Source organism: Phascolarctos cinereus, unplaced genomic scaffold (genome assembly GCF_003287225.1).
Source record: "Phascolarctos cinereus isolate Bilbo 61053 unplaced genomic scaffold, phaCin_HiC Scaffold_7;HRSCAF=346, whole genome shotgun sequence".
Classification (NCBI taxonomy): domain Eukaryota; kingdom Metazoa; phylum Chordata; class Mammalia; order Diprotodontia; family Phascolarctidae; genus Phascolarctos; species Phascolarctos cinereus.
In genome coordinates this window covers 61,747,951-61,892,129 of record NW_027556180.1, presented here as the reverse complement: position 1 = coordinate 61,892,129, position 144,179 = coordinate 61,747,951, and the positions used below count along the sequence as shown (strand labels likewise).

The 144,179-nt window shown below is 39.4% G+C and overlaps 1 protein-coding gene across 4 annotated transcripts; it reads right to left on the bottom strand.

Annotated features, from left to right (window-relative positions):
- Nucleotides 1–28,589: 28,589 nt before the first annotated feature.
- On the bottom strand, nt 28,590–128,518 carry AP1S3 (adaptor related protein complex 1 subunit sigma 3). Of its 4 annotated transcripts, XR_013483268.1 has the most exons (7): nt 128,438–128,518; nt 126,166–126,285; nt 46,912–47,090; nt 44,855–44,963; nt 35,757–35,894; nt 31,557–31,727; nt 28,590–30,559 (listed from the first exon to the last, which is right to left on the bottom strand). XR_013483268.1 is itself a non-coding variant. In XM_021002889.2 (5 exons), the coding sequence occupies exons 1-5, from the start codon at nt 106,418–106,420 to the stop codon at nt 30,524–30,526; spliced, it is 465 nt and encodes a 154-aa protein (XP_020858548.1). In that variant the 5' UTR covers nt 106,421–106,611; the 3' UTR covers nt 28,590–30,523. The 4 variants fall into 4 exon arrangements, 1 of the variants encoding a protein (XP_020858548.1); XR_002327643.2 differs by lacking the exons at nt 126,166–126,285; nt 128,438–128,518 and adding an exon at nt 113,160–113,203; XR_002327642.2 differs by lacking the exons at nt 126,166–126,285; nt 128,438–128,518 and adding an exon at nt 106,418–106,630.
- Between the last annotated feature and the right edge of the window lie 15,661 nt (nt 128,519–144,179).

Here is a 144,179-nt window from a genome sequence, read left to right as displayed (position 1 = left end):
CAGCATCAATAGTCCTTTACTTTGCCCTTGTTTCCCCAAGGCTTAGCACAGTGTCTGACACAGAGTATGTGCTAAATAAATGCTTGTTGATTGAGTGATTGATTGATTCATTTCCCAAATGGAGTCCCTAGACAGAGTAATGAATTTGCTCTCAGTCTATTCGCATACTTGCTGGAAAACTGAAAAATAATGATTTCAGGGTTCCATCACTGACTGCTTGGGGAATCTTACTGTCCCTTGGGTGCATCATTTTCCCTGTCTTACACAGAGGTGCCAGAAAAAAAAACTACATCCTCTCCATCCTCACTGTGGAGTTGGGGATCCCAGGACTGGGATGAATCTGGCTCTATCACACTTGACTGTCTTCTCAAATTCCTGGTTGGCAAAGGTACATATTCATTCTTTTCTTAGCAAGGCAAGAAAGAGGTCAAGTGATTTGTCCAAGATCATGCGCAGAACCTAGGGCACTTCCTGCCTCCCAGGTCTCCTCTCAATGAAGTCCATATGGACTCACCAACCAATACTACAAATAGCTTTCTGCATTTCCTCTTCGAATTGCCAAAATAGAGCTCACAATAGGTGAACCCAGTGAGATTATACAATGTCTTTATGGGACTTCATTGGCACAGAATAACACACCCAAAGCCATAGATAGTCAGCCATAGAGGGAAATATGAGACTTCTGTAACCATACACAGAGGATCATAGACCTGCAGGTCTTTTTTTGGCCAGTTCATCAGTCAATCAACAAGTATTTTTGACCCTCTGGAAGCCCCCCCCCCAGTACTGGAGGAGATCACTTTTTTCACAAGGCAATAGAGTTCTCCATCGTGGAAATAGAAAGGTAATTACTTATTCACTCAAGCATCTCCCTGGAACTTTTTCCAACTCTCTTCTTCTTCTTCCTCTTCTTCTTTTTTTTCAATGAATGACTAACAACAGCTGCTCCAGCTTCAGCCAGCAATCCCTGTTAGTGGCCCAGTGAGGAGCAGTGATTCATCAGCAGCTGACGTCAAAGCCTGAGCCCCCTTCAGAGAAGCAGGAAGAGAATGGAAAACGGCCTTGATGCCATATAACTCAGGACCCTCCTGGGCCCCACGTGGGTCATAGCTGCTTCTACCTCCTGGATATGAGTTTCACACAAAGAAATTTTCACTGCAAAAACTAACATTTTGTTGACATACTGACTAGCAGACTAGGAATAAGAATCTCTCTTTCTGCCATAAAAGGCAATCTCTCATTCTGCCAGAAAATGTTAGTGAGTCTAGAGCAAGTGTTGCTATCCAGCAGGATAATGAAGTAGAAAAAGCATGAGTTTTAGAACCCCAAAAGCCTGGGTTCAAATGCTTACTCTACCGTGTACTGTTCGGTCTTAGTCAAATTACTTCATCTCTCTGGGCCTCAGTTTCCTCATTTGTAAAATGAAAGGTAGACTAAATTATTAATTCTATAAAATGGGATTGAATGGTGGCTAAGTTCCATTCAAACTTTGAAGGAAGTTAGGAACTCTGAGAGGTAGAGGTGATAAAGAAGTGCAAGAAAGCCAATAAAAGGTACAGACATATGAAATAGATGTTATGCATGAGATAAAATAAACCAGTGAATGGGAGGGAGTACTAAGTCCAGAAGACAAGGCTGACACTAGACTGGGAAGGGCTTTAAATGGCAAACAGGAGTTTGCCTTCAATCCCAGAAGCAATAGAGAGCTTATTGAGTAACATGGTAAGACCTGGAATATCAACATGGTAGCTATAAAGGAGTGTTAGTTAGTTAAGCATTATTAAATATCTGATATGTGCCAGGCACTGTGCTAAGCACTGAGGATACAAAAAAACAATCCATACTCTCAAGGGGACTTCCCCACTCCTCCATTACAATCTAATGGAAAAACAACATTCAAGTCACTATGACTAAATAAGACATATGCAGGGTAAATTGGATATAATCTCAGAGGGAAGGCACTAATATTAAAGAGGAGTGGGAAAAGCTTTTTGTAGAAATTGGGACTTTACATAAGACTTGAAGGAATCTAGGGAAGCAAAGAGGTGGGAGGAGGAGGGAAAGAATTCCTGGAATGGGAGACAGCCAGTAAAAATGCCCAGGCCTGGAAGATGGATCGCCACATGTGCGTAGCAGTAAGGCCAGTGTCATTGGGTCACAGAGGATAGGGAGTGGATTAAAATGTAAGAAGACTGGATTGGTAGGAAGGAATCTGGGTATGAAGGGCTTTAAAAGCAAAACAGAGAATTTTCTTTTTGATCTTGCTTACAATAGGAAGCCACTGGACCCCTGGGAGAAGAGCAGAAACTCAGCATCAAAAATGAAAAGAAAAAAAAAAGGAGAGAATAAGATGCATTCTGAAGCCAGGGATGCCCAAGACACAAACTCAGAATAAGAGAATAACTAAAAAATGCTTCCAGGCAAAATCTAAAAAAAAAAAAAGCACAGATTGTGCACAGGATGAGCTTGAATTCCTAGGAGAAATGATGTGAGTTTAAAAGGGGGCTTAAATTGGCATTACAAGGGAAAGAAAAGCAGCTGAGGAAACAACTATAAAAGAAATGAAACCTATTAAAAAGAGATTTGTAAAGAGAATCAACAACTCAACACAATAGGCACAAAACCTTAACCAAGCAATAGATTCCTTAAAAATTAGAATGGACCAAATAGAAGTTAATAACTGCAAGAGAAAACAAAAAAATATTCAAACAAAATGAAAAGATTGAAATAATAGAAGAAAATAGATATCTCATATTTTTTAAAATGACCTGGAAAACAGAACAAGGAGAGATAACTTAAAAATCATTTTTTAGCTGTAATCCATGACCAAAATAAATAAATAAATAAAGCCTGGATATAATATGTCAAGGAAACTTGAAAAGAAAAATGCCAGAGAAACCTGGAAAGATTTTTATGAACTTATACAGAGTGAAGTAAGCAGAACAAGAAGAACAATTTATGAAACTATGATATCACTATTGTAAAAATTTACTAATTATGCATATATATGCCTATATATGAGAGCTAGTAATAACATATAAACCTACAAATTTTCACTTTTTAAAAAATCTTTGTTAAAAGGAAAGGTTTTGAGAGGCAGCTAGGTGACGCAGTGGATAGAGCACCAGCCCTGGAGTCAGGAGGACCTGAGTTCAAAGCAGGCCTCAGACACGATACTTACAAGCTGTGTGACCCTGGGCAAGTCACTTAACCCTGATTGCCTCGCCCCTCCTCTTCCCCCCCCCCAAAAAATATGAAAATTCTCCATTCAGTAGACTCGGAAACTATTAAAGCTAGAGGAAACATTAGAGATCATCTCATTCAGTGCCTTCATTTTACAAGTGAAAAAGCTCAAGTTCAGAGGGGTGGTCAACTGTCCAAAGTCACAAAACTAGAAGATTGATCTTGCATAGGCTGAGCAAAGAGACTTGAATAGTCTTTTGGAATATTTTCATCAAGTTTGGAAGCTGCGGCTAGGTGGCTCAGTGGATAAAGTGCTGGGCCTGGACCAGGAAAACCTGAATTAAAATCCAACCTCAGTCATTTACTAGCTGTGTGAGGGCAAGTCGCTTAACTTCTGTTGGCCTTAATCCACTGGAAAAGGAAATGGTAAACCACCCACTATCTTTGCCAAAAAAAACCTCATGGATCGCATTGGGTGCTATGATCTAAGGGGTCACGAGGAGTCAAACACAACTGAAGGACTGAACAAAACAACAATAACAAGAATCAGAACATGAACCCTTTGGAATAGTACTGAAAATCAGAGAAGTGATGCCTATGGCCTTGTCAATGTCAGGCACAGGGATTCTGACCTAGGGTCTATGAATTTAGAGTTTTTAATATATAAATATTTTAATAATTGTATTTCAATATAATCCATTTCCTTTGTAATCCTATGTATTTCATCTTCTGTATTTAAAAGCATTATTTTAAGAAGTGACTCATATACTTCACCAACCACCAAAGGGGTCCAAAACACAAAAGATAAAGAACTCCTGGGTTAGTAGCAGAGCCAAGACCAGACCCCAGGTCTCCTGACCACTTGTTTCTTCACCTACATAGTACATTTAGTGTAGCTGTTATGAATGGATTTGATGGAATCCAATATAGATTTCTTTTTTGTGTTGTTATATTGATTTCTTTATGTTGGACTTCTATGATTGTCCACTTAGACTTCATCTAGAGTCTGTGATGGTCTATGTCTTCTAGTCATCCCTCCAATTAATTTCAGCACTCTTGTCTTCCCCTGCCCAAAGTATCATGCTTACAAATAACCATCACTAAAGCCCTTCCATTCTAGTTGGGCTTTTTTGATAGTACTATTTCAGACACAGGCCTTTAATCATTTTCATGTCTTAGCTACCATTTATATCTACCTTACTTTGGATTTATAATAGCCCCCAATTACCTTATTACAAAATCCTAGAATCTTAAAGTTAGAAAGGGCCTTTGGGATCATCAGGTCCAGGAAAGTGACATAAGAAAGAAACCATTTACCTTTTTTCAGATATGGTTTTCTTTTAGTATCACTAACTTATAAATGGTGGGATTAGTTTTGGACTTAAGGACCACACTGAAAAAGATTCTCTTTCATCATATAGGCCTGTCCTTAGAACAACCAAGTAATTCATCAACCTGTTGATATTCACAATTAGTAGCATTAATTTCCAAGTATCCATAATGAATGTATCATGGTGTCAGGGTTCAAAGTAAGTATCATAGACAAAATGAGACAGTTGAACATGCTAACTTAATATTTAAGGGAGAAGGAGATAAGGGATTCCAATAACAAAGGAGGCCAACAGAAAGAAGGTAAGATTACAAGCTAATTGGGTGAGAAGCTTACATGTCACTTTCCTACTCAATAAACTCCAGTGGCTTCCTACTGCCTCTAGAACAGGATGTGCAAAAGTCAGTTCTAACTGTGATAGTCAATTTTTAAATTTTCTGTGTGAACATTTATACCTCAGAAATCTACAATCACTTAAAATTAAGGCTTGATTTATTATTTTGAATTGCCTAGTTTTAAGGAATTATTAATGGCTACCACATCCAAGAAAGATGGCAAGCACATTTTCCTTCACATGAGGTATCACTTTGATCTCTTAACAGATAGATAGATACATACATACACACATACATACATATAGATATAGATATGCATACACATATACATATGTGCATATTGTATGTGTCCTTATTAGGGCCCCCATTAGAATGTAAACTCTTTACAAATAGAAATTATTTCATTCATTGTATTCATATCCCCAGCACCTAACACAGTGCCTGGCACGTAGCAGGTGCTTACTAAATCTGGTCTGGTTGATTGACGATAGAGACTGTCTTTACATTCCATAATGGTCCCTTAATAAATGTTTGATGAGTTAGATTTGTTGAACTCAGAGGTGATGACAGATGTCGACTATGGGCATCGGCAGAGCAGAAATCAAGAGGTGGATGCCAGGAACCACAATGCAGGCAAGAGTGTATGATAGGCAGTCCAAGAGTCAGAAATAGGAAAAAGGTCAAGGAAATAGGCAGGCAGAAGGCGAGCCATTCGGGTAATCTATAAAGGAGTCAAGAATTCTTCAACAATATTAATAACCAAAGGCAGTATAGCGGATAGTGCAGGATTTGGAGTCAAAAGATTGAGTTTGAACTCCAGCTCTGATAATTCCTGCCTATGTCACCTTTGGCAAATCACTCAAAAACTTCTCTGGATCTTAATTTCCTCTTCTATAAAATGAGGAAATTGGACAAGATGAGCTCTAGGCCCCTTCCAGCTGTATGTGTTTGTCCATACTTGAAATGAGTTTCCTCAGGAAGTGATGTGTTCCCCCTTCTTAAAGGCTAGTAATGACAATAACAATTATAAATATTTACATAGCACTTAAATCTTTGCAAAGCGTTTAACATGTTAATTCCTTTGAGTCAACAAAATTTGGATGACCACTTGTTGGATATGTTAGAGTGGAAAGTCTTTTTGTGTATAAGTTCAACTAGATTGCCACTGAGGACCATTTCAACTCTCAGATTCTGTGCTTCTGTGATCCTATAATACAAAGTTAGAAATGGATGGGAAGTTGTGGTGACGCAGGTAGACAAGCCAAAGCTTAGAGGGTAGGAACCATCTATTGATATAATCATATGATTCCTCTCTCTGATTTGAATTGAATTGAATAATCCGTTTGGCATGTAAAGCACTTCACAACCTGTTGCCTTCCTACCTGTCCAGTTTTCTTACACTTTCCTCCCCTCCTTCACTCTGTAACACAGTCCTCATGAACTGCTTGCCATTCCTCACATACAATAACCCATCTTCCCACTTCATGCCCTTACGCTGGCATGCCTCACATACATCTCTGCCTCCTGGCTCAGTTCAAATCATACCTTCTGTAGGTATCCTTTCCTGGCTTCCCCAGCTGCTATTGTGCTAGTGCCATCCCTCTGGGACTACCTTCCATCTTCCCTGTATATAGCTTGTCTGTGCCTAGTTATTTTCATGCTGCCCCCCCCTTTAGAATGTAAGCTCCTTGAAGGCAGGAACTTGTTATCTCCTATTGTATCCCCAACCCTGAGCACAGAGCCTAGCATATAGTAAGAACTCAATAAATGTTTTCTGACTGACTGACCCACCTCAAGACTCTCATCTATTCTGGCTTCCTTTAAATAATTTACTGTAGTTTATATCTGCTTCTCCTTTATTTAACTGCCATGGCACTTACTATCTATGTTATGCAAATGAGCACTTAATTATGTGAAGCCTTTACCTGTATCCATTTCTCACTTTTTAGAAGTCAAAGCTTGTTTAAATAAGTTGGGTTGGAACTGCTGTAATTACATAGAGTGTTTTCTTCTCATCATTCTTTTTTTTCCCCAATTTAGCATTGATTTTCTTACCTTTTCTAACCAATTGATGATCTGACTGCACTCAAGCAGCTGATCCTGAAACTACTGCTGTCTGTAAATAGTCATTTCCCATCTGCTGTTAGAGTCAATTTCATACTTTGTGATATTGTTTCCTGCTCAATACTTCCAGTACCTTCTAACTCTCTTCAAATAAAGTATTTACTACATACCAGCATGAAGCCTGATTCAGTCACTATATGCTGAGATAAAAATCTTTCTGCTATCTCTTCCTACCCTTCTCATCCTTATTTCCCTCAATCCTACCTTTCCAAAGTCCAGGACTTCCTCTACCCCAACCCCTATTCCATTGTGTCCTATGGGACTCCAGATCTATTGCTAAGAAACTCCTTTTCATCCTACCTTTGGCCCACCACTCTCCAGAAAACATTGCAAGCCTGGCCATCTTCTCTCCTTATGCCCCTCAATATACCAGGCAAGAAGGAGCTGTCCACAGCCACCTCCAAACCATCTGCCAGCATCACTCTACACCCTCTCCTCCTTCAAAATTCTCTCCATCTGCCTGGATCATCTACACCTGAGTTAGGCTGGTCTGAGGATACAGTGGCTCTGAAGTCAAAGGAACTGAATTCACATGTGCCTGCTAATGCTTACTAACTGTGTGACCTCAAACAAGTCACTAAATTTCCCTGGGGATAGGGAAATAGGGAGCTAGACTATCTGGTCTCTGGGGTCTCATTCAACTCTAGATCTATGATCCCATGAAATGACACTGAGTTCACAAAAGGAAGTTTATTTGACAATGGCATGGAAAGGATATTCAGTAATGAGACGGCATTGATTCAGTTGGTCACAGTTTCTCTGCCTGGAAGTTAGCAATGCTGCCACACTGGTCAGAAGTTGTGTACAGTCTGAATGAGGAGTCTCTGATTTCTCATGTGTCACCTTTTGTGTTTAGGCCAGCAGAAAACTATATCAATGGTTCAAGTCATAGTCCTCTGGACCAATTAAGTGTCAAGGAGGATTCCAATACCTTTTAAGGAAAAATAAACCTAGCCTGCATAGGAGAAGGCCTTAGGAAAAGCTAGTCCAGCCTATGTGACAGAAACCTTAGTAGATAGTACTTCTACTAAATGTCCACATCCAGATCTGTGTTACCAAAATACACCAGCCTCCAGATCAGTTTCCCTTCATTCTCATTACTAGCTCAGTCTTCCTTTCTATCTCTAGTCCTGTCATTAAACTGGAGGTCTTCACCATTCATGCTGATTCCTTGAACATCATCAATCTCAATTGATGTAACACATGTCTTCACTCCTCTTTACCCCACAAGGGTGATCATCCTTAACAGTGTTTCCTCCAAGGTCTCTAATTGTGAGATTCCTTTTTTCTGATCCTATCTTTCCACAGTCTGCCTCATTCCTTCTAAGCCTATGCTTCCTTCTCACTGTGACCTCTAGTCTCTTTTTCCGTGCATTTCAAGTCTTTTATTGCTGCTCTGACCTTTTTTCCTGCCTTCACAGTTTTGACTTACATTCAACCCATTCTCTCCTTTGTTCAAGTCTTGGAGGAAGAGGTAGCCCTTCTCCTTGTCAAAACCAAATTCCCTACTTGCACCCTCGTTTCTATCCCCTCCCATTTCTGCCAAGAGCTTTCCCAGCAATCACTCATTTCCTTTCATGCCACTTCAGGCCCTTTCTACTAGCTGCTCCCTTGCTGCCTGCATATATTCCTGTGACTTTCTCATCCTTAAAAAAATTAAATTAAATTAAATTAAGTTAAAAAACTTTACTTGACCACACCATACTCAAGCTATTGTGCTATATCTCTCTTCCTTTTCATGGCCAAGCTCCTAGAAATATTTATCTGCTCTCATTGCCTCTACTTCCTCACTACCTATTCACTTCTCAGCCTCTGAAAATCCTACTTCTGACTTCACCAGGATAAAGCATTGGAATAAGGATTTATGGAGTGAAATCACAATAGGATTTTGTATCCTTCATACTTTTCAGTTAATTGTGTACCTATGAAGATATGGTCTACTATAAAATGTCACTTGCAAAAACCTACCTTTTCTCTTATAGTGTTTTCATCAATATTTATGTATATTATTCTTGTAAGATTTTTCTAGAAATTGGATATCCAACATGTGGGTTAATGGTTATTGAAAGTCTACCACTTTTTAATAATAAAGTCCATTAATTTTTCTGAGTATTTGTATCCTCTCTAGATCAATTGAGTGGATTCAAAATAGCCTTCATAATGAGTCAGATGAAAGAGTTAGCAAACTACTTCAGCCAGCAAAAATTTTATCTGTTTGCCAAACAGGGAAATATGGAAGCTGTTTACAAAGCATAAAGGAAAAGACTGATAAATGATTGCTAGAATACCACCTGACACAACACTGAAAAACATTTGAGGGGAAACAAGCTGGTGAAGAGCTTGCAATGATTCCACTACGTCAAATTATTCCAAGAACATTTATATGAGAAACAGGCAGGAGAATAGCAAATACACATGAAAGGGAACACATTTTCTAGTATACCTATACCTATGGTGACCTATGTATTTATTCTCTTTATATTTATTTTGTATATACTTCTGTAGCATGACCCCAGGAGCAGACTAAGTCTATTATGGCTGTTTAATAGTTCTATCTACTGAGACCTCACAGGAATATCTCCAAAAGAACAATAAGTTGGTCTTCTAATTGATTCACTAACTTGAAAGTCTAACCCACAGAGACCAGTGCTGAACTGGGGTGGGTCCTCTATTACCATATTAATCTGAGGCCACAGTCCTAAGGCAGCCCCAGGAGCCTCAGATCAACTTTGAGATCAGAATAGATATCTTCTGGATTGGACATTCTGGAAATGTCCACATATACCACAATGTCTGGCAAACTACAATGCTTGGTCTTTGGTTTACCCAGTACCCACCTATGCATAATGTAATGAAAAGAACATTGTATGTGGTATTGAAAGACTTGGGGTTTGAAACCCAGCTCTGTGGCTTTAAGTGGGTCACAACACCTCAGTTTCCTTGCCTGCAAAGTGAGAGTATTTGCTAGAGTCTTCAAAATGTCCACCTTAGGTATCATCTAGCTTTTCTACTGAGCTCCTTGTAGAGACTGACCACCTTTCCTAGTCGCAGCTCTCAGTGCAGACAATGCCATCATCCTTTGTGTCCTGGGGATGTCAGGATGCCAATGAAAAAGTCCAAATTTTCCTGTCCTTGAAGGTCACAAGGTCCTTCTCTGACCAGTGGGGTAGGGAGAAGAGAATGAGGCAGAGGTTTGTCCCCAATCCTAACCCTAGTAGCTCCTCCTCAGGGGCTTAGCTAGATCTCCTGTCCTGGATCATTATTTCTTTGAATCTTTCCGTTCATAAATGCCTTGCTACTTTATGCTACCTACAAACTCTTTGCCAAAACCCAGGATTGAACCAGGGACCTTTAGATCTTCAGTCTAATGCTCTCCAAACCAAGCTATTTCAGCTCGCCTTGCTACTTTACGAAGGACCCACAAGGCAGCACCAAGTGGCCACAAACAATCTTCCTGTGCAACATTGCTCCAGTTCATTCAACGACTTTCAAAGGCTTCTACATTGATCAAGGATTTTTTGCACTTAGCCTACCATCTATGATAGATTGATCAATTGATTCAATGGAGGTAGCTAAGCTTTGTTCACATCAAGTAAACAATTAAGATGTGTTTTCACATAATTATGGTATTATAGCATCTTTAGGTATTATAGCACTTTAAGTGTGATGGGATAATTGTCTAGTCTGACCACATACATATATTTGTGTGTATTACATACAAATATACGTGTGTGTGTGTGAGTATACACACACACTCATAGATGGAAGCAATCTAAAAATCCAACAATATTGGAACAGCTAACTGAATTATACATCAACAGAATACTACTCTGTCATGAAGATCAACAAGTATTGTCATCATCATTAACTAGCATATCTTAAGCATTTACTATGTGCCCGGCATTATATTAAGCACCAACAATAAGACAAAAGCTAGAAAGATTTTTATGAAATGATGAAAAGGGGGGCAGGTGAGAGTGTAGAATATGCACTAACTAGAGCCATATAAGAGGAAAAGAGAATTAGAATAAATGGATAGACCATGAATCCTGATGAAGACTAGAGAGAATAACTGAAAATATTTATGATATTGTGTTAGTTAAATTAATTTCTGTGTTAATAGCTGCACTGAAACTTGCATTGAAAATGTTTAGTTGGTTGAGTTTATGTTCAATGTTAAGTTTTTAGTAAAACATTTAATTTAAGAAATAGGTTGCTTAGGTTATTGATCCGTATCTGCAAAGAGCTGTATGGTCCTGTTTATTCAACTTTCCATCATTTTTCTCTTCTACAACCTGCCAGCATCGTTATCAAACTCATTTTATTGCTTGAAAAACTCAAGGTGAAGTCACTTAATCCCAATTGCCTAGTCAAAAAAAATAAAAAAGAAAAACTCAAGGTGAAAAAATGTAAGTGGTCTGACATACCAGTAACATACATGTAACCCGGTCTGACATACCAAGCCAGAATTATGGTCAGTGTCTTTCCAAATCAAAGTCCCATTTCATTGTATGACTACTGATCCATCCTGCTTCTCACTAGATCCCCTAAAGCCAGTGATATTGTTGAGGATCAGAGTTTCAAATTTACCTGCTATATTGACCTCTTTCTTCCACCCCAATTCCCTCCCCCCCCCAAAAAAAAATAAACCTCTAGCATCCCAAAGAGAGAAAAGTCTCTCAGCCCCAAATCATTCACTATGCCGTTAGCAAGTCAGGACTACAAGACGTTTAGAGACTTTCTCAGAAGAACAAATTCCCATTTAACACTGTAGAGGACTGGTTTTTTTTTTTTTAAGCAGACAAGCCTAACTCAGACCTAGCAACCACTCTACCACATTGTTAGTAGATTTAATTACTGCCCTGTGGGTCATAGAGAATAGCCTTCTCCCCCACTCCTAATGAGGCACCATTTCCCATTTTAAAAAGACTGAAAAGATCTTGCTTTGAATTTGCTGGAGGCATGCAACGTCACAGATGAAGTATTTTATCTGAAACAAGAAAATCTTGAATAAAATGTTTCTTGTTCCTGGTTCAGCCAAATAAAGCCGGATCAGAGAAGCCAGCACAATAGGGACTGACTGAAATGAAAACTTGATATAGAACAGGAGGCAAACCCTTGGTCAAGGACTCTTAACCCTTTTTGTGTCATAGTCCCCATGGCAATCTGCTAAAATCTTTGGATCCCTTCTCAGATCCGTCTTTAAAAAAAAATTCATAATTGTAGGAAATATTAATTTTCAGCTAGAGATCAGTGAAATTAAACAATGTAATTTTTTCCCATTAAATTCACAATCCCCCTGAAATCTATTCAGACTCCTAAGAGATCTGTGGACCCCAGATTAAGGGCCCCTGCCCCAGATCCAGAACAAGGTCAGTAGTTCTGTACCCCGAAATGAGATGAGTCTTCAAGTCCTTATTAAAAAATAAGAATAATATGGTGCAAGATCGCATCCAATACGCAATCCTCTGGTCTTTGAGGGGCTTTCACTTACAGTCTGCACCTCAATCAAATTTCATTTACTTGTAGAAGTCACTCTCATAGGACAGTTTCAACCATTCTCTGGGAAAGACAATTGAGCTTCCTAAAATTAGATTTCCCTTTTTTCTTGAAATAAACTGCACAAATAAAAATAGTGAATGGTTAAACCACTTTCTCTTTTTCTTTTTTCTTTCTCTCCAGTGATTTCTTTATTTCTTCCTTTAGAATGGTGGTCAGAGGCTCTGTTCACCAAGGGGAAGGTTATCTGTGGAAATTCCCCCTTTTATCCTCTGTCCTGCTGGACTGCCAAGTTGTACTGAATAAATACATCAGATAAATAAGCAAGTATCTGCTTTATTTAAGTGAACTAGTGTCTTGCCCGAGGCTTCAAATTTAGAATTATTTTAAGATGGAGCCAGATGGATGTTTCCATCTAGTCGTGTCGTCAAGTCCCTCTGCTGTGCAAAGGAAGGGAAGGATTAACTGTTGCCAGCTGCTGTGACCAGCGGGCTAGGTCAGTATGAGCACTCTGGCAGTGACCAGGGAATCCAGTGGGGGAGGAGCAGGGCCACACACCAGAACCAAGGAAAACAGACGGGAGCCAGTGGCAAGAGAACTGAGTTCTGACAGGTAGGTCGGCCAAAATGCACAATGACTACAGAGCAACTTTGGAAGCCAGCAATTGGAAAACAAGAAGCCAATTAGGAATGCAGGAAGCTCCTGGCGATAAAGTAGAAGACGGGCTACAATGCAACAGTGTCTTTCTTTTGGCAACACTCTAAGGTTTGCTGATCATTTTCCACATTTTATCTTGATTTCAATGAACATTTATTAAGTAACTATAACCTGCAGTGAAAGTGCTAGGTACTGTAGATACAACGATATTAAGCAAGTCCTTGCATCTCAGGAGTTTGTCATATGAAATATAGCATCACAATCAAAGATAGAGTGGGAGGAGTTGTCCTGATAGGATCCTTCATGCCTGTAGGATAAAAAACTAACTCCTTTGTTTGGCTTCTAACACCCTTCACAAACTGTCTTTGGTTTACCTTTCCAGCTTTGTGGCACAAAACCTTAGTCCGGCAAACTAGCCTGCTAGCTGCTCTTTATAAGCAATGTTCCATTTCCCATATCCATGCCCCTGTGCAGACTGTCTCTCCATCCATGCCTGGAATGCACGAAATTCTCCTCACTGCTGTTTCTCACAATCCTTGGTTCTTTCGAAGCTCAAGTGACGCTTCCTACGGGAAGCTTATTCTGATCCCCAAAACTGTTAATACTCCCCTAGAAATTGCTCTGTATAAAGATGGTATTTAATTTTCTACATAAAAGCTACATGTAAGACAGCTAGGTGGCTCAGTGGGTAGAGCTTTGGCCTTGGAGTCAGGAGGACCTGAGTTCAAATCCAGCCTCATCACTTGACACTTACTAGCTGTGTGACCCTGGGCAAATCACTTAACCCTGATTGCCTCACTGAAAAGGAAAAAAAAAGAAGAAGAAGAAGATAAAAGCTTCATGTATACTCTTTGAGTGCTGGGATTGTTTCATTTTTGTCTTTGTATCTCTAAGACTAACACCGTGCCTGGCACATTGTAGATGTTTAATAAATGCTTGTCGAATGAACAAATCTGAAGATTCTATAAATGCTCCATCTTGTTCCTCTCTCAATGTCGTTTCTTTTCTTTTTCTTTCCGAAATCTTTCAAAGGCTCTAAAGATACAGTGGTCAAAGGCCCTCATAGGCCATCTAGTCCAAATCTAGCTCTTTCTAAAGCCCTCTGACAATTTTATAAATGAGGAAACTGAGGCACTGAAGATTAAACAATATGCCCAAGATCATACAGGTAGTAACTGGAAGACCCAGAATGTCAACTGAGTTCCTTTGACTCTAAATCCAACACTGAGGAAAGAAAATAATCATGATGCTATATGAAATTTATTAGGAATTTTACAGTGTCAAAGGTCTTTATATACACTATCTAATTTGCTCCTTACAACCCTGTGAGGTAAGTGGTATTAGTATTATCATGCCCAATTTACAGAGAAAGAAACAAAGGCCCAGAAAAGTGATTTGGCCCAGTTCACACAGCTAGGGCACATGACAGCCCCAAGCGTTCTGACTTTAAAGTGCTCTTCCTACTCTATCACAGGAAAGGATATGGTTGGGCCAATTGCCTGACCATTTACATGTGACTTATCTAGGGAGAGAATCCCTACAAGGGGCTAATTGTTAACTCCTGAAACTTTTCATGGGCTCTCCCCAGGAAATGAAGGTGTGACTCCCTACCCAAATGGGTCATTGAAATATCAGGCTCAAAGACAAAAGCCTAGCAGTAACCTTGGACCCAATTGAAACTGATCATGGGGACAACATTTGCCAGAAGACCATAGTTCTTAGAATTTAAAAAGAAATGTTGTGTCTTTCTTTGGGCATAATGGGTATAATTATACTTGTACTACCTACGTTATAGGGTTGTAGCAATGGAACAAATGAGATAGTGTGTGTAAAAGATTTTGTAACTGTAAAATTCCAAATAAATTCCAGATAGTATCATTATGATTATGGTTGGCATTAACCACAGATGCTCCCTCCCAGAGCTCCCTCCTACAGCCAGCCTTACAGTTAAATGAGATATCCAGTGGTGGCAATAGGTGGCATGATTTGAGGGACTCCACCCAAATATCTCCCCTATTGGTCTGCCAACACGCCTGAAATTCCCATCATTGGATTCACTCCTGATTGAGGTAAGGCACTGCCTCCAGAAAGTCATGTTAAATATTTAGCATCATTTATGTACTCTCACAGTAACACCCATTACCACATTAGAAAAATTAACTATAAATGGAACCCAGGACAAGGTAAGGGACAGGTGGAAAAAAGTAAGGAACATGTGGCACCATGGAAGAAGACAGACCTAATGGACCCAAACGGAAGGTAGAGGAAGACCAAAAAAGGAATAGGAGCACACTGAAAGAGGTGAGATGACTTAGAACCAAAAAATAAACTCTACTTACTTCCCCCTGTTGCTGAGAGGTATCTTTGTTCAACAGTAAAGGCTAATTTGCCCAAGGTTTAGAAGATCTGGCACTGGTCTGAGAGTCAGGAAGCTAATACTGACTTGTCATCAATATGCTTCAAGGTCTGAGTCATTACTCTCCACATCTCTGCTTCCCGTAAAATAAGGGGATTGAGCAGGACTTTGCACAAAGCAAGTCAATTGTGTTGAACCTGATTCAGTGCCCTTTCAGTTCCAGCATAACATTATTCTAAGAAAGTGTTAAGCTAGATTTCTCAAGTACTCAAAAATTTTGAATAGATCTTTAATTTCATTACTGTGAATGGTTCCTCCAGTAATGCAAGTTGCAACCCATCAAGGCCTGCCTGCCCAAGTGAGACGACTTGTGGCACAATGGAAAGACCACTGATCCTGTAGTCAGAGGACCTGGGTCCAAATCCTACCTTTGACATTTACTATCTGTATGACCTTAGGCAAGTCATTTAACTTCCCTAAGCCTCAGTTTCCTCATTGTAGAATGAAGGCTTTGGACCAATTGGCCCCAGAAATCCATCACAACTGTAGGTTTATGAGGTTTATGATTCTCACAGAAATTCACTACACAGGTCCATCTTGAATGATGCCAGCCTTCCTTGCCTTCTCCTGACATAGAGAGGCTATCAGTGATGCACACTGGCTGTCCATTGTTTATCCTTCCCTCATTCTGTATGTCCAATCTGTCTCTTTTTTTTCTCAATCATACACTTCTTTGATGATAGCCTTCACTCCAGTCCTTTTTAACTGCTTATTTGTTGTGTTGCAGCCTACTCATACCTACAATGCACGTTTCCATTGCCCTCAGGTGCAGTACTAGTATTCAATTCTTTGGAAACTGTGATGTTCCCTGGCTGGCAGTCAAAAATGCAAATTCATAGAGAAATTTACAGGACACTCAATAGCTCAGTGAAAAAACTAAGACTTTCTTATCTACCCATCTGCCCCTGGGTTGCCCAGGCAGGCCTATCGTCCCCTTAATTCATTCAAACCTGCTCTTGATATCATACTGGCATTAAGTTAGAGCAGCAATCAATCAGGACTCCAAATCCAGCATTCCCTTTATTACCTTCCTTCTTCCTGCCCACTCCCACATACCTGAGTCTGTAGCATTCTCTTTGCCAGGCTCTGAACATTCCGCCTATGTAGAAGCCTATTTTGTAAAGATATGATGAGTAAAGAATCCATACTTTTCCCCCGCTGTTTGTTTGGCAAACTTCCTTCACCCATTTGTCATCTACCCACTTACCACCCTCCTCATCTAATTATTTTCTTACTGTCAGGTATTTATGCCAGAGAAAAACACCTGACTGTGACTTCATCAGTTCAGTTCCATTCACATAAGCATCCATGATAACAGATATATAGTGAGATGAGTTCCGGGCTGGGAGTCAGAAGAACTGGACACTAGCCAGTAACTTGCTATGTCACCTCGGGCAAGTAACTTTACTTCCATAAGTCTCATTTTCCTCTTCTGAAACATGAGGAGATGGAATTAAATGGTCACCAAGATCCCTTGGTTCTACCATTCTATGATTCTTCTGGGAAATCAATGACTATGCTTGGAAATGTTCATTTTGGCTTGCATTTTCTAAATTTAGGATATAAACAATGCAGAACTCAATCCATCTCTCCCTTTAAAATAGACAGTTGAAATTTTATTGTTTTTCCCCCATTAAGATCTTTTTATATTTAGGCTTGGATTTACATGTGGCAAGCTTTTCTAAGTAGTTAGCCACAAACATTTCCTCACTCTTCTCAACAAAACTGCTGTCAGAGACATTTCTGAGACACACAAAGCCACATTACAATCACACTTTTTTTTTAATCAAAAGTGCTATTACACTCCAAGTGATTTGGGGCTATTTATAAAAATCAAACTCATGCACGAAGGACCAAGACTTGCTATCAATGAGAATTATCAAAAGGAAATGCCATAGTCTCTGAAGGCAATTCCAAAAGAGAAGGCTGAAGTATGTTTTAAGCAGTGGTAGCATAATGAGAATAAGCTTCAAGTTTCCCAAGGTGACTACTTTGAAGAAGAAAGCATTTTGGACATAATATAGATTCACTGTTTCATATACAATCCTAATCCTGTTTCCGTCTTTTGTATGGAAATGTTGGGTTTTTTGTTTTGTCTTGTTTGTTTTTTGGTGCTTGCCAAACGCAGAATAACAGGAAGTAAAAATGCTTAGTATCTCCCCTTTACTTTTTAGCTTCCTTTTTTATGCTCTCTAGCTCCCATTAGAATACTTCTTTGCTGCTTGTATGAGTGTTACCAGTGCTTGGAACAGCATCTGGCACATAATAAGCACTTAATAAATGTTTGTTGACTTGCCTTGTTGACTTTAATGCCCTGATGAGGCAGCTAGGTTACTCAACAGATAGCGTACTGGGTTTAAAGTCAGGAAGCTATGCTTTAAGAGACATTGACAAACTGCAGTGCTTCCAAAGGAAGGTGAGCCAGGTGCTGAGTGAACTCAAAACTATGTAATATGGGGACAATTAAAGGTAGAAACACTTGACCTGGAAAAAAAAAAGACTTGCAGGAGGGGAAGGGAGACTTTATCATTGACTTCAAATTAATATTTGTTTGTTTTTAATAAAAGGTGTTTGTTTTTTTAAAATTTAGGCTTATTCTGCTTGACCAGAGAGAACTAGGTCCAATGGGTTAGCAAGGAGGCAGATTAGTTCAATATAATAAATTCCCAAGATTTCAAGATGTCCAAAATTGAAAAGGACTTCTTTGGAAGGTCATTAGAGCCCTACTACTGGATGTCTTTAAGAAGAGGCTGGATGGTCATTTAGATGAGGCAGTAATAGAAGGGATTCTTTATGTACCTATGGATCGCACTATAAGTCATGTCTGACACACCTTCCAACTGAGATTCCATGACTTGTGTCAAAAGGACTACTGGCCTAGTCTGAAAACTAAAATTACTATGAGTCCTACATATAGAGGCTCAATTTGAATTTTGGCCCTATGATCATGACCACTAAAACAAATATCTTTTCAGATTTATTGAAGATGATGTGCTGGACAGTAGAGTTACAGCTGAGGTACCACAATCTAGTGCTAACTCACATCTTGGGATGAATGGGAATCTGGGCTTTGCAATTTGGAATTGTGCCCCCAAAGTCACTAAACTGTGGATATCTTTTGGTCCAGCAATATCTCCATGAGGTCTACACCAAAGAGATCAAATAAAGAAGGGAAATGCCTGTAGGTATGAAAAATATACAGCAAAGAACTAGAAATTAAGGGAGCACCTATCAATTGGGAAATGGCTGAACAAATCTTGGTATATTAATGTAATGAAATGCTATTGTATCATAAAAAATAATGAAAGAAATGGTCTGAGAAAAATCTGAGACTATATGATCCAATGCAGAACATAGTGAGCAGAACCAAGAGAATGATTTGTGTAACATTGTAAATAAAAACAACTTTGAAAGACTCAAGAACTTTGAATAAAAGAATGGTCCATCATGATTCCAAAGCACCAAAGATGAAGCACACTACCCATCTCCTAACAGAGAAGTGATGGTTTTGAGGTGCAAAATGATATACGTTTTTAACATCACCAATGGGTGGTGTTTATTTTGCTTGACTACATATTTGTGCTACAAGGGTTTCCTTTTTTTTTTAATTGGAAAGAGAGGTGGAAGATAGAAGGAGTTCATAATAGGATTACTAGTTTAAAAGGAAAAGGAAGAAAAGAACATTTTTAAATTCGCAAAAGACCAGAAAGTCAGAAAGAAACAGAGACCAGCAGGATAGCATTGAAAGATGTATGTTGCATTTGTTATATACCTAAAAGGAAAAGCTAACAGTACATAACAAGAGACCCACAGATTCTGGTATAATCCATTTTTTCTGTTCTTACTTCACAAGCACAAAACTGCCTATGTCACTCCCCAACTCAATAAACTCCAGTTTATTAAAGCTCTTCTGTTAAGCTTTTAAAGCTTTTTACAACCTTGCTGCAACTAGTCTGGCTTTGTTAGACACACATAATTCCCCTCCCACACTTTGCAATACAGCCAGACTTTTCTCCTGCTCCTCACACAGGAGAGTCCATCTCCGATCTCTGTGCCTTCAAACTGACCATCCTTCATGCCTGGCATGCATTCCCTTCTGACACCCACCTCCTAAGAATACCTCTCTTTCTTCAAGAGGGAACTCAAATACCACTTTCTACATGAAGCCTATCTTGACTCCCCTAGCTGCTACTGCCATCCCTCTCAATATTTATTTACTACTCAGGTGGAACCAAGATGGCAGAGTAACAGCAGGGACTTGCCTGAGCTCTCCCCTAAACCCCTCTAAATACCTTAAAATAATGATTCTAAACAAATTTGCTAGTGGCAGAACCCACAAAAAGATAGTGAAACAATTTTCCAGCCAAGATAACTTAGGTCAGCAGGAAAGGTCTGTTGCACCAGAGTGAGAGGGGGGCACAATCCAGTGCAGGTCATCCCAGCGCAGATCGGGCCCCAGCAAACCAGAAGCAGGCCTCAAGGGGTGACTGAATCAGTGGTGGCAGGGGTGGTTTCCAGACCTCCCAGCCCACTGTTGATAAGGGGATCAGACAATGGGTCAGAAGACTTACAAGCGTCCCTTTGCTAGCATCAGAGGCAGACTCTGTTGCATTGCCTATACTTGGATCTGGGTTGCAGTCATGGGTCTTAGTCCCAGTGCAAGGAGGAGTACTGGCACAGCAGAGCTTGTGGCCACAGGGAAGCCGGGACCCTGGTTACAGTTCTGGGAGAACATACCACCTTGGAAAAGCCAAAAACTTACAGATCCCCAGAATCACCTCTGAAAACAGATGCACAAAAAACCTGAAGTTTGGGATAGTGGCCCCCCCATTAAGGAAGCAGAGTCCCATTTTAGCATAGTTAAAAGTCAAAAAATAGGCTGGAAAATGAACAAACAGAAAAAAAATCTGACTTTAGAATACTATGGTAACAATGAAGATCAAAACACACACTCAGAAGACAACAAAGTCAAAATTCACAAATCCAAAGCCTCAAAGAAACAGCCATGGAAGAGCTCAAAAAGGATTTAAAATTCAAATAAGAGAGGTAGAGGAAAAATTGGGCAAAGAAATGAGAGTGATGCAAAAAAATCATGAAAAAAGAGTCAACAACTTGGTAAAGGAGGCACAAAAAAATACTGAAGAAAATAACACCTTGAAAAGCAGAATTGGCCAAATGGAAAAGGAGGTACAAAAGCTCACTGAAGAAAATAATTTCTTAAAAGTTGGAGTTAGGCAAGTGGAAGCTAATGAATTTATGAGACATCAAGAAACAAAACACTCAAAAGAATGAAAAGATAGAAGAAAATGTGAAATAACTCATTGAAAAAACAATTGTCCTGGAAAATAAATCCTGGAGAAATAATTTAAGAATTATTTGTCTACCTGAAAGTCAAGATCAAATGAAGAGCTTAGACATCATCTTTCAAGAAATTATCAAAGAAAACTGCCCTGATATTCCAGAGCCAGATGGTAAAAAGAAATTGAAAGAATCCACTGATCACCTCCTGAAAGATATCCCAAAATGAAAACTCCCAGGAATATTATAGCTAAATTCCAGACCTCTAAGATCAAGGAGAAAATACTGCAAGCAGCCAAAAAGAAACAATTCAAATACCACAGAAGCACAATCAGTATAACACAAGATTTAGCAGCTTCTACATTAAAGAATCAAAGGGCTTGGAATATGACATTCCAGAGGACAAAAAAACTAGGATTACAACCAAGAACACCTACTCAGCAAAACTGAGCATAATCCTTCAGGGGGCAGGGGGAATGGATGTTCAATGAAACAGATGAAAAGAACAAAGCTTAATATAAAATTTGACTTTCAAATACAAGATGTAAAAGAAGCATAAAAAGGTAAGCAGAAAAGAGAAATCATAACGGATCCAATAAGGTTAAACTGTTTACATTAATTCCTACATGGGAAAATGGTATTTATTACTCTTAAAAACTTTCTCATTATTAAGGCAGTTAGAAGTATACATAGACAAAAATCTGACATGTGAGTTGAATGTGATGTCATGATTATCTAAAAAAAAAGAAAGAAAGAAAATTAAGGGGTGAGAAAGAAGAATGCACCGGGAGAAGGGGAAAGGGAGAGACAGAATGAGATAAATTATCTGACATTAAAGAGGCCTGAAAGATTTTCCAGTGGAGGGGGAAATGGTGGAAGAGGGGAGGGGAACACATGAACCTTACTCTCATCAGAGTTGGCTCAAAGAGGGAATAATATACACACTCAATTGGGTGTGAAATCTATCTTACCATACCAGAAAGTAGGAAGGGAAGGGGATAAGAGAAGTGGAGGGAGAGCTGATAGAAGGGAGTTAGGGGGAGGTAAAAGTCAGAAGAAAACATTTTGGGGAATGGACAGGGTAAAAAGGAGATAAACAGGGAGAAAATAGGATGGAGGGAAATACATAGTTGGTAATCATACTGTGGGAAAAAAGTTTTACTGATAAAGTGAGTTTTACTGAAAAAAGACTTAATTTCTCCAACATATAGAAAACTGAGTCAAATTTATAGAAATAAAAGCTATGCCTCAATTGATAAGTGAGCAAAGGATATGAACAGGTAGTTTTCAGACAAAGTAATCAAATCTATCTACGGTCATATGAAAAAAATGCTCTAAATCACTATTGATGAGAGAAATTAAAATAACTCTGAGCTACTACCTCATTATGATAGAAAAAGAAAATGACAAATGTTGGAGGGAATGTGGGAAAATTAAAACACTAATATACTGTTGGTGAAGTTGTATACTGATGCAACCATTCTGGAGAGCAATTTGGAACTCTGCCCAAAGGGCTATAAAATCGGGCATACCCTTTGATCAAGAATACCACTACTAGGTCTGTATGCTAAAGAGATTTTAAAAAAAAAAAAAGGAAAAGGACCTATGTGTACAAACATACTTATAGCAGCTCTTTTAGTGGTAGCAAAGAATTGGAAATTGAAGGGATGTCCATCAATTAGGGAATGGCTGAACAAGTTATTGTATATTATTGTGATGAATACTATTGTGCTTAAAGAAATAATGAGCAGGGTGATCTCAGAAACACATGGAAAGACTTACATGAACCGATGCAAAGTGAAATGAGCAGAACCAGGAGAATATTGTACACAGTAACAGCAATATTGTATGATGATCTACTATGAATAACTTAGCTGTTCTTGGCAATACAATGATCCAAGACAATTCTATAGGACTTAAGATGAAAGGTGCTGTCTATCTCCAGAGAAAGAACTGGTAGAGCCTGAATGCAGATCAGTTACTTTTTCTTGGAGTTTTGTGTGTCTGTATTTTCTTTCACAGAATGACTTACATGGAAATATGTTTTGCATAACTACATATGTATAACCTATGTCAAATTGCTTGCTTTCTCAATGTGGGAGGGGAAGTGAGGGAGAGAATTTGGAACTCAAAATTTGAAGAAAAAAAAGAATGTTAAAATTGTTTTTATATGTAATTGGGAAAAATTAAATAAGATGTTTTAAAGATAGATTTATTTACTAGTACTACATATATAAATCTATATTTAAGAGGTTTGTATTTACCAACATCTATTTTTCTTGATTTATTCTGTACATACTTATATATGTCCTTATTTAGTCATTCCCTCCTCCCATTAGAATTTAAGCCCCTTGTGAGTAAGGCATTTCATTCTTTGGATCTGTACTCAAAGTGCCTTGTAAAGGGCCTGACACATAGTGGGCACTTCATGCTTGTTGACTGATTATATATGCAACTACTCATTTTAGTGTTTTCATTCAGAATTTTTAAAGATATCTAAATTTAAACTTAATAAAATAATACGGGCTCTCCTGTTTACTACCTATGTGATTTTGTTTTGTTGTAGTTTGGTTTATTTTTTTTTTGGCTAGGCAATGGGGTTAAGTGACTTGCTCAGGGTCACACAGCTAGTAAGTGTTGTGTGTTTGAGGCCGGATTTGAACTCAGGTCCTCCTGAATCCAGGGCCAGTGCTCTATCCACTGCACCACCTAGCTGCCCCTACCCATGTGATTTTGGTCAGGTCATTTAAATTCCAGGTGCATCAGTTTCCTTATATGTGAAGAAGATTAGAATAGAGGTTTCTTTAAAGTCACTTGTAGCTCTTGAACTATGACTTTATGTTGTAGGGGCTTTGCACTTCTGTCTCCTGCTCTGGACAGAGGCTAAAGACCAAGGCTACCTCTTCATTTTTTTTCCCTAAATCAAAAATTTCCCATCCAAAAAAAAGCATTAAAAAAATTCTATTCCAGGGTAATGATTCAACTACATATGACAGTGGTGGTGAAACATCAGCTTGGCCTCTGTCTAGCTGCATGTAGAAGAGTTGGCCAGCAAAGAAAATGCCTAGGGTCTTGAAGCCATAAGCCATCAACATGTTACCCATCCACAAAGGGTCCCTTTTATGAGCAAATAAAGTTCTGATTTAAGAACGTAATCATCACGTAATCTTCACACACTGTACAAAGTATATGTGAATTATTCACATAAAATCACTGACTAGTCACTGTTTTTGGTGGTATAATATTGATCCTGACGCTAATGAAAATATAAGAGCGTAGCCTTTACCATGGGGCAGCTAGGTGGTACAGTGGATAGAGAGCACTGGGTTTGGAATCAGGAAAACTCATCTTCATAAGTTCAAATCTGGCTTCAGAAACTTACTGGTTGTATGACCCTGGGCAAGTCACTTAACACTGTCGGCCTCATGTTCCTCATCTCTAAAATGAGGTGGAGAAGGAAATGGCAAACCACTCCAGTATCTTTGGCAGGAAAACCCCAAATTGTGTCACAGGGTAAGACATGACTGAAATGACACAACAAAAAATGGTACTAGACGAATCAAATATAGTTCATCACACATACCTACATTGGTCAAGAATGAAAAAATACATAGAGGTACATATATGTACATAGAGGTACATATGTACATATATGTATGCATGAATTTTGCAAGTCATCTATTATGATAGAGGCCTCCTCAAAATAATTTCAGATACTCTCATTTCCTTCTTATAACCCTACTGCAATGATCCACAACACCTCTTTTCCACAAATAGGTCACCTGGTGCCCTTTTGTTGACAACTGGGCAGCATCTACTTCCATCAAGTATTTTATGAGCAGGAATCTTATCCGAATTCTCACTCCCAGGGCAGCTAGGTGGTGCAGTCGATAGAGCTCTGGCCTTGGAGTCAGGAGGACCTGAGTTCAAATCTGGACTCAGACACTTGACACTTACTAGCTGTGTGACCCTGGGCAAGTCACTTAACCCCAATTATCTCACCAGAAACAAAAAAACCTCTCACTCCCATGTCATGTAATATTCAAGCTAAATTGGTCACATCAAAAAGGTTGGTGCCAACTACTAAGAATGCCCAGAATCAGGTAATTAGAGTAAACCAATCAATGAGACTTGACAAATTTCTTAACTGTCAATATAGGACCAGAGATCTAGAGCTAAGAGAGATGTCAGAAACTAGTTATATTCTAACACACTCATTTTACAGATGAGCCAAGTGAAGGAAGGAAGGAAGGAAGGAAGGAAGGAAGGAAGGAAGGAAGGAAGAAGGGAGCAAGAGAAGGAGGGAGGAAAGGAGGGAGGGAGGGAAAGAAGAAAAGAAAGAAAAGAGTCCCTGCCCCCAAAGACCTCACAATCTCATAGCGGAGACAACATATAAACAACTCAGTACAAACAAGATATATACAGGATCAACTGGCAATAAAATTAGAGGGAAGACACTAGCATTGAGAGAAATGAAGTCCATTCCCCCAGTAGATAAGTGTTCAAAAGATATATATGAACAGTTCTGAAAAGAATTGTAAGGTATTCACAATCACATGCAAGAATGTTTTAAATCAGAGGTATCAAATATACTGCCCAGCAGAGCAGCCTGAACCAGATTAAAATGTCCCTGGAAAACGTTTAACAAAATAAATAAAAGCGCAATAGAAGATTATGTTAACATGTAGTTTTCTAAGCAAATATGCAGCCTGCAGGAATCCTTATGTACAGTTGAGTGGTCCCCGTTTCTACTTGACATCGCTGATTTAAATCACTAATAATAAGAAAAATACAAATTAAAACAACTCTGAGGTGTCACCTCACATCCTGTGAATTGATAAAAGATAACAAAAATAGCAACAGTCAATGTTGGAGGAGTTGTGGAATGATAAGCACACTAATATTGTTGGTGGAGTTATGAAATATTCCAACCATTTTGGAAAGCAATTTGGAATTATGCAAATAAATTGACTAAAAAGTCAATATCCTTTAAACCAGAGACTGTTACTACGATGATACTCCAAGGAAACCATCAATAAGAAGAAAGTTCCCATTTACATAAATATATTTAATAGCAAAACTTTTTGCAATAGCAAGGTAGATCCCCATCAATTAGGGAAAAATAAATTGTGGTACACGAATGTAACGGAATCTTACTGTGCTGTAAGAAATGATATATGTCCATCAATTGGGGAACGGCTGAGCAAGTATATGAATGTAATGGAATACTATTGTGCTATAAGAAATGGTGAACAGACTGACTTCAGAAAAACTTGGAAAGACTTGTATGGTCTGATATTGAGTGAAATGAGCAGAACCAGGAGAACATTATACACAGTTACAGCCAAGTTGTGTGATGACTAATATTGAGAAACTTAACCCTTCTCAGCAGTACAAGGATCTAAGACATCTCCAAAGGCCTCGTGATGAAAAATGCCATCCACAAAGAAGAAAGAACTATGGAGTTTTGAATGCAGATTTGCTATTTTTTTTTCTTCTGTTTTTGTTTTGTTTCCTCTTTCTGGTGATTCCTCTTATTGGTTCTAATTCTTACTTAAAACATCACTAATGTGAAAATATGTTTAATAGGAATGTATATGTATAGCCTATATCAGATTGCACGCCATCTAGGGGAGGGAGAGGGAGAAAAATTTAAAACTCAAAAGCTTATGGAAGTGATTGTTGATAATTAAAAATAAATTAATTTAAAAAAGAAAAAAAATGATTTAGGTAATAAATACAGAGAAGCATGGAAAGATCTATGTGAACTGATGCAGAGTGAAGTAAGAACCAAGAAAAGAATATACAAAATAATTACAACAATGGAAATGTAAAGAACAAACCAGGGGCAGCTATGTGGCACAGTGGGCACAGGACTGGGCCTGGAGTCAGGAGGCTCTGAGTTCAAATCTCACCTCAGACCAGACACTTGACACTTACTAGCTGTGTGACACTGAGCAAGTCACTTAAGCCCAATTGTCTCTCCCAAAAACAAAAAACCCAAAAAATCAAAAGTAAATATAACAAAATTATAGATCAGACATAACTCAAATGAAGAAAAATGAATAGACATCCCCCAATCCACCTTTTCCTGGAGGTAGGTCCACAGAGGTTACATATTTCACGTTTTCAAACTTTTTCAATGTATTGATCAGTTGTGCTGACTTCTTCCTCTAAAAATATACTGCTTGTTATATCTCTTTGGGAAGAGAAAAGACACTGGTAATGATGATGTAAGAAACAGAAAATATCAATAAAATTTTTTAAAAAACTGAGATGAAGAAAGACACTATGAAGAAGGTGGAAGTCAAAAGGAAGAGATGAAGACAGGAAAAATTCAGGGACATGGAAGGGACAAAGGTAGTGTCAAAGGAATTTGAACCCAGGTCCTCTGATTCTAGAACTTTTGTACCACTCTTTCCACTGTAATTGCAAAAGAAATCAGCATTGCTAAAAAAATTACTTGTCTGAAACATTTTCATATAGACTTAGCTGGGATAAACACAACACAAATCAATAATCATTTAGTATGCCTTATTTGTGCAGTGCACAAACAAGAATGTATTAGAGTTGTTCCTCTGAATATACCTGTAGTTCATTTTTATGAGTCAGATTTTGCTGAGAAAGGGAGGTGGAACAAGGGAAATCTTCTGCTATTAGAACAGAAATACTGAGGTCATATTTGCATCATACAAGGTCCAAGAGCAGATGTGGTAATTAACTATGAAAAAGGTACTCTTCTGGTGACTGGACAACAACAGAATCATTTGTAAGATGGCAGTGCTTTTGTCTACAGTCACTGGAACAACAAAGGAAAAGAGGTAGCAAATACCTTTCCATTCTCCTTTCTAAAGTGGAGTGGCGTCATCTTGGATTTCTACAGCCATTGCACAACAGAAACAGATTGCCCTTGGCTGGTCAGAGGATTATGTTAACTAAGAGATTAAGTGAATCTCATTCCTCTATCACTTGACAATCCTTTAAATATTTGAAGACTGCTATCTCATTCCCCTGAAGTCTTCTCCATCCAGACTAAACATTCCAAATTCCTTCAATCTTTCCTTATATGACATAGCTCCCAACTCTTCCCAATTCTGGTCATCTTCTTTGAGCCTGCTCTGGTTTGTCAACGTGCCTCTTAAATACTATTCATAGAATCAGACTCAGCAGTCCAGCTTTGGTCTGGCCATTGCAGAGCATTGTTCCACTCTCAGTTCTTGTTTTAAACATTTAATTTTATACTGATTTGACACAACCTTTTTTTATGAGAGCAGGAACTGTTGTTTTCATCTTGCTTTGCATTCAAAAGAAATTTATTATTTGTTGTTCCAATAAGCTTAGAGCCTTCCTTCTCTGTGAAGCACCCTCTAATTGCTCCAGTTGCTAATAAGCTTTCTCTCTTCAAAGTTACTTATCTGTGTTCATAAAAGGTATTTAATAAACGTTTATTGTTCCCTGTCTCTGTCTCCCTCTTTCTCTCACTCTCCCCAACACCCCACCCCAGTACATGGATACCAAATTTCCACAGTTGGTGCTGCAGTGATTTCTCACTTTTTCAGTTGACTTTCAGTTGTGTTGAGAGCACACCCTCACCTGTGGCAGATCTTGACATAAAGGGATCCTACTATACTGTTATACACCTAGTATATCCTCCCTAAATACCAATGAGACTCAATGTCAAGTAATACTCCTCAGAAACCTGGAAGACTGATGGGGATTCTCATAAAGGATTTACAGAGAGACCATCCTTGCAAAATTTCATCTTTATTTTCTGTAGGTAACGAAGCCCTGGATGATGATTTTTAACTATAAAACTGGACAATGAATGCTGCAAGTACACCAAGTGATGAAAAACAGATCAAGCAAAATGTCAGCCTGACATGTTGAGTGAGGTTAAGTGATTACTCAAGGAAACAGATATGAAAATAAGTAAGCATTTCTAGTGCTGATGTGCACAATGCTTATAATGGTGCTAATTTAGGGAAAAAAAACTTAAAATGAGGGGCAGCTAGGTGGTGCAGTGGATAGAGCACCAGCTCTGCAGTCAGGAGGACCTGAGTTCAAATCTAACCTCAGACCAAACACTTGACACTTACTAGCTGTGTGATCCTGGGCAAGTCACTTAACCCCAATTGCCTAAAAAAAAAATTTTTTTTTAATTTTAAAAAACTTAAAATGTACTAATTCACCTTACCTACTATGTTTCTCTCTTATCAACCAGGAATTTGTATAGTAAATGTGTGCACATGTCTACTAAGGCAGACAAAAAGTAATTTTTAGTGTTAGTAAATTCCTTTAGAAGTTATCCCATTCAAAATTCCTAAAGACACCCACATAGTAGGCAGATTCATCTCCCAGGAAAACTGACCATGAGTGTTCCTGTAATCACTGCAATATGAGTGAACTTAGACCTCCAGATTAACACTGTCCAGGCACTAAGGAAAACACTTGGAACAAACTAAAATGCAGAAAAGTCCTAAGATGTTAGAAAATTGTGACTGAAATTTACAAAATATTTACTAACTGGAGGCTTTCATACCCTTGAGTATGCAGATGTCTCATGTCGATGGACATGAATTCTCTATGCATCCAGGGAGAGAAGTGCTCACACCACAGTTAACAGCAAGAATTGATTGGAGTCCCAGGATATTTTAATGTGTGCATTAGGGAAGCCAACTTGATCATCTTATCACATCTCTCAAGGGAAGTCATAGACACTGTCACTAAAAGCATGAGTTGTTAAAAAAAAAAGTTATAAAAAACATTCTTGTAAATTAGTAAGTTTGGAGTATGGGCTGGACTAACTAGCCACTCAACTAACTCCCTTCTACTCTAAAATTCTAGGATTTTTGTGAATATACAAATTGGGGTGCTTCATATATTTTACAATTCTGACTGCCAAAATTTTATTGGAATAAGTTCATCCCAGAGAGCTGCTCCCGAAGATTTTGTTTTTGTTTTAAATGATAGGTAGTTGTGTTTTTGTCACTGCAGTGATTTCCCCAAAGTCAAGCCTGAATAAGAAATTCAAGATAAGACAGTCAAGCCTGCTACAATGGGCTAAAGATGTGTGTGTGTGTGTGTGAGAGTGTGTGTGTGTGTGTACGCGCGCGCGCGCATGGATGGATACATGTATACACCCACAGACACACATATATATATGCCTACAGTTATCTAATAACTGACCTTTTATATTACTTTGACATGCATGAAATCATAACCAAAAAAAGAACTATGTAGTTAGACCAAAGTATTAATTTAGTCCAAGATATGCAGTACATTCATAACTTTTACAAAATAGTTACCAACTTGTTCTTTGAGAAGACTAGCAAAAATAAAGCATAGCTCATTTCTCAAAAATATTTTAAAATTATTACTTTGCTGGTAAAAATCATTGTACAAACAAAATATGCAATCTGCTGAACGATGGTTGTTTTAAGTTCCAGTCGAGAGAATCCATGTACAGAGAATAATATAGATATGCACCTGTTACAAATATGCTACAGTTTTAAATCTTGGTAGTGAACACAGTATCCCAAAGTATCCAGAAAATTTCACACGCAATCCATTTAAGTTATTTTTGGCATAAGGCTCTGGCACATCAGAAAAGAACCACATCCAGCTGAAGTTTTACAGGTTTATGACATGCAGCATCATCGGGTTGTCAAGTAGATTTTTCAGTTAAAATGCAGGTTTGCTCATGTATTCTTCCATTGTCTGAAAGAGAAAATGAAATCATCAAAATTACTCAGAAAAATCACAACTTTCAGTTCAATTTGCACTATGAAAACGAAAATTCTAAAAGATAACTTTCTATTTTAAAAGATAACATATTCTATTCAAATAAATAGATGCCAGGTTTATAAATTTGTTATTCTTATATGTTACATGTGTGTATATACACACACACACATATCTTCATACACACATATGTATATACATGTTGAAGGATAAATACATGTGAGGTGAAGTCATTTATTAGTAGCTCTATAATGTTCCTAAACCATACATTCTGAACACAGTTAAGAAACAAAGGACTGATGAGCAATGTGCTAGCTACAACATCAGTTTTAGTAGTAATGTTATTATCATCATCTACACTGAGATGATCTTGAGCGACCCATCCAGGCATATTGGATAGGAAGGCCACAAAGGTATTCATACAACTGTCATCACCTATATATAATAGGTCTAATGCAAGTTTCTAATGAAAACCGTATTCCTGCTACCATTCAGAATATTACACCTTGACTTTTCCTCTTATCAGTCAGATCACTGAATGTACACAGCCACAATAAAAGTACAGAGCCAAGGAGGTGACTCAGAGAAAGACCAGGAGTGAGTGAACTTTGCTATAAACTGCACTCAGCCAACAGCACTGCATTATGGCAATAGTTTGACATATCCAAGGGACTTTGGAGTGGTAAAACCTCAGCTATTCAAACCACTCCAGGAACAAGTAATGGAGGATAGCTGAGGGGTCTTTAAAAATGGCAAAACTTTCAGCTCCCTCCATGCCCCACTACCATGACAATCTTTCCAAAAAGTCCTATACACTTCTCCACCTTCTTTAAATGGCAGATGCTGAACACACTTTAAAATTTTTTAAGAGTCATCTTCTTCACAAACAAGGATTGTGATGTATTGAATTTGTAACTATAGATGCTGATGAAAATGTGGATGGCATGGGACATAAATCTGAATGGATACTGACCCCAGCAACATTCCTGGAACTTGAATCCTTGAAAAAGTTCCTAGAGCCATACTGAAGTTATTGGGCTTTTGGTTTTTTGCTCATTTGCTTCTTCTTTTTTTTTTAATCAAGATGGAGTAAAGCACGTGCAGCTTCCCGACCCTCTTGGGCTGTAGGCCACCACTGCCTTAGCTGCAAAACCAAGGAGTAAATCAAAGGCTGACAGAGCCTTCTCTCAGAGAACTTTTTCACCCTCAAAACATCGGCATCATCTTTGTTGCTATAGAGTCCTGTGATTTATCAGTACCCTTCAAAAGGCATCTCTGGTTTCTGTACCCAAACTTCCATCTCATTTTCAGAGCTTGCCCAGAGAGTATGAAAAAAACATCTATTTTAAGAATTTATGCTAGAGTTTTGGGGGAGGGCTTACTCCGAAGCCTAGAGACTATTGATCTTTATCAACATCACTCCTATTTTCATGAGGTTAGAGTTCTGCCAATGGACCCTGGGTCATATTTTTCTGCAAACTCTCCATAATGTTGTGTTTTGTAATAACATTTCATATTTTGACTAACACCTTGGTCCACAGGTTGAGTCAGTGAGGGATGTAGGGTGTGGGCTAGGCGACAATGGTAAAAAAAGAAAAGTGACAAAAATAGTCTCTGATGTCAACTCTGCTTCCTCAGGGTTAAGCTCAACAATTACCTGTCAATAGAGTAAGTGGTACATTCAAGCACCTTGTGGTTCTTCAACAGTCTTTCCAAATACTTATAAAAAGATGACAGAATCATCCAGGGGGAGACGTCTTTGTCTGACCAGAGTAAACAAATTATTTTTGCCTTTGAAAAGTCTAGGATGAGGAAATTTCCCAAACGCCACAAAAACCTCATGAAGGAATGAAACTGTCCCTGGAATCTCCAAGGTTATGCCAGTGATCTCTAGCTCTGACAGATCCTATCAAGCTCAAAAGACTTCACACTTCAAGGGACAGCATTCTCTTGGGGGTGAGGCAGCCTGTATCAGTGAAAAGAGGCTCATCACCATTTGGTTCACCACTAACCGATGATTAGGGTGGGGCATGCAAAAGAAACCCATGAAATAATTTCCTAAGGCATGGAGAGATTATATTCTTTTTCAGTGAAAAGGCTCCTAATAAAGATGAAAAGAAGGATTTTTGGAGGTATATAGCGCTTTATAGCTTACATCCACTCTCTCATTTGATCCCCATTTTACACATGAGGAAAGTGGTACTCTGAGTGGCTGAAGGTCAGAGAAGTAAAGTGACTTGGCCAAATTTATATGATTAACTCAAGTCCTCCATCTCCAAAGCCAATGCTACTTACACTACACGACCTTGATTCTATTACCATTGACTGTTCTTTTGGGGCCCTTTCTTTTTTTTTTTCTTTCTTTTTCTTTTTTTTCATGAGAGGGGCTCAAAAGCCTCACTTACCCTTACATGAGTTCCTTCATACCGACTAATTTTGAAGCTTGATTCTTATTATATGTAACTTATAACACAAATCACTGGAAAAAAAAACTGACCCACCAACTGAAGTTCAATCTTAAAGTCTTCTTAATAAATACTACCCTCCACAATTCATGTTTAGCGCCACCTAGAAGTCACCTCTAACAACTGAGTTTGGTTTGTGTCCTGAAACCACCAAAGTTACCAAAACATTTTCATTTAGAGCAAGTTTATTACAAAATCCATAAGAAATAGAAAAGGGGATAGTTATGGATAGCAGACAGTGGGATCAGGTCGCAGTCTTGCCAAAAACTTGACACTAATAATTCAAGTCCCAACCGCCTAGTGCACTGCCAGGGGGAGTCCAAAGACCAGTTCATTGTGAGCAACCTTTATTCCAGTTCCTGGCCACTCTTGGGCTGCCACTGCCCAAAATGCCTCAGCACATTACTCATCTTTCAGCTACGGTCTCCTTCACTGCCACCATTTACCAAAAATCCACCTCCATCCTCCTCATAGTTCATCCAGCAATACCAACTCAGTGATTTCTGGGCATCTTCTATGGGTCCTCAGCTTTTGAGGAAAGTCAGTCCTTTTCTATCAATGTATGAATTCCCTGCCTCTTTCTTCCAACCTTCACAGTAAGCACAGGGAAAGGGAAAAAGGAAAAAGCCCAGCAAACTGCTGCTGGCTCTTTACAAATGCTTGCTAGAAATGTGAATTTGATTAGGACTCTGAATACAAAACTTTGAAAGGACCTTCTTAAAATAACTCATCTTTAACTTTAACTAGAAACGGAACTATCAAATATCCTACAAGGTCATTGTTTCCTACAGGGCACAATTCAGAAAAAACTGGCCTGATGTCATCTAAAACTCAATCCACCTCAACAAACTCATCTCACCTTTAAAAAAATACTACCAGATGGACCCCAAGAGCATCATGTTTCAAGGAAAGCTATGTTCACTGGATTTCCAAATCACTAGTTCATGAAACATCTTTTAAAATTATTTTCCTATGGCACACACATAAATACAAAGTAGACATAAATTGCAAACCATTTTCTAAGGTTCCTAGAAACCATTTATAGGAAAAAACAGTAGCATGTATTTATATAACAGTCACTTTAAAGTTTTCAAAGCATTTTACCTATATTCATTATCTCATCTGATCCTTACAATGATCCAGTAAGTAATATAGGTATTATTATTATTATTACCATCTTACTGATGGGGATAACAAGTAAAATGAAATCCAAGGTCACAGGATTAGTCGATGGAAGAGCAAGGACTCAAACCCAGGTTATAGGAACCTAGGTCAGTTGTATTTCCACTACCCTAGGGAACACACGGCCCTTTTAGGGCACTTAAAACTCAATAACCTCAGCCTCTACTCACCCTAGTTATAGAAGAGGCAGAAATCACTGATCATCAGCGGTTTATAAATTTGTTTTCTAAGAAGACCTTGGCTAATATTGCCTCCTTTCTCATAGGTCTCAAGAGACCATTAACTAAGTTGGCCTCCTGCTTCCAAATCAACTTATTAAGAACCCACCTTGTACCAGTCACTGTGCCAGGCCCTGGGAATACAAATTCAACACTTCCTTCCTACCCTTAAGGAGAGAGATAGAAGATGATGAAGAAGAGAGAAATGGAAGGAAGGAAAGAAGGAAGGAAGGAAGGAAGGAAGGAAGGAAGGAAGGAAGGAAGGAAGGAAGGAAGGAAGGAAGGAAGGAAGGAAGGAAGGAAGGAAGGAAGGAAGGAAGGAAGGAAGGAAGGAAGGAAGGAAAGAAGGAAGGAAAGAAGGAAGAAAATTTATTAAATACATACTATATGATAGGCACAGTGCTAAGCACAGAGGATACAAATAAATGCATGCAAGCAAGACAATTCCTGCCCATGAGAAGCTTACATTCTAATGAGGGAAAACAACAATAAAGGGGAGCTGGAAGTAGCAAGGGTGAAGTATATGGCATAGAAATAGTCTGAAGTGCTGTGGGGCCTGGATCTGGGCATAATTAAGGACATAATTATGGAGCCCAGGGTAGTCCAAGCTGCAGAGCCCAAAGCTGTGGTAGGGAGGAGGTTGAAACAACAGCCTGGCATGGACATATTTGGGAAGGTACTTAAAAAGGCACTAGTTGCCTCCAAAAGGAAATCACAGAAGATGGCATCACCTTCTAGCCACTTTTGCCTTGATATTGTGAAATGTCAGGAACTTGAATATTTCCCATCATGCTTCTGAAATCAGTTTCACTATAATCCATCTGAATTATTGTAGAGTCAGTGTTACGAGCAGAAATTGAAGCTTGGGTGTAGATCCCTGTTTATTTATACCTTGGTACTTAAGACACTCTGCTCTCAATTTATTTATGAAAATAGGAACAATCATAGAGGCTCTCTCCGGGAGGTGCTGAAAATTTTTAATTAAAATGATAAACTCCAACTTAAATAATAAAGCTCTAATACCTCTGGACAAATGGCATAGTGATTTATGATGACTCTGCTTCCCCAGGGCAGAAGACATTTTTGCAAGATTAATTTTTCAAGCTGTAAAAATAGATTTTATTAAAAATAGCCGCAAAGAATTACTACCTTTGACAGCATCTTCCTCTGGTTTACAGGCGCTCTTTATTCACAAACAAAAACCTATCATTAAACAACAGGCCCTGAGATAATTAAGCCTCTTTTCTCATTTCCCCAACCCTCCTTCAACATGAGGAAACCCCCTCACATTTCTATGCCTTTACATACCTCCTGTAACATATCAGAGTCTTCTATAGCCTTGACAACAGTTTTCTTTGAGGTTTCCTGGATTTCTCCACCAATGATAAACTCATCAAGGATAAAATATGCCTTTTCAAAATTAAATATAATATCCAGCTCACAGACCTGGTAGGATGAAAAAAAATATAAGACAAACCTGTAGTAGCATTATCAACACTCACAAGCCAGCATCTGTCCAAATACCAAACCTATTCAATGGATGCACCCTTGTGGTAGATTAAGGTTACAAAATAATACAGCATCACAAGAACAGATAAATGCAGGGCTTCAGCCTTTCAGGCCTTGGATGGATGACCAAAAAAATTTTTTTTCCTACAGCAGCTCATCATTTAGGGGTTATGCTATTCCTTTGCATTCCCTCAGGAAATTACAGAATTATACAGGTTGGGGAAAGACCTGCTGCCCTGCCTCAGGATTACAGATTTAGAGCCAGAAGGGACCCCAGAGGCCATCTAATCCACATTTCACAGAGAAGGAGACTGAGGGCACAGGAAGATTCGGTGATTTGCCCAAGGTCAGACAGGTAAATAAAAAGAATCATGGTTTTCTATCAGAAGTAGGTTGTTGCCAAATCATTAGTTTTTTCTTATGTTACCTAATGGGTTGAAGCAAACTTAGATTCATTTGGAAAGGCTGATATAATTCCTTGCTAAATTATAGTAGTAGCTGGTAGGGTCATTTCCTATAACATCAATTCTTCTCATTTAAAATTCTATCAGACATAAAATTTTCACAGGCATCAGGCAGCTAAGCCCACGTAAGTGAAACAAAATCTACACAGTAACAGCAAATAAATGGCTCCCAGGAAAAATGGTTTCCTGGTTCCTAAAGCATATTAAGTTGCATTCTGGATACAGATACTTCAGCAAATGGCTCAATATTTTAAAGATTTGAGTCCATAAACTTACAGGCTCCAGGAGGAAATTGTTTTTCATTTGACATATTCAATTGAATCAAAGAGCATCTAAAAAAATAAACAGAAGGCTATGACAACAAACAGCCATTTCAGCAAAACTTGGTTGCTGGCATGATTGCCTCTTTATTCTTCACTGACAGGAGGAGGCTTGTGTAACCTCGGCCGGCCCACAAATATTTAAAATATTCTTCCTACCCATGATCCCCACAACAATAGGGAAAAGAATGTTCCATAAATATAATGAAACAAGTTGATAGAGGTTCAAGAGGAATATAAGGACCCATTATTTGACTGCTGAAAATTTATTTTCAGCATTATTTGGGGGTTGTTGTTTGCTCTTTCTCTTCTTCTTTTTTGTCTAGACCAGTCTTTCTTCAGCCTGTCGAATACTGGTATAGAAAATCCTTTCTCTTGACATAGATTAGCAACAACACATTGAGTGACCTGCCCATGGTCACCCAGCTAGTATGCATGAGAGGCAGGAATTAGACTCAGGTGTGCCTTTTTCCAAGGCTGACTCTCTATCCACCAGGCCACCTCATTGATTAGCCAACAACAGGGCCCAGGCCAAGCCCTACTTGGTCACTGTTTGGGCCTAGATTGGCTCAGAATGAATGTAAATAGCAATTCTGTTTTGGCCAGAAACCTGAAGGTCTTCCCCTTCCAGATCTACTTTTTTTCTTTTCTTAGAGAGGCCATTCTTCGCCTCATTTCTTATTTAGCCTTAATCACTGAGTGGGCGGGCAACTGCCTCCGTCCCACTGAGACCTGTTAAAGACCTTAGCTTGAAAAGGCCAAGGTCTCCTACTGCATCTCCAGTTCTCCTGGTCTATATCTTCACCACTGGACCCAGATGGCTCCAGAGAGAGAGTGAGGCTGGTGACTTTGAATAGCCCTCCCTCACTTCAATCCAATCCACTTGCATTTCACAGTATCACTTCCCTGATGCCACGGTCCTCTTCAAGAAAGAAAGGCAAAGAGCGGCAACAAGGCCACCTGCTTGTCACTGAGCAATACTATTTGAATGATGCCTCCTATTTCCACAGCATTTTTCAAGTGCTTTTGAAATGGAAGTACTATTTTGAACCCACAAGATTAAATGAGGCTTCAATGACTTAATTCTAAGGCTCCTTGTTTCATTATCATCAGCTAGATGAATCATCAATCAGGATTCTAGATTTAGAGCTGAGGGAAGGACCTTAAAAGGTCATCTAGTCCCACAGTCTATAGATGAGGAAACTGGGGCCTAAGATTCCCCCAGGTAGTAAACAACAGAATCAAGCCTAGAAGCTAGGTCCTCTGAACCCAAATCCCATCCTTTCAGCTCCTATGTGCCTCGTGTCTACTGCAAGGTAGCTCTCTGACACAGCAGGATAGTAGACAGTGGCAGGGCTGAGGTCTCTAAACAAACTGCAGGAGGAAGTGAGTCAGATAGGAATAAGAAACACAGAGCTATTGATCAGATGTCAGGGCACACACAGGCAGCTAACATAAAAGCCAAACAGCCCCAGCACAGTATATAAACCGCTCCCGGTTCAGGACCATTTCTTATTTATCTTGGTATCTCAACCTGCTGATTCACACTGACTGCGGGACCCCCCCAGACAGTCAGGTCACTCAGCTTCTCAATGCCCCAGGCAAGTCTTGAGACTATAAATTCTATAACAGTTACTTGGCTGCATTATCACAGGACTGTCCTTAAATCAAAAATATCACAGGTCCATAGTACAAAAACAAATAAAAAGTCAAACCCTTTCTCTGAACTCAGGACATTTTGAACATGTTGTCATTGTTGTTGTTTAACCATTTCAGTTGTATCTGACTCTTCATGTCCACATTAGGGATTTTCTTGGTAAAGATACTGGAATGGTTTGCCATTTCCTTCTCCAGCTCATTTTACAGATGAGGAAACTGAGGCAAACAGGGTTAAGTGACTTGCTTAGGTCAAACAGCTCGTAACTGTCTGATGCCAGATTTGAACCCAGGAAGAAGAGTCTTCCTGACTCCAAGTCTGGGGTTCTATCTACTATGCCACCATATTTCATGAATGAATTAATGAACTCAGTTCATGAGTCAAAGCCTCTAAGAATCTAAAACCAAGGCAGATACACTAAGAGTTAAGAAATTTGCAGTCACCAGAGGTCAAAGTAGCTGAAAAATAAAGACGGGTAAGATGAGGACAGAACCATGATGGTATAGAGAGAAGAGCTCCAGACTTGCAGCTAGATGGTCTGGGACGGAATTCTGGCTCTGCCCCTTAGGACTTAAAAGCAATCATTCTAACCTTACTCAGCTTTGGATTCTTCATCTGGAAAATGCCAGGCAGAGTAAGACATAAGACAAGATGTGTTCTAAGGTCCCTTTCATCAAATAGTATATGATAGCAAAAGTTCAAGGTATAAAACCAATACTATGGTAGCCAAATAGAACAGTAACATGACAGAATTGTACCTAGAAGATAAAACCCCAAAATATTTTTGAACGTTCATATGCATAATCTAAAAGTATATACTAAAACCCCAGTACATATAGGATCAGAGAAGTACAACTAGATGGAACATCATAGACCATCTAATCCAATCCTCTAAATTTTACAAGTGAGGAAACAGTGACCCAGGAAGAGCAAGTTGACTTGCCAAGGGAATACAGTACTAAGCCGAACAACTGAGATTCAAATCCAGGTGCTCAAGCTCTATATGTAGCCTTCTTTCCTGTTCTAAGACCTCCACTTTCTTTCTGTTTTTCTTTCTTTCTTCCTTTCTTTTTTTTTTGGCGAGGCAATTGGGGTTAAGTGACTTACCCAGAATCACTCAGGTCCTCCTGCAGGGCCAATGTTCTATCCACTGCACCACCTAGCTGCCCCTTGACCTCCACTTTAACCTCTACAAAAAGGGGGCTAGTACTTACCACTTGGTAAAGGATGCAATCATTTAATTGTTTATAGAATTGCTTAGAATTTTAATATTCTATAAAGGAGATAGAATTTACATAAAGAGCAAGATTTTTTTTCCCCCAGCCAGAGAAAGGTGTTGGTTTTTTACCCCTTATTAATTCTTAATAATTTAATCTTATTAACAGATATCTGGGGCTCTTTAAAGTCCCAACAGCTTCTGCAAAATTCTTCCTTGGGAGCAAGGAGGAAATGTTTCAAAGGAAACCTTCAAAGAAAAAGCCTACAGAAAGAAATTTATTTTTACTGACACAGAGCAATGTTGAGAAATACCGGAAGCCTTTACTTATCATCAACAATATTAATGAACATCTTAGGGTCATAAGCAATCAAACTAAGCAGTTTTAGATCAGGCCTTAATCACCAATACACTGTTATCACACTGAATTTTGGTTCAGCAAAACAAAGAAAAAGAGAAAAGGGAAAAAAGGGCTAAAATTCTTTCAAGATAAAATGGAAGATTAAAGCAAGAGAAGAGTTCACTCTTCACTGACCCTTCTAGCACTTTCACATTCATTACTGGTAAAAAGAGTGAGTCAGGTTCTCTTGAGAACCAGCATATTGTCTTGAGGCCTCTGACTCAAATTTTTCCAGATAAGCTGAGACCAAAAGTCAATTCTAGTTCACATTTAGCACAGCTAGGTCAATTTAGGACAAAGTACTATGACAAAACAAAGTAGAGGACAGATGACAACTTTTTAACTTTCTCCAGTTTTTCAGTATTCTATGCTACAGCAAGGTAGACTGCTTTTTTCACCTGTCTAATGCATATATCATTTCATATTATCTATATTACACTACAATACAATAAATATTTATCAAATGCCTACTATGTGCCAGTAACTGTACTACAGTGGGATACAAATAAGAAAGACAGCCCCTGTTTTCATGAAGCTTACAATCTAATGGGGAAAAGACAATACACAAAAGAAAACTGAAAGGTAGGATAGGTGGGACAGTGCAAGAGAGTGCCCAACGATGGGGCAAGGTTATAGTGGAGTCAAAATCAGTCAGTGCAGCTGGAGGGAAATAACGAGCTGGCTGAGCTTCTGAATCCTCTTTAAAAGGAGGCTTTGGGAGGAGTTGTTTTTGTTTTTGTTCTAACCTCCAGCCTCTAATCAAAGGGAGAGAGGTAAGTAAGGATACTGACGAGATGTGAGTACCAAAGCTGAAGCAATCTCAATCCCCCTCAGAGGGGGAATGATGATACCAAGGAGTCTAGCTAGCTGGTAGGAAATGAATCTGTGTTGAAACTTTACCCTCCTACTAGACTATAAGCTCCATGAGGGCAAGGACTGAGTCCAGTTAAAATCAAGTAAACTTTTCTGAAACATTTGTAGTTCTTTTGTAAGGAAAGTACTGAGAATTATAAATGAAGCCTCTAGGGTGTGAAATTTGTCTTAGCTGAACTTTGTTATTTCACCTAGTATCTAGCAGTAGTCTACACACAAGCAAGCAATTAATAAGTGTCTCATAAATATGGTAATAAATGAATTGTTGACCAAAGATGGGGTTGAAAAGAATAGCTGGGAGTGAGACCAGGAAAAGTTTTAAACAATGTAGTCCTAAAATAACACTGTTAAATCTATCTATCTATCTATCTATCTATCTATCTATCTATCTATCTATACACACACATATACATATACATATACATATACATATACATATACATATACATATACATATACATATACATATATATATATATATAAAATCTCTACAGGTCTGTCAGAAAATATTTAAATGTTATTATTTGAGGAGTAAGGGGAAGAGGAATGGCATAAAGTTAACCTCCCCAAGTAGAGAACTTAATAGATATTTTCCTTGTTGGGAAAACCAAGGAAAAATGTCTTGATGAGTCATATTTCAAATTCTAGAGTGGGGGTTCTGAACCATTTTTGTATCATGAATCCCTTTGTGGCAGTCTTGTAAAGTCTATGGATTCCTTCTCAGAATAATATTTCTGAGTACATAAGGCTCATTCAAATACAAGATACACAGGATTATGAAGGAAGCCAATTATACTGAAATACAGTTATCAAAATAATTTTTAAAAATAAGTTCTCTAATTTCACATTAACACACCCTATCCTAAAGGCTCCATTTATAATTCTCAATTCCCCGATGAACAATTGCAATTATTTTGAAATTTTTGCTTGAGTATGTTTTAATTAGACTCAACCTAAAAAATAAAAATGATGCAAATGCATTAGTATTTTAATTGTAAAAATAAGTAAGACTTTTGGGTGAGATGAGGGGTAAAGAATTTTAAGGTAAATATTTTGGTTCTTAAGATAGTTCCCTTCTTATTTTTTTAAAAAGTACTTTATTTAGTGTCTGGCCACAGATACTTGCTAGTTGTGCGACCCTGAACAAGTCACGTAACCCTGTTGGCATCAGTTTCCTCATCTGTAAAATGAGCTGGAAAAGGAAACAGCAAACCATTCCAGTATATTTGCCAAGAAAACTCCAAATGGGGTCACAGAGTGTTGGACATGACTGAAATGACTGAACAACAACGAACCTTATTTAGAAGTTATGCATGTCAAAATCTGTAAGATTTCTTGAAAAAAAAAGTTAACTGAGATAACTATTCAATTACCCAATGATTAGCAACATTGAGCAAGGTATATAATGGAGAGCGGTCGGATATTTACAGAGGTGTTTGCCACAGCTATGAAAGAAAGTCCAGCCTAAGCCCCACGTGAAGGGGGTCTTCTACTTTGAGACTACATGGAGCTGACTGCATCAAGCTCCAGAATATTGCAGAGCCCACTAAATGAGATCTATGCACGCACACACGCACACACACACACACACACACACACACACACACACAAACTGGCCTAGCTATCCACGATGGGAAAAAACCAAGTGGAGGAAAATTGTCTATTGTTCAGACTATGAAGTGAAATTGTTATGGACAGCCTACAGACTCAGTCTATTAGTCTCAATCTATTTTGGTCTACACTTTGGACAGCGAAGATGGAGAATAAAGTGGGGCCAGTACTGAATAGGAGGGAAAGGGTAGGATGAACTTTTTAGAAACAACACAGAGTTTTTAATGATCCCAATGTCCTATTGAAAACAAAGCCCATCTTTTCAACATCAATATTTATTCAGTGAGGCTTGCAAATCAATGCAAAAGGCAATGGGGAAATGCATGGTGGGCATAAAGTTCCTCAATATATTACCCAAAATACAAGGGAGAACATGCATACAGGATATCATATAAGAAGTGTATGACTGGAAAAGGAGATGGGCTGGTTATATTGTGAGAGTGAGTGGTAACTGATGGAAAGACCAGTGGTAGCCACCAATGTCAAGAGAGATAGACAACTACTCTTAACACCCTGGATGGCCCTCGCATGGAGGATAGATGGGAGTACATTAAGAAGCACACTACAAGATGAGAACATATAGATGGGTTGCTGTCCACACCACTGGAGGGAGGAGCCACATCAATGAGCTCACAGAACTGTTTTGAGGATCAAATGAAACAATGCATGTCAAGAACTATATAAACGTGAGCTATTATTATTTATAGTCAACAAAGAGTAAGCACAGTCAAATCTTATGACGTCTTCATTTTTCAGTCAGATGTGGTTTACTTTGTGGTACCATGTCAGTGTTATGAAGACAGAAGACAAAGGCAGGACAGATGCAACCATTGTTTTAGTGACATTTGGGGAGGACTGAGAGACAGCCCAAGTCTGTGTGAGCACAAAGGGAATGGGAGAAGGGAGGGATATGTCTAACGGATATGAAATTCTCTCTTTCCAAGAGAAGACAGAACCTATCTATGCTATACTACAAACTTTTCCCTCATAACTTTTAACTAGAGCCACAGGGGCCAATCAATGAAATCACACAAATGGAAGTTTGACCTACACTCTCCCCAATCCTCCAAAGTCACATAAGAAGAAGAGTAGGGAATATCGAGTTTACTTCATGCCAGATAAGGAAATGATTTTGCATAATCTATGACCCTGAATAAGCTATAATATCTTAGAGCTAGCCTTTCATCAATCAACATTATTTCTGAGGGGGTTTTTTAAAGTATTGTTAAGTTCAGGCATAATGTATGAGACAATGCACAGTCTACAAGTTACAAAAGCGTGAGAGAATCTGGGTCTATAGGACGCAATCTTACCCTATCACTAATCACAGTGGCAGTTCAGTCTATAAACATTATTAAGCTCCTACTATGTGCCAGGCACAGATAACAACAGCTTAAAATAGTAGGCTCAGAAACAGGAAAAAACAAATAATGACATTTTCCTTTCAAGTGTTTCTAGTAATAAATATATGGTCTTGCTCTGTGGTTAACGTTAAGTAGATGATCTTTATTTGTATAGCACTTCCTATTGACAAACAGATATACAGATATTCTATGACTACTTTCCACCACTAACCTGAAGCTTGTGCTGTGGTTACTATCAATCAAATAATAAGAGCACCTACTTTTTAGGATTGTTTTAAGGAGCAAATGAGATAATAATTGTAAAGTGCATAGTACAGTGACTGGAACATAGTTAAGCGCTGTATAAATGTCAGCTATCATTATGATGATGGGAACCGATCGGATATTTGCAGTGAAAATGAGGGGTTGAGAAAAACACTGAGGTTGTAAACATGGGTAACTGAGAAGACGACAGTGCCCTTGGATAGCAACAGGGAAGTCAGGAAGAGGAATGGATTTAGGGGGAAAATATCAAGTTCCAAAATATTTATACTATTTGTGCAGAGGCAGTTAGGTGGTGGCAAAGTGCACGGATCACCTGGCCTGGAGTCAGGAAGACCCATCTTCCTGAGTTCAAATCTGGCCCCTGACACTTACTAGCTGTGTGACCCCAGGCATGACATTTACCCCATTTTCCTCAGTTTCCTCAACCATGAAATGAGTTGGAGGAGGAAATGGCAAAGCACTCTAATATGATTACCAAGAAAATCCCAAGCGGGGTCACAAAGAGTCAGACAGACTAAACAACAACAACTTGTCCATAATATCATGAAGGCAGTGAAACCTTCAGGTACAGGCTTAAACATCAGCTAGAACATATGACCCCCGAATCTGTTTGACATTTTCATGTACAGACTCAAAGATGAGGAAATAATGACAAAAATAGAAGGGAAAGGTAAATTTTGCTTGAAAGATTCTGCTAACTTTCACGCATATAGCAAAGTAAAACTTACGTTTCCAAAATACTTGTCTAGTAATTCCACATAACGATGTACAATCTCTAGTGTCAACAGCTCATTGTCCTGATTTTCTACTGCACAACAAAAATATAAGCTAGCATATCTAGAATAGAGAGAAAGAAAATTAAAATTCATTGAAATACTGAACAACTTGGAGATACGTCCTCCTAATAAAATTTAGAAGGTCATATATTTTGCTTCCTTTCCAAAGAACCTTTCCTTCATAATCAAAGAACTGTTTATTTGCCAACTGCCCTTTCATGAATCTAGATACAGCAAAATATGAATCATATAGCTACACGTCATAGTGGATACAATACTTAAGACCAAATCCTGGCTAGAGCCCTCAATAGTTATGACCCTGGCAGGTCACTTGACCCCTCTTGGCCTCCCTTTCTCATCTCTAAAATGAGGGGGTTATATTTCACGATGGGGAAACTGCAGCCTCAAGGCCACAGGTATTAGATGGTCTCTAACATTCTATGATGATGTTGAAATGTTAACCTTCAGATTGAGCACTGTTTCCACTGGTAACAAATGCATGTGTTCTATTTTACACAACTGTATCTATCACGAACAACCCAAAGTTTCAGGTAAGCTAGCTAAGTAGAGCAAGTCTCCCACTGGAAAACATTTCTTTGGGCATACTTTTCTGCTCCAGAAACTTAAGTCTACAATACACTCGAATTCATTTTGCAGTAAAACTGCTGAACATGACGTGGTTCTTGTAATACATAAACTGAGCTTAACCTTTCCAAGCCCCATGTGTCTCATATGTAAAAATAAAGCAGTCCAATTTAGAAAAGCTGTAAGGTGCCACCCAGCACCAATATTCTAAGGCTGTTCTACTGGCTTGGCTCACAGAATGTAAGAATCTATTAGCGCTAATGGGAGTGGCTTATTATGCTCTTTGGGAACTATAGATAGGTACTATGCTACTTTTTACTGGTTAACAGGGTAGAAAAGCAGAAAAGGGAATGTGATTTATTCTTTTATATTTTTTTTTCCCTAAGAATGAGTCTCTGCAGAAGAACTGATGGACTACAAACCTGACCTTAACTATGAAAAGTCAAATTCTGGGGCAGCTAGGTGGTACAGTAGATAGAGCACCACACCTGGAATCAGGAGAATCTGAGTTCAAATCCAGCCTCAGACCAAACAGTTGACACTTACTAGCTGTATGACCCTGGACAAGTCACTTAACCCCAACACCTAAAAATATTTTTAAAAATTTTTTTTAAGCTTTAAAAAAATAAGTCAAATTCTGCTTGATAACATTTTTTTAAATGGGCAAAAAGTTGCAGAGGAACACATTTTGGTTCAATACAAAGAAAGTCTTCCTAACAACGAGAGCTTTCCCCAAAGTGGAATGGGCTGCCTTGGTAGATAATGGGTTATCCAGCTCTTCCAGCAAAGGCTAGATGGCCACTTGTTGAATAACTATGTTCTAGTGCCAATTTTTGTTCAGGTGTTGACCTCTAAATTCCTTTGTTGCTCTCAGAGATTTTGGCATTCTTTCAGGTGCAGGTTTTTTTCAGTTAGTAGACCTTAGCTGATATCTAAAGCATTAAATATTTGCTCTCCTGCTGAGTTAACTCTTATCACCCACTCTATCTCCCCTCAACCATCTCAAATATCCTAACCCCTTTCATTTTAGATGTTTTCAAGGTTATTTGCAACAATTGGACCATCATTCCTTCTTAAGAAAGAAGAAAGGTCTATATTAGTATAAGGGAAATGGCAAATTAGAGATGTAGGTTTGAACCTTAGCTCTCTCTGCCACTTCCTAGCTGTGTTATCTGGAGCAAGTTAACTTCTCTGGTTCTTATTTTCCTTACTTGTAAGATGTGGGGAACAAACTCAGTGATCTTTAGCATGCCTTCTAACTCTAAATTCTATATCTCTATTCGTGGCTTGACTATTTGACTCCTATTTTACAATGCCTGGGACAACAAGTAGGACTGGTTTGGAAAACTGAGTAATTTTCAAGTTTAGAACAAATCTCTAAAATCATGCCCCAAACCCAAAAGTTCTCATCGAGTTACTCACACCTTTTATAAACAAGTTTTAGATCTTTCCAGTCAATAAAACTGCTCATCCTCTGACCACGAGACAGAATCATCTGCACGATTTCTCGGGTGATCTTTTTTCTCTCTTTATCAGGGAGTGTGGTATACCATTTCTGCAGCCTTAATTTCCCTTGTCGACTGAACAGCAATATGAAATGGATCTAGAAAAAATAAAACACAAGAGTAATGCCCAAAATCTCAACAGCAGCCAATCTATAGAAAGTAGAATGCCCATGAAATTCTTCCAGTAATCAAAAGACTGAGGAAAAAATAACATTTGCCAGCATGTGTATAATCTAGTCTGTCAACAATACAGCATAGTACTCACTTCAAAAACACAGTATTTCATATACAAAAAAAAAAAATCAAAGGTGTTTATCCATGGCAGGGGTGGCCAATATTTGTTTCCTGCTGAGAGCCTACTAACCCACAAGGGGAAACAAGTTAATTAAGACAATATACAAATAAAAAGCACTTCCCTTTTGGGATGTTTTCTAGAGAGAAATATAAACTGTTCAACTCATTTTTTAAAATTAAGACTATAAATTTAATTCAGTAAGTAAAAGAAAAAGTATGCTTCAGTTTCATATCTTGAGAGCGATAAGGTAGGATGAGAAGAGAGTTGTAGAGAAAAAAAGAGGAAAAATGGTACAGAAGAAATCAAATATAAAGAAAAGAAAGGAGGAAAAAGGCCCCATGTGTTAGCTGTAGGTAATATCATATTCTTTATTTGGGTTGTAAGAACCAAGGTCAGTTATCATATTATCATATTCTGACTTGTTTCTCTTTTATTTTTTGGGGGGGGAGGGCAGGCAAATGGGGTTAAGTGACTTGCCCAGGGTCACACAGCTAGTAAGTATTATGTGTCTGAGGCCAGATTTGAACTCAGGTCCTCCTGAATCTAGGACCAGTGCTCTACCCACTGCTCCACTTAGCTGTCCCATGACTTGTTTCTCTTAAAAAGTAATTTTAAAATAAGAGAAATAGAAATGGAAAATAACAAAAAATAAAAAATATTTTTTCAAGTAAGCTTTAAAATATGGTGGTTTATTTGAATAATAGAAGGTTTTTTATGGGTTCTTCTCTCTCCCTATTCCTGAGGGATTTTTAAAAGCCTATATAGATTTGCTTTTGAAAATGGATTCTCATCCTTTTTTGTGTTGTGATCTCTTTGGCAATTTGGTAAAGAAGCCTTCTTAGAATAATATTTATTGCCTACATTTATAATTGAAAGAAATTTCAGTTACTGAAAATAAATATGCAATTTTTTTTTCTATCCCAGTTCATAGGCCAGTTAGGTGGCTCAGTAGATAGAGTTCCAGGCCTGGAGACAGGAAGAGCCATCTTCATGAGTTCCAATCCAAGTTCAGACACTTACTAGCTGTATGACCTTGGGCTAGGTCACTTAAATCTGTTTGCCTCAGTTTCTTCATCTGTAAAATGAGTTAGAGAAGGAAATGGCAAACCACTCCAAAATCTTTGCCAAGAAAACCCCAAATGGGGTCAAGGAGAGTCAGACACAACTAAATGAATCAACGACAAATCCAAGTTCACAGACTACCTGACGTCTAACCATGGACCCTGATTAAGAACCCCAGCTTTAGAACTTAGAGCTGTGATCAGTTTAGGAGTTATTGCCTGCGTGTTCGTTTGACTTTCAAAAGTGATCAGTTGTTTTTGAGATTAAAGTTATGTCAATCAATAATATCACAGGATCATGGAGATGGAAGGGACCTTAGAAAGCATCTGGTTCAACCACTTCATTTTACAAATATGGAAAAGGAGACATAGGAAAGCTAAGGGATATGCATGACAAAAACATTGGGTAGGAAGTGGGAAAGCTGGAATTTGAACCTAGGTCCTTTGATTCCCAATCAAGAATTCTTTTCACTTTACTACCAATGTTCCCCCCAAGACTGAAGGTGACATTTGAAACCAGAATTTATTTCACTGTTATTGTTTCGCTTAAAACCAAAGTCATTCTTATTGGATCTTAACCATATAGAGTAGGAACTCCAAAGAACTCACTGAAAAAGCTTGTTGGGAATAAAATGAGTTAGACTCCATTCATATTTCTTCAGTTACTCTTATGAAACCTTCAGAGGCTTAGAACTATGATAGGAAGGTTACCAAAGTCCACCAGACCCAAATGAAATTTAAATAGTAGTAGCAGCTTAAGAGGGTACTCAACCCAAACAAAAGTTTTTGAAATGTTCTCTACTTCATAGAACATATTTACCTTATTGGTCTGCAAAAATACTTTATTTTTAATCCAAAATCTGCTTTGTATAAAACCTAAGTGCTATTTTTATTATAGATCTCTTAGCATATGTGATGGGAAAATACAGAAGGAAGCAAAGAGCTACATGAATTTTAGTATCATAATTTTATGTAATTATTTAGGGCAGCTAGGTGGTGCAGTGAATAGAATGCCAGGTCTGGAGTCAGGAAGACTTGAGTTCAAATCTGGCCTCAGACACTTACTAGTTGTATGAACCTGGACAAGTCATTTGACCCTGTTTGCCTGATGTGTTTCCTCATCTGTAAAATGATCTGGAGAAGGAAATGACAAACCACTCCAGTATCTTTGCCAAGAAAGCCCTCAAATGGGTCACGAAGAATCAGACATGACTGAAATGACTGAACAATCAAAATGTAATTATTTTTATTGTACACTAAATATGTTATAATGCACAGAGCACTCAACTCCAATATAAATTCAAATCCTGCCTCAGTCTCTTCACCTATAAAATGAAGGAGTTGTTCTTAACGACCTTTGAGACTCTGCCAGCTCAATTATCTTAGGGGTGTGGCCTTCTTTCAAGTTAGTACAGAAAATAAAAATCTGTATACTGTTTATCAAACGATTTGAAGAGGGTTCATCAGTTTAAGGAAAATGACTACAAACATAGTCTTTCTTCCACATGATCATCTGCTGTAAAGAATCACAGAATTTATTCATAACAAGATCACATTTTGGCAACACATTCTTGGGTTTCACTTGTATTTTGATTAAAATTTTTTAATTTAACTGAATTTTTATTTACCCAGAAATATTTTGCTGTCATCACTTGTAAAATGAGAAAGCTTATTATTAGGGGCAGCTAGGTGGCAGAGTGGATGGAGCACCAGTCCTGAAGTCAGGAGGACCTGAGTTCAAATTCGGCCTCAGACCAAACACATGACACTTACTAGCTATGCGACCCTGGGCAAGTCACTTAACCCAACTGCCTTTAAAAAAAAAAAAGCTTATTATTAGAGAAAATAAAACTTTAGGGAAGTTCTGAGTAAAATATAATTGGGAAAAGGTATTGTTCTATAGGAAATGTTTCTACCATGACATTGGCTTCAAGGTCTGGCAGAAACGTCTGGAAATGGGGGCAGCTGGGATGGAGCACTGGCGCTGGATTCAGGAGGACCTGAGTTCAAATTGGGCCTCAGACCAAACATTTGACACTAGCTGTGTGACCCTTATTAAGTCACTTAACCCCAACTGCCTCACCAAAAAGCAAAAAAAAAAAAAAAAAAAAAAAAAAGGAATGTCTGGAAATAGCAAGATATTGAAGATGGAAAGTTATATTCATTCATTCTCTAGTGTTAGAGGTTCTGAAAGTTTTGTGTCTTGGACCCCTGTGGCAGTAAAGTGGAACCAATGGGACCCCTTCTTAGAATAATGTTTTAAAATACATGAAATAGGATTACAAAGAAAACCTATCACATTAAAATATAATTACCCAACCATTTCTTTTTAAAGTTCAAAAAATCCCCATTAGGAAGAACCCCAGCTCTAAAAAGAGCATAAGAGGTCGGCAAGGCATCCATTTTGTAAAAATTGGAAATAAAGATGACACTGCCCTGGTGACAAAAGCTTTTCTATCAAATATTTGCTTGATTTTGGACAAATCATTCCACCTCTAGGCTCTGGGTGCCTTATTTGTAAAATGAGGGGATCAGATTAGTTACTCTACAAGAGTTTTTTGCTCAAAAGTCCAAGATCTTAAAACCAAGCTCTACAATGTGCTCATCTTCCTTCCATTCTTTTGATCACATTTATAATAAACAAGGGAGGAAAAGGGGAATTAATGTCATCTATTTAGAACTTGACAATTTTTTACTCTTTTAAAGGCTGGTCAGGTTTGTACCATAAAAACAGATCCTACAATCTCAGTAAGCAGCCGATCTCGTTTTATTGGTTGGAAATCTTCCTCATTGCTCACCTAAATCTCTCATGATGCAGTCTGAGCCAATTTCCCTGGGTTTTGTCCCCAGGAAATATGGAAAATAATTTTTCACTCATCTTGGTATAACTCGCCCTTCAAATACCCGAAGAAGGTGACATGAATGAGCCTGCCCTCAATTTTCTCTACCAGATGAAATCATACCAGTTCTTGCAACCTCACCTCATGGTAGCTCTTCTATGGACCTCTGCACACCTTTGGTGCTTTTTTTATATTGTGTAATAAGAAGTAAATCACTTTTAACTAATTCTTACACATGGCAGGGCACATTAACAGAAATGCATTCAAAAAGAAAGAATGATTAGAAAGCACAGGCACATATACATACTAGCTGTAAATCACAAGGGGAAGAAAAAAGAAAGATTTGTTCCATATTGAAATTTGCTTGCCATTTATACTACAGATTACATTGCTACAAAATGGAATTCTGGGTATGCAGTCTGGTCCAGAAGGAAGAAATAAAGGTGAACTGTTGAAATCTGTTAATTCTGGGGCAGCTAGGTAGGGCAGCTAGTTAGCGCAGTGGATAGAGCACTGGCCCTGGAGTCAGCAGGACCTGAGTTCAAAGCCAGCCTCAGACACTCGACACTTCCTAGCTGTGTCACCTTGATCAAGTCACTTAATCCCATTGCCTAGCCAAAAAAAAAAAAAAAAGAAAAAAGAAAAAAAAAGAAATCTGTTAACTCTTCAGACAATTAAAATGCTACTTACTCAACTGAAAGATCATTTGTAAAATGGACCCTAGTGATCTGAAAACATTAAGAGACCTCCATATTCATCAATTCTGTTCGGGAATACTATGGAATCTCATATACAGACTCACATTCCACTCTGATAATCTAGCTGGAGAGAGAAATAATTTTAAAATATATTTTAAATTTATTTTGTTAAATATTTCTCAATTACACGCAAAAAAATTTTTTAACATTCTTTTTTTTTTAATTTTTGAGTTCCAAATTCTTTCCCTCCCCCCACCCCAGCCCTGGAGAAGGCAAGCAATACGATATCAATTATATATGTGAAGTCATGTAAAACATATTTTCATATTAGCTGCAATAGAAAACACACCAAAAAAAAAAGGAAGAAAAAAAAGGAAGTTTAAAAAGTATGCTTCAATCTTCACTCAGAATTGATCAGTTCTCTCTCAATGGATATGTATTTTTCATCATGGATCTTTTGGAATGATCTTGGATCATTTATCTTGAGAGTAGCTAAGTCTTTCACAGCTAATCATTCTTACAACATTGTTTTTACTGTTTACAATGTTCTCCTGGTTCTACTGCCTTCACTGTGCATCCATTTAAATAAGGTCCTTAGGTTTTCTGAAACCATTATGCTAGTCACTTCTTACAATGCAATAGTATTCCATCACAACTTGTTCAGCCATTCCCCAACTGAAGGGCATCCCCTCAATTTCCAATTTCTTTGCCACCACAAAAAGAGCTGCTATAAATATTTTTTGTATAAATAAGTCCTTTTCCCTCTTCTTTGGTCACTTTGGGATACAAACCTAGTAGTGGTATTGCTAGGTCACAAAGTATGAACAATTTTATACCCTTTGGGCCTACTTCCAAACTGTTCTCCCAGAATGGTTCGACTACTTCACAACTTGGGAAGAGAATACACAGGATAAAATACACATAATAAAAACAATTGAATAACTATATATAAGAAGAAGAAGAAATATCCTGAGTCCAGGTACTCTCTTTTATAACTCAAGTTGTGTATTTGAACAAAATACATTTCCAAAACAATCAAAATATCAGCCTCTGCTAAGAATCACAGAATTACAACATCTCAGAGGTCATCCGGTTCTACCTGTTCTGGAACATAAATCTCTCAAAAGTCATTTTTATCAGACCTTTGCTTTGACCTCCATTCTACCTTTGGAGAGCCTTGGCAAGGACTTTTAAACTAGGGGGTCAGGCTTTGAATATCAAGATATACAAAGTCGTACCCATGTGGAACGGCAGACAAGATCACATGAGCTGCCAAACCTGCTCTGCTGACCAGTTTTCATGTGACACTGACAATATATTCAATATTGCTCAATACCTCAGTCCCCATCTTGCTGAAGGAAGCCTCTGTGGAGTCTCAAATCCAGAAGTTAGCCTCCTGAAGGCCTGCAGCAACAGCCCAAAGCCTCTCCTCCTGCCTTTGAAAATCAGCTAGCCCAGGGGTGGGTAACCAGTCACCAATTCCCCTCAGGTTCTCTCAGCACGAATAAGCACCAGTCCCAGAATTTGGACCTCGTACGTCAGGTCCAGGCTCCCTGCCCTGTCCACCATCCTTAACCCCCCCCCAGCCCCAACCTGGTTCTGCCTGACACAGAGAAGAAACCCTACAAAAATCTACTGTCTTTACTGCACCCTTTCCAATGGTCTTCCAGTTGACCTGACTTGTTGCCACCCTCCCTGATTACCTTCACTGTTGGGAGGATTTCCCTTCAATGAAGGTGGCTTGCTTTACTTTCTCCGTTCTATCTTGTGGTTCTCTGCCTTTCCTTGGACTGCACCTCAGAATCTTGAATCTCAAATGATATTAAGAGAAACCTCCTCTAGTCCCCTATGCTTCTGCAAGAAAGAAAAGGCAGTATATTTTTCTCAACTCTTCTCCAGGACTAAGCTTGGCAATTACACAGAGCTCAATTTCCTTTTTTGGGGGCCTTTCCATTTAGTGGAAGGTGGGAAAGGAATAAGCATTTACATAGGGCCAACTACGGTCCAGGAACTGCGCTGTTACAAATAAGCATTCACATGAGTGTATTGTTTTTCTGGTGCAGCTTACTTCATTTTCTTTGCATCGGTCCAAGTTTTTCCATGTTGCTCGGAATAATTTGTCAATTACTATGGCACAGAAACATTCCACTGCATTCAGGTACCAAGAGTCATTTAGATATTCTACCAATTCACAGGCAGTGACTTTGTTTCCAAATCTTTGGGTACCCAAATTTTCAGTGATAATTTATTCTTTTTGGCCTTGGCAACTCAGAAGACCATTTACTAAGACAGTGACAGAAAGGTGTTTTGATCAACATTAATAGAAGAAGCACAAAAACTTTTGAAGCCACAGCTTTCAGGCCTCTATTGAAGTAAGCAAATATATTTTTTTTCTAGAATTCACTTAATAAGTTTAAAGTTATAGTTGATTTAACACTTTAAAATAATATTAAATTCACACTAATGATAAAAATAAATTTAACTTGCAAAAATTATTCAGAAAATAAATTTCATGAAATCTCTTCACAAGAGGCAATAAATATCCTTATGGGTTACATCACAGCTACCGGATATCAAGTTCAGCAATGGGACAAAATTCTCCTTAGGTCAGTCTAGTTCTGCCCAAATTCATTTTGGTGTATGGCTGAACCAAAATGCCTGTAAAGGAAGCCATTACTATTATCAGCAACTTGAAAAAGACACAGGTGAAACTTAGATGATCTACTATCTTAAGTACCCTCAAGAACAGTATATCAGAATTGTTTTGGCCTTGAGTGTCTCCATTAGTTCCTGGACCAAATTAGACCCTAATCCTGGTTGCACAATAGTAGCCCAGAATCAATACTATTTCTGTGGCCTTCAGGATTAAGTCTTTTTCTAGAACATCAACACTATGGCCACCAATGACAGAAAGACACAGGCTAAATCAATACCAACCTGAACTCCAAGATGTTAAAATAGAAACTGAGCTAACCTCCAAAACACAGAAAGTTGAATAGCAATTTAGCAACTTACTGAATTTAACTGCTTTTGACATTGGAGCACAGTGACCTCACCTACAGAAGACTGGACCCAAAAATGACCTTCATGAATGGGAGTGAGGAGAAGGAATCTATTAACATTTACCTGTCTCCAATCGCATCATATATGTGCTTTAAAAGACGTCAGCAGCCAAGTTGCCAGCTTCAATGGACAACAATCTTCCTTATCACATGAATAATCAACCATTCATTGAAATACATAAAGATACGTATATGTGTATGCATGTTTTCTATGAGCTAGATGCATCAGGGGATAAAAGACCATAACCAAGATTCAAGAATCTACATTGAAGTTGATGAAAAAAGACAAACAGAAAAATGTTAAAGAATTAGACAAGGCAAAAATCTATGAGATCATATGATTAAGCACCAAACTGATGGTACTTGTAAGGGCTTAGGGGCTTTAACAGGAAAGAGTAGAGGGATTTATGCTAAAGTGCTCAGGAAAGGATTCATGGAGGAATCACAGACTCCTAGAAGCCAGAGCTCCTTCAGCCTCATGCCTTCTTTACACAGATAAAGAATAAAGCCTTATGGAAGTGATTGTTTAAAATGAAAATTTAATTAATTAAAAAATTAAAAGAAAAGAAAAAGGCATAAGATTAAGTGATTTTCCAACATTACACAGCTCTCTAGCAGAGAAGTTATTATCTCTCCTGGCTTTTGGAAATGGAAGGTAAGCTATGCCTTAAAGGACAGATAGGACTGAAACAGGCAAAAGGAAAGAAGAGAGAGGGTATGCTATAAGGAGTGAGCACTTTCAACAAAGGCATATAGGTGAGAACAGGAAAGCTAGGTGGTCCAGTAGATAAAGCCCCAGGGCTCGGAATCAGAAAGACGAGTTCAAATCCAGCCTCAGACACTTACTAGCTGTGTGACTCTGGGCAAGTCACTTAACCCTGTTTGCCTCAGTTTCCTCATCTGTAAAATGAGCTGGACAGAGAAATAGCAAACCACTCCAGTATCTCTGCCAAGAAAACCCCAAATGGGGCCATGAAGAATCAGATACTACTGAAGAGAGGTGAGGACAGAAATGGTAAGCAACAGATGGCACCCTATAACGACAACTATAAAACGAATTTCTGTAAACACAATCTCATTTTACTTCTAATTTAAATATCAGAGGTATGTGCTTCCTATGAAAAAATCTTTCCATTGCATGAATTTAAACCTTTAATAAAAAGGGCATTAGGTCATTTGCTCTGTTCCCTATTATATTGAATTGCTAGCAAGGCTGTTTCCTGGAAATCAACCTTTCCTTTGTAAAATTCCCTACTTGGGAGTATCCCATTACCTCTCTGTCTCTTTTGATTTATAAGAGCATGAATGTGCATGGAAAGGGTATGAACAGGAGGAAAATGGTCAATTTATCAAGGTTCAAAGGAAGACCTTTGTTCTGATCAGCCAATACAAGGTAGGAATAGTCCCACTATTGAGGGGGTGGGTGGTTATTTGTTCGTATCTCCCTGATGAGTTGTTGTCCTAGGTTCTGGTCCAATTAATACTATATTTAGTATAACTGGCTGAGTCCTGTTCAGTGTAGTTCTGAACCACAACCTTGGACTTGGCCACAAAAAGTGAGATATTTTCAACATCAGAATAAAAGCCTCATCTTTTAACTTTTTAAAGTTGGAGGGTGGGGGGAGAGAAGGAATATGAACGTGGAAAGAAGTGGCTGGAAGATCATCTGATTCTATAGTCCAGTGTCCCAGACCTCAACTACCTATCCATTTCTTTCAGGCAAGATGTTGGGCTATAATATCCAATGGTAATAACAATAGAATTTTCCAGTAAGTGTACTCTCCCAGTATATACTCCAACCTGCATATTCCTTAAGTACATGATTTCAGGTTATTAGTTAAGCACTTTATCAAAGCTTTAAAACAGACATTCTATATATAAAATTTATTTAGAATAAATGATCTATCTTTTATCAAGATGTGAATTAGTCTGAACAGAAACTGACAATTTAAAGATATTTTTCCTTTATTTGAAGTGTGTGGTTTTTTTTTTAATGGGAGCAGCTAGGTGGCACAATGGATAAAAGCACTTAGACCTGGAGTCAGGAACACCTGAATTTAAATTGGGTCTCCCTAATATTGATAAACTTAACCCTTCTCAGCAATACAAGCATCTAAGACATCTCCAAAGGCCTCATGATGGAAAATGCAATTCACAAAGAAGAAAAAACTATGGAGTTTGAATGCAGATTGAAGCATACTATTTGCTATTTTTTCCTTCTGTTGTGTTTTACTTCCTCTTTCTGCTGGTTCCTCCTATTAGTTCTAATTCCTACTTACAATATCACTAATGTGAAAATATGTTTAATAGGAATGTATATGTATAGCCTATATCAGATTGCATGCCATCTTGGGGAGGGAGGTGGGGACGCAGGGGGAGAAAAATTTAAAACTCAAAAGCTTATGGAAGTGATTGTTGATAATTCAAAATAAGTTAATTAAATAAAAAAAACAAATTAGGTCTCAGACACTTATTAGTAGTGTGACCCTGGACAAGTCACTTAATTAACCCTGTTTGCCTCAGTTTCCTCATCTGTAAAAGGAGCTAGAGAAGGAAATGGCAAACCAGTCCAATATCTTTGACAAGAAAACCCCAAAAGGGGTCACAAACAGACTGAAAAACAGCTAAACAACAACAAGTGTATTTTATACACATTTTATACATATGTACATTTATATTTTATATTTTTGTCATGGTAATGTGAGTGCTGCGCCTCCCACTAGCTAGGGTCCTTGTTCTCATCTATCCGCTTTCTCCCTTACTTTGCAGTAATATGCCATTTGCTTTCCTACCCTTTTTGTTCGCTCTCTCTGGGATGCCCTCTCAGATTTCTGAGTCCATGAACTTAAATATGGAGGGAAATACATCTTTGTTTTCACTAACCTGTAACTGAAACTTAGCATTTCCTTCATTTCTGAATACAGGCAACAAACATCATTCATCAGACGTTCAAAGAGGTCTAAGAAATAAAAAACCTGAAGAACTATCCTGCTCTAGTCACTAGAATACAGGGAGTTAACAGAACTGTAGAGATCACCTAGCTCCACCTTAATTTACATATGAGGAAAACTGTGGCCCTAATTTGTCTCCAGTCATGGTCCCAGCCTTCAGGTGCAGTTGCTGTGGTTCAATCATGTTGACTCTTCATGACCCCATCGGAGATTTTCTTGGCAAAGAAAATCCATACACACACACACACACACACACACACACACACACACACACACACACACACACACACACTTTTTTTTTTGGCAGCTATACGTGTAGAAATTTTAAATATGATAAGAATCCTGGCTGTCATTCAAGAGTTTTGTTTAATTAACTGGAACACAGGTGAGTCACCCACAAGACAGTAACCACTTAGCCAGGAAAAGCTTAAACCCAGGTTAGTCAGTGTAAATAAAAGGAAAATAATAACAGGTATTCAGAGATCCAACAGTAATATTGTATTAGTGTTAATGTTTAATCTCTTAGGGAGTGATTGGCATCAGGAAGAAGTTTTGTCTTAGGTGGTTCAGGACTCAGCCCAGAGCAGGATTGGAGTGGGTCACAGGTGAGAGTTTTGAATTGCAGAACAATCTGCTTTAGCTGGGATAGAACCAAAAAAGCTAACAATTTAACTGGAAATACCTCCTTATATTTATGCTACATTTGATGTTTTCAAAATATTTTCTTGTTCACCATCTCATCTGCAACTTGTTTGACCTTGGGCAAATTACCTAACCTCTCTGGGACTCACTCAGTTTTCTCATAAACAACCTCTAATGTCCCTTCTAAACCTAGGTCTACAATCCCCTGATTCTTCTAACAAGCCTGTGAAATAGGCAGACCAAGTCATTCATGGCTCCTCAAACAACAACAAAATGATTTCATCAGTGTCAGGAACTCCATCTGTACAAACTTTTATATTTCCCCCAGTTATTTACAATTTTCCCCTTCATTAAAATGTATGCTCTTTAAGGGACATATTTTCTCTCTCTCTCTCTCTCTTCCTCCTTCCTTCTCTTCACTCTCTCCCTCTCCTGCTTCCCCCTGCCATTTTCTCTGGTTGTCCCCCATGACTGAAATACTCTCACTCTCCTTTTCTATCTCCTGGCTTCCTTTAAGTTCTAGCTAAAATCCCATCTTCTCCCCCTCTTAATTCTAGTGCCTTCCCTCTTCAATTTTTTCCCCATCTATCTTGTATACAGCTTGTTTGTACATATTTGTTAGCTTTTTTTTTTTTTGGTGAGACATCCGGGGTTAAGTGACTTGCCCAGGGCCACACAGCTAGTAAGTGTCAAGTGTCTGAGGCTGAATTTGAACTCTGGTCCTCCTGACTCCAAGGCCAGAGCTCTATCCACTGCTCCACTTGGCTGCCTCATGTATATATTTGTTTGCTCACTGTCTCCTCCATTAGATTGCGACTGTCTACAAGGCAGGGGCTGTCTTTGGCCTTTTTGTGAATCTCTAGCACTTTCATAGCACAGTGCCTGGCACACAGTAGGCACCTATTGTTTTGTTCACCTGTTTGTTCTCTCCTCTTAGGTGTTTTCAGGCATATCACTCCTTTACAATCTCTTTCTTCCATCCCTTTGCAGGCTCAAATGTAAAGTCATTCTATGTATGTGTATATGTTCAGTTGTTTCAGTCATGTCTGACTCTTCGTGACCCCATTCGGGGTTTCCTTGGCAAAGATACTGGAGTGGTTTGCCATTTCCTTCTCCAGCTTGTTTTACAGATGAGGAAACTGAGGCAGTTTCTACGACATAGACAGTAAGTGTCTGAGGCAGATTGGAACTCAGGAAGATGAGTCTTCCTAAATCTAGGCCAGGCACCCCGTGTACTCTGTGCACTGTGGTGCCTCCTACCAGCCCAGCAGGCACTTAATGTTTATTGATGGACTGACTGAGGAATCAAATACAGTCTCAGGCACTTACTAGCTATGTAACCCTGGGGCAAGTCACTTGAACTGTCAGTCCCTGTTTCCTCATTTATAAAATGGAGATGATAATGATAATAATAACAATAATAATTAATAAATAATAATAATAGCACCTACTTCCCACCTCCCAGAGTTTGTTATGAGGATAAACGGAGATATTTATAAAGTGGTTTATACACCTTAAAGTGCTATGTAAATGCTATTAATTCAATAAACATTTATTAAGCACTCTGTGTATAAAGTGCCATGATAGGATAGGGAGATAAAGAACAAAAAAGAAAGAAAGAAATGAAACAAATTCTGCCCTCAAAAAGTTTACATTCTACTGGGGAAGGGGGTCACTGGGGGTTGGGGGGGGCATACAACATGCACACAATGAAGGAAATACAAAAGATACACAAAATACTCAAGAGGGGGAAGAGTGCTAATAAATGGGGGCCCCAGGAAAGGCCTCCTGGGGGGGGGGACACCTGAGGTAAGCTCTGAAGGAAGCTAGGAATTCTATGAATTGGAGGTGTGGAAGGAGTCCATCCCACGCATGGAGGATCCCACTTGGGCAAAGTTCCCAAAGAATCTTTGGGAGATGGTGGCCTGGAAATGTACCGGAAACATCTAGTGAGTCAGTTTTACTGATATGTAGAGTGATATGAAACCGCTCATCAGTAATTTGAGAGTTGGCAATTTATACTCTTGAATAGTTGCCAAGGGCACTGAGAGGTTACTACAACATCCATCATCACACAGCTGCTATGTGTCAGAGGCAGGACTCAAGAACCCACGCCTTCCTCAATTTCAAGTCTTAGCCTCTATCCTAGGAGCATAGATGGCACAGTAGATAACAGAGTGCCAGGCCTGGAATCAGGATGATTTCATCTTCCTGAGTTCAAATCTGGCCTGAGACACTTACTTGCTGTATGGACCCTGGGCAAGTCACTTAACCCTGTTTGCCTCAGTTTCCTCATATGTCAAATGAGCTGGAGAAGGAAATGGCAAACCACTCCAATATCTTTGCCAAGAAAACTCTAACTGGGGTCACAAAGAGTTGGACACAATTGAAAAATGACTCAACAACAAGGCCCTACCCCCAATGTCACACTGGTGCTCTATCTTGATTTTAAAGGTTAGGAAACTGAGGCTCAGAGATGGAATAACTTGTCCAAGGTTGTCCAGATAATAAATGCTTAAGCCAGGACCACAGCCAAGATCTTTCAACTTAAGTCCAGTGTTCTTTCCATTTAAATAATGCACTGGACAGTAAAAATCAAAGTAAAAAATGTGACCTTCTATCAACTTAGTTGACATCTCCACCCTCTATGTTCCTCCCTCTACTATCAATTGTAACCAAAGTTCATTCCAGAAGAGTTTCCAGAAGTGAAGGCAGGGGCAGGATGCATTAGAATTTAAAACATTTTAACTTTCTTAACAGATCTAAAAATGGAAGAACCCTGGTAACTCAACAGTGTGAGACTCTAGGAACCCACTGACCATTACCATTAACCAGGAAAAGCATTGGAGAACCCTTTTCTCTACAGTATCTCATATAATAGAAGGGTCTACTAAAGAAATGGGAGATCTTAAAGAATCACAAATTGTCTATAAAAGCTACATGTTGGCCTCTACTTGAGTACTAGTGTTGTGGACGACCCCCTGAAGCTACCATAGAGCTATAGCCATGGTATACCAACAACCTAGAGTATGGTATACCCAGAGATCTACGGGTATTGGTAGATCTTAGAAAGATCTGAAAGTGGACTAGAAAAAGTCTAGCAAAATCCCTGACACATCTTTGGGGATTCCTATGAGCACCAGGGATATTTATAGCAATCCTAAATTGACAGTATACACCCTTCCCCTGTAATGAAGCAGTGGGAATTGTTGAGGTTGAAAAGTTAGCATGGCAATCAGGGCATGGATAACCCAAATTTAAATCCTGCCTCTGACATATACCAGTTGGGTGAGTTTAGGCAAATCCTTGAATTTCTAAATGTCCCAGACAACTCCCTAACACCGTAAGTTACAGATTCGCATTGGTAGCAAATTCCTACACGGGATATCTCCTAATAAAATCACAGGCCCAAGCCAAAAAATTTAAAAAAAAAATCACCTCTCAAGATACCTTAAATGAATAAGCAGTGATCCACAAGGTAGGCACAAAATAAGTTCCTTTCATTTGACATATTCAGAGGCTGTACTAATTTTGTCTCACTGATTTCCATTGCTCACTGAACTCTGGCTTCTTGTGGCACTATGCAGGACTTCTGATTATGAACCATTTGTGACTTTTCCATTAGAAATGGGAACGATGGGTAGAAATTGCAAAGAAATAAAAATTTACACTAGGTGTCAGAAAAAAAACTACCAAATTAAAGCTGTCCCCAAGTGACTGAGCCAAGTCAGGCCTTGACAGTCAATTATCCAATGTGTCATAGTGGGAGACTCCTTTAAAGTGGAAATTGGATAGACTGGAGACTGAGTTCCCTTCCAACTTGAAAAGTCTATGATTGGGTGATTCTGCAAAACAAAGGACACTTACTATAAATGAAATGAGTTCGTTTATCTTTTTTTTCCTTAAAGTTAAATGGTCACACACAGCTCCTTAAACTACTGGCATCTCAGTACAATCAATTCTAAGATTTTCCATACCATCAAAAGAATGACCATGGTACATCCAGTCCAGGAATCTTCATTACGGGAAGGTTTTGCTGTCTTCCCAAATGTCACTTTCAACAACTTAGGTTTGTCTCCCAGACTGTAGAATCAGAAGTGGGCCACAAAGGACTGGGGGTCATTTTGTGCTTTTGTTCTGAGTATCTCTCAGCCAAAAACTCCATGTCATCATTTGAGGGTCAACATTTTGGTAGATGCACTTCCATGCATTGCTGGTTGGTCCTCAAAAAAACAGACATACAGTCCATTGTTGGGCCTATAACTGAATCCTTCTAAGCTAACTAGGACCTGCGAAAACCTGTCATCCTTTCAGAATTTAAGATCATTTGTGTGCCTTGAGGAAGAGGAAGATACAAAGGACCTAAAAGAAAAGTTCATCTACCGTTTCAGAAAATATATTTCTTATAGGGAATTAGTTTAATTACCTACTGTGTTGTTAAGATTTCTTTTTCTGCATCCTATCCTAATTTTGTCTCTTATACCTCGAGACATACTGCTAATGGCTAAGATTTGGGAATTTCCCAAACACCTGTGTTCCCCCTACCCACAGACTTCATAGTTGTGCTGGACTTCAATTACCAAGTGATATCAATGAATAAACAATTATTAAGCTTTTACTACGTGCCCAGAACTGTGCTAAGGATACAAAAAGAGGCAAAAGGTAGTCCCTGCCCTCAAGGAGCCTATAATCTACAGGAGGAAGCAACATCCAAACAAATATACATAAAGTAAGCTATATAATAATATGTAGTTACTATATAGAATAAATAGAAAATAGATAACAGAAGTAAGGCACCGGAATTAAGAGGGGTTAGGAAAGTCTTCCTGTAGAAGGTGAGTTTTAGTTGGGAAGCGAAGGACGTCAGAGAAGAGGAGGGAGTGCATTCCAGACACAGGCTACAACCAGAGAGAATTCCTGGAGTGGAAAGATGGAATATCTTGTTCCTGGAACAGTGAGAAAGCCAGTGTCACTAGATCAAAGAGTACATATCAGGGAGGATGGTGTAAGAAGAAGGCAAAGATAGGAGGGGGCTAGTTTATGAAGGATTTTGAATGTCAAACAGAGCATCTGGTATTTATTCCTGGAGACAATAGGAAGCTACTGCAGTGTATTGAGTCATGGGGGTGATATGATTGGATGAGTGCTTTAGGAAATCACTTTGGTGGCTGAACAGAGGATGGACTGGAATGGGGAGAAACTTAAGGTAAGCAGACCCACCAGCAGCTATTGCCATAATCGAGGTGGAAGAAGACGTGGGTCTGCACTGAAGTGGTGGCAGTGTCAGAGAAAAGAAGGGGCTGCCTTTGAGAGATGTTGCACAGATGAAATTGGCAGGTCATGACAATAGCTTGGACATGATGGAGGGGTAGGGAGGGGACAGTACGGGAGGGGTTGGTAAGAGATAGTGAGGAATTCAGGATGATGACTAGATTGTGATCCTGGGGGCCTGGGAGGATGGTGTTGCCTCAAAAGTAAAAGGGAAGAAGGTAGAAGAAAGGGAAGGGAAGGTTTAGGGAAAAAGAAAATGAAGCATCCCAGTCTTTTTAGTCCATCTTTAAATGACAATCTTTCCAGCCTTAGATCATTTCAGTGACTACTCTCTCAACTCTCCTGATCCATTGTCTTCCTAGAGGTAAGGCAAGCGGCTCTGCTCACAGCAGTCTGGATACAGATACACTATCATTTTGGAGAAAGAAGGGATAATTTTTTTCTAAGATGCTTACTAATAACATCTAGTTAATTAAAAATTATAATTGCTATCTTCTGTTTTTACATCACCTCATTTCCAAATACATCATTCTGCACCCCTCTACCCCTCAAGCAAGCCATCCCACCTAATTGAGAATACAAAAGATAATAAAAAGTTCAGAAAAAGTAACCATGGCATCAACTGACTCTGATAGTATATGCTGAGTCTGAGATGTCTCCGAGAGATCCAGTTTTAAATATCAAATAAGCAACTGATGATACAAGTCAAGTCAGCAAGCATTTACTAAGTAAGTATTCGCTATACGCCAGACATTGGCATGACAGCAATGGGCCAAAATTTTTTTCAAAAAGAGACCAGTCTATGCTCTCAAGGACCTCACAGGATAATGGAGGAGACCAGATAGATAGAAAAAAAAAAATCATATATATATATATATATATATACATATACATACATATATATACACACACACACACACACACACACACACACACACACACACAGATATGGGATAAACTGAAGATAATCCTAATAGGAACACATCAGCGTTAAAGAAGATTGGAAAAGACTTCTTGTAGAAGTTGGGATTTTACCTGGTACTTAAAGGAAGCCAGGAAATGAAAAAGGAGAGAATTCCACACATGGATAACAGCCAATGAAAACGTACATCCAAATTCTTGTGCAGGAGTGAAGCTGAGAGGTAGGGATGGGGGCAGGGAGAGTCTGGGGCTGGTCTGAATCATATGCATCAAAGATGATAGCATTAAGCCCATAGGAAATGAGAAGGTCAAGAAAGAACACAGGACAGAACCTTGGGCAACATTCCCAGTTATAAGGGGCATAATGTGGATGATGAGTCAGCAAGAAATAGAAGAGTGGTCAAAAGGGGGAAGCTGCAGAGAGTGATGTCAGAAAAATACAGAGAGGAGATAATGCTCTGGAGGAAGAGTGGTAAACAGAATCAAAACACAGTAGAAAGGGTGAAAAAAATCAGGAAAAAAAATCAGATTTGGCAATTAAGAGGTCATTTGGTAACTTTGGAGAGAATAGTTTCCATTGAGTAATAGCTCTAGAAAGCAGTCATACATGAGTCCTAATAATGAAAACTCATATTTTTTACAGCAGTTAAAGTTTTCAAAATACTTTACATATATTAATCTCATTTAACTTCATAACTAGGTAAAGTAGGTCTCATTTTAAAAATAAGAAAACAGAGACTTAAAGAGGTTAACTGGCTTACATCTTAACACAGCTAGGACATTTCTCAGATAGGACTGTCAAATCCAACACTCTTATCCACCACTCGACTGTCTTGATGAACTACTGAATAACTGAGGTATCCTAACACACTGCTCTTCCTCAATGACATCTGCAGCTTTTTCAATCCCATTAACATTTCCACTCAATTGATATTAGCATGGTAATGGGGAAAAGGTAAGGATAGGGATAAAAGTTATATGAATCATTAAAAAACTTTTAAATAATAGATAGCATTTACATAGGCAGTCAGGTGGCACCATACATAGAATGCTGAACTTGGAGTCAGAAGGACCTAAGTTCAAATTCAATCTCAGACTGGGCAAACCACTTAACCTCTGTCTGTCTGGTTTCCTCATCTGCAAAATTGGGATAAAGAGAACTATCTCCCAGGTTGTTATAAGCTGAGATAATAAATGTAAAGCTCTGTGCAAACAAAGCACTCTATAAATGCTAGCAATCATTATTATTACTACTCTTCCTATTATTAACAGAGCTTTAAGGTTTGCAAAACACTATACATTATCTCATTTGATCTTCAAAACAATTATTATCTCTACTGCTCAGCTGAGGAGAATGAGGCTCAGAGGATAAATTATTTGCCCACACAGCTAAGTATCTGAGGCAGGATTTGAACTCAAGTCATGCTGACCCTAAGTCCAGCACTCTCACCCACTGCACCACTTAGTTGCCTGAAAATCATGTAAGGCTCTCCTTCCCTCAGTGAGAATTCTCCCTTTGGGGAGAATAGTTTCCATTGAGTGATGGCTCTAGAACACAGTCCTGTATGTGTCCTAATAATTAAAACTCTTTTTTTTAGAGCAAATACTCTGCAAATAAAGTAAATGTATGTCAGAGGAGGGATTTTAATCCAAGTTAGCCTGACCTCAAGGCTAGCCCTCTAGCCATTACACCAGATTGCTTCTCCAATTAAAATCTGTATATAATTCAAAATTCTCAGTTAACCAATAGCTTTATCTTTTCCCTCCATAACACAGCTCAGACCAAAAGCACCAAATAGCCTTACAAACCAATGATTTGCCCATTTCTTTCCATAAATCATACTGTGAGATAACTATTATAACTAGATTAACTATCCATTAACTATTAAATATTAAAAGGGGGAGACTAAAGTGGGAGAGGGTTACCAGGGGAGAGAAACAAGGGACCCAGATAATGTACAAACTAATTACAACTGCAATAGTATAGTTAGCTACAAAGCATCTCATTTGGCCAGTTAATACACACTCTAAACAAACGTTGAAAACGTAATGAATTCTACACAAACTGTCATCTATCTCATTAAACAGTAGCAACCATCTTCTGTAAAGCAAAGCTACCTACCTCAAAGCAGGTATGTAATTAATAAACACATGCCAACAATTGTTGAGAAATTCAAAGGCAAATTTCAAAATGGATTATGTAGGCTTGGTATTCAAATGTACTCATGCCAAATTATTTCAAAAGCATGCCCCCCCCACCCCCACCCCACTCCCTACATACACAATCATAAGTCCCAACCTCATCCAATTCAGCTAAAGAAAAACAACCACAGGTAGTCTGGGTTGTCTCATATTATTAACTACAGTCAGCATTGCAACACATGCAATTAGCATAATGAATGCTCAATAAAGCAAACTAGGACTGTATTTAAGAAGGGGCCTGCCAACATGGGGGTGTTTTTAAATTGGCAAATGGCATAACAATTCATAAAAGTTAAACAGTGAACTAGCAATGTGAATTCCAGGAGGATCCCATTAGGGGGAATTACAAAATATACCTAAGTGTCATAAACATATTTACATATAATCACCTACAAAGTTAATGAAGTCAAAGTTTTACCATACCATTTACCAAAGTTCAAATACCATTACAAAGAACATAATCCCAATTATCTCCGCAACTAAGGATTACAAGGATTTTACTTCCTCATCTCTCAAATTCTCTTTATTCTCATAGGTCAACCACTCTAATTAGTATCCTCATCACCTCTAGACCAGCCACAGCCTTCTCATTGATCAACCTGCATCTCATCCATCTTTATCACAGTTACCAAAATAATATTCCTAAAGCATAGGTCTGTACATGCCACTCCCCTTCTCAAGAAGCCTCACTACCTTTAGATGAATACAAACTCATTTGTTCAGCATTCAAAGCTCTTCACAACCTCTCTTTCCAGACTAATTACTCCTTACAGTCATTCACACGTTCCACCCTTCAACCAAATGGGGTCTACTTGTTACATTCCATCCCTCATCTGTGCCTGTGCATAAGCTCTCCTCCAATGTAAGAAATACTCTCCCCCTCTTCTCCACCTTGGAACTCATCTCCTTTCAAGCAAGGATCAAGTCAAGTACCACCTCCACCAAGAGCATTTCTATTCTCCCCTGTGTTAGTTTTCCCCTCCCTCATCTCTATCCCCAGGCAAATGAGTTTGAATTTTTTTGGTATATATTTTCCACCAACTTTATTAGTGTACACGCAGTAAGTTATTCACCCTACCCTCAGTAGAAAATGAGTTTCTTGAGGTCAGAGACTGTCTAGATATTTGATACAAATGTACCTAACTTCGAGTAAATCTTCACTTTAATAAATACAATATATGGAAATTCAGATTTATCAAAAGATCAGATAAAAGCTAGGAAAGATCAGCAAGCTATGATATCATCCACTTTGCAAAAGGAATCTTTCAAGGAAAACTTTTTGATGAATTTAAATATTTTTTTAAAGTACCACAATTTCAGTGACTTATGTGCCTCTCCTATGCCTTAGATAATCTTCAGTTAATCAGTCAACAATTAACAGGCTCTTATTAGCAACTACTATGTATCAGGAATAATGCTAGGCATTGGATATAAAAAGGCAAAAGTTAAGCCAGTCCTTGCCCTCAAAAAGCTTACATTCTGGCCGAGGAAACATATATGCATATATAGATAAAACAGATGCAACTGTAATTTTGAGATAAAGTATTAGCAGCTAAAGGGATGGGGTGGGGGAAGAGTTCAGAAAAAGTAGGAAGTGGGAGTTGAGCTGAGCTTTGAAAGAAACCAGGGATTCAAAGAGGAGATAAGGAAGACCAACATTCCAGAGAGGGGGACAAAAACATGCCACGGCCAAGGAGAAAAGAAATGGGGTACCATGTATGACAAGCTACAGTAAGAACTGCCAGTTTGTCAAGAGGTATTGTGAATGAAAATTAGGCCCACATGGAGATGAAGTCTCTCAACTTATCTAAAATGGTGATCCAGCATCATCCAGATTGCCTTGTATTCAGAACCTTTTCAACACTGTAAGATCTGCCAGAGGGGGCACCATGCTAGAGAAGCCATTAAAAATCCAGAGGGCATCATGACAGTAGGAATTTCAGTTCTTTGGCCTGTTCTTGTGAGGGATCTCACCTTTCTTGGCTCCTAACATTTTTGTCTTGCATCTCCCAGGATTACTCCAAGGCTCTGTCCAGCCTTGCTCTAAACGAATCACCCTCAACAATAATAGTCAAATAAAAATTGACTATTTCAATCAAATACCATTTTACTATTTCAGTCAAATTTTAATTTAAGTCCAAATTTTGAGAACATATCTATTCCATTCTCCACTAAAGCTGATGGCTCACAATAACATCATAATACTATAATGAGGATTTAAAAACTGACTGGTGTTCTGGCATTTGTGGTTCAAAGGAATATACATTCTCAACCCTGAGAGATTTGAGATTATCAAGATCTATGAGCCAGAAGGCAGAATTGAGCCTCCTAGAGTCAGAAACTGACGGAACTGGAGAGAATCATTGGCACAAGGGCAAAAGTAACAGGAAAAGTAGGGATAAGCTGAAGCACAAAAGGGAGAGACTGAGGAGGCCCACTGCTCCCTTCAGACACTTTAGAGCAGAAGATTCCGGCTGAAGCTACCAGTTGTAACAGTCACATCTTCAAAGACTGAAGCAAATTCAAAAAAAAAAGGTCTGCTGTTCCCCACCTCTCCTCCTCATTCATTAATTGACACTATAACATACTCCACTCATTTCTTCACCTCAATGTTTACAGTCACCTAAAATTTTGTTTCAGCCATAAAGAGGTCAAAGATTAGGTCCAGATAAACATGAATTTAAATTGGGATGGACTGCCAAACCTCTGCCTAAAATGTTAGAAATTTTCCTAACTAGAGATTCTAAACTATTTCAGTGGTGTTCCTAACTTATTGGTTAGTATAGACTCCATAAAGCAACAGAGAAGGGGTCCATGTAGGTTTACAGGGTTATTATATTGACCCCTAAGCTTTTTTTAAAAAAAAAGTGAGCTAATTATTGTAATAAAGCATAACTATTTAAAACCTCAAAGACAAAAGAGGTAAGGAGAAGGAACTAATGACACTTCCTCCTACACTCTCCACAGTGAAATCCACAATGTTCAGTGCAAAAATAATAAGCACAACAACTTAAATGTATAGAGAAAGTCTGCAAAATGTTTTTTACATAAGACCTCCTTGGAGCCTCTAATAACAGCCCCACTTACCACATTACAGTGTTGAGGAAACAGAGGCTCAGAGGTTAGGTAAATTGCCCATAGTTCCACCAGCTAGTTTTCAGACTTTCCTGCTCAGGTAGAGGGGTGGGTGTGATCTCAGTGTCAGCTGATGTTAATGGTCATGCTGAAATGTAGCAAGGGTTGGAGAGCTAAGGTAAAAGTACTGTAACCAACAGCGACCAGGGCTGGGCAGACTCTTGGACAGGTTAAGTTGCCCATTAATTCTGGGAGATCTAGGTCAAAGGTGGGCTGAAAACAGGTCAAGAATTGGGAGACTGATACTCCTTCCAAGAGCAGGAAGTCCAGACATGGAGAAGGAAGGGTGTAGGTATCTGCCAAGAATAGATGGCAAGAGGGATAAATGATGGTCTACAGACTGGCTGGTAAATGGAAAAGTTGAGAAGATAGCAAGGCAGGAGCTTGGCTGAAGCCACAAACAATGCCTGGGATCTCTGCCACCTTTTAATAGGAGATCCCAGGTTTTCCAAAGAGATCCACCTTGGGGAGTGAGAGAGATGGTCTGCCTTGGTCCACACAAGTTTGGCCCTCTTTATGTAATAACTTTGTTTCCCTTGGATTTCCCTCGTCTATTCCTCTGCGCTAGAAGTTCGCTATGGGGCTAGGTGCTCTGGGCTCACGTTCTACCTATTCTCCTTGTTCTGCTCAGCTCCAGGGAGTCATAAGAGAACCAATGGACAGAAATACAGGAAGAGAACTGTATCCATATGAAAAATTTAATAAGCTGTCCAAAACTACAAAGGGTTTCCTCATAGAGTAGGGAGCAAATAGTCACTGGGACATCTTCAAATAGCTAGATGACCACAGGTCAGGGATTTTGTAGAAGGGGTACCTATGTGCAGTAGGGAGTTGAAGTAGAATCACAGAATTTTAAGCTGAAAAAAGATCTTAGAGATCATCTGTTCCAACCACCTTATTGACAGATGAGGAAACTGAGGCCCAAAGAGGGAAACTGGCTTGCTCATTGTGACGAAGGCCAACAGCATCTGAATTTAGGTCCTTTATTTCAAAACATAGTCCTCTTTCCATGAGATCACATGAGATAACCTCTAGGATTCAATTATGAGTCTATGATTCTAACAATAACCAGTTCAATTTGGCTGTTCCCTTTTATAGAACTTAAAGTACCCTCAAAAAGGAAACTTCAACATTTTTTGGAGAGAAAAGACTAAGAAAGAATTAAAACTACACTATCTTACAGAACCTTGCAGGCTGCTGGCCCTCTCTACCAAAACTGGGGCATTATTTGTATCAACCAGACACTGAACAATCCTCTCAGTCCCGAGTTCCTGAAGCAGGTAGGGTGGGCAACAAATATATATATATATATATATGTGTGTGTGTGTGTGTGTGTGTGTGTGTGTAAAGATATTCTGTCACAATCACAACAGGAGAACATGGGTGGAAGTAAGCAAGCTCAAAGACAAGAACACATTTTTTCCTATTATTATTCCTCAATGAAAACATTTTGGAAAGCAACTTGGAATTTATGCAAACAAAATTATTAAAATATACATACCCTTTGACCCAGGGATTTTACTACCAGGCCTATAGCCCAAGGAGACCACTGATAAGTATTCAAATACACCAGAATATTTATAGCAGCACTTTTTCTGGTGGCAGTGTCAAATTTTATATTCTTGGGCACAAAGATGACTGCAGACAGCAACTGTAGCCAAGAAATTTAAAGATGCTTGCCCCTTGGAAGGAAAGTTATGGCAAATCTTGGCAGCATACTAAAAAGCAGAGACATCACCTTGCCAACAAAGGTCTGGCATTTTCCAGTAGCAAAATATGGCTGTCAGAGTTGGGCTATAACAAAAGCTGACTGTCACAGAATTGATGCTTTTGAATTGTGGTGCTAGAGAAGACTTTTGAGAGTCCCTTGGACAGCAAGGAGATCAAATCAGTCAAAACATAAAGAAATTAATTCGGGCTATTTGTTAGAAGGTCACATACTGAAGCTGAAATACTTTGCTCACATAATGAAAAAACAGGACTCACTGATGTTGGGAAAGATTGAAGGCAAAGGGAGAAGGGGATTGAAGAGGATGAGATGGATGGTGTCACAGAAAGACTTCAGGAGATGGTGGAGGATAGAAGGGTACTATAGTCCATGGAGTCACAAAGAGCCAGACGCAACTGAACAATTGCATGTAAATGGAAAGAACATCCACAAAACAATCAAAAGGAAATGTTGTAAAATTACAAAGAATAAACATGGCGTCAAAAAAGATATAAGAAGACACCTCTAACTCCACTTCTTTGCAGAGTTGGAAGGTCCACAGCTGCGGAACATGGCATATATTTCCAGACTTTTTTTCTAATGTGTTGATTGGTTTTGCTCTTTTTTCTCTCTTCTTTTTTTGCTTTTTAAAAAATTCTTTTCTCGGGGCAGCTAGGTGGCACAGTGGATAGAGCTCTGGCCTTGGAGTCAGGAAGACCTGAGTTCAAATCTGGCCTCAGACACATAACACTTACTAGCTGTGTGACCTTGGGCAAATCACTTAACCCCAATGCCTCATCAAAAACAAAAAATTCTTTTCTTTTTCTTTTTTCTTTTTTTACTTTTAGGCAATTGGGGTTAAGTGACCTGCCCAGGTTCACACAGCTAGTAAGTGTCAAGTGTTTGGTCTGAGGCTGGATTTGAACTCAGGTCCTCCTGACTGCAGGGCCAGTGCTCTATCCACTGCGCCACCTAGCTGCCCCCCAAAAATTCTTTTCTTTAAAAATATTATTTGTTTTATGCGATAGCTCCCTGGGAGGAAAAGAGGGAGGAATACTGGGAAAACTGGTGATGCAGGAAAAAAAAATCAACAAAATTTTATTTAAAAAAAAGAAAAATGTTTAAAGAAAGTAGTTGAGTCCCTAGTCAAGGTAGGTTCTTAAAGTCAAGGAAAAAACTAGAATTTACAGTTGAGTAGGAAATACTGTCCTTGTACTGTTGAAGTCATATTGAAAACAACATTTTCCCATAATTTTTCTGGTTTGACATTCACCAAGTCCCCATAATGTGCCAGGTACTGCACCAATTGGCCACTTTTTAGCTCTGGATATACACCTATATACACACACATGTATATATGTATGTGTGTATATATGTATGTGTGTGTACATTTGGTTATGCCATTTTCCATGCACTTGAAATAACAAGCCAGATGTTGCCTTTATTGTAAATAAAACTAGGAGATGTATTAACTCTTTTATGGCTACCAGGTACACATTATTTCTTATTTACATCCTGTAGAGTAGAAAGGGGGCTCAATTTGGAGTTCAGAGAGCCTGGGTTCAAATCCTTATTCTACTTACAGCCCGTGGGACCTGTGATAAGTGACTCAACTTTGCTAGGTCTCAATTCCCTTGTTTGTAAAATGGAGAAGACAGTCTGACTAAGGCTCCTTTCAGCGCTAATCTAGGGTCTCGTTTTCTTAAATACAGTAAGAACTTATTGGTTTGGAACCCGGTTACTCGGAATTCCTTTGGAGCTACAATGGAAATCATTTTGTGACTTTTGAAGAAATGGTTTGCTAAGAGAGTAAATCAAGAGCATAGAGAAGCCTGCTAGGGCAGCCAAGATGGCGGAGTGAAAAGGTAGGCGCTCTCACTCTTCCCTATCAACCTCTGAAAATCCAGAAAATATCACCCCAGAAAAAAAAAAAACCTGGAACACCTGAACTAGAAGAAAGACAAGGAGCAGCAGTGCAGTAGCCCAGCAAACGGGTCTCCCAGTGGCTCAGCAAAAACAAGGGGCCCCACACAGATAAGTACCCCGTGGGCATTCATCTGAAAGGAGGTGAAGAAAACAACCTAAAGGCTTCCTAAAGCCCTGACCTTGCACCTTGCAGATTCCAACCCAACACCAGGTGAGCTGTAGGAGCCCCAAAGCCCCCAATTGTGAAGAGATCCTGAAGCACAGGTGGTAGAGCAGGCAAACACCAACACCTGGACCTCCGAGTGCCTCAGTGAGGGCAGGGGGAACCGGTGGAAACCAGCTCAGAAAACCACCAGGAGTCTCGGCAATCCACCGCAAAGGAATCTCCCTACAGCCTCCAGTTCCCAGCATAAGAGGCCCCAGAACGCAAAGCCAGTGACCAAGACCTAGGCTCCCAACACAAGAAGCTTGGGTCAGTACCCTCTGTGCCCCAGCAGGAGAGCTCAATCTCTTTAAAGGCCAGGGAATAAAGAAACACCATGAGTAAAAAGAAACGTACTCATATTATGAGAAGAGAGAAGATCAAGACAGAAATTTGGAAGAGGACAACATTGTCAACAAACCCACATCTGCAACAACAAAAGGGAATATGAACTGGTCTGAAGCCCAAAAAGCCTTCTTAGAAGAGCTCAAGAAGGATATTAATAGTCAAATGAGAGAGGTAAAAGAGTCCTTCAAAAATACAATTGGCCAGTTGGAAAAAAAATACACCAAAGAAAACAAGTCCCTAAAAAACACAATTGGCCAATTGAAGAAGGAAGGACAAAAACTAACAGAAGAGTATGCTGAAGGAAACAAGTCCCTAAAAAACACAATTGGCAAGTTGAAGAAGGAAGTACAAAAACTAACAGAAGAAAACAATCTGTTAAAAACTAGAATTGGACAAATGGAAACTAATGTCTCTATGAGAGAGCAAGACTCAGTCAAACAGAAACAAAAAAATGGAAAAATAGATGAAAATGTAAAATACCTCATCAGTAAAACAACTGACCTGGAAAATCGACTCAGGAGAGACAATTTAAAAATTATTGGACTACCTGAAAATCATGATGAAAAAAAGAGCCTGGACAGTATCTTTCAGGAAATCATAAAGGAAAACTGCCGAAGTCCTAGAACCAGAAGGGAAAATAACCATAGAAAGAATCCACCAATCACCACCCGAAAGAGATCCCAAATTGACAACACCAAGAAATATAATAGCAAAATTCCAAAATTACCAGATGAAAGAGAAGGTGCTGCAAGCAGCCAGAAAGAAAGAATTTAAATATCATGGAACCACAGTCAGGATTACACAGGACCTTGCAGCTTCTACATTAAAAGACCACAGGGCATGGAACATGATATTCCGTAAGGCAAAGGAGCTAGGTATGCAGCCAAGGATCAATTACCCAGCAAAAATGAGCATCATTTTTCAAGGAAGGAGGTGGATATTCAACAAAATAGGAGACTTCCAAACTTTCCTGATAAAAAGACCAGAGCTCAACAAAAAATTTGATCTTCAAGTACAGGACTCAAGAAGGACTTAAAAAGGTAAATGGGACAGAAGGATACAATATGTTGTTAATGGGGGGGGTGTTTAAACCCCTACAAGGGAATATGAGACTTGCAACCCTTGAGAACTGTATTGTTATTACACCTTGTTAAAGGAGTATACATAAAGAGGGTGGATATTAGTTGACTTTGATGTAATGATAAAAAAAAATCTAATCAAGTGGGTTAAATGGATCCAAATAAGTGGATCAATCTAATCTTAGAAAAGGTACTGAGAAAGGAGGAGGCAGACAAGGGTAAATTACATTACAGGAAAAGACACAAAATCCTATTACAGCAGAGGGAAAGAAGGGGGGGGAGCATTTTTGAACCTTACTCTCATCAGATTAGGCTCAAGAAGGGCATAATATAATCAGTTAGGTATAGAAATCTAACTTGCCCTATAGGCAGTAGGAGGGAAAAGGGGAAAGAAAAGGGAGGGGGGGAAAGAAGGGAGGGAAGCAGCAGTAAGACTAAAGGGAAGAAAAGGGATAATAAAAGGGGGAAGGGAATGAAGGAGGCGTGGTCAAAAGCAAAACACTAGTGAAGGGGAGAAAGGAAAAAGGAGAAGAAAAGCATAAATAGGGGGAAAAAAGGATGGAGAAAAAGACACAGATAGTAATCATAACTGTGAATGTGAATGGGATGAACTCTCCCATAAAATGGAAAGGATTGCAGAATGGATTAAAAACCATAATCCTACAATATGTTGTTTACAGGAAACACATTTGAAAAAGAGTGACACATACAGGGTAAAGGTAAAAGGCTGGAGCAGAATATATTATGCGTCAGCTGAAGTAAAAAAAGCAGGGGTAGCAATCCTGATCTCTGATAAAGCAAAAGCAAAAATAGATCTAATCAAAAGAGATAAGGAAGGAAACTACATCCTGCTAAAGGCACCATAGACAATGAAATAATATTACATTAAATTGAAAAGTTTTTGCACAAACAAAGCCAATGCAACTAAGATTAGAAGGAAGGTAGAAAATTGGGAAAGAATTTTTACAACCAGTCTTTCTGATAAAGGCCTCATTTCTAAAATATATAGAGAATTAAGACAAATTTATAAGAACACAAGCCATTCCCCAATTGATAAATGGTCAAAGGATATGAACAGACAGTTCTCAGATGAAGAAATTAAAGCCATCTATAGTCATATGAAAAAATGCTCTAAATCGTTATTGATTAGAGAAATGCAAATCAAAACAGCTCTGAGGTACCACATCACACCTATCAGATTGGCCAACATGACAAAACAGGAAAATGATAAATGTTGGAAAGGATGTGGGAAAACTGGAAAGCTAATACATTGTTGGTGGAGTTGTGAAATGATCCAACCATTTTGGAGAACAATTTGGAACTATGCCCAAAGGGCTACAAAAATTGCATACCCTTTGATCCAGCAATAGCACTTCTAGGCTATATCCCAAAGAGATCAAACAAATGGGAAAAGGACCCACATGTACAAAAATATACATGGCAGCTCTTTTTGTGGTGGCAAAGAATTGGAAATTGAGAGAATGCCCATCAACTGGGGAATGGCTGAGCAACTTGTGGTATGTGAATGTAATGGAATACTATTATGCTATAAGAAATGATGAACAGGCTGACTTCAGAAAAACCTGAAAAGACTTATATGGTCTGATGCTGAGTGAAGTGAGCAGAACCAAGAGACTTTGTACACAATAGCAGCCATGTTATGCAATGACTAAGAATGTTAAACTGAACCCTTCTCAGCATTACGAGGATCTAAGACATCTCCAGAGGCCTCGGGAAGGAAAATGCTGCCCACATCCAAAGAAAGAACTATGGAAGTCGAATCACTCTCACTTATTTTTACCTTCTGTTGAGTTTTGTTTCATCTTTCTGATGGTTCCTCCTATTGGTTTTAATTTTTACTTACAACTTCACTAATGTGAAAATATGTTTAATGGGTATGTAAATGTAAAGCCTATGTCAGATTGTGCACCGTCTTGGGGAGGGTGGGGGGGGGAGAAAAAGGGAGAAAAATTTTCAACTCAAAAGCATATGGAAAAAAAAAATTAAAAATTTTTAAAAAAATTTTTAAAAAAAGAAATTAAGTGGAAAAAAAAAAGAAGATTGCTAGGGAAAAGCTATCCAAATGATAGGTTTTAATGCACTGCTGACATAGAACCAATTTTAAGTGATTTATCAGCCGAGTGAAGAAGGTCCTCACTTTGGCAACACTTTGAGAGCAGATGGTATTGCTGGAATGTACTTGAAATGAAAACTAAATTTCTTTGTACATGTTCAAAAGTGGGGATGTCTCAATTCAGAACCACCCTCTGCCTTTCTTTCAATTATTCTAAATGAGTATGTCTGATCATTTTAAAAAAACTATTGTTATAATCCCTCTTTCTGCTTCTTCACTGGTAAAATAAGATGGTTGGCCTCCATCAGAGGTCAAGCACGGCAGGAACTAGATTAAAATGTAATTGGGAAATACTTAACAAAACAAATAAAAACACAATAGAACACAGATAATATTAATAAGTGGTTTTCTAAGTAACATGCGCCCTACAAGGATCCTTTTATCTGGTTTAGTGACCCCCGTTTCTATGAGTTTGACACCACTAGTCTAGATGACCTCCAAGGTCCCTTCCAGCTCTTGACCCTGTGTCTATGACCATGTGATAATGACTCCAGTTAATAAATGTTGTTTCCAGAATCTGTGGCTCATTAATTAACAATTTATTCATTAATAACATCCAGGAAATCCAAAAGTCGTGAAAGGGAGGTGTTTGTGAAGCAGAATAGGGAAATTTACAAAAAGGAGACTAATTTTGCTAAAAGGTGACAGTGTGTATTAATTTAGAGGGCAACAGCAATTGATTGCAAATGACTTCAAAGCAATAGGTTATTCCTGCACTTTGATGTTCGAACTTTGCTTGAATGAAGAGAAGATCAATTAATGCAGCTTCACGGAAACATAATCATAGTGCTTTCAAATTCTTTGGTTTTTTGTTTTTGTTTTTTGGTAATGCAATCAGGGTTAAGTGACTTGCCCAGGAACACACAGCTAGTAAGCATCAGTTGTCTAAGGCCACATTTGAACTCAGGTCCTCCTGACTCCAACGCTGGTACTCTATCCGTTGAGCCACATAGCTGCCCCTCTTCATATCCTTTGTAACTCAAAATCTTTAGTTACAGCCCAAGATAGCAAAATATCAGAATATGGGAATAATTGTTTTAACACATTTACATTTCATTTCATAACATTTTATAGTATTTTTTTAAACACTGTTTGATTTCTCATAATGTTGAATCACATAGACTTGTAACAGATTAAAAAAAAAATTCTCCTTCCTCCAAAAGCCCATCTTATTCCCTGGCTTCCTACTACTACATTGTGCACCTTGTTACAGCTATTTGCATTCTGGCCATATCATACTAGATATTATCACTTCCTTGAGGACAGGGACATCAAGGGAGGGGGGCAAGGGGGAGAATGGACTTGCAAAAGATGACTGATTTGGAGAGGTGGCTACAAACTAAATTTTCTATTTAATTTTCCACATACTTTATTTTTTTTACACCCAAGAAAAATGTAAGCACCTTGTGGGCAGGGGCTATTCCATTTTTATCTTTGAAGCTCTGTTGACTAGTACAATGCTTTCATATTGTAGGTACTTAATAAATCTTTGTTGAATTAGCTGGTGTGGTTCCCACATGGACTTTGGAGAATGGGTAGACATTTTGTAACAGGTACCAGTAGTATTGTTGCCCTGGACATGAACTTGGTGGGACCACTGCTTTTATCTATTTCTAAGCCCATTCTCCTTAGAGACCAAGGTGCCATAGGAAAACAGTATGCCCCCAAAGTGTTGGGGGAGGGGGAATGTATGTGTGTCTGTTCTTGCTATATCTTGAAAGTAAATATTCCTTTGCAAAAACTAACTGACATTAATTGGTTAAATAGAACTGAGGCAGTAGTTCCTTAAAGTTAACAGCAGGGAAACCACGTGAGAATTGAGGCTCAAGCCAATACTGTTAGGGGAAAAAATATATCCTTAAACCCTCAGGATTTACCTACAGCCCTAAGGGGGAGATGCAGAAAGAAGGCTTTGCTCTGGGATAGGGAGGCTAGGGTGCCCTCTACACTTAGGTATATACTTGTCTCCTCAGCTAAGTAAAATATAAGACTCTGGTACAGACTGTTTTATCCATTATATTTGTATGCCCACCTAGAGAGATGCCTGGCAGAGAAGAGCTTAATAAACGCTTGCTGACTGATGACTGACTAATCATGCTGCAAAAAAAGAAAAAAAAATTCTACCTGAAAGATGACAGCTACAAAAGGTCAGCAGACAATCACTTCAATGCACAGAACTAATAACTATTTACAACCTACAGAAGGGGCCCTGAGATCAAGGTCCTGGTGGTATACTATTAGGAAACTACTACCACCACCACCAACTTAAGTTAATACTGATAATAATACAATTGCTATTTACAGAGCAGCTTCTGAAACTGAAATGCTTTCAAAAGCTCTGCACAACATTCTTCTCAAGGCAGATCTGAGGGTGATCTGCCGTGTTTATCTGATGCCCCCTCTTCTACATTTTTTGCATTCCATTTCTTCTTGCTGATTATATTACAGACCAATGATTGTTCTTGAAAATTTATCTCTCTACTTTAACTTTTAAAGAGACAAAGTTGCCAGAACAGGGATAAAAGGATCAGAGGGTGAGATAAGAGTTCTGTTTTAGAACTTGCATGTGCAATGAGTAGTAATAAATCAAATATGCTTTGGTTAATAGAAAATCAGTCAGGTGATTTTCTGTGGAAACAGAGAAAAGAGTAAAATGAGATCCCATCCATTTTTTTAATTAAAACATAGTTTTTAAGAATTCTTCTGTCTAGACTAAAATCATTGAATTACTTGTTTTTATGAAAAATCATATTAAAATAAGATCTACTTTGAGAAAATTCAAAATATAGTGAATACCTTCTACACAGCAGATATTTAATACTTCATCACTGATTTTAAAAAATTATAACTCTTTATATAAAGTAATTCCCTGTAGCATCCTTTCAAATAATGGCCTCTCCTAATACACTCAAAAAGAATTTTTCTTATCCAGATCTATGATTTCATTCAATCAATAAACATTTATCAAGTGCCTACTATATGCCAACCACTTGTCAAAAACTTCCAATGTAGAAACTCCCTCCACCATGCAGATCAATGACTCATTTGTAATTTCTAGTTTTGGAGAAATACACGGGGGCATTGAGTGGTTACGTGACTTTCCCATGGTCATTTATACCAGCATTTGCAAAGCACAATATTTGGTTCCAAGTCTTCCTAGTTCCAAGGCCATCACTATCTACTGTGTAACACTGTCCTTCCAATCTATTTATAAGGATTAAATTTATACACAATCTCTCAAGATGCTGGTTGAAAGAGACTTTGTTACTGCCATTACCTGTATTTAGCTTGGGTGAACTTGTCACTTAGAATCCTGAGATATTGGAGTTGGGGAGATCTTGGAAGCCCCTTGTTTTGCAACCCCCTTGTTTAACAAATAAGAAAGTAGAAACCAAGAGAAGTAACTCATCTGACCAAGCTCAGACAAGGAAAAAGTGGTAGAGGTGAGATTCAAACTCCTGTTTTCCAGAATGAAACCTAGTACGCTTTCCATTCATTGTATCACATTGGTCTGAACTTCTGTGGGTCTCAGTTGCTAGATATGTTAAGTGAGGGAATGGATTAGATGACGTCTAAGGTATATTCCTGGTTCTAAGATTCCAAAGCAGACATGTGAAGATACATAGATATAAATACACACACACACACACACACACACACACACACATATATATACATATACATATATACACACATTATATAAAATTCAACTTCTTTTTATTCTATTATTTTTTATTTTAAATTTTATTTTAAAATATAATTTCTTTATTGAGTCAATATTCTTAAAATACGTTTGTTTACCTTGAGAAATTAATTACAAAGTCACCCTCTACACACAGACATATTTTTTCTCTCATTTAACTAACCTCTCTGGACTTCAGGTTCCTCAACTCTAAAATAAGAGGGTTTGGCTCAAAAAAAGTTCCTTACAGCTATTATCCTATTCAGTCCTTGAATTTATCAAAAGATGCATCATTTCACTTACGCAGGAGAACCTCTATACCTTAGTAAACCACAGAGGGGTTATGATAATAACCCTTCAATCTTATAATAAGACCACCATGGACAAAGAAATTTATCTCATGGCAGAAAATCTGATCAGCCTTTCCACATTTACCTAGATGGGTCTTTGTACAAAAGGAAGCCTGTCAATAGGCTGGTACTCATTCCTTTCCCATATTAGTAGGATCTGCCAAAGTTTATGTCTCGATGAGAGAAACTTCAGGAGAACCCAGTGTCACCTCCACACTATGATAGGACATCATCCTTAAGCAGGGCTCCTAGCCCTAAGCAGGGTTTTAACAGAGGATTTACTTCCCTAGAGTATAATGTTAGGAAACATTAGATCTTGGACCTTGGATCTACAGCTGGAAGGGACCCCAGAGGCCATCTACTTCAGCCTTCTCATTTGCAGGATAAAGAAATTGAGGCCCAAGGGGGGTATGTGACCTACCCAAGATGACACAAGAAGTAAGTGTTACAGGCAAATTTCAACATGGGGAAGCGATCAGAGGTCGGAAATAAAGACCTGCATTTTAGTAAAAACAACTAACACAAAACAGGCAACTTTTATACCTCAAAGGGCAAAAAGAAATGTCATATTTTAGTAAAAACACTAGCTCCAGATTCAGAAGACCTGGATTCAAATCCCACTTCTGATGGGATCCCATCATTTCTGTCACCCTAGGCAAGTCATATAACTTCTCTAGGCTTCAGTTTCCTCCTATGTAAAATAAAGTAATTAGACTAGATGGGCTCTGGGGTCACCTAGGATGATCTCTTACCTCAACATCCACAATTTGATGAATCTAACGGTATGCACGTCTGTTGCGACTTCACAGTGGTTATCATTTGCTGTCCTTCGGTGACTCAGTCAAGAAACCTTTTATTAAGCTTGAGCTAATGGGTCAAACATTATGCCAAGTAATGGTGATACAAAGAAAGGAAAAAACATACTCCCTGACCTCAAGAGCTCGCATTCCAATGAGGGAGACAACAGCCACCAATTATGTACATTTGTTCGTCCTTGAATCGTGTCTGACTCTCATGATCCCATTTTGGGATTTTCTTGGCAGAGATATTGGGGTGGTTTGCCATGTTCTTCCCCAGCTCATTTTACAGATGAGGAAACTGAGGCAAACAGGGTTAAATCACTTGTCCAGGGTCACACAGCTAGTAAGTGTCAGAGGCCAGATTTGAATATGGGCTTATTATTAGGCACCAACTATGGTTATCCTGTTAAAGACCTTAGCATGAAAAGGCCAAGTTCTCCCACTGATGTGGTTTAGGGGTGCTGGGACCCCAAAATCAGAACCCACAGGTCCTGTCTGAAAGAATTCAACCCAAGCTTTCTTTCAGGCAAAGGCAAGGTTTATTAGAACATTGTCATATTGGGCAGACTCTTAAGGAATCTGAACATTGGTAAACTGTGGCTAGATTATAAGAATCTAAGCATCTTAATGGAGACAAGATGGACTTTATATACAGAAAGACAGTGGGAGGGATCTAGGAGTGGATCTGAATGGGAGTAGCCAGTAAACTGGGGTGAACAGGACTCCTGGGACCTGGACAATGGAGCCTAGCTAGGATTAAATGCGGGAAATGGCCAGGGGCCAGAGTGGGGGCTAGGCTAGGTTAAGGGTAACAGAATTGGGAGGGAGATTGGGTGTAGCCACAATGAATGGCCAGTTGATGGGATTATAGCCTCAGGCGAATGCCAGAGATTTGGCCTCGTGGGAAAGTCCAGGGTTTTTCCTTTTTGGGGTCTAGATCCCACCCTCATCACCACTGCACCCTGGGCCATCTCCAGTTATTCTGATCTATATCTGGCCACTGGACCCAGAGGAGGAAGTGAGGCTGGTGACTTTGCACAGCCCTCCCTCACTTAAATTCAATTCACTTGTAAGTCATGTCATCACCTCCCTGATGTCACAGTCCTCTTCAAGAATGAAAGACAAAAAGCAAGACAGGGTTCAATAAAAGGTTAAAAATTATAAATCAAACTGATAAATAGAAGTATGCATAGTATGGTTTTACATATATTTACATATCTGGGTCAAATGATGGCCTTCTCTAGTGTGGGGTGGGGAGGCACTGAGACAGTTTACAATTTAAAATATGACAAAATTAAATTAAATTTTTAAGAAATGATAAATCATTCAACCAGTATTCTAACAGTGCTAGATACTGGGGATACAAATGCACAAGCAAGACAGTGCCTGCCTTCAAAAGGGTTACACTCTCCTGGGTTGATACAATATGTTCTGAGATTTACTTTAACAATAGTGGTTTACCATTTCCTTCTCTTGTTCACTTTAAAATGAGGAAACTGAGGCAAACAGGGTTAAGTGACTTGCCCAGGGTCATACAGTGTCCTAATTACCCCCTATCAAAACTTATATTTAAATTTATTCCTACAAATATATTTTATAATTTTGTAATAAGATATATTTATATTCAAATTTCTATATATATATATATTTTTAATATCTTATTTACTTATCTGTGTACATATTGTTCCCATACCACCACACACATCCCAGGTGTATCACAAGCTCCTTGCAGAGGACTTTTGTTTTCTTCTGTGTCCTAGAATCTACAGATAATAACAGCTAACAATTACATAGTGCTTTCAGGTTTACAAAGCATTTTGCATAAATCATCTATCTCTTTGATCCTCAGAATAACTCTAAGTGGTAGTACAATTATTATCCCAGTTTTCTAGATAAAAGAAACTGAGGCTGAAAGAAATTCAATAGTTTTGAAGTATCTGAGGTAGCTTTCAAATTCAGATCCTTCTGACTCCAAGTCCAGTGTTAACTACTACGTTGGTTAATACAGTGTGTGGCACACAGTAGATGTTTATAAATGCATTTTGCATTGAACTGAATTTTCAGCCACAGAAACACTGCAAGATCACCTAAGTGGTAGAAAAGGTGTGTTGCACAATGACAGCAGCAGGTATATCCACACTGACAATATCACACCCTACTGGAAGGTAGGGAAAAATAAAATTACACAGAGAATCACGTGTGATATATGTACAAATTAAATCTGAAGTAATTTTTCTCTGGGAGGGGGCAATTGATAGCCATTAGAGGGGGGAATCATGAAAGGTAATACTGAATCTTTCTGGAATGGAGTTAGGGATTCCAGAAGCTCTGTTAAGATCCCCCCCTTCAAAGAAAAAGGGCAGCAATATATTTTAAATTAGCCCGAGGCTGTCTAATGTAATTAAGTCTCAGGAGGGCATCAATAATTCTGAGAACTCCCATTTTCCTCTCCTGCCTTTTTTAACAGGCTTAGAGATTGAGACACTCTGAAGGAGAAAGGTAGTTCCCTTCAAGCGTACGGGGTATGCCCGCCTTGTCTGGCAGTCCCTCCTCCTACTGCTTCAACATGATGTGACTAAGGAACATGGTGAGTATGAGATTTCACATTTACCTTAAATGTTGGCTGTAAAATGTATATACCAGGCCAGGGGATATTCCAGCCCAGACTGGCTAAGATTTTTAAATGTCATTTATATATCATTTTCCCTTTGTGTCAACACAAAGCTGACTAAATAAATAATGATTTGAAGATCTTATCATTTTTAACATTTGCTTTGAAAAAAATTTATATATATACATACACACACACATACATATATGCATGTAAGTATATATGTATATGTGTGTATGTGTATCTCACAAGAACCATTGGGCAACTGACAAATGAAGGAGAGAGGGATGGGTTTTTAAAATACTCAAATAGAATGCAATCCCTCCTCCCACTTCAGGGCAAGAACACTTAAATATTTGTCTTCTCCCTAGTTCAGTACCTGGCACATAGTAAGTTTAGTAAGTACTCATTAAATTGAATTGAATTTTACAGATATTTTGGTGGTAACTTTTTTTTTTGGAGGGGAGGTTGGGTAAAGATCATATCAGAGATTTCATTGGCATAAGAAATTCTATCTGATCACTTCTGTGGGTGAGTAGAAACGGATGGTTCCTCCCACTAAAGTACAAGGCGACTGATTCACCTTGCTGGAAGCCCCCACACTATGGAAAGTCAACCTCCAGTAATCCCCAAGGGGTGGCTTCAAATTAACTAACTTATTTTGCGAGCAGCCTAAGTAGGAGAAGAGGTCTCTGATCATTTCCACAAGGCCTCAATGGGGACATCCACAATGTCTACACAGGGATGATTTCTAAAGTTCTGAACAGAAGCCTGCCATCCTCATGGAAGCTTATTAGGCGATCAAACCCAGATTAACACCTTTCCTTATGTAAGAGCTCACTGATTTCATTTATATCCATAACCCACACAGAAGTACTCAATAAATGTTTCACCCTGACAAGATAATACAGTGTGTTTCTTGCACAAGCATACTTTGGTGTGCTCTGCTGCTAAGAACTGATGACCATGTAGACAATACATGTGCTAGAGAACGTTCACACTTTCAACAGGAGGAGCTGGACAAGCACATCTCAATCTGATCTTACAGATAAAGGATTCTCTTCACTTTAAAATAATTTCAGCTTCAGATCCTACTTCAGTGAGAATTTATAAAAATAAACATTCATTCCTAAGAGCTCATTTAATCAATGATTTTTTTTCATTAAAATTAGATTTATGAGAGGCAGCTAAGTGGGCTTGGAATCAGGAAGATCTGAGTTCAAATCTAATGGCAGATACTTATTAGCTGTGTGACCCTGGCTAAGTCATCTAACCTCCCTCAGCCTCAGTTTTCTAATTTGTAAGAAGGGGAACATAAACATCACCTACCTTCCAGGGTGATTGTGAGTATAAAATGCGGTCATATTTGCAAACTTCAAAGCACTCACTAAAATGATAGCTATGATAATGCTTGCTATTATATACCACAAGGTATCCAAAAGAGTATAAAATATAGTTAAATACATTTGCATATTACTAGATCAATGCCTCCAAGGTAGGAATATTTTTTAATTAAGAAAAAAAACACACACTAAATATTCATCCTTTCTCTCTCTCTCTCTCTCTCTCTCTCTCTCTCTCTCTCTCTCTCTCTCTTCTCTCTCTCTCTCTCTCTCTCTCTCACCCACCTTTGGGACTTGCAGGCAACAAAAACTTGCTATATATGTCGTCTATCCTAATTAGACTTGTGAATTCCTTCAGGGCAGGGATTATTTATTCCTCTTTTATACCTGTATTCCCAGCATTTAGAACAGGGGTTGGCACTCGGTGAGGCACTTAAATGCTTTAACAAGGTGCAGCTAGGTGGCACAGTGGATAGAGCGCTGGCCCTGAAGTCGGAAGGAGCTGAGTTCAAATCTGCCCTCAGACCAAACACTTGACACTAGCTGTGTGACCCTGGGCAAGTCACTTAACCCCAACTGCCTAAAATAAAATAAAATAAATATATGTTTGAACACTCTTTCTTGAATTTCTGCCCTCCAGCATACCTGAGCTGAGAATTCAAGAAGGGTAGGAGAATGCCATAGTTATCGATACAAGGGCCAATCATGAATATAGTATATACCTTGAACTAGGACACTTATACAGTGGAATCCCACCATAACTTTGATTTTGAGGTGTCAGACTAACTCTCATGTTAGAAGCCTTCCACATCATAAGTAGAGCAATCCTTTCTATAATAGATGCATTGTAATGGCACTACCATATATGTGTACACAGCTAATAATATGATTCAGAACACAACTAAATTCATTTAGCTAGCCTTTTAAGGCAGCCCCTACTTAAGTAAGTACAAGACCATGAAATCGACAAGACTGAGTCACCTTATGTGTTAGGTGAGAATCTAGGGCCTCTTGCTCAGCCATGGAATGGATTACCTAGGCATTTAGAATTTCAGGCAGGCAACAGAAGCCTTAGAGGAAACTCACAAGGGGATAATCAAAGAAGAAGCTCCTCTTTCGCCTACAATTGGCCCTAAGAGTTTTCATAAGCTTTTATCCTGTTCAAGCAATGCTAACAGACATACAATGTCAATGGGCTATGTGACACGGAGCATGGAGATCAAAGGCAATGGCCAGCCAGCCATTTCACGGCAAGCATGCTAAGGAACCAGAAAGGAAGTTCTCCATCACTGCCTGTCTCTTATAGTTATCAAAGTCAGAATAATACAGGTCATGTTTCTCATCTTTAAAAGAAACCTGCCTTCTATCAGGCTCCTTCTTCTATATCTGATCATTTCTTTCAGGCCACGTACCTGCTGTCCTAAATAAATTTCCACGATCAACTGGTAAGGTCGTTTTAAATCCTCAGACAGTTTCTTGCTATCTTCATTTTTCATTTTATAAAAGTGGAAAATGCATTTATTTAACAAATATTTTTTGAGGTCTTACTCTGTGTAAGATACAGTGAGGAATACAAAAAATGCCTAAGACATGGTCTCTAATCCTCATGGATAAACTATTCTTTTGGAAGTTTGGCAGCAAAGTGAAGGAAGGAAAAAAAGATAACTCACAAGAATCTAGGGAAATTAAGGGTCTTAAGGGCGTGGAAACATAAGCACATTTGTAGGTAATTGTAACTGGAAAGTGAAATATTGAAGATTGTGTTAAGAGAGGTGATATTAAAGAAACAAAATCCCAAAAGGGAGAGAGAGAAAAATAAGATCGAGACCGTAGATCAGATGATAAAAGGTAAGTTTGGAAATGAGTAACTGGACCCAAAAAGTGATTCTTAATGAATCATGTGAGCCTGAAGAAAGGTTTATAGCAGAGTTTTGAAGGACTCTTATCTTTCACAATGACTATCAGTGGCTTGGACAGACATGAAATGTTGACCTAATTTATGGAGGATCACGACAGTATGGACAACACATTAAAGAACATAGTGAGGGGCAGCTGGGTGGTGCAGTGGATAGAGCACTAGTCCTGGAATCAGGAGGACCTGAGTTCAAATCTGACCTCAAACACATAATACTCACTGTGTGACACTGGGTAAGTCACTTAAGACCAATCGCTTCACCAAAAAAAAAAAAAAAAAAAGACAACGATCTGGAGCACATCCAAAAAGAAAGTATTCAAAATGATAAAGAAACTGGGAATCATGCCACAGGATGATCAGTTGAAGGAGGTAGGTATGTTCATTTAAAGAATGTTAGAAAGAGGAAGAGGAACACACAAAGGATGAGGGGGGTAGAAAATAAAGGTTTAGGGGCATAAAAAGTCCCATTCATTTGGAGTTTGGGCCTCTCAGATTTGGCAAGTGCCTGAGACTATATGAGCAACCATACCATGATGACTTACTGACCAGCCTTCTTTCCAGATGGAGACAAGGGGGACCTGTGCCAGAGAAGCCAAGTGCCACTGTATCCTTGTTATATATCCTTAATGTATTAGGTCAAAGTAAATCTCTTCCTTTGTTAAAATGTCAAAAAAAAAAAAGGAAGTGGGTTTGTTTAGCCTGGAGGAGAATTGGGCATCTGCAAATATTTGCTTCCAAGCATTCTCAATGAAAAGGCCAGAGGGGCAGAGAAACTTTGAAGTGCAAACACAGGAGTCAAAAGAAACATAAGAGATTAAACAAGAATAAAATATTTAAATTCTAATTGGTGGGAGATAATCCCTATGTCCCTTCAAAACGCTACCATCAGGGGTGATACAGTCTAATTAGCTGGAAGGCATGGTTTTGGTTCTGTTTGTCTTAATGATTTTGAAAAAGAATTGAAAGAGAGGGGAAGAAAAATATATTGAAAGGGAGGTGGGGAAGGGAAAGGAAGACTGGAGGAAATTATCTCACATAACTGAATGTGAGTAGATCTTTATACAAACAAGGAGAAAAGGGTAGAGAGAATGGGTGACACTTGCATCTCATTCTATCTGGTCAAAGGCAGGGAAGAATATACACATGTAGAGCTGGGTATAGAAATATACTTCACTGAAGTGTACCAGTCTGCTGAAGCCTAAGAACCCCTCAGAATAATGTTTTTAAATGAATAAATACATCAGATTAAAAGGAAACCAAATATATTGAAATATAATAATCAAAATATTTTAGAAGTTCATAGACCCAAGGCCAAGAACCCCTGAAAGCATTTAACTTTTGTAAAACACACTTAAAACAAAGCATATTAAGCTTTTGAAACAAAAATACAGAGATTTCTCCACAAACACCAACGACAACTAAAAGGAGGTGGGGGGAGGGTTGACGGGGAGTAGGGAAGTCCACAGCAAATTGCTGAATAGGGATAACTGTATTTCTCTAAAATGGGTTCCTTCCCTAAGTCAGGATACATTGTTTTGATACTGGGAATTATACAGTAACCTTATATCTGTGAATCAAAATTACTCCAAATCTTTCTTCATTTCTTGAAATTTAGGGTATTCCATGTTTTTGGGAACAAAGAGAGGGATTTTTTAAAGGGTCCTTTAAGACAAGTGAAATAAATTAAGAGCCATGGTTGAGTTTATTCTCAAGCATTTGAACTAATGGAGTAGAGCAATGGTGCGGATAATCCACAAATGAATGAATAATCAAAAAGTCATTGTGTAAGTTTCCAGAAAAGGATAGAGTGACTCGCTACTCAAAGTGCCTACTCCATGCTCATTTCATGAGGAGAGCCAAGAGAAGAGGAGGGAAGAAGGGTGTTGCTGCTGTCCCTCCACCAATTCAGGCTTCCATCCTTCTGCACTTTGGTAGTAGTTTTCTAGAATTGTCATACTACTAAAAGAATAACCACTGAGTGGCCCACCTCCTGGTGATGAATCTCTTAGAATGTAACTAATCTCAGCTTTAGATGCATAAGGCTTCACTTGGCCCATACTTGGAACCTTTACTGCTTGGCCTGTCAGGTCTTTCAGAATTTGCTGCCCCTTACACAATACTGCATCCTGCCCATGGCTTTCCATTTCCCATCCCCTTGTCTTTGCATAGGCATGGAGATGCCCGGAAATCACTCCCCTCCTCAACTCTGCCCCTTAGAATCCTTTGTTGTAGTTGCTGAGTCATTTTTTCAGAAGTGTCTGACTCTTTGTGAGCCTTTTGGGGGTTTTCTTGGCAAAGATTCTGGAGCGGTTTGCCATTTCCTTCTCCAGCTCATTTTACAGATGAGGAAACAGGGTGAAGTGACTTGCCCAAGGTCACACAGCTCGTAAGTGTCTGCGGCCAGATTTGAACTCAGGAATATGAGTCTTACTAATAACTACCGCCCCAGTGCTCTCTGTCTACTTCACCACCTTGCTGCTCCTAGAATCTCTAGCTTCCTTCAAAGCTCCACTTAAGCATCATTTCTTATATGTCCTATCAAGACATCATTTCCTTATAGTAACTTCATAGTTACTCAGTATATGTTTTGTATAATTTCTGTGTGTGCATGTTTTTCTCTGGTTAAGAGCAGGAACAGAGTAGGTACTTCAGATCTGTTGTGCTCTCCACCAGCAGATAGAGGGAAGAGGTCCTCTGAAGGCACTGAGGCATTTAGGGTTTGTTGGTATTTTATTTTTTTTGGACACAGCTAAGGTGGGAATGTTTTGCTTGACTATATGTGCTTGTACTGGGGTTTGGGTTTGTCTGTTTTTTCTCAATTCAGGGTCAGAGAAGGTTAATAGGGAGAGAATTCTGAGATGACAATAAAATCGAATTTTTAAATAAATAAATTTGTGTTGATTGATGAACTCCATTAGCATAGCCTTACACTGAAAGTTCACTTCCACACCACAATCTTAAAGCAGAGTAGGATTTTACGATAAAATTCTTTCCTACCTACACACACAACAGAAAAAGACTAACATCTGAAACATCAGCAGTAAAAGCAAAATCCAGTAAGATAAGCTTTATAAAGGAAAGGAAATATTTTCAACACACGCACACACACACAGACACAGAGAAGTATAATTTACAGATTGCAACGGGTACCTAGATAAGCCATCTACAGTAGCAGAAACTGAAAGAATTAGGAGAATTTCAAATAAGCAACGGATAACATTGATAGTATCTTAAATATCAATACTATTCTTGTTTGTTGTTGTCACTTTTCAGCCTCCTCTGACTCTTCATGACCCCTTGTGGGGTTTTCCTTGCAAAAATACTACAGTGGTTTGCCCTTTCCTTCTCCAGCTCATTTTACAGCTGAAGAACTGAGGCAAACAGGGTCATGTGAATCGCCTGGGGTCACAGAACTAGCAAATACCTGAGGCTGGTTTTGAATTCAGGAAGATGAGTCTTCCGGACTCCAAGCCCAGTGCTCCATCAGCTATGTCACCTAGCTACCCAATCAACAGAGTAAATCAGGTATTAAGGAATTTTCCTATCATCTCTTCACAATGTGTGGGCAACACTTTCATCAATTTGAAAGAACCATTGGGCCACTGGATGAAAGGCAGAGGACATGAAAAAAACATCTCCACATATCTTGGCATTCAAATTCAGCAGTAAGTCAGTTGAGCCTTGGACCAACCTGTTGATGAAGGACTCCAGGCTGAAGGGAATTGCTCTTGGAGAGAGAAGATTAGATTTTCTTCTCTCTCCTTCCACCCCTCCTTCTCCCTTTCCGCCCCCCCCCCCCACTGATCCTGTTCCTGGAGAAACTGGACCAGCAGAAGATCAAGCATCCAGCTAAGAACAGAAAGTGACATGCCAAGGGCAATTAGGTCTACAGAGCAAAGGAGAGGCCACCATCTCTTCTCCCACCTCCCCCCTCTGGAAGCCAGGAGGTGTAGATGAGGGATAACATTCAAAGCATGGGACACAACTGGTGAAAATGCATGGAGTTTATTGTTAAAGTTTTTTAGGCAATTGGGGTTAAGGGACTTGCCCAGGGTCATGCAGCAGACCAAGTGTTTGGTCTGAGGCCGGATTTGAACTCAGGTCCTCTTGACTTCAGGACCAGTGCTCTATCCACTGTGCCACCTAGCTGCCCCTGGAGTTTATTTTTTATATAGTCCTACATGGTCACCCCTGGGGGAGCCTGGAGGCAGCAGAAAGAACAAGCATTTGTTAAGCACCTGCCCTCTGCCATTGTGGCTAGCACTTGACAAATATTATCTCATTTGATCCTCACAACAACCCTGGAAGATGGCTATTTTTATTATCTCCATTTTACTCTCATTTATAAAATGGGGATCATAATAGCACCAGGAGTGTGGTGAGGATCAAATGAGATAGTAACCGTAAAGCACTGGGACATAGTAAGTACTATAGAAATATTATCTGTTATCATCATCATTATTTTACAGTTGAGGAAACTGAGGCAGCGGTTAAATGATTCGCCCAGAATCACACAGCCACTAAGTGTCTGGGTTCAAATTTGAACTCATGCCTTCCTGACTCCAAGCCCAGTGTTCTATTTGCTGAGCCACCTTGTTGCCTCAGGGATTATAATAGAACAAGTGGATAAACACTGTAGGGGGAATGGAAACTGCTGATGGTATATAATAGGTAGAAAGAATGTGGCAGAGCCAAAAGTAGGCTGAGACCCACTACTAGCACAGAAAATCCAAATCACAGCAATATTACCAAAACAAACTGTAATAATACAAATGAAACAGGAAATAGATCACTGATGCCTCCTTCTCTGGGTCATTGGGAGAAAAGCAGCTTGGGAAATATAAAACATTATATAAATTTGAGTTAATACTATTATTATCAGGGAGATTTGATTTGTGAATTACAATGGCACCAGAGGACACTGATATAATGCAAGCAATACAGAAACCACTGCCAAGGAGTATGTCAAGAAAAGGTAACTGAACTGGCCCACGGTCTCAGTGGACATAGAGTGGGAGTTGCCATTGAGGCATTCTGTCAGCATGCTGACTGCCACCTGGAAGGGGGTGGGGGGGACTTGCTCCCCCTGCCTTGTGGTTATTGTTGTTGTTTTTCAATCATGTCGGACTCTTTGTGACCCCATTTGGGGTTTTCTTGGCAGAGATACTGGGGCGGTTTGCCATTTCCTTCTCCAGTTCACTTTACAGACGAGGAAATTGAGGCAGACAGGGTTAAATAACTTGCCCAGGGTCACGTAGCTAGTAAGTGTCTAGGGCCAGATTTGAACTCAGCTCTTCCCGACTCTAGGCCCTGAACCACTGAGCTACCTACCTGCCCCCTTGCTGTCTTCGGTACATCCCAACTTCCTTGCTTAACCTTCTCATTACCACTGTACTCCTCTCTCCTTAATCGCTATAGGAAAAGGATTCCATGTGAAAGGATACTCACTTACAGGCTCTCTGTGTTGTTAAGAATGTCATTCAGGGGCAGCTAGGTGGTACAGTGGATAGAGTACCCCATCTGGAGTCAGGAGGACCTGAGTTCAAATTCAGCCTCAGACCAAACACTTGACACTAGCTGTGTGACCCTGGGCAAGTCACTTAATCCCAATTGCCTCACAAAAAAAAAAAAAAAGAATGTCATTCAGGAACAATCCTCAAAGTAAACCCTCCTTGCCACAATTTTAAATTTTAAAATCTGAAGAGAGAAGAATTTAGCCAGATATTAAGAAAAATAGAGAAGATAATATTTAGAGAAGCAAGGATATTAAAATGACTTTCTTATTCCCCTCAGATTTTAAACACAAGGAAGTTTTAGGGAAAACTACAAAACTATGATGAATGAATGGCGTTATCAGCATTGGTACAGTACCCCCTCTCAAAGTAACTTTCTCTTTGAAGGCTGAAGGAGATCCAGAGGGACTGAAATGATCTCAGCAAGGTCACCCACAGCTACAAAGATGGCTATAAGAAACAAGGAGAATGAAAACACCTTTATGAAAGAGATTTAGAAGAGATGAGTGTAATAGAAGCTAACAATGGGAACGGCAAATGCTGTAAAGCCAAATACTATGAAATGCTGGGAAGTTCATAAAGGGCTCCAGACTATCCTAGTCCTATTCTATCCAAAATGAGTAAGTAGGAGTAGAAAGATATGATGAAAAATCCAGGGTCCATATATCACCCCATAAAAGGGATGATAACAATATAATAAAGTTATAGGTCACTATAAAGTCTGTTAATTGGCAGCTAGCTGGCACAGAGAATAGAGTCTTGGGTTTGGAGTCAGATAGGCCCGAATTCAAATCCAGCTTCAGAAACTCCCTAGCTATGTGACCTTGGGCAAGTCACTTCACTTCTGTTTGCCTCTGCTGGAGAAGAAAATAGCAAATCACTCCAGTCAGTACCTTTGCCAAGAAAACCCCACGAAGAGAGATCCATGGGGTCCCAGAGGATTAGACACTGAAAACAACAACAAAAGTCTGTTAAGAATTTCCACACAACAAGCTGGTAAGAAAGTTAGTGCAAATGTTGTTATGCCCATTGAGCCTGAGTAAACTGAGGTTCAACGAGGTTAGATGGCATGCCCAAGGTTTCTCAAACAGGGTTAAAGCTGGCATTTAAACTCCAGTATCCCTGACTCCAAGCCCAGAGTTCCAATCACTATTCTCTACTGACTTTATTTAATAACAGAAATTAGTAGCAGAAACAATTGCAGAAAAATGGGCAGCTATAACTAATCCATAGCTATAACAAACTGTCCAGGGGAGTTGTCCCAGTTTAAGTGTTGATCTTATCTAATGTGCCTTGGTGAGTCATGGAAAGAAGATAAGGACCAACTAAGATGATTTTATAGGAACAATAGATTTAGAATTAGAAGAGTCTTTAGAGATCATCTTGTTCACCACCACCCCATTTTACAGATGAAGAAAGTGAGGCCAAAAAAGAGATTAATTGATTTGCCCAAGGTTACACAGTTAAGGATTCCAAATCCAGTACTTATTCCACTCCTAGAGAACTAGCATGTGATTCTTTGTTTCCCTATGTTCTATGTAGTTTTAAAAAGACAACTAAGTCATAAAGACATAGATTATCTTAACTAAAGTATAGGGTCAGAGTCCTTGACCATCTATTAAGCAACAAGATAGGAGTAAGCTTGAGAGAGTGTGCTAATGAAGGATGGATTAATTGTTTGGTCTAGGAAAGACAAAGAATATGTTAGAGGGTGAGTTGATATCAACTGTGTGTGTGTGGAAAACCAAAGAAATCAAGACTTAAGGGGGGGGGCGGATCCAGAACAAGTTCATCTGTGTGTAGTGCTCCTAGTATGAGAACTCCCTTCACCAATTCAAATCAGCTGAAGTCTGTTGCCTGGGGTTACTGAGAGTTTAAGTGATTTGCTAGTGGTCACACAACTCGTGCGAATCAGACAAAACTTGAACACGGTTCTTGACTGCAAGGTTGGCTCTCTCTCCACTGATGCACACTACCTCTCAAAATAGGTAAGTCTCAAAGAAAAGAAATTTCTACTCTGATACAACTTGGTGTCAGAACTTTACTCCCAAAGAGCAGCCTGTATGTTGCCAACTGAGAAGAGAATTCAGGCTTCTTTGATTAGTGTCTGAGAGTACCCAACAACTGTTGTGAGTGCACTGAATTGTGGAGAAAGGATACTAATTGGAAGAAAATGCTAGCCAATAAAAGGATGGCAGATCAGTAGGTAAGAAGGAGGAACGCAACAGCAGGTGACGCTGACTTCATTAAGCATGTCACAAAGATGCCAGGAACATACTAAGGAGATCAGTGACACTGGCAAAGAGAGTATCTTTGGGACTACTAGCCTTTCTGAGTTCCTTTGTTCACTGGTTCCTCCAATAGAACTAACTGCCTTTTGGAAATTTCAAAGTGGATGTCCCAGAGGCATCTCAAACTCATGTCCAAAACAAGACTCATTGTCTTACCACCCTCCCCCACCTCTTTTCCAAACTTCCCTATTAACTTCAACAACATAAATATTCTGCTAGTCACTTATGTTTGCAACTGCAGTGTCAACCTCAGCTTCTCACCCAAACTCACCCCACAGACCCGATCAGCTGGCAAGTCTTGTCCTAACTCCACAGCATCTCTCAAATGTCACCTCTGAACAGCCACAATGCTAGTTCAAATCTTCATCCTGAATTATTGCAATAGATTTCTTTCTGGTCTCCCTGCTTCAAATTTCTCCATGCTCCCAAACCACCTTCCACATAGAAAACAAAGGGGTTTTCCTTTAAAACGAGTCTGATGTGTCACTCCCCCACCCCACCCCTACTCAACCGACACCAACAGTCTCCCTATAGTGTCTAGGACCAATTCTAAATTCATTCCTGGTGCATGTAAAGTTCTTTATAACTTGGCCCCTTCCTAAGCTTTCTCATCTGCTTACACTCTACTCCTCCTCAGACTGGGCATTCCTGCCCCTCTGACCCACTCACTGTTCCATACATTTAACACTCAATCTACTGTCTCCCATGCCTTTGCACTGTCTCTCTTTACTGGGCTGGCCTGTAATGCAGCCCCTTCTTCACCTCCACCTCTGGGAATCTCAGTTTTCCTTCAAGACCCAGTTCAAATACCACCTACTTCAAGAATCCTTACCTGGGGCAATCCCTCCCTAAATTGCCTTGCATACATTCTCTAGTCATATGAGCACAAGTAGTCTCCTCCATTAGAATCTAAGTATCTTGAGGGCATAGATTGTTTGACACATTTAGGACAGAGTCTCACACAGAGCGAGTGCTAAATAAATGCTCCTTGACTGATTGCCTGGTAACTTCCCCAACTAGTGTGCCTGCAGTATCCATGAAGACTAGTGCCAGCCCTCTAGGGTGTCCACTGGAGAGCTGTTCCCAGGATTCTGGGTGGAGTCCCAAGCCAAGTGAACAATGCCTAAACATGCCTAAAAACACAGCAATACTTGGCTGAAGGCTTAATAAATGCATTGGATTGTAGAGAAGCTGAGCTGGTAAAAAGGGGAATTGTGCAAGTATCTGAGCCTGTTAATAACAATGATACCCCAGGGGTGCAGTCAGGAGACTCGTATCTATAAATGCGGAAGTAAGCAGAGGTCCCTCCCACCCCCTAGAGACATTCCCATCCTCCTAAGTGCTACTTCCAAGGAAAGGGAGTGAGAACAGCACTTTGGGGCACAGTATCCTATCTAATTCAGCAAGCCTTTAATAAGCTCTTACTGTGTGTCCAGACACTGTTCTAGGTGCTGGGGAAATAGAGAAAAATGCAGAGTCCCTGGTCAGGGAGCTTACATTCTACATTCTACACGGTAGGCAGGGGAGACTGCTGACATACAAATGAAACAGGTGGATAAGAAGCCCTGCTCTTGTCCCATCGGAGGTAGCCTCTCCTCTTAGGTGTTTTCTCCTCTCTCTCTCTCTCTCTCTCTCTCTCTCTCTCTCTCTCTCTCTCTCTCTCTCTCTCTCTCTCTCCTCATATTTGGCTAGGCAATGGGGTTAAGTGACTTGCCCAGAGTCACATACCTAATAAGTGTTATTATGTGTCTGAGGCCGCATTTAAACTCAGGTGCTCCTAAATCCAGGGCCGGTGCTCTATCCACTGAGCCACCTAGCTGCCCCTCCTCTTAAGTGTTCTTAAGCATGTCAATCCTTTACATTCTCTCTCTTCCATCCCTTAGCAGGCCTCAACCACTTCATAGGTCCAAATATGATGTGATTCTATGTATGTGTATGTGTTCAGTTGTTTCAGTCATGTCTGACTCTTCATGGCTTCATTTGGGGTTTTCTTGGCAAAAATATTGGAGTGGTTTGCCATACCTTTCTCCAACAAACATGGAAACTAAGACAAATAGGATTGAAAGTGACTTGCTCAGGGTCACACAACTAGTAAGTGTCAAAGGCCAGATCTGAACTCCAGGCCTGGCACTCTATCCACCTAGCTTCCCAGTCTAACACCTTTTCATTGCTAATAACACTGCATAAGGTGAGTTTTTTTTCCCAATTCACTTTAATTCAACAAACATTTATTAAGTACACACATCATGTTCAAGACCTATAACTTAAAGTTATTCAGTCACCTGCTTCTTGAATGGGAAAATAAGGATCATCAGTCATGGAAGCAAAGGAGTCATGCAGACTAACCAAAAGATCCAATTGGACATGAGCAGGAAGCTTTCAAAAGAAATGCACCAGACCATCCGAAAATGCTCAAAATTACCAAAAATTACCAGACAGAGAGACAGAGAGAAGTACAACGTAAAACAACACTGAGATCATCACCTTACACCGTACACATACCCACCCAGCCCATGCTCGCCCCCTAAAGCTGACAAAGCCAGCCAAAGACTGAGCTATGATGTTGAGGGGATGGTGAATGGGATGTCCCAGTGAAGACTTCTCAGTGTAACTAAAGTTTGGGATAAGACTACCCTAAATCTGGTAATAAGTTCAGGAGGCAGGATAGGGTTAAGTATAGATTTCTGTAAGTTCTTTTTTTTCTAGTGCCACCGCAGTAGTTAAAGTCTGAAACATCCCTTCTGCATTTTGTAAGCTATATTTCTGTCATGGTGACCTGGCTAACGCCTAGCTTGACTGCACATTTTTAATTGCTTCTTTGACATTATCTCAGCAAACTAAGAAATATAGAGATGTATACTATTTTCTTTGTTCTATGCTAGAGTTTCCAGTAATGGGCAGTTGGTGGGAGGGGGGATTTGCCCATTAGGGCTATTTAATCTGGTTCTCTGTTTCTGTGTTTGTCTCCCCTCATCAGATCATACTGGTGGAGGGACACCCAAATCTTGAGATTTGAAATAATAATAATAAATTAACTTTATGTTTCTCCTTGGATACCTCTGTGTTTTTTAATTTGAGTGGCATCCCACACAATGGGAAGGCAAGCATGTAATCCACTGGTGGCAGAGCAGACCTGTGAAAGGTCTAACCATCTTAATAAGCAATGTAGAATTACACAATGAGATTTACAACATTCTTCATACCCTTTGACCCAGTGATCCCCAATATGACGCTGATCTCTCCTTCCCCAGCAGATTTTAGATGAGGGGAAAAAAATTGTACAAAAACATGCATAACAGCACTATTTTTTAATAACTTAGAAACCATGTGTCCACTACTAGGGAGTCACTGAATAAACAGTAATATGTGAATGAAATAGAATATTAAATGTACTACAAGAAATCACGGATACGAAGAATTCAAAGAAATGCAGGAAGACAAAGTGATGCTGGATCACAAGATTTCAATGAAGGAAGAGGCTACAAAGGACACCTTGCCCAAACCCTAAGGAACAAGAATCCCTCCTACAACATCCCCAACAGGTAGTCACTGAACTATTTCGCTTAAAGATCTACAGTGAGAGGGAACCCACTTCCTCTTAAGACAACTCATTCCACTCCTAGAGAGTTCTAATCCTTAGGAAGTTTTTCCTAACAAAGTTGCCTCTTTGCAGCTTCCATCTACTGGTTCTGGTGCTATTCTCTACGGCCAAGAAGACCAAGTTTAACCTTTCTCCCTTATGGCGGCCCTTGAAATCCTAAAATAAAGCTATCCTGTCCTTCCTAAGTCATCTCTTCTCCAGAATAACAGTCCTCCTACTGACCCTCACATGGCATGAACTCAAAGCTCTTTTACCAACCTGGTTGCCTACTGGATGCTGTCTAGCCTATCAAAATCCCTTCTAGACTAAAAATGGAATATGCTATCCACATCCACAGAAAGAATTATGGAGTCTGAATACAGATCGAAACACACTATTTTCTCCTTTTTTTTCCCTTTCTCATGGCTTTTCCCTTTTGTTCTGATTCTTATTTCAAAACAATGTGGAAATATGTTTAATATGATTTTACATGTATAGCCTATATCAGATTGCATGCCATCTTGGGGAGGGAGAAAAAAACTGGAATTCAAAATCTTATAAAAGTGAATGTTGAAAACTATCTTTGCATGTAATTGAAAAAAATAAAATACTATTTAGGAAAAAAATCCTTTCTAAAAATGTGGCACAATATTATCAGTCATAATCACTAGATGTAATAGGTTTACTAGGTTAAAGAGAGATATCATCAGATCTCTGATTAAGGAAAATTACCTGGACAGATGTGTGGATCAAGCAGAGAGGGAGAAGGAAGGAGGCCAATTAGAAGCTTGCTGGAATAGTACACGGGGTGAGAAGAGTCTGAACTAGGGGATTGGTCACATGAGTGGAAAGAAGAAGATTATGGAGTAGGTGCTTAATCAACCTTTACTGACTGTGACTGTGTTTAACAAAAGAAAAACTCAGCTCCTGTTTGCTGATCCTGTAAGCACCTATGCTGTACCTGCTCTTCAAATGAAAAATTCATATATTTCAAAAAGTGCTGCTGCCACTTGACCCTTATCATGAGAATAGCTTACCTGAGCAACGACAGCAAGGGATCTGGAATTTTTTTTTCCCCTGAGGTAGTTAGAGTTAAGTGACCTGCCCAAGATCACACAGCTAGTAAGTGTCTGTGTCTGAATTCGAATTCAGGTCTTCCTGGCTCCAGGCCCAGCACTCTATCCACATACAGTAAATAATAAGTAATTGGAGAAGGGAGGAGTATTTTAATAGGCAAAAAAAAATCTTAGTATTTTTTATTATGAAGTGACCTTTTCAAAGGGTCTACAAAGTTCAGTTTTGACTTTGTAGACCCTTTGAAAAGGACTTCAGGCCTTAATGAGGCCCTGGACCACACTTTAAGAACTACTGATCTAAAATATATAAGGAATTGATTCAAATATGTAACATTAAGTGTCATTCTTCAAAAGATAAATGGTCAAAAAATATGAAGTTTGCAAAAGATGAATTGCAAACCATAAATGATCCCTGAAACAAGTTCCAAGTCATTAAAAACAAAGGACCCATAAATTAAAACAACCTTGAAGTTTGGCCTCACTCCCTGCAGTGTCAAAGATGGAAAGACAATGGGAAGACCAGCATATATACTCACTGATTTCTGTGGAGCAGTAATCTAACCATTCTGAATTTCTATTTTCTATTTTGCAAGAAAAGTAACTATATTGTCCATACCTTTCCGACCCAATAATCCCACTGCTGGCCATACTCCAATGAGACCAAAGACAGAAATAAAGATCTAATATATACCAAGATATTCAGAGCAACACTTTGTGATAGCAAAGAACTACAAAGTGAGTGCCCATTGACTGAGGAAGCACTGAAAAATTTTTTTAAATGTGTTGTTACTGTGTAGTAAGTAATGATGAATATAAGGGATTTAGAAAAATATAGGCCCTATGACCCAGCAATAGCACTTCTAGGGCTGTATCCCAAAGAGATCATACAAATGGGAAAAGGACCCACATGTACAAAAATATTCATAGCAGCTCTTTCTGTGCTGGCAAAGAATTGGAAACTGAGAGGATGCCCATCAACTGGGGAATAGCTGAACAAGTTGTGGTATATGAATGTAATGGAATACTATTGTGCCATAAGAAATGATGAGCAGGCGGACTTCAGAAAAACTTAGAAAGACCTGTATGGCCTAACGCTGAGTGAAGTGAGCAGAACCAGGAGAACGTTGTACACAGTAACAGCCATGTTGTGCAATGACTAATGTTGTTAGACTTAGCCCTTCTCAGCAATGCAAGGATCTAAGACACCTCCAAAGGCCTCATAATGAGAAATGCTATCCACATCCAAAGAAAGAACTATGGAGTTTGAATACAGATTGAAGCATACTATTTGCTATTTTTTTACTTCTGTTTTGTTTTGTTTCTTCTTTCTGATGGTTCCTCCTATCAGTTCGAATGAATTCTTCCTTACAACATCACTAATCTGAATATATATTTAATAGGAATGTATACGTATAGCTTATATCAGATTGTGCACTGTCTTGGAGAGGGAGGGGAAAAGGGAGGGGAAGAAAAATTTTAAAAGTTTAAAAAAAAAAGGAAGAAAAATATAGGCCAAATCCAATGAACTGATGAAGAGTTAAGTAAGCAGTACCAAGACAACAATATACAGCTTGACTACAACATGAAATTAACATATCACCAAAAAGATGTTAACTCAAAGTAATGGAGAAACCAAGGACTTGAAGAAGAGAGAAAGAATTATACTTTCTCCCTCACAGTAGACAGGTAGGTAGGTAACAACTAAGGCAGAATATTTCACACAGATAAGTATATACACACATTATAACAATTATATTGAATATTACATTATAATATTTAAAGATTCTACCTTGGATCATTCTTGCTCCACTGGTTTACTTTCTCAAAATGGAAGGTCAGTAGGGGGTGGGAGGATAGGAATAACTATGATATAAAGTCAACCCTAGAAGAGATTTGAAATAAAATATCAAAAGGAATGGACCCCCACAGACACATCTTAGTCCAGAGGAAGATGTAACCTATATGGAAGTTTACTGAATCTATGGGAACAACCTCTTGCAACAACAGGAACATAATAAAAAAAAAATTGAAACATTGGCACATGGAAATATGTCAAAAGATACTATCCTTTGGGAATATTCAAAGGATTTTGTTTACTTATTTGTTGGTAGAAAGGCAGAGGTGATTAGGTTCATTTTTTTCCATCTTATTTCACAATAAAACATTCTATGTGGCCAGACAAAACTGAAAGTCACAAATACAGTACAGCAAATATTCAATTTTTAGAACACTTCCTAGGAATTCCTTAAAGAATCCTCCCAGCTGTTACTAAGATACCACATACAAATTGTTAACATTGCATAGCCCTGTACATGGAAATGAGCATGGTAACATGATCTCAGATGTGAATATCAAAATGAGGAGTGTACACAAATCATTGCTGTGTTGATGTTTTTAGACGGGTGGGAAATGAAAGCCGAAGGCCAGACTTCTCCTCATGTCATACGTCAGCAGAATACCACCAAGAGCAGAGGTCAGCTCCCTTCCCTGCCTCCCCATTCAGTATCACATTGAGTTAACTGGCAAACAGCCATTACCTGCCATCAGAGAAAGAAGGAACTACTAGATTAATACTGCCTTGACCTTGAATTTAAACCATGATCTCTAAGCATGATCTCTACCTTGGGACGGTGAATGAAGCCACAGAGGGTTAGAACTAATCTTCAGGACCCCATGAATGAAAGCCCGTATTTGCTGATAACCATTAAAGAAAATTTCAGAGAAATGGCCCTACATAGGTAGCACTATTAAATATATTCTGGGTATACCCAAAAGGCAACCTGCATAATAATGCAAGGTTACCTGTACGTGAAAAAATCATTTGGAGAGCAATACCTCAGTATTCTACATATTACAATCAAACCTCGCATTTCCCTACTAAAGTAAAAATAATCCTCCCTCCAGATTTTGGGAATGTACAGTATGGTTGAGATTTTGAAAATAAATTGGAGAGAATACCAACAGATTGATAGTCATGGTTTCTACAACAGCATTTTCATGGAAGGTGGTAATTTTCCTACCTCAGAAACATATTTGGAATTAAACTAAATTACTGTCAACTTGGGAAATACAAATTACCCAGAGAGCAGTGCAGGAACACTGCCTGAAGTTAATATAGATTCTTATAAATAAATGCACTCATGTTTAAATATGGGGATTTATACTTCATTACATTCAAACTTTAGATGCCTTAAAAGAAACAATTCCCTCTTCCTTTTAGCACAAAGATACCTTACATTACATAAATCATATACAATACTAAAACTAGATTTCCAACCCCAAAGGATTTAAGTACTCACTTTAAAAAGGACTCCCAATTGATTTCTCTCCTAATGGTGTTTACAGAATGACTTTTTAAAAAATAAATTTTCCTTCAAACTTTTCAGAAGCACACCTAGTAAATATATACTCAGCTAAAAAGTGTTGAAGGTACAGTGCAGAATATCAGGCCTAGAGTCAGGAAGACTCATCATCCTGAGTTCAAATCTGGCCTTTGGACACTTATTAGCTGGATGACCCTGGGCAAGGCACTTAAGCCTGTTTGTCTCAGTTTCCTCATCTGTAAAATGAGCTGGAGAAGGAAATGGCAAATCACTCCAGTTTCTTTGCCAAGAAAACCCCAAGTGGAGTCACAAAAAGTTGGACATACCTGAACAACAACAACAAAGAAATTGTTGCTCAAACCTTGGTCTCCAAACCTTGTATGTTCTTTAGGAGAAAGTATGGTAGAGTGAAGAGAGTCCTGTATTTGGAATCAGAAGGCTTGAGTGCAAATTTCTGCTCTGCTACTTATCACCTTTATGACCTTGGGCAAACCATTCAAATCTCAGTAAACTTCAGTTTCCCCACCTGTAAAATGAGGAACTAGATGGCCCCTAAGATTTCTTTCACCTCAATAACCTATCAAAAGCAAATCTACAGGAGGTCTTGAAGTGCTTGGCAGGAAGGCCCAGAACTAGTGTTAAATTACTCTCCAAATAAAGCCTATCATTGAAAACAAGAGAAACCCCTAAGCTTGCTTCAAACTTGCTCCAATCTGTAGAACCCAGATACACATAACTCAAGTCTAAAAGCTATTTGTGCCATTAGAAATCTGGGTTCATGATGATTGTCAAATGACCAAACTTCTGTTTAAAAACACTAAACTATACATAGGAAACAGTAATTAACCTTGACATTCTCCAAATGACAGAGAAAAGGAAGGGGATAGAACCGAGAAATCTTGAGTCAGTAGCAGACTAGCAAGAAGAATAGGAGAATAAAAAAGCATTAGCCCACTAGGGCAGTCTCTCCAGAACTGAAGGACCTGTTTGGCAACAGGTGACTTTCTCTGGCAGTTTTTGGCCTAGTTCTTTTGTTTTTGTTCAGTTGTGTCCAAATCTTTGTGGACCACAGCATGCCAATATTAGGCATGGGGTTTTCTTGGCAAAGATACTGGAGTGGTTTACCATTTCTTTCTCCAGTAGATGGAGACAAACAGAGGTTAAGTGACTTGCCCAGGGTCACAGAGCTATTACATATCTGAGGTCATAAATGAACTCAGGTCTTCCATACTCCAGACTCAACGATCTATCCACAGTAGCAGTGAGCCTCTTTTAGCCTCCCTTAATCAAACCTCCATCAAGTAAGAAGACAACTGTCTTCAGTGATGCAGATTCCTTTTTCTAACAACCGTAATCAGCATAAACTCATTAAAGATTCCCAGCACAGCACATTCAAAAATTCAAAGCAGGGCTCTTAATTCAGCGAAGGAACAGATAGGGGGCTGAAAGCCCCACCATGAATTCCAAAGGAAATTTAAGCAAGGCCGGAAAAAACTGCTTCATTATTTATACCCAAAACCCAGGAGGCAAAGCAAAATCGACCCTCCACCCCGAATTTCGTATAATTCAGAAAGCAGAGAGGACACTAGAAGTAATGGAGCCTTCCGCCAGAAAGTGATTTTCCTTTGGGCAGATAAATCTTTCTTCCCAGGAGTCAAAGTTATTTCTGTGGCAGAATCCGAAGGCCCTTTACATTCTTTCCATACTCTCTACCTGCAGAACTCGCCTTAGCCTATTTTAATTCAACAGGCTTCCTATAGCCCTCTACTTTCACCAGCTCTCCAGGAAACTTACTCAATGATGGAGAAAGTTTGTCTGTTGCCACGCTGGCCATCCCACTCAAATTCATCTTTCCATAGGCGTAAGACCCTAGAACCAGAGCTGGAAGGAATCTCAGAACCCATTCAGTCCAACTTTATTCAGTCCAACTTTCATTTTACAGATATAGAAATTCCGTCCAGGTAAGTTGGGCGTCACAAAGATAGTAAAGATTAGAGGCACAATTTGAACCCAGATTCGCGGACTGCAGAGCCAGTGTTCTTTGCTTTACTCTCTGGGCTCCTTCCTACCACTTTCAATACTCTCCCGGAGGAGTCCACAACTTTTGCACTCTGGCCAAGTCCCCGGACCTCCCGTCTGGGGCTGATCTCCCTGGGAGGCGGCCCTGGGGAAGCATACGCAAGCGCCTGCCTCCCTGACCAGGGACTCCAGGAGCGCAAGTTGCCTCCCGGCGCCGGCGTCCCCGGTGTCCCGGGCAGGTGCGCCGCACGGAGCGCGGAGCTGGGACCCGGGGCTGGGGCCCGGGGCTGGGGCTCGCGCTCGCGTGGAAGCGCCTCCCCGTGCTGCGCTCGCTCTGCACGGGCTGCACGCAGCAGGTGCCGGGGAGGAAGGCAACTCTCCCCGCTGCGCCCCGCTCCACTCCTCCCGTCTCTTCCTTCCCTCCGGCAGCGCCGCCGGGTCACTTACCATGTTGGCAGGAGCCAAGCCGCCCACCTCCCTGCCGGGCTCGGCCGGCGGAACTGCCGGACAGGGCGGGCCAGAAGCGGGACGAGCCGACAGCCACCGCCCCTCCCGGAGCCGTGGGCTGCCGAGGTGACAGGTGAAGCCTTCTCAGACCATAACTGCTTCCCACAATGCCCTTAAACTGAAAGTTAGCAAACTCCTCCCCGCGCTACCTCTTCCCTTCCTCCGCCTTCTCTCACTCCTCCTCCTCCCCCTCTAACACCTCCACCTCCTCGCCTCGGGCCCTGCGGGCTCCCCCTGCCCAGGTACCTGGGCTACCCGAAGCTGAAAGTGGGGTAAGGCGAGAGTGCACCTGCCCGCCTAGCCCGCTTGGGACTGCAGGATGGGGGGGAGGGGCGCGCAATCAAACAGGTGGGAGGAGAGCCCTCTTGGCCTCCTGGGTGTCAAGGCAGGGAGCACAGAGGGGGATCCCCTGGATCTGGGAATCAATCAACAAGTATTTACTATGTGCCGGGCCCTGTGCTATTTGCTAGAATTTCAAAAAGCCAGGGGAGACTGGAAAAGACCTCTAGAAGTAGGTCAGTCTTGGAGGCCTGGGAAGCTAGGCGGAGGAAAGGAGCAGGGTTTGCTTGCGGGGGCGGGGGTGGGGGTGTAACCCAGTGTAAAGGCTAGGAAATGGGATGGCGTGTATTAGGAAAAGCAACTAATAAGTCGGTGTGGCCGGATCCAAGAGTGTGTTGGGGGAAGGGAGGAGGAGTGAGGTTTAAGAAGTCTGGGAAGGTAGTAAGAAGTCCGGATGTGTAGGGCTCCAAACAGCATTTTAAATTTAAATAAGGGGCCCCTGGAGTTTACTGAATAGAAGGGTTATTTCATGGTCAGACCATCACTTTATGAAATTTACTTTGGTAACCCAGTGTGGGATAGACTGGAGTGGGGAGTGAGTTATGGGTGTGCACCAGGGTGTATGTCAAAGTGACTTCTGGAGTGACAGTCCTTTAATATTTCAGGGATATCAGTGTAGCACCATCCTGTTATCCCTAGCTCTCACATGACCAGCTCACCTTCTCCAGGCAATACAGTAGATGTCATCTAGGATTTCTGTCATGCTACTTGTTGAATGAGACCATCACAAATACACTGCAACCTACTCACAACAGGAATATTACATGGAATGATTGTTTACATTTGTAGGTCATTTTGCTGCATGGGCCAATTTAAAAACAGGTATCAGCTAATATGACCCAGATTCAATGTGGTAGCTTTCTCCAGCACTCCTGCCTGCCTTCATTTCCCCAGTTAGTACTCTGAAGTCAGCCTGAGTTTGAAAACCCCAAAAAAGGCTGCCTTAGAGTAGAGGCCACCAGGCAAATGTTCCCTATGTGTGGGTAACCTAGAAACCTAAGTGCAGTGAAATGGAAGGATGTCCCAGTGTGGTGGTGGTGGTGTTGTTGTTGTTTTTGGTCCTTTGCTCTCAAAGACGACCATGGCGTCAGGGAGGTGATGCCATGATACGCAAGTGAATTGGCTTTAAGTGAGGCAAGGCTGTGCAAAGTCACCAGCCTCACTATAGATCAGGATGACTGGAGATGGCCCTGGATGCAGTGGGAGACCTTGGCCTTTTTAAGCTAAGGTCTTTCCCAGGTCTCACTTTGACTGAGACAGAGCCCACTCAATGATTAAGGCTAGGTATGAAATGAGGCAGATAATGGCCTCTTTACATAGTCAAAAATAATAATAATAAAAATCAATCTGGAAGGGTAAGACCTTCAGGGTTTCTGCCCAAAACAGAAATGATTTCTAATTACATTCAATCTGAATTAATCTGGGGCCCAAACAATGACCAACTGGGTTTGGCCTCTGACCTACTGTTGGCTAATGTCTGAGAACCAAAAAACTTTTGGTTTAAGGAAAGGTCCTTAAGAAAAAAATCTAGCCCATAAACCCCAAAATATCTTACCAGGTTTCAGTGATCAAAATTTGCATTTCTTTCTGCTGAGCACCTGTAGGTAAGGATATGATGCCCCACGTGAAGGAGAAGTGATGAAGAGCAGTTATGACAGAAAGGAGTACCAAGGATCATAGAACTGGAGCTAGCAGAGAACCCCTCATTTTACAAATGACAGATCTGAGGTGCCAACATCAACTGACTTGCCTAAAGTTACAGAAGTAACAAGACTTCAAATCCAGCACACTTTTCACACCAGAACATGAGAATAAAGTGGATCTGAAAAGTCACCTGATCATTAAGTCATCATGGCTAGCACTTATATATTACTTTAAGGTTTGCAGATCAATTTACAAAAACGGAGAGTGTCCCAAAAGTCTTCCTGCAGTTTTGGTCTACTGAAACTTTTAAAATGCACTAAGACTTTTGGGACACCCCATGTCATTTTATTTTATCTTCATAACAACCAGGGAGTTAGGTGCTACTATTATCCCCACTTGGCAGTTGAGGAAACTAAGGCAGAGAAAGGTTACGTCTAGCTCAAGGTCAAATAATTAGGAAGTCTCTAAGATCTCTCCTAGGTCTAAATATTGTTGTTCTTAGGGGTTCTTAAACTTTTTCTGTGTCATGAATCCTTTTTGGCAGTCTGGTAAAATCTATAGACTCCTTCTCTGAATCGTGTTTTTAAATAACTGAAGGAAATGCTAAATTTCAGTTGGAGGTTGGTGAAAACAAATAGGTAATTTTTCCCCAGCCAAGTTTATAAACCCTTTGAGGGTCCATGGACCCCAGGTTAAGAACCCCTGATTCTAGTCCAGTCTACTCACTTTGCAGAAGAAGAAATTATGACCCACAGAGGTTCCTCCCTTGAATTTTCAGTTGATTCACTGTGTAACCTTGGGCAAGTGACTTGCATAAGAATAAAAATACTAGCTCTGTCTCCCACACAGTTGCTGTGAGGCTCTTCAGAGCTAATAAAGTAATAAACAAGAAGGCCCTTCCAAAAAACTCTGTTCTGTGTAAATATGCAGATGTTTCATTATTGTCACTACGTTAAAGTATGGTTAATTAACACTTGCATGGGCCTTTCACAAAGACAAACAGGTCATGAAAGTGGCTTCAGAGACTTTTCTGAAGTCCTGTCACCTGCCTGAGGGTAACAGGGAAAATATGTGGTCAGTCTGTGTTTCTGATGGGTAAAAGAAATCAGAAAACACACACACACACACACACACACACACACACACACACACACACACACACACACACGAAAAACACAGATAATCCTAGGCCTCAGCATCACCATTTAATTGGCAACTCTTGGTGACAGCTGCTAAAGAGAATGAAACTATCAGATATTGCAGAGAGAAGCTTGTAAAAGGAAAAGATTGATCTCTGAGTAATCACAAATTGTGGAGGTGTTAGATGTGTCTGGCCTGCATGAATTGATCAACAAATCTCAATTTGTATGTTTAAAGATGGCCAAGACTTAACTAAGGCAGGAATACTAAAGTGATCCATTGTGCTCATATTTTTTTTTCCCTTGGATACTTCAAAAATCTATTAATTGTGCTAAGATTCCCAAATGAAACCCTTTGGATAAACCATTAAGGTGATAGCTCAGACAGTCCTAACCTTTTTTTTGTATGTGGACTCCTTGGGCAGTCTGATGAAACCTATGTACCCCTTCCAGAAGAAGGTTTGCAAATGTATAAAATAAAATGCATAGGATTACAAAGGAAACCAATTAATTTGAAATACAGTTTCAAATTGTTTAAAAAAGTTCAAAGACCCCAGGGTAAGAACTTCTGGGATCAACAGAATGCACATATAATCCAATTTTGGTAACTCACTTCTCAAAGGGATACTCCCTCCAATAATACTAATTTTTAACTCATTAATGAACAATTACTGTTGTTGGAAAACTTACATATGATTTAATTCAACTGCTGGTCAGAAATTATAACCCAAATATACTTCAGTACTTCAAGGATCAATTTTATCTGAGTAGGTTCTCCTTCACCAACACAGATTACAGTTGCTTAATATTCGAGGGAAGGGGGAGAAAGGAAGAAGCATTTATTAATCACCTATGTGCTAAACACTTTACAAATATTAACTCATTTGATCCTCAGCTTGAGACCCCATAATTTAGCAGAGTACCATAGAAAATTGCTGTGGTGAGAAATTTCATCACCCTGAGAATGACCTAGTACTGACCCTCTTTCTCTGCATTTGGACAGGACCTCAGACAAGAAACATATAGTCCAAAGTTGTTCAGATATTTTTTCAGTCATGTCTGACTCTTCATGACCCCATTTGGGGTTTTCTTGGCAAAGATACTGGAGTGGTTTGCCATTTCCTCCTCCAGCTCATTTTACAGATGAAGAAACTGAGGCAAAAAGGATGAAGTGGCTAGCCCAGGGGTCAGGGCTTGGTGGAAAACATGACAAAGTTTGAACTCTTTTGACACAGCCTTGAGAACCAAGGATTTTTACTTCCCTACGACCATGAGACATCAGAGCAGGGCTGTGGTGGAGGACCCAGATATGAGTCTTCAATTCCCTTGACCTCTTTGGTTTCTCATTTTCTCTTAGCACTATCATTTACTAAACACCTACTATGGGGCAGGCACTAGGCTAAGCATTGTAGATGCAAACACAAAAGTGAAATAGTCCCTGCCCTCATGGAACTTGGGTTCCAAGAGTGGAGTCACATACATATATAAGTAGATACAGAATGCGTGTGTGTGTGTGTGTGTGTGTGTGTGTGTACATACATGAAATGAAATAAATGTAGTTTGGGGAGGAAAGTCAGTCATCAAACATTTACTAAATGTTTGTAGAAGTTAGGGAGACTAGGAAAGGCTTCATGAAGAAGAAACTCAACTTAAGCCGAGTTTTAAAGGAAAGAAGGGATTTCAAGAGATGGAGTTGAGGAATGAGCTACATTCTAACTGAAAGGGAGGGAATGAGGAAAAAGTCTTAAAAGTCTCTTTGGTTCAAAATATTTTCCTAGGTTGCAAAAATTTTCACCACATGCTAACGTTGCCCTAGTACAGATTTGGTGGTGTGAAGAACAGTAATACTACTGTTGCTGTGTTTATGTAATAATATTTCTGCAGAAAATAAAATTATTTCCAGCTCCTGATCCATGGACTTATTGGCTGTTAAATAAATAGGCAATCTATCCAATGATACAGTTTCTTCTTTCCTTGTCTCTACATCTCAATTCACAAAGTTTCAAAGGTAAAAAGTCTGTTACAAAAGGTTGCTGTTAGCTCGTGCTGGGCAGTGTGATTCAGTGTTTGTTTCACTGGCATTTCCAGATATGAACTGAGTGGAGACTCGGTATTTCTGCACCTGAGATAACATGTTGCTTCTCGACTTACCCTGACCCTTGTATATTCAAGTTCAGTTGAACAAACAAGTATTAAGTAGATAGATACTATGTGTAAAGGACTGAGCTTACAAAGATTAACATGAAACAGTTTTTGCCCTCAAGGAACTTGCCTTCGGCTTGGGGCCACACAACATGTACAAAAATTTGAAAATGCAAGTTAATTGGAGGAAGGATTAAGAACTAGAAAATAGGGAAGCTGTGGAAAGGCTTTCCAGACAAGGCAGCACCTAAGCCTTGAAAGAATGTAAGAATTCTGAGAGGCAGATTTCAAGCGGGCGTATTTTTCAGGAATGACCGATATCTTGTGTCAACATACAAAGGCTGATTTGGGGAGAGAGCGTGAAGAGAAGGCATGTGAACTAAGTCAAGAAAGGTAGGTTAAAGCCAGACTGTAGAGGGTATTACATACCAAGCTGAAGAGTTTATATTTTATCCTAGAGACAATAAGAAGCCACTAAAACACTTTTAGGGGAATGACATGGCAAAACCTTAGGGAGATTATTTTGGTAGCTATATGGAAGGTGGATTAGAAAGGGAAGAGACTGTTAACAGTAGGCAGCACTGTCTGGCAAGGTTTGGATGCCTAAGTGGAAAGTGAAAAGAGGCACTTACTCTTTTAGCCCCTTACTTTAGAAATGTGGGCAGATTGAATTCCCTCCAGACCACATCTCTGCCCTCCTATTGGGAAGAGCTACTCCTCTACCAACACCCTTACTCCACCAGATGTACACAGAGACAAAACAGAAGGACAGACAGCATGGCTCTCCAGGACCCCTCCTTCTTACCAGTCCACGCTGTCTACCAACCTCAGGGACATAAGACTTAGATCCAGTTTAAATTCCACTAAGGGGAAATTTATCAAAAGTTAGGAAGCAAAAATCAAATTCTTTCACAATTACAATTCAAAGCCCCCAAGGTTAGCTAAAACCCTGGATATTTTAGCTTGAGTTTCAAACATATGTCTTATTTAAAACTGTGTACCACAAGCCATTCCCCAGCTCTTTCCATTTAACTCCCTCTGTGTACAAGTAATAACCTAGACACGAATCACAAAGCATATATGACAGGTCACGGTTTTGTATGAAAAATATCAGGAAGTTGAAACCACTTAAAGCTACAGAGAAATTCGGAAATAAATCTCCAGCCTCTGAAGGTGGGAAAAGTAGAGGGAAGTTTAGCTTTCATTGACTTTTTGCACATCTTAAGAAGCAACAACAGTCAACAGCTTCAGTCCATTCTGGATGTGAAACTCAGACATTTTTTAAATAAGCAGAGGCTTGTGATCACTTGAGCCAATCCTACAACACCCAGAATTGCACTTTGAAAGGTCTTCAGGGGCTTATCTTTCTCAGACCACCCTCTCTGAAATTGTAAAATCCATTCTCACACTCAGCTTACCTTGGGTCAGTATCCTCTGGGCATACTCTTCTGCAAGAGATTCCCAGTATAGAAAGAAAACAACACTATTATAATTCCCAGAATTCATAGTTAGGTTTAATAGCCATTCCCTGCCCACAGGGAAATCAGTTTGAATACCCAGTTAAAACTGGAAATGGGGAAACCAGTTAGGCAACTATTATAATAGTTCAAATGAAAGGAAGGCTGGACTTAGGGTGGCAGTCCTGTAAGTGGAGAGAAGGGGGAAGAGGTGAGAAATGCTGAAGAAATACAACCACCAGGAATTGGCAACTAATTTAATATGAAGAGTCAGTAACAGATTCACTAGGATGACTTCAGTATCCTCAAAAGAAATAAGGAAATTTGTTAAAGTGATTAAAATTTCCATACCCTTTGACCCAGAGATTCCATTACTACTAGGCTTATACCTCAAGGGGTCCTTGATAAGAAGAAAGCCCTATTTATGCTTATAAATAAATATTTATAATATTTACATATTATAGTTTGTAATAACAAAGAATTGAGAGGGGGGCTCCGGAGGGGATTAGATGTCCATTGGCTGGGGGATGGCTATACAATTGTGGTACATAAATGTGATGAAATATTACTGTGAAGCAAGAAACAACAAATATGATAAATGCAGAGAAGCATGGAGAGACCTACATGACCTGCTGGAGTGAAATAAACAGAACCAAGAAAACAATATATACGACAACTAAAATGGAAAGAACGAGAACCACAAAAAAATCAAAAGCGAATGATGAAAAATTACAAAGAATAAGCAGTGCACCCAGGGGTAGAAAATTTCTATGGGCAAAAGTGTTACTTAAATTTTAGAAAAAGTAACAAAATCAGATTATCCTGCAGGTCAAATGTAAATTATTTTCATGAGACTCTTAACACTTTTGCTTCTCCCTATTTCAGGGCCCCGAAGTCTTTTCTACCAGATTTGTGTCTTCCAGACTACAGGTCATTCACCTACAATTGGTAGCAAACAGTGGATACCAGCCAATGTGCCCCCATCATTCACTGGATGCAGCCTGTGCTTTGTTACAGTCAACCTTTTGGGGACCCCCTTCAAGGCAGGGACAACTTTACGCTCCTTGCCAGCAGGAAGCAGAATTTGGGTACCATTTGTTTGAGGGGAGAATGATAGGGATGGGATCTGAACCCCTGAAAGGAAAAGACCATGTCTTTGGGATCTGGACCCCCAAAAAAGAAAATCCCTGGACTTTCCCACCTGGCCAAATCTCTGGCGTCCACCTGAGGCTTTAATCCTACCAACTGGCCTTTCATTGTGGCTACACCCTATCTGTTCTGTTACCTCCCAATTGCCCCTGGCCACTTCCCACCCTTAATCCTAGCTAGGCTCCACTCTCCCTTGGCCGCATGGTCCAGGTTCCAGGTCTTCAGTTCACTCCAGCTTACTGGCCACTCCCATCCAGATCTTCCTTAGACCTCTCCTCCAATTACCCCAAACTACTTGGCCACTCCTAGATCCCTCCCACAGTCTTTCTGTATATAAGGTCCATCTTGTCTCCATTAAGGTGCTCAGATTCTGAAAATCTAGCCACTGCTCAGATTCTTAAGATCTGGCCTGCTTGCATTAGTGATACAAATGCTTAGATTCCTTAAGAGTCTGGCCAATACGATGGATGTTCTAATAAACCTTGTTTTTGGCTGAAAAAAAAAATAAGCAAAGCCCTGAAGATGCAATATGAGAAGATACTCTCTTGCATAAGTAGAAAATCCATGGGTGTTAAACATTACAAATATTTTCTTTTTCTTTTTTTTTTTTTTTGCAGTATTAATTTTGCTGATTTTTTTCTCTTCTTTTTTCTTTTTTTTCTTTAAAAAGTTTTGTTTTATGGGCTGGCTCTGTCAGAGATGAAGTTAATGGGGGAAATTCTGATACAAAAAAATACTGAAACTTAAAAAAATAAATAAGGTAATTTGGATAAGGGATGGATTTGGAGCGAAAGCTAACGTGTTCTATTTGGCGAATGTTAAGTTTGACATGCAAACTCCAGGTAGAGCTGTCTAGTAATCACTTAGCAATGAGAGACTAACATTTAGGAGAGAGACTGAGGCTCCATTTTGGAGCTAGCTGCAGAGAGGTAATCATTGAACCAGATTCAGGTTAGAATCACATTAGGTCACAAAAAGAGTCCATGGAAGAAAGATCCTACCTTCTTTCTATTCCACCACATTGCCAGAGAGTCTTTTGGGGAAAAGATAAATCTAACCAGGATGATAGACACCTGAAAGTCTTTCTTTCTTTAAGTATTTGAGACATAACAGGTCATGGTTTTATAAGAAAAAATGTCAGGAAATTGAAACCACTTAAAGATACAGAGAAATCTGAAAGTAAATCTCCACCCTCTGAAGGCAGGAAAAAGAGAAGGAAGTTTAACTTTCATTGACTTTTTTGCCAATCTTAAGAAGCAACAATAGTCAACAGCTTTAGTCCATTCCAGATTTGAAAATCGGACAGATATAACAGAGGTTGATTGATTCTAACAACTCCTAGAAAACAGAACCATAAGTAGAAGTGACAAAAAAAAGGCATAAAATAATAATAATAACAATAGTAGTATTTATAGAGCCCTTTAAAATTTATATAGTGTAACGTGTTATCTCTTCCAAATTTTATTACAATCTTATGGAGTAGATGCTATTTTTATCCCTATTTTACAGATGACAAAACTAAAGCAGAGAAAGCATAAGCTTAACAATTAAAGCTGGCCAAAATTGGAAGGTGTTGAATTGGAAGACAGTTAACTTCACAGTGGTCTTTAAGCAAAAGCTAACTGGCCCCTTGAGGAGTGGGGGGAGCGGGGTGTTATAGAAGGGATTCTTATTCAGATATGAGTTGGACCAGATGTCCTTTCACAGTTTGTCCAGCTCTGAGATTTTGTGAGGAAGAGAGGGTAAACAGAGCCAAGAACTATGAAGACATCAAGTGACTTGTCCAAGGTTACAAAGAGTGGATGGCTGAGCAGGGGCCCAAACGGGGTCTTCTGACTCTAAGTTCCCTGGGTCTTCCACCATGCTCTTTCCAGCCTGTTACCAACATGCATGACCCACGGTGCACATTTCTAAAGTTCTCACATATTAGACAGTCTAATATAAAGAAATCTGGACCAGCTTCAGGCTGCCAGTGTTTAGCACAGTGCTGGACACCCTCTTAATCAATCTTGTTTTCTGCTAGGTGACCGAAGGCACAGGTTTTAGTCTTTTTCAGTTTAGGTTTTTGCCCTTAACTACAGATGAGTGAGTTTGAACATGTTACTTTACTCCTCATGAGGATTAGATGATTTAAAACATTTAAAACATTCCTTCCAGCTTCAAAATTTTACGCTCATTTGGCATTCAATCATTTATTGCCTTAAGACATCTTACGCATTATTTATATTTTCATATCTGTCCTGTCTTGTCCTCTCACCCCTCCCACAACTAGATTGTAAGCTTCTGGAGGGAAGTTACCAATATTTGTTGAACAGTGCCTGAAATTTCAACAGTATTTTCTTCTACTAAAATTCAATTACCCCCTGGCAGCTTCTTGGAGTGAGAAGAGAAGTAGGAGTCAGAAGACCTGAGTTCAAATCCTAGGTTTATTACTCCCGTTTGTGACTTTGGGTTCAGTTACCTTTCCTGGGTCTTAGCTTCTTCATCTGTACAATGAAGGGGTTGAATGAGGTCATTCTCTAGGTGCCTTCCACAAGACTAAACCTATTCCTAACACATTAAACCTCATTAATAACGATTTTCACCTTTCCATGAATTAGTAACAAGATGAGTAGGGAATGGAGGAGAGGAGAGATCAGAAGGGCACAACAGCCACAAGAAATAGCAGAGAGAAGGGCACATGAAAGGAAGTCCTCCTAAGAAAACATTTTTCTCCTTTATGATTTTGTCTGATGGGTGCCTTGTCCTCACCAGTATTTAGCCTAGACATGTGGGTAGAAGTGATCAATCCCACACTAAAAGCATATACACTCTCAAAACCTGCAGAATAACATTTGCAGCTCCTATAAGTTTTAAGAACCCTAAGACATAAGAGATATCCTGTACCTTCCCTGTATAGGATTTCATAAATATGATTAAATATGATTAAATTCTAGAAATTTCCAAGGACCCAACAGGCTAGCTAAACTGAAGCAGCTACATCAAAACTTTAATGAACTCAGTAGGATTTGGGAACTGAAACAGTCTTTGAAAGCTAAATCCTTTATTATTGTTTCTTTCATAAACCTAAAGCCTTGTCTGGTGCTCTGGAGCCAAATATATCCCTTATCTTAATTCCATATTTTGTTTCCCTGAGCCTGTGGGACAGAGTGCACCCACATGTACTTCCAGTTTTTGCTCACAGTGAAGTTTTCTGCCTTTTGGTTGGACAAAGCCTGTTTCATTCCTTAATCCATTTTACAGAAATGTCACCAGAGTAGAGAGGGAGCTATCATAGTAAAGGCAGGGATGGTGGGACCAAGGGCATGGGACCATAAAGGGAAGAATAAATTACGGAAGCAATAAGGAAATCGAAGGTGATTCTCTTGAAAGAGAACCAGGAAGAACTTTCCAGAAATTAGGGAAAGGACCAATAAAAAAAGCTACAAAGACCAGAAATCTCCATCCCTTGATGCAATCTCTTCTCAGTTACATCTGACTGAAATTGCTCATGACTTCCTGTTGATGTGAAAATCAGTCAGTAATCCTTCTAGAAGTTTTCTATAATCCCTTTCACCACAGAAAGGCTCTGTGAATTTTGGCAAACCATGTAAACTGCATAGGGCAGCTAGGTGGCACAGTGGATAGAGCACTGACCTTGGAATCCAGAAGACTCATCTTCCTGAGTTCAAATCCAGCCTCAGACACTTACTAGCCATGTGACCCTGATAAGTCACATAACCCTGGTGTCCTCACTTCCTCCACTATAAAATAAACTGAAGAAGGAAATGGCAAACCAATCCAGTATCTTTGCCAAGAAAACCCCAAAAGGAGTCATGGAGAGTCAGGTACAACTGAAAGAAGTGAACAACAATGTAAACTGCTTCTTTCCTCCATCCCACCCCTAACCGTGCCACCAACCCACAACTTCAGTATTTTAGAAAACTCTTACTTCCTAAAGAAAAGAACAATGGTACTTTTTACTCCCATGGAAAAACCACACACAAGAGAACGTCTAGTGGTTCCTTAAACTGCATCACTTCTGAGTAAGAATATCAGCATATCTTATGACGGTAAATCCTTCAGAAAATAAACTTCATATAAATAAGTCTATACATTCCTGGGCGAGTAACTAAACCTCTCAGTCTAACAAGCAACTCTCATACGTAGATACATGGACAGATACATAGATAACATTATATATTATGTTATAATATATACACATACATATAAATATGATGCTGCCTTCTACTGAAATAAAAATCTAGAATTTTGGTTTCTCATTAAAGTCACACATAGCCTGTTCTGGGGGCTTAAAAAATGTTACACAAAATGTCCATAATCAATTGTAAAGAGAGGCATCATGATGTAATACAAAGGTTCTTGATGTTTTTTTGGGTCATGGGTATGGGTATCTCTGTCAAGTCTGTGAAACCTCTGTACACCTTTTCATGATTTTTTTAAAAAATTCATAGGGGCAGCTAGGTGGCACAGTGGATAGAGCACGAGCCCTGTAGTCAGGAGGACCTGAGTTCAAATATGGCCTCAGACACATAACACTCACTAGCTGTGTGACTCTGGGCAAGTCACTTAACCCCAATTGGCTCACACACACACACAAAAATTCATAATTGAAAAAAATGCTGCATTTCAGTTACAGTAGGTTAGTGAAGATAAAGATGTAATTTTTTCCCCATCCTGAAAAATACCATGGAGTATAAGGATAAAGCCAACATGAAAGTCATGAAGTCCTGGGTTCAAGTCCCACTGCTGATACATATCAGCTGTGTGACCCAGGGGCAAGAAACCAAACCTCTCAGTTCCCTAAGGCACAGCAGGTACAGAGTTAAATTCAGTTCTACCCAATGTGCCACCTAGATGCCTCAACTTGTGACTGATGACTCCCAGTTCAACACTTTGAGCCCCAATCTCTCTTCTGACCTACAGTCCTATATCACTAACTGTCCATTAGACATTCCAGTTTGGATAAGCAACTCCAATTCAACATGCCTGAACAAAATTCATCTTTTCCCCCCAAACCCATACATCTTCTGAGTGTCCTTATTTCTGCCAGGAATAGCCCCTTTCTATTTGGAACATTTCCTGATCCCCTCTCCCCAGCTACTAATGCCTTCCCCCCACAAATCACCTTCTATCTGTTATCTGTGCTATATGTGCATGTTGCTTCACTCAACTAGAGAGCATAGCGACTATTTCACTTTGTGTTCCCTAACACAGTGTCTAGCTCATTAAAGTAAGTCCTCAATAAAGCTTGATGATTGGTTGAATAAAGTCATGAAGATGGAAAAGTGTAATAGCAGTTCAGAGAATGGCCAGTCATCTAGTTTAACTATAGTATGTTGTGCCATATTATGAAACACTTTGACTTCTAGGTGAAGGAGTCTCTGTTTCATTCCATGCGCCAATAAGTTCTGCAAGTGTGGTCCAGGGATCCCTGGGGGTCCCCAAGACTTTTCAGAGATTTGGCAAGGTCAAACTCTTTTCATAATAATACTAAGATGCTAATTTTTCTAATATGGTAAATGTTGATTGACAGAACCCAGCTAAGCAAAAACTCTTTGGAGGGGGAAAGTCTTCAGTACTTTTAAGAATTTACTGGGGTCTCGAGGCCCCAAAGTTTGAGAACCATTGCTGAAGGCAACTGGGAGCTATAGAAGGTTTTTGAATAAGGAATCAAGAGGAGCAAGAGCTAAAATAACTTAATGCTCAATAAGGCAGGGATTTGGCTTGACCTTCAGAGTGAGGAGGGGAAGATCATCAGTCTGGAGCTCCAAGGGGATCATCTACCCCAACCCACTCATTTTATAGAGGAGGAAGAATTGAGATAGACTATAGATGGAGGTGGAGGTAAGACAATGTCAGGGCTGCCCTTACTCTGATTCCAGGGTCTCAAAAAGTTGACGCCTCAACACCAACAGACACACACACACACACTCTCTCTCTCTCTCTCTCTCTCTCTCTCTCTCTCTCTCTCTCTCTCTCTCTCTCTCTCTCTCTCTCCTTATCCTATCTTAAAGAGCAAAATCTAAGAGAGGTAATCGTTTGTGATTTAGACTAATGTCACTTAGCACATCAATCCTGCCCTTTTCTTGGAGCAGGCCTTGACTGGGAGAATAGGGGAGAGATAAGAATACCAAGTCATGACGGGGTCCCAGATTGAAAAAGCGGTGGTAAAAGAAACTGTTTTCCAATTTTGTCTGGGACTATTTCTGATTGCCTTGTGCCACTGATGACTTATTTTTCCCCACAAACTTTTTGTTGATGAAATTCAAACTGTAATGATAATAATAGAATACATTTTTGGTAACATAGGTCTACTAATGAGAAGAATTGTTCAGGGGGCAGGGGTAACATTCTTATCACTTTATTGGTATTCAAAGTTATTGTTTCCTGTCATCAAAATCAATTTGATTTTGTAATAATAAAAATATAATAAAATAAAGCAATAAATAAATGAAAAATAAAATAAGATTTTACATGTTTCATTTTTGAAAATATCTTTTCCTACAAATAGGCAGTGCCAAATAATTATATCAACCCATGAGCATATGATTTTAATTGAGCCTAAAGGCTAACAGTCTTAAACAAGGTTGTTTTCTTTGGACCCATTTCTTCAGCGACTGCAATCAAACATGATTTAATTAATTCACCATCAGTAAACAGTTTTTTTTGCTTGGCTAACAAATGAGCTACTCAGAAACTTATTTTGGTTGCGGCCTCATTTTCATTTTTTATTTTTGTCAAGAAATCCTGCCATGATGAGATACTGTTTCACGTTTTCTAATTTTTCCAACTGTTGCTTTCTTGCGAGCTAAGAATATTGTAAGGAGTGCTTGGTCTGGTAATGTTTATATATGTTGCGTTCATTTAGCAAAGATATGGTGTCATTTCATGGTGAACACAATGTTTTGCCACCTAATTAGATAACAAAATAATTCATCCTCCACTGTTCCTTAAAAGTGTGACATTTGAAATGTGACAGTCTTTTCTTGTTTTAACGTGATGGGTATGCACTTCTGTATGTTTCTCTTAACTGTCTTAACTTTGAAGTTTTTCCGCTGCTCCGATCTTTTCATCAGGTATGCTTAGCAGTCCTCTTTCATTAAAGATCTATTTTTTCCCTTGTAGCATTATACTCAGTTTTGTTGGGTAAGTTATTCTTGACTGTAAGACCACACTCTCTGCCTTCTGGAATATCACATTCCAAGTCGTCTGCTCTTTTACAATGATAGCTACTAAATCGAGTATGATCCTGACTATGATGGTTTTGCTACTTAAATTCTTTCTGGCTGCTTGCAGGATTTTTTTCCTTTAACCTGGAAGTTCTGGATTTCAACTATGACATTCTGGGGAGTGTATTATGAGATTTCTTTCAGGAGGTTAACCAATGGATTCCTTCTATGTCTTCTTTGCCCTCTAGTTCTAAGAGATCTGGGCAGTTTTCTTGGAAGATTTCTTGAAATATAAGGTCTAGGCTCTTTTTTCTCTTTTTTTTTTGGTCATAGTGTTTAAAAAGTCCAATGATTCTTCATCTTTTTCTCCTTGATCTGTTTTCCAGATCAGTTTTTTGCTATGACACACCTTAGATTTTTCAGCCTTTTGACTTCATTTTAATTTCTTGTTGTCTCAAGGTGTCATTGGCTTCTATTTGCTCCATTCTAACTTAGCTCTTCTGCCAAGCCATAAATTCTCTGTCCAATTCTTTCTTCCATAGCTGTAATTTTTTTTCAGATTTTTTCCTCAAGCATTCTTATTTCAGTTATAAAAACATTTTTAACTCTTTTTTAAACTCTTAATTCATCTGTTCCAGAAATTCTAGTTAAGTTTGTGTCCAATCTGCATTTTATCTCTGAAGTTTTGTTTATAGATGTTTTGGAGTAATCTTCTTTTTCTGGGTATGTCTTCTTTCTGGCTTTCCTGCCATCATAAGAGCTCTTTATCATGGATTTTTGTTAGCTTGCTTATTATTCCAACTTCGTTCCTGATTTTGGACTTGATGTTAGGGCTGAGCTCTGTAACATTTCAGGTGGAAAGGTCTGGCCTGGTCCTGCAGCTACTTACTTGGAGTAGCAAGCACTGTTATGCCAGGGTCTCAGGGGCAGGCTGCACAGCTTGTGCTCCCCCAAAACAAAGTCTGATAGCTAACCTTCATCTGAGTTCTACAAGCTCCTGACCTGGGCTGTGATCAGGGCAACAACAGAATGCTGCTGGATTCAGCCCCTCTCAGCCAGCTAGGAAGTTTTGCTGATTCAGCATGACAGAACTGCAGGCTCCCTTTTGGTCTGGTTTCCCTGCACTAGTTACTCTTCCTCAGGATGGGCTTCATACTGGAACTGAGATCCTGCTCTGCTCCTGGGGTCTGAAGCAAAGCATTCCTCCTTGCTTCTGAACTTCCTCCTTTCTTGGTATACTGTTCAGGATCTCCATACTTCAGAATGCCACCCCTCAGCACAGGTTCCCATCTCAGTCTGCCCTAGATCAGTGACCAAGAACTAGACCAGCTGTTGGCATCTGTCCAAGTCACAGCACCTCGGCATGGTCCTACAGATGCACCAGGATGGGATCTCCTGGTGTTTAGCCTCTTCCTGAGTGCTACAGTTCTCTGCATACTAACTTGTTCCTGCCTGGACTCAGTGTCAGTATATCTGTCTGTCTGTCTCCCTAGGCAGACATGGGCCAGAGAAAGGGTTCATTGTGACTTTTTCTGGATTTCTCCATCAGGATTTGGACCAGCACCTTTTCTAGGTCTATTTGGAAGACTTTTGTGAACGGGTGCTCAGCTACGTGGCTTCCTATTATTCCACGATCTTGGCTCTCTCTCTCTCTATTTAGCACTTTAGATGGGCTTATTATTCCCTTTCTTATTAAAGCCCAAGGATAGTACTGAAAATATTTCCAAGTATTACTAATTTTTACCTTGTTGAGTTTTCAAGGACAATAAGTAAGCATGGCTGTGGTCCTAGCCTCCACAGTAGTCTAGGACTTCTTCCACCAGGGAGGGAAAGCATTCTTACAGACATAGCAACTTACACTGTCAAGCGGGTGGCTAAAACTGAATCACCTAAGCATCCTTTGGTGAAATCCCTAAAAAGAAAAACTTTCCAGCCAGGAGGCTTTTATCCTTGCCTCAGATACAGTGAGATCTCAAGACCTTATCCTGATATAATGGAAACTAATTAACAGTATCAGGGCAACGAGGTGGTGCCATAGTGCATAGAGTACTGGGCTTGGAATCAAGAAGACTCATCTTCACCAGTTCAAATCCAGACATTCACTAGCCATGTGACCCTGGGCAAGTCACTTCACCCTATTTGTCTCAGTTTCCTCATTCATAAAATAAGCCGGAGAAGGAAATGGCAAACCACTCCAGTATCTTTGACAAGAAAACCCCAAATGGGGTCACAAAGAGTCAGATGCAACTGAAGAAACGACTGAACTGATGGCTGAATTAACAGCATTAAAAGTTTACTGTACCACAAGTGTACACTGTCTTTGAGAAATAAAACGAAAGGCTGGGAAATGGAATGGTTTTAGATGAGTGTTCAAAACCAACCCAGCAAGCTGTCGAAGCCTTCAGGCTGGTCTCAGTGGTCGGCAGAGTTGGGTCTCTTGGCTTCATTAAATAATATTTTGCAGCAAGTGCATAAAGAAAAAATGTCTTTCAGATCAATGATTCTCAAACCAACAAAAAATAGAAGAGAAAAAAACTACCAATAATAAAGGTCTGGTTATAAGTTAACTAGGAACTAGAGATAAGTCCAGTTTGGCAAGAGTGGCCCCTTGCTGAATATCTTTTAGAGAACAGCATAAACAAAAACTGCTGATGATTATCTGCATTTCACCAAAAAAAAAAAAAAAGAAAGAAACAATGGCATTTAGATATACCCTACACAGGCTAGCAATTATGTTGACAATGGAAAAAATGTGGTCATACTTGAAAAGTAACAAGACAGATCTGGTCTGGGATGTAGGTAGTTTTGAGGATTGCTCCACCAGCAAAAACATGGTACATTCCTGTTGGTAGAGCCCTAGTTTTCAACTTAGGAAATGCGAGGAAAATATTCGAAAGAGCTGAAGGTGAAAACACAGCAGGACAAAGTCAATGACCAGTTTCTGGGTGTTTGATCCTTGAAATCACAACTCCCAACCTCAAGAAGGAGCTTCACTTGAAGATGGCGCTATTAACGATGTATGCTCATTATCAGGTTGGCCATAAATCAGATAATGCCTCCACATGTTCCCATTTGTGTTCACACTGTCCTCTGACCTGTCGCAATGTTGTTGCTGTTTTTAACTTCACCTCCTAGATGACTTCCCCATTCACCTCGTCCCTTCTCACAAGCAATCATTCCATCTTTAATTGCCACACAGCAGTCCACTTTGATCACTATTGCCGTTTTTCCAGCAATTCACACTGCTCAAAACCACGTATTCTAAAAGCTCCCTTTCTACCTTCCTGCTGCTGGTTGTTATCTCACTGACCCTCCTGTTCACTTCCACGATTCTCCACACACTTCATCTAGTAGAGCTGGGTTGTAATGAATATCATTTTCATAACTTTTTACCCACCAGGACCTTGCAGCTCAGAATGGAACCTTGAAAATTCTTTCCCAATTTAGTGTCACCAGAAATTTGCTTCCTTTAACTGTGTGTGTGTGTGTGTGTGTGTGTGTGTGTGTTTAAGGTCCTTTAAGCCTGCAACAGAGATTCTAGAGTTGGAATGGGAGCCAAGTGTCTACCCCTAAAGAGCAAACAAGTTAGATTTAGAAGAGCCCCTGGAGCAGGCTTATAGAGATCCTAGGAAAGTTACTTGCTAAGGAAATGAGTGGAGGACCTGACTGCCAACAGGAGAGACTCCTGAAGAGTTGTCAGTCTCTTAGGAGAAGACCTGAACCACATGATGTTAAGTAAGTATATTAGTCAAGTATATTAGTCTACATCCCAGGGAAGTAGAAGAACCAAAGCAAAGCACTGGAGCACCTTCAGACCATAGGTAAGGTTTGAAATCTCTGTTCTGCTTGTGTGTTACTGTCTTGGGGAGGTTTTGAGTCTTTACTGTAATACACGCGACTTAGGAACCTAGACCTGGAGCTGGAAATACCCTTAATGGCCAGCTACCGCAACCCTCTCATTTTACAGATGAGAAAATTGAGACCTGGAGAGATTAAATGACTTACCAAAGCCATCGAAGGTGGGATCAGGACACAGATCATCTAACTCCAGAGACAATGCTTTTTTCCACTGTATTTTACAATACATTTGTTGTTGTTTAGTCATTCAGTTGTGTCCAACTCTTTGTGACCCCATTTGAGGCTTTCTTAGCAAAGATACTGAAATGGTTTTGCTATTTCCTTCTACTGCTCATTTTTTACAGATGAGGAAAGTAAGACAAACAGGGTTAAGTGACTTGCCCAGGGTCACACAGTTAGTAAGTACCTGAGGCCAGATTTGAACTCAGTTTCTCCTGACTCCAGGCCCAGCACTCTATCCACTGAGACATCTAGCTGCCTAGCTCAATACAATACCTACATGCCATCAAGAGCAAAAATTTCTAAAATTAAAAGTGAGCATTTGTAAGTAGCGGCCAAATGAATTTCATCCTGCCAGGATTCAATGAGATAACATAGAAAGCACTTGGCAAATCTTGCCAAGATTGTACTCAGAGTCCTTGATAGAACCTACAGAGAGTGCATCCCACTGGCATTGCAGAGTTTTTGGTCATCTCCACTTCACAATGAAACACCAAAGATTAATGTGAAGTAGATGTTATTATCCCCATTTTACAGATGAGGAAACTGAGAGAGGGAAAGAAACTTACCCAGGAGTTACACAGCTAGTCACTATCTGAAGGACGATTCAAACTCAGATCTTCTTGATTCCAAAGTCTGGAGAAGGTCATTGCCAGGAGGCTGGCTACTTGGTGATGAATTCTTTCATCCTGGCAATGCATTAAATAAAGAAAAAAGAAAATGGTCCTCAGTCCCATAAGGCCTCATTCAGATTCTGCAGTCAGCAGAAAAGGGTATAGGGGATACTAAGATTCACAGTTTTTAGACCACCTATGAATAATAACTTAACCATCATTAAAACAGTAGCTAATGGAGTGCTGAACTTAAAGCAAGGAAGACCTGGGTCCATATCCCACCTCTGACACATCCCAAGTCACTTCTCAACCTCAGTTTCCTAATCTGCAGAAAATAAGAAAACTGCCTATCACACTGGGTGGCTGTGAGGCTCAAATGAGGTAATATATGCAGACTACTTTAAAGCATATGTGAGTGAGTAGTATTATAATTACTCTAAATGTGAGATCCTTGCTCAGTGACTACCAAGTCCACAAAGTATCAGACAAACTGAATCACACCAATCTATATGTTCCCATTTTAAATGAAACCAGGAGATGTAAGGAATATGTAGCTAAATGGAAAGAGAGCTCACAGATTCTCCTTTGAGAGGCAAGTAAAGGAATCGGTTTCATTCTGTGCCTGAAGGCAAGACAAAACATTTCGTGGGGTACCTGGTCATCTTCCTTTGCAGTACTAAAGATAGATATAAATGAAAAATCAAACCAAAAACAATTGGGGTCTATACACTGACATCCATTGCAGAGAATGAGCAGGTAGAGAAATTCTACAAAGGGTTCAATAATACCTTCCAAATTAAATCAGCATACACTTTGACACTCAGTGATTTTGATGCATGGGTAAGACAGCAAATAACATGATGGAAAATATGACTCTGGATAAAAAAAAAGAAGAGACCAGTGGCTTATAGGACTGGATAGAAACTTCAACTTCATGGATACTTTTTTTCAGTCTTCAAAGATGACAAGCGCTGAATCACATCACAAAAAATAAAAAATGAAATTAACTCTAACTTATGAATGATATAAGGAAATGACAGGTTACTGATGTGGCAGTCATTTCTAAATCTACTGCCTCTGTACAACCAGACCATCAACTTGTTAGAGCAAAGATCAAAAAAGAAAAAACAAATTAGATGATATGCCATGCAATCAAAAGAGCTCCAATCTGACCTACTTAAACAAGTTACTGATATAAGGAAATGAATGAAAGAAAAGATGTCAACTAATATATAAAGACATTACAATAATAAGATATCACCTTCAGCCCATGAACACTCATTCTTCTTGCCAGGAACAGAGAGATGGCAGCCATGAGGTAAGAAGCTGGAAGATTGCAAGCAGTATTGTCTCATAAAATGATGCCGAGTGGCTTAGGGAAACAAACCTACAGCAAGACTGATGTGCTATCCAATTAAAACAAATCACTTGATCATGGTCATGTCAATTTACTTACTTGGGCCTCAGTTTACTCATCTGTAAATTAGATTAAACCAGATAACCTCTAAGGGCCCCTTCCAGGTCTAAATGTATGATCCCAAGAAATTTAAGAATGAAACTAAGAAGATAACAAATAGAAGAAAAAATGATAAGAAATGTCAAGATTTCTATAATAAACTGTCTTCTCCAACAACAAAAGTGGAACTTCAGATTTGGACTCTAACACCACACATTACTCAGTGTGCTATATGAAGAAGTAGAAATGGTACTAATGAAAAAAAAAAAGGGATCCCCTACACCAGACCCAGTGTACTCAGAGGCAGTCCATTCTGGAGGTGACTAAATCTTGGGGACATTGAAGGGTTGATTCTATGGAGGGCAAAGTGTCCTATGATATACCAGTATGTACACTGTGGTTAAATCCCGCAGATGGACAATGAATGGGTCCCAGAACTCAATAGGAGGAATCAATCAAGCTGGATTGCATTATGGAATCTGCACAGAGCTTTTGATGACCCTAAGTTTCTCCCTGAAACTAAATTCCATCCTTTCAATGCTTGAATGCTATAGGGCTTTGAATCACATAATACTACAGTCTCCAAGGAATCAAAATTGTGGGTCACCCAAAAGGAACTGAAGATTCACACAGTGAGCAATCCATTAGCATAAACTGTGAGGACAAAAGTTATTAACACAGAGATGGATAACAAGAAAAAGGAGGTGAGCCAATCATACAAGCAAGAAAGAGATAACAGACAAAGAGGTCACCTGCTGCACAGGTACTCACATAATGTCAAGGGATCTAGAGGAACACAGCCAGCACAGTGGGTGGACACCCTGTAGAGGGCTGAGGGGAGAGAAGAAATGAGAAGAAATGAATGTTAGTATCTGCACTGTTGATGAGAGTATCCAAATCAGCGAGATCAGAAATTCATTAAAATATTAAAGTGTGTAAAAAAAATGTAAGTGTTCCCCATCCATGCTGCTCCTGAGCTTAGCCTGCCTAGCACTAGGCCCACATTTGTTTCGAAGAGAAAAGCTGGAGTAGAAAATGGGAAGGAGGAAAATGAACTACATAAGTAGTTGAGTCTATGTAGACTTGCCATGAGTTGACCTATAAGTCTTATGGAGCTAATTCTATAGGTAAGTTTTAAGTAACAGTCACTCTACATAAAATCAATAAACATTTATTAAACACCCACTATGTGTCAGGCACTGGGCTAAGGCTCTCTTAAACACCAAGCCACACTTTTCTAATCATGTTTAAACAAGCCCTATTAAAAGCATGGCAAAAATACAGAGTAAGCTCGTATGCTGTGTGGGATGGTACAGCAGCCTGTTGTTAGCAAGTTTTGCGGCTACGTAGTTTAAATTCAATAGTAGTGAAATCTCACACTCCTTTCCTGTGAAACTCAAGTAAGTACATTTTGGGGGATAAGAACCGAGCAATGATAATAAACTAGATGCTAGAGTGATATCTATAATTAGATCATCTCAAAGTATTTTGATTTCAGTTGTTCAGTCATTTTTCAATCGTGTCCAACTTTTCATGACCCCTTTTTTGGGAGTTTTCTTGGCAGAGATAACTGGAATGGTTTGCCATTCTCCTTCTCTAGCTCATTTTACAGATGAAAAACTGTGGCAAGCAAAGTTAAGTGACTTACCCAGGATCACACAGCTAGTAAGTGTCTTAGGCCAGATTTGAACTCAGGAAGATGAGTCTTCATGACACCAGACCCAGTGATCTATCCAATGTGCCACCTAGCTGCCCACCTTAACTTCATATTATCCATTAATTCAAAGTCCTGCTATTAAGTCTGAGCTTCACTAGGCTGAACAAGTCAATCTTTCTATATTACCCTAGCCCCCAACTCTACTTAAAGAAATGGATTTTATTTTTAGAAAATTTTACTATTATGAAGATCTAGTTATATACTTGATATTTTTCCATTATGAGGCATCTGAAAAAGAATGTTGTTAGGTAGGAGTTCTTAGTCTTATTTTAAAAGAAATTATCTGCCATTCTTTATAGTTTAACAAGATTTTGACTGACAGCATAGTTGCCAAGGATTTACACAGCAATAGAATCTTTTTTTTTTCATACAGACTCAACCTTTCTCTTGATCCACTTTTCTAAACCCCTTCCTATTATTTTGTATGCTCCATCTCACTCCTCCTTAGTCATCCTTCCCATTAGGTCTTTTCTCCAAACTTTACCTTTCTAAGCTTTGCTCCATCCTTTGATTCTCATTTCTGTTCCAATGTTTTATACATCTTTTCCAAATTGCCAACACTGAAAGTCAATGCCATTTCATTAAGATACTATACAGCCTTTCGGCCGAGGATTAGCTTGGGGATTAGATTCGGCTCAGTTTAGCTCCGTGAGGACAATTCACTGGCTTAATAATTTGATGAGCAATGGAGAAAGAGAACTCAAAACATGAGTCTCAGAAATGCAGGTGATTTGTGAAGAAGTCATTAACTTGTGCATATCCTTTGACCCAGTGATCTAAGTCAAGGCGGTAAACAAAGAAACATCCTGCATATAAAATGAGAGAGGCAGCTCGGTGGTTAGAGTGGATAGAGCACTGGCCCTGTGAATTCAGGAGGACCCGAGTTCAAATCCAGACTCGGACATATGACACTTACTAGCTATGTGACCCTGGGCAAGTCACTTAACCCCATTGCCTAGCCAAAAATAAATTTAAAAAAAGATAAAATAAAATAATGAGACAGGTCCCAAAAGTCTTAGTGCATTTTATAAGACACCCTATATTTATAGTGATCCTTTCATTATAATCCCCCCTCGCCAAAAAAGGGGAAAAAAAAGAAACAAAATTGGCATTTGTTTATTGGGGAAGTGATGATTAAATTGAGATATATGAACATAAGAGAATATTACTGCACCTTAAGAAACAAGGGACACATGCATAAGGAATTTAGAGAAACATGAGAAGAGCTTCATGAAATAATGCAGAATAAAGAAAGAAGAACCAAGCAAACAAAATACAGAATGACTATAATAATATAAACAACATTCAAAAGCAATGAAACTTTGATGAAGTGTATCAAACACTCTTGGCCCCAGACAACTGACGATGAAACACACCTCCTTTCTCTCAACAGAGATGTGGAAGACGATGGAAGTGGAATGTGGTGTGCTCTATCAGATAGGATCACTGTGTCAGTTGGTTCTGTTTAAATGTTTTTCTTTGTTACAAGGGAGGGTTCAATGGTAGGGGGTGGTGGAACAACTGTGGGAAGGGCAATAAGCAGCTAGATAACAGCACCTACTGTGTGCCAGGCAGTGCGTAAAATGCTTTTACAAATACCACCTAATTTGATCCTTACAACAACCCTGCAAGGTAGGTGCTATTATTTATCCTCATTTTACAGTTGAGGAAACTGAGGCAAGCAGATGTGACGTGACATGCCCTGGGTCACACAGTTTAGTTTGTCTATCTGAATTCAGGACTTCTTGCCTGCAGGCCTCCGATTCTACCCCTGTGCCACCAGCTATCTCAAGCAAATGAATACATTGCCAGTGGAGCTAATGGTACAACCATTTTGGAAAACAATTTAGAATTATGCTTTTTTAAAAAAGGTCAATAATCTGTATATACCCTTTTAACCAAAGATATCTACACAAGGCACAAACCCCAAAGAGTTCAAAGATGGTGAGAAAGGTCCAATACATACAAAAGTTTTCATAAAAAAATCACTTTTTGTGGTAGCAAAAAGCAGGAAGACAATTGGGTACCTGTCATTTGAGGAGTTCAACAATTGTGGTACGTGAATGTAATGGAATATTTGTTATGCTATAAGATGTCGAATGCAAAAAATTTGGAAACACTTAAGGAAATTTTTATGAATGGATGCAATGTGAAGCAAGTAGAACTAGGGTAACAACTTACATGCTGACCACGGCAATGTAAAGGAAAACAATGTTAAAAGACTTCAGGATTCTGATCAATACAATGGTCACTCATGACTTCAGAAGACTAACAGCAAAACATGCCTTGGCAGAGAGAAAGGCGGTCAATTATACATACAGAATGGGCATTTTATTTCGTAGATATGGCCAGTGTGTTTGTTATTTGGCTTGACTGTAACTGTTAAAACAGAACATGTTACTGTACCAAACTACTTAAAAAGAAAAAAGTTAACAATAACAACTAAAATAATAAAATATCAGTGGGAAAAGTCAGAAATGCAGCTGACTCTGAGTGACTGCTATAAGAAATATGACCAGGGCAGATAGGTGGCGCAGTAGATAGAGCACTGGCCCTGAAGTCAGGAGTACCTGAGTTCAAATCCAGCCTCAGACCAAACACTTGACACACTTACTAGCTGTGTGACCCTGGGCAAGTCACTTAACCCCAATTGCCTAAAAAAAAAAATGACCAACTGTCTTCTGGAACAAAATATAGGACTAAGTTGGACAGAGGAAGTAAATCTTTGCAGACACCCAGAAATCTAGTGATCTCTGCGAATAAAGCTCTGAATTCTTTGCCTCTGGTAGCTGAGTACTGCTTGATTTGAGCCTAGTTATTTTCCAACTCACATGGTTCCCAAAGAAGCAACAAGTAAATTCCTGAATCTATTCACCTGGAAAGTCACAGATTCAAAGCAAGCCAGGGTAGAGAAAAGTGTTACTCCCTTTCTCTAACAAATAAGCAGTGACCTGGCAGCACATGAAAGAAGAAAATCCCTGCAGCAATTTATCTCATTCTGAAGTCTGACATCCTAGACACCTTTTGCCATGAGTTTATTGAAAGAGGGTCTACTTTGCAATGAACTATTCAAATGGCATCAAAACCTCATTAGATCCTATGACTAAATAATTCATAACAGGACCCTTGTTCTTCACTCTCCAGACCAGGCATTGTCCTTGTATCCTCTTTAATTGCCGTGACCTATTTCTAAAGCTGCTGATCTGCAGGAACTTTGTGGCTCCAATTTCCATGACAGATACTGGATGGTTTTGTTCAAAGTCTAGCTCTTACATGGGATACCATGTTGTCATGTTATCTTCACTCAAAAAGGTGCTATTTAAAAATCATCAAAACCTAAAGTACCAGAAAAACTTAAGGCCTGAATGTTAACTTCACAATTCCTTGGCATCCAGGCTTTATGTGCTTCTTCAGGCAAAAGTAAATATTTCATATGATTCTATAGGTTTACAACAGAATAGATTAGAGCAATGTTATTAGCATCATGTTATATATACAGCTTTTGAGCAAAAGCTTTGTATATTATTCAACCAAAATATGGCACTGTAGCCCCCTGGTGTTCATTTTGAATAATAACTTCTGGCCAGAATCTTTTTTTTTTCCCTAGAATGAAAACCAAAGGCAAAGGAAAAACAAAACATTTAGGCCTAACTACAATCAGTTAAGCAGACTGCATATTTGCAGTTACTTTCTTTTACCATTTTGGGCCATTGAGCCATTATACAGAATTCCCTATGTTCTACAGGAATCCTAAGGAAAGGAGAATGCCCAGAAGATATGTAAAATCCTACTTTTGGTTGGTAGATCTAGTCCTCACAGGCTAGACCAGAACCTCAAAGGCAAGTGTATCCATGGTAAGGACACCCTGAAAGTGTGCCTATCAAATGTCTAGGTAATGATAAAATCCCGTGGGCCCAGTTCAGAAAGAAAAATGCACATCTAAACCAAATTGTCACATGGTGAAATGAAAAGAATGGACCTTCGTTCAGGTGTCAGCTCTGTCGTGTGCTCTCTACAGAACCCCATTTGAGTTGCTTAAATTTCCTGAGGGGGCAGGTAGGTGGCACAGTAGATAGAACACCGGTCCTGGAGTCAGGAGGACCTGAGTTCAAATCCAGTCTCAGACCAGACACTTGAAACTTACTAGCTGTGTGACCCCAGGCAAGTCACTTAACCCCAATTGCCTCACCGTTAAAAAAAAAAAAGAAAAAGACAGAAGGTTTGTGAGGGGCAGCTAGAAGGCATAGTGGATAGACTACTGGCCCTACAGTCAGGAGGACCAGAGTTGAAATCTGGCCTCAGACACTAGCTAGCTGTGTGACCCTAAGCTAGTCACTTAACTCCCATTGCCTCCAAAAAAAAAAAAGCCACAACACTAAATTCCCTGAGCTTTAATTTCCTTATATGTAAAATGGGGTTACCCTGAATGATCTCTGAAGTCTTTTCCAGTTCTAGGTCCAAGAGCCTAAAATCATTATTTTATTCTGGACACTGGTTCATATTTCCTGAGTCAGTCCCCTTAGTAAGTCAGAGTACTATCAGACAGTCCCAGGGAATTACTGTTATATTATAGTGGGCTGGGGGGGGGAAGGTCAAATTATTGCTTCAGTTGCCCCTGGAATAAAATAAAAACTTCCTCTGACATTTAAAGTCCTTTGCAATTTGGCTCCATCCTATCTTTCTAGGCTGGTTTCACATAATTTCCCCTCACTCACTCTTCACTCCAGCCAAACTCCCCTATTTGCTCTTCCAAATGGGTAACTTTCTTCTTCCTCTCTGCCTTTGCAAGGCTTCCCCACTTTCCCTAGCTCCCTTCAAAGCTCAAATTAAGTGCCATATCCTACATGAGGCCTCTTCTGATTGACCCCTACACACAGCTGTGTGGGCTCCCCAGCTCCCCAAAATTACTTTACGGGCTGTGGGCTGTATAAAATCAGAGATATTCAAAAAGTAATGGGCTATCGCAGTGGTTACTGGGTTCTCTCTCTCTCACTGGAAGCCTTCTTGGAAAGACTGGATTGGCCACTATTTTGGAATGTTTTGGAGATTCTTATTCAGATCTAATGGTCCTTGGAGAGAGTCCTTCCAAATCTGAGATTCTGTTATGTAAAGGCACATTTGGCAGACCACATTCCGATGAAATCTGATAGGTGAAGAAAAAGAGGTTTACTTTTTTCTTAGGAAGTATCTAAAATAAAATGCATTTGCAAAGTTTAAAAGGTTCTGTTGGGATGTGGAGCTACCTCTGGTGGATAAATTATCAGAGACACTTCCCAGTCCAGGTCAGACAACTCCTTCTTCCTTGGTGTGGAAGCCAGGTACTGGTTTACCAACTCATTGTCTTTCTGGCTGCTTTTCCTCATTATTTCACCCAGTTTCCTCCCCTCAGGGGAGTGAATGCTATTTCACAGCTTCTCCTCTTCCACCTTAATCCTAAAGCATGCAAGCAAACCCTTTGAGGTTCCCTAAGGGTATTTCCAACTACAGAGAAACAGAGAGCAGTTAAAAATATCAAAGGAAAGAGTTGCAGGAACTCTTGAAAAGTACTAAAGTAATAAATACCCCTGTAATAAAGTAACAAGTATTTATAAAAATGCAAACTTGGCTTTCTTTAGCTCCTATCTGGGTTCTTCACTAACATCATGTCCCTTCTCTGCTAGCACCCCAGAGAATCATCATCCCCCTCACCTCTTTTTAAAAATTCTGGTTTCACAAAGACGACCCTCCTTTCAAATAAACAGGAAGGAGGAACAAAAGTCCACATAGCAGCAGAGAACACATCTTAGAGATTCAAACGAAAATTATTTACATCTGAAAGGAAACTCTGCACCATTTAACCTACCTACTTCAAAGTCTCTTAAGCTTCACACAGAAAAGTCATTCTCTGTCTAGGCACAAATTCTCAGTAGAGAACAAAAAGGGGCAATACTAAAAGAAAAAAAAAACCAGGGAGTTGACAAAAGCTAAAACTCTGCTGATGCTTCATCAAATGTTCATCCTTAAGTTAAAACACTTTTCAGTTGGTGAAGTATTTCACAGGATCAGAGAACTGGAAGGGACCACCCCACCCTACAGCCATGCAGTCTAATCTGCATCAAACCAAGAACTGCCTCCTAAACCATCCCCCTTCATTGATGGCTGATGGTTGTTCTTTGTGCTGGAAGAGGACCAAAACGACATCACAACATCTGGGTCAAGGTGCAGTGTGACCAACTGCGGCTGATCAGACTGATATGAGCTCAGAAGGCTCTATCACAGGTTGGGCACAAATAGTCCATATGATCATTTAGGAGGGAGATGTCTCTAAATTTGTGCATCTCATTGATGAGGATGGGATCTGGGCCCCAAAAAGGAAAAACCCTGGCCTTTCCCCCAAATCCCTGAGGCTACAATCCCATCAACTGTCCTTTCATTGTGGCTACACCCAGTCTCCCAATTCTGTTAGCCTTAACCTAGCCTAGCCCTCCATTGTCTTATCTCCCTATGGCCCCTGGCCTCTTCCCACCCTTAATCCTAGCTAGGCTCCATTCTCTCTCAGCCACGGTGGCATTCTATGACCTCACAGTCCCAGCAGACTGCTTGGCCACTCCTAGATCCCTCCCACAGTCTTTCTGTATATAAGTTGATCTTGTCTCCACTAAGGTGCTGATATTCTTACAATCTAGTCAACAGCTCGCATTCCTTAGGAGTCTGGCCAACATAGAGGATCTTTAATAAACCTTGTCTTTGGCTGCAAGAAGGCTTACGTCGAATTCTTTTAGACAAGACCCATGTGTCATGATCATGGGGTCCCAGCACCCCTAAAGCTCTAGACCTCATCATCATGTTTCTTTTGAGCCATCACAATCCTGCTTTTCTCATAGTTCACGTCTTCTGACATGGCCATGCCATGTGGATGATCCTGGCCAACGACTCCCATGTCTCACAACTTGATACCAAAGTTCTTTGGAGAGACCTTCTACCATCTCTTCTGACCACCATGTAGGTACCTGCTTTGCGTGACTTTTCCATTGAACAGTCTTTTAGGCAAACTTACGTTTGGCATTCCAACAATATGTCCTGTCAGTCAAGTGGAAGCCTTCATCTTACAAAGGAGGAAACCACTAGGCAGCCCATTCTACTTCTGGATGATGGCAGAGACAATCACCTCTTAGAACCTATCACCCACAACTGTGCTGCTTCCATGATCTTGAACTCATATTTTCTTCCATCTCTTCCTGTGCCTCACTCCAACTCAATCCATTTTTCACTGTGTGACCACCAGTCCAGGCCCACCCCTCCCTGTTCTCTCAGTCCATCACTCTTGCTCTGACTTCACTTTTATTCCATTTTGTTCCTATGACTGAACAGTTCAAGCACATACTATTCTCTAATCTGGAATCCCTTGTTCCCTTGTCCTGTTTATATTCACACCTCCCTGAACCCCAATCCTGTTTTACCCTTCCTTCTGCCTTCTATACCCCTCACACACTAATGAATATTGTAGGTCAAAGTGACAGAACCCAGGTCCCTGATAATTCATATTCTCTAACCTATTTTGGGCATCTGGCTGTATAGCAATACTTTTATTCTTCCTTGACTCACCTTCTGCCTCAGTCTCTAGTTTTATTCAGTTTTTGACTCCTTGCAGTCTGGCTTCTGATCCTACCCCGCCTCTTACCCCTCAGTTACCAGTGATTTCTTAACTGCTTTTTCCCAGTTTTTATCTTCTTAAATGCCTTTGCTCAGTCTTCATCCCTATCCACTTTGCAGTTTCTGATCCTGTAGACCACAGTGACCTAATAGATATCCTCTCTTCCCATAGCTCCTGAGACTTTTCCTCCTTTCTGCCATATTGTTCCTTCTCAGAATCCTTTGCTGGCTCATCACTCATCTCCTTTTCCCCTAGCAATGGTATCTCTCAATAATCTGAGGGGAAAAAAGGGCCTCTTCTCTTCTTTCCACACATTCTTATGGTTACTTCATCTATTCCCATGGGTTTAACCATCACCTCAATACAGATGACTATCAGTTCTCTATGTGGAAGCACAGGGGCTTCATGTCTCACACCACCAATTATCTAACTGACATCTCTATTCAGATGCCCTGTAGGAATCTCAAGCTCAACATTTTCAAAATGGTTGGGACCTTAGGTCCAAGAAAACATTTCTGTGTCTATTTCCTAAAAGACAGATTGAGAGAGGCCTTCAGCTGCAATAAGAAAAAACTGAAACTCTAACAGGAGTCATAGTCAAAGCCAGGCTATTTATATTTTATGAGAATTTTCAATTGACTGAGTTAGATCAGAGAGAATATGGCCTAGAGGGGTATAAGAAACTTAACATCTAAGTTCCTGAAAGAAGAAACCATTTCTTTTATTTGGTTATTAATATGAAATATTCTTCTAGGCAATGTACCTCCTTTTTAATGTAGTGTTTTGGAGTCTCACTTGGAGGTTCCATAGTGTGAGTGTGTGGAAAACACAGAAGACAGAAGGTAAACTTACTTCTGTTCTCCAAGTATCCATGGGTAGATGCCTGGATTCTCAGCTCTCTGAACCAGAATGCAATCCTGCTGCACTGTGAATGAAAAAAATATCCATCACTTGGTGGCCAACCCTGCGGTGCTAGGCCTTCACAAATGTAGCCAAGTCAGTCCTTAGATGACAAGACTTTTGGTCCACCTCTAGGTCCCTACTTAAAATAATACCTGTGAGAAATGTAAAGATATAGCAATTTGGAGTTTTGAGAGAGAGAAAAACTGGGAGGCTATTAGGGCAATTTGACTATTTTAAGGTATATCATAATACCAATTACATATAGCTTTATTTATACCATTTATATACAGTTTTAACGTTTACAAAGAGCGTGACATATATTCTCTCCTTTGACAACCCTATGAATTAAGTGCTATCATTATTCCTCATGTTGCAGATAAAGGAAATGACGCTACAACAGATGCAATTAACAGATCATAAGTGCCCAAGGTAGTATTGAATTTGGGTCTTCCTGATTCTAGGTCCAATGCTATGCATGTGTATATATATGTATATGTACATATACATACGGGCAGCTAGGTGGCACAGTAGACAGAATGCCAGACCTGGAGTCAGGAAGATATGAGTTCTCAGACACTTACTAGCTGTGTGAATCTGGGCAAGTCACTTAACCTCTTTGCCTCAGTTTCCTCAACTGTAAAATGGGCTAGAGAAGGAAATGGCAAACCACTCCGGTATCTTTACCAAGAAAATCCTAAATGCTGCAAAGTCGATGGGAATGAAGACTGAACAAAGGCATCTAAGAAGATTCAGACATGACTGAAACAACTCAACAACAACATACAGATAGACAGACATATACACACATGTGTGTATTGCTTACATGTATGTGTGTATACATGTTTATGTGATGCATATAGGTATATGTAGATGTGTGTTGTGTATAAATATTTACATGGATCTACATATATGCACCATATGGTGCATGTATTATATGGGTGTGTATACGTGTGTGTGTGTGTGTATACACACACATGCATTACATCATGTGTATATGCAGTCTGTGCATGTGTGCAGATGTATATACACACACAATCCCCTAATCTTGAATCCCACCTGGTTGCCTCTGGAAGGACAATGAGGGGTGAGAAGATGTCATTCTTCACCAAGGGGAAGGAAAATGGGTTTAAATGGCAACAGAAGTACTCACAAGTATTACGCAGAGTGGTTATGGTGGCTCCTTCCCTAAGAAGTTTGGCAGCCTTAGAGAACAGGAAAGCCAGGTGATGTGAAGTCAGTACAGAGATAGGGCTCTGCACTAGAGGGCAGGAGAAACTGAGGACATGGTATGTACATCACAAACACACCCACATACAAAAATGACATTGGTTATAAATTTTAACAAACAACTGGCTACCAGTGTAAGAGTAATTTCCAAATTATCTATGTAGGTACAATCAGAACATTGACTTAGAGCAATAACCAAATACCAATTCAGAATAAAAATGAGAAGACATGATATGCCTACTTTCCAATCTCTATGAAAATTTCCTAACGCTGATCTAACACACAGGCAGGGCATCCCTGATAAAGCTATAGGAAGGGTCAGTCAGGCTTTCACAAAAGATATTATATAGTCACACAGCTGATAAAAATGCAGAGAATTTGATTCCACTGTACTTACTCTTTATTGAATTTTTTTTAAAGCATGTGACTCTGTAGAACAAAATGTCACTCTCCTCCAACAAAGCTTCCACTGTGCAAATGTCCAAATTATGCAAGATTAGTCAGAAGATGTAACAGAGAGCTTTGTTCAGTGGCCTTTTGCTTAATGATATCCTGTGATGCATAAAACGGAAACAGATATAAGTTGGCCAAAGATGCTTGCTTACTGGACTGGAGGACGTCCAAGTGAGGGTTCCCTTTGGAAGGTGAGGTCCTTTAGACATTCCTATTCATATGGGACATTGTACTGACCTGCATCAAGTGCAGGAACACTGCAAAGCCTCTTCCATGAGGTCCATGTTCATTTAGAAGAGTTCAGTCTAATTATTCATGCAGGAATAGCTATAGTAAGGCCCCACAGAAACCAAAATATTTATACAGCAGCACATTTTACAATAGCAAAGAACTAGAAACAAAGTAAATGGCCACTGACGTAGAGAGAATGGAATGTTCCTGAACTGGCAGAAAGGACAAAAATGATGAAGAGAACTTACAAGAACTGACAGAGAGTGCGGAGAACCAGGAAAACAATGTACACAATGGCTAAAACTATGCCCATGGAAACAAAGACAAATGAAAACTCAATGGTGTGAAATAATGACCAAGCTTGAACCCAAAGAAGAGAGATCATTGCATCACTGATTCAGAGCTGGAAGGGAGCTCAGAGACGATCTAGTACTGCTCTTATTTTGTAAATAAGGAAAGTGAGGGGTGGAGCTGGGGGTGGGGAGCAAGGGTAAGTGAGGTTGTAAAGCTAGTAGGTGGCAGAACCCAGGTACTCAGATTCCACATCCACCATACTGTACTTTGTAAATTTTTCCCCAATGAGCACACACCTCCTTCTCTTTGTTGCAGAAGTAGGGAACTATGGGTGTGGAACAATGCATACAGTGTTATTTGGTTGATGCATTGGTTAATTTTTACATACCTTTTTTTCTCCTTTAAAAAAATTCTTTAAGTAATGGATCTTTTGAAGGGGGAGACAAGAGAGGTATAATGGGAAATGTAGGTGTTATCAATACTTTTTTAAAAGGATGTCTGTTGGGGGCAGCTAGGTGGCGCAGTGGACAGAGCATCGGCCCTGAAGTCAGAAGGACCTGAGTTCAAATCCAGCCTCAGACCAAACACTTGACACTTATTAGCTGTGTGATGACCCTGGGTAAGTCACTTAACCCTAAATGCCTAAACAAAAAACAAAAAAATAAAAGGATGTCTGTTGTAGACAGTAGTAGGTACCTGGATGTAGAGTGTTGTCTCATACTTTAGTCATCTATCTTGGACAGAACCTCTGAATAGACAATAAATTGGGGCCAGAATTAAGCCAGAGAAGGTGAATGGATGGGCTGAACTGCCTTCGAGAAATTTCACAGAATTCATGACTGCTGAACTTTTCCTGGAAATAAAAGTTTATCCTTTTGACATCAATATTCTTCTGGTGGTGCTGTAAGGCTGCAAAAAAACATAATCTTCAAATAATTCAAAGACTCACAAAAGGTAATGGAGAGGTACAGGAGGCAGGCACAAGTGGGCTACAACATATTACCAACACAGAATTAAGAAGAGGGGTGTGAAGGACAAGAGATATAAGACCAAAAAGGAACCAATCATGTAGTCCCTCCCTTAAGAAGCTTACAGCCAGGACTTCATTAGTTTGAATCCAGTGAAGTGGATCAACGTAAGTTCACGCTATTCAAAGTTATAATTATGTAAAATGTAATAACTGGTCCAGTCCAATGCAAATAACCAGGGTAGACCTGTCAATATTACACTAAACAACACATAGTGTATACAGCAGGGCTGACTAGGGAGGGGTCTATGATGTAGGAAGTCACAAAGATGGTGAGCGGAACAATAGGGCAGTCTATTCCCAGAGACAATGGCAATGATGATTCGATTACAGTTTTCAATGGAAGGGAGGAGGGGAGAGTACATAAAGAGGCAGTGGGGCAGTAAATGGCAGAGGTGAAGATGAGAAGGAAAGGGCAGGGTGAAGATAAGGACGGGACAAATGGTCTCAAGAAGGGCAAAGCTCAGTGGTTTGGCTTCTCCCAGGCAGTAAGACAAGTAGTACAAACATTCACTCCATTTTACCAATAAAGAAACAGAAGTTTAGCGGTGTTAAGCAACTTATTCAAAGCTAAACCACCCTATATCATGCTGAATCAAGGATTAAAGACAAAAATAGAGAAATAACTCATTGCTGCCTTTGGGGGATATACCTGAGGAATCAAGCCCTGGGTTTTCTTTGTCTATATTTCAGTATCTGTCAATACAGATTTGTCCTTAGATTACACTTAGTTGCAGATTTCTAGTTAGTTTAGCCTATGAAGAAAAAAAATTCATCTATTACAGGATTCAATCCAACTTTGAAAATATCAAGTTCTAACTGCATTGCCAAAAAGGGTAAAGCAGGAACTGGGAAGGCATATGGTTTCCCCAATTCTTTTGCCCTCTTAGGTTATATAATATAGTCTAGGTCAGCTCCCACATGTGTCAATGGGGAAACTGAAACCCAGAAACTGACTTATCTGACATTGTAAGGCTAACATGGTAAAGTAGAAAGCGCTGTACTTGTACCTGTACTTGGATGTGACATAATTTGAGTATTATTTATTAGCTCTGTGACAATGGGCAAGTCATTTAACCTAACAGCCCCAGTCTCAATCTGTGAAAGAGGGATAATACTAGAATACCTACATCAATGGGTTGTTGAGGACCAAATATCAATGTACATAAAGCAATATATATATATATATATATATATATATATATAATACACACACATATGTGTATATATAGACATTATATGATGTACATATAATATGTATGTTGTATATAACAATATGAAAGTTGTAAACCTTAAAGTACTGTATCAAAGTCAACTGTTATTATGGGTAATAACAAAACTAGAATCTAAGTCCTTAGTCTATGAGTGTTTCTAATAGATGGGACTAATTTCAGAGGATGGCCCCTAATTTAATTCTTTTGACACCCCTCCCACTCAAAAAAAAAAAACCTGGTATCTGAGCACAGGCAACAGAAACCAGCCAGCTTTTCAGGCATGCATGTCACTCCTGGAAAGATGGAGAGCTTAGCTCAACTTTACTGAGTTTCTGGAACTCTAGAAGGGAACTTCAGGTTTCCCTTCTAGGATTTCTAGCCACTCTCCACTGATATACCCAACCCTGAAACACTTGAGAGTTTAACGGCTATTCTATTCTTTCAAGTTTATTAAGCCCTAAATGTCAAGTCTAGGTACAGATGTAGTAAGTAGTGAGAAATTATTTTCTAAGTTTCATTTAATTTAGTGCTCCCAAGCCTGAGTTTGAATCACTACTACTCACCATCTGTTTGGCCTTGGGCAAATCACTGATCATCTGTAAGCCTCAGTTTACTCACTTGTAAAATGAGGGAATGAGACTATATAATTTCTAAGGTCTAACTCTGAATCCTTTGATCCTATTTTGAATTGGATTATCTTGAAAAAAACAAGATCTTGGCAATATTTTTCCTAAGATTAACTAGAAGTATCTAATTACTCTAGGTATTTCAAATTCATTTAATTCTTTCATTGTACTCATCAAAATATCTGGTGAAAAAATTCTGTTGTCAAAATTTGAGATTGCATTTGATGTTACAGGACCGTAGCTCTAGAGCAGGAAGAGACAGATAATGAAACTGAGGCTCAGAGAGGTTGTGACATGCCCAGGGTCCATTAATAAACATTTATTAAGTGCTTACTGTGCTTAATAATGTGCTAAGCAAAAAAAAAAATTTTTAATAATGTGCTAGGCACAGAGTTAAGCACTGGAGATACAAAGCAAATTAAAAGTCCCTATTCTCAAAAAGCTCACAATCTAATGGGGGAGACAAGATGAAACCAAATCTGTACACACGAGCTACAAATAGAATGAAATGGAAATAATAATTAAAAAAAAAGGTACTAGAATTCAGAAAGATTATGAAATACTTCTTGTAGAAGGTGGGGTTTTAGCTGAGACTTGAGGAAAGCCAAGAAGCAGAGATGAGGTGGGAGAACATTCTGTAAATAGGGGGATAGCCAGTAAAAATGCTCAATCAGAAGATGAAGTATCTTGTTTGAGGAATAGCAAGGCCAGCGTCATTGGAATGATGAGTAAGGTGTATAAGATGGAAGAAGACTGGAAAGGTAGAAGGGGGCAGGTTATGAAGGCCTTAACCCAGAGGATTTTATGTTTGACACTGGAAGTGCTAGGCATTTGTTGAATACAAAGGAGGTGACATTCTCAGAACTCTACAAAAAATCACTTTGACCACAAAATAAGAGGATGGGCTGGCACAGGGAGAGTTTTGGAGCAGGGAGGCCAAACAGCAGGCTCCTATAATGATTAAGGCATGAGATGTCATACAGCTGAGGTATCTGAAGCAAGATCTGAATGAAATTCTTGACTCCAAGCCCAGAGCACAATTCGCTACACCAATGAGGGAAAGGATGCTTTAACTTCTCAAACCATACTACATTTAAGAAGCCATTCAATGATTTGGCCAACCTGATCATTCCTCTATCAGCCATTTATTAAATACATAATACATGCAAAGCACTGTGCTGAATGCTG

Bases quoted from the DNA above. Each gene is read 5' to 3' on its own strand.
- AP1S3 (XM_021002889.2), bottom strand. The intron at 44,964-46,911 runs GTGTGAGTAACT...TCTCTATTCTAG, and splicing joins CTAAAACTTGTTTATAAAAG to ATATGCTAGCTTATATTTTT. The intron at 35,895-44,854 runs GTAAGTTTTACT...TCATCCTACCAG, and splicing joins TAGACAAGTATTTTGGAAAC to GTCTGTGAGCTGGATATTAT.